The sequence below is a fragment of the Hemiscyllium ocellatum genome, chromosome 3 (genome assembly GCF_020745735.1).
Source record: "Hemiscyllium ocellatum isolate sHemOce1 chromosome 3, sHemOce1.pat.X.cur, whole genome shotgun sequence".
In the NCBI taxonomy this organism is placed as follows: domain Eukaryota; kingdom Metazoa; phylum Chordata; class Chondrichthyes; order Orectolobiformes; family Hemiscylliidae; genus Hemiscyllium; species Hemiscyllium ocellatum.
The window spans coordinates 52,687,864-52,832,042 of NC_083403.1; the positions used below are offsets into that span (position 1 = coordinate 52,687,864).

Sequence of the window (144,179 nt, forward strand, 5' to 3'; positions counted from 1 at the left end):
TTCCAAAATGGAACACCTCACATTGATCTAAATTAAACTCCATTTATCACTCCTCAGCCCATCAGCCTATCTGATCAAGATCCCGTTGTACTCTGAGGTAATCTTCTTTGCTGTCCACTACATCTCCAATTTTGGTGTCATCCACAAACTTATTAACTATACCTTCTGTGTTCACATCCAAATCGTTTGTATAAATAATTAAAACCAGTGGACCCAGCACTAATCCTTGTGGCACACTGCTGGTCACAGGCCTCTTGTCTGAAAAATAGCCCTCCGCTACCAACCTCTGTCTTCTACCTTTGAGCCAGCTCTGTATCTGAATGACTAGTTCTCCCTGTGTTCCATGTAATCTAACTTTGCCAACTAGTCTACCATGAGGAACCTTGTTGAATGGCTTACTGAAACCCAAATAGATCATGGCCACCGCTTTGCCCTCATCAATCGTCTTCGTTACTTCTTCAAAAAACTCAATCATGTTCACCATCCCTAAACAGTCCTTGTCTTTCCAAATACATGTAAATCCTGTACCTCAGGATCCACCCCACCCCTGCCCCGACAACTTTCCCACCATCAATGTCAGGCTCACTGGTCTATAGTTCTCTGGCTTTTCCATCTTTCTTAAATTGTGACACCATGTTAGCAACCTCCAGTCTTCTGGCATCTCACACGTGTTTACCAATGATACAAATATCTCAGCAAGAGGCCCAGAAATCACTTCCCTAGCTTCCCACAGAGATTTAGGATATACCTGTGTAGATCCCATGGATTTATTCACCTTTATGTGTTTTAACCCATCCAGCACCTCTTCCTCTGTAAAATGGAAATTTTTCAAGATACTGGAATTTATTTACCCATGTTCTATATCTTCCATGTCCTTCTCCACGGTAAATACTGATGCAAAATATTCATTTAGTATCACGCCCAGCTCTGCAGTTCCATACAAAGGCTACCTTGCTGATCTTTACAGGGCTGTATTCTCTCCCTAGTTACTCTTTTGTCTGTTATGTACTTGTGTAATCCCATTGAATTTTTCTTCACCTTATTTTCCAAAGTTAACTTTTGGCCCCTTTTTGCCCTCCTGATTTCCCTCTTAAGTTACTGCCTTTATTTCTTCACTCAATCTCTGCTGTCTGTACCTGATATACACTTTCTTCTTATTCTTGACCAAGCCCTCAATTTCTCTAGACATCCAGCATTCAATATGACTACCAGTCTTGCCCTTCACCCTAAAAGGAACATATTGTTTCAAGACTCTCATTATCTCATTTTTGAAGGCTTCCCATTTTTCAGCCATCCATTTAGCTACAAACATCTGCCGCCAATCAACTTTTGAAAGTTCTTGCCCAATACCATCAAAATTAGCCTTCATCCAATTTAGAACTTCAGCTTTTGGATTTTGTCTACCCTTTTCCATCACTATATTAAAACTAATAGAGTTATGGTCCCTGGCCCCAAAATGCTCACTCACTGACACCTCAGTCACCTGCCCTACCTTATTTCCAAAGAGTAGGTCACGTTTTTCACCTGCTCCTCGGATGCTGCCTGACCTGCCGTGCTTTTCCAGCACCACTCTGATCTAAACTCTGGTTTCCAGCATCTGCAGTCCTCACTTTTGCCACATTTTTTACCTTCTCTAGTAAGTACATCCACATACTGAATCAGAAAATTTTCTTGTACACACTTAACAAATTCCTCTCCACCAAAGTGATAAACACAGTCACAGTCCCAGTCTATATTTGGAAAATTAAATCCCCTATCATAATCACCTTAATATTCTCACAGATAACTGAGATCTCTTTACAAATGTTTTTCTTAATTTCCCACTGACTATTAAGGTGTCCATAGTACAATATCAATAAGGTGATCATCCCTTTCTTAGTTCTCAGTTCTATCCAAATAACTTCCCTGGATGTAGTTCCAGGAATATCCTCCCTTAGTACAGCCATATCCCTAATCAAAAACACCACTCCCCTCTTCTCTTAGGACATAGAACGGTACAGCATAGTACAGGCCCTTTGGCCCATGATGTTGTGGCAACCTTATATCCTACTCTAAGATCAAACTAACCAACATACTCTTCAATTTATTATCATCCATATGTCTATCCAAGAGTCACTTAAATGTCCCTAATGTAGCTGACTCTACTACCACTACTGGCAGTCCATTCCACTCACACAGGACTCTGTGTAAAGAATTGACCTCTGACATCTCCCTGAAATCTTCTTCTAATCACCTTAAAATTATGCCCCTTCATGATAGCCATTTCTGCACTGGAAAAGGTCTCTGACTATCCATTCTATCTATGTCTCTCAGCATCTTGTACACCTCTATCAAGTCAGCTCTCCCCCTTCTTTGCTCCAATGAGAAAAGCCTTAACTCCTTCAACCTTTCTCCATAAGCCATGTCCTCCAGCCCAGACCGCATCCTGGTAAATCTCCCCACCGCCTCTAAAGCTTCCAAATCCTTCCTCTCATGAGGTGACCAGAACTGAACACAATATTCCACCTGTGGTCTATCCAGGGCTCTATAGAGCTGCAGCATAGCCTTGCAGCTCTTAAATTCAATACCCCTGCTAATGAAAGTGCACATACCATATGCCTTCTTCAGAACTCTATCGACTTGGGTGGCAACTTTCAGGATCTATGGACATGGACCCCAAGATCCCTCTGTTCCTCCACACTACCAAGAATTCTGCCCTTAACCATGTATTCTGTATTCAAACTCAACCTTCCAAACTGAATCACTTCACACTTTTGCAGGTTGAACTTTATCTGCCACTTATCAATTCTGCATCCTGTCAATATCCCGTTGTATCCTACAACAGCCCTCCACACTATCCACAACTCCACCAACTTTCATGGCATCGGCAAACTTACTAACCCATCCTTCCACTTCCTCATCCAAGTCATTTATAAAAATCAAAAGAGCAGATAACCCAGAACAGATCCCTGTGAAACACCACTGGTCACCAACTCCAGACTACATACTTCCCAGCTACCACCACTCTCTGTCTTCTATGGGCCAGCCAATTCTGTATCCAGACAGCCAAATGTCACTGTATCCCATGCCTCCTTACTTTCTGAATGAGCCCACAATGGAGAACATCATCAAATGTCTTGCTAACATCAATGTACACCACATGCTCTACCTGCATCAATATCTTTTGTTGCATCATCAAAGAATTTAATAAGACTTATGAGGCATGACATGCCCCTCAAAAAGCCATGCTGACTTTCTTTAATCAAACTATGGTTTGCCAAGTAATCATAAATCCTGTCTCTCAGAATCCTCTCCAATAATTTGCCCACCACAGACATAAGATTGACTGGTCTGTAATTCCCAGAATTATTCCTATTCCCTTGCTTGAACAAGGGAATAACATTTTCCACCCTCCAATCATCTGGCACTACTCCAGTGGACAGTAATGATGCAAAGATCATCGCCAAAGGCAATCTCTTCCCTCGCTTCCTACAGCAACCTTGGGTATATCCCATCTGATCCAGGGGACTGATCTATCCTCATGTTTTCCAAAGTTTCAGTACAAATTCCTCTTAACATCAACCTGTTTGAGTATATCAGCTTGTTTCATGCAGTCCTCACAAACGACAAGATCTCTCATTAGTGAATAGTGAAGCTTTTTCCGACTTCTGGCACCAGTTCCCTCCACTATTCCTGATCGGCCCTACCCTCACTCTGGTCATTCTCATGTTCCTCGCATAGGTGTAGAATGCCTTAATCCTACCAGCTAAAGCTTTCTCATGCCCTTTTCAAGCTTTCCTAAGTCCATTCTTCAGTTCTTTCTTGGCTACCTTATAACCCTTTAGAGCCCTGTCTGATCCTTGCCTCCTCCACCTTAAATAAGTTTCCTTCTTCCTCTTGACTAGATGTTCTACATCCTTGTCACCCGAGGTTCCTTCATCCTACCATCCCTTCCTTGCCTCAGTGGGACAAAGCTATCCAGCACTGTCAGCAAGTGCTCACTAAACAACTCCCACATTTCTGTTTTGCATTTTCCTGAGGACATCTCTTCCTAATTTAGGCACCCAGTTCCTGCTGAATAGCATTGAAATTCCACTCCCTCAATTAAATACTTTCCAATACTGTCTAATCCTATCCCTCTCTATGACTATGGTAAAGTTTAGGGAGTTGTGATCACGATCACCAAAACGCTTTCCCACCAAGAGATCTGCTACCTGGCTTCGTTTGTTGCCAAGCACCAAATCCAATATGGCCTCCCCTCCAGTCAGCCTATCTACAAATTGAGTCAGGAATCCTTCCTGTACACACCTGACAAAAACTGGTCCATTCAAGCTATTTGAACTAAGGAGGTTCCAATTAATATTTGAGAAGTTAAAGTCGCCCATGACAGCAATCTTATTACTTGTGTAACTTTCCAAAATCTGCCTCCCAAACTGCTTTCTTGTTCTCCTTTCTATCCTCCCAAAGCATCCATTCCTAGAACATTAAGCTGTCAGTCCTGTTCCATCCCTGAGCCAGGTTTCTGTAATTGCTATGATATCCCAATCCCATGTTCCCAACCAAGCCATGAGTTCATCTGTCTTCCCTGTTAGGCCTCTTGCATCGAAATAAATGCAGTTCAATTTATCAGTCCTACCTCGTTATCTGCTTTGTTTCTGCCTGCCCTGACTGTTTGAGTTGCCCCTTTTCCCAACTGTATCAGTTTCAGACTGATCTCTTTCCTCACTATCTCCTTGGGCCCAACAACCACCCTCCCCCACACTTATTTGTTTAAATCCTACCAAGAGCTCTAGCAAATCTCTCCATGAGCATGTCAGTCCCCTTCCAATTTAAGTGCAAGCCGTCCTTCTTATACAGATCACTCCTATCCCAGAAAACATTCCAATGATTCAAAAACGTGAACCCTTCTCCCCTGCACCAGCTCCTCAACCACGGATTCATCTGCTCTATCCTCCTATTCCTACCCTCACTAGCTCGTGACACTGTTAGTAATCCAGACATTACTACCCTCCTTTTCAATATTTTGCCTAAGTTCATGTTTTCTTTCCTAGGAATCTCATCCTTTTCTCTTCCTATGTCATTAGGTCTGATGTTTACAATAGCATCCTGTTGGGCCCTCTCCCCTTTGAGAATATTTTGCACCCTGTCCAAGATATCCTTGCTCCTAGCACCAGGGAGGCAACACACCATTCTGATGTCTTGCTGTCAACCACAGAAGCAGTTGTCTGTGTCTCTGACTAGTGAGTCGCCTATCTCCTTCCTCAGTTTTTAAGAAGCCACATCTCCTTCCTCAGTTTTTATGATTCTCAAACAGACCTGTAACCACAACCACATCTCCTTCCTCAGTTTTTAAGAGACTCCTCCATCGCCAGAACATAACAACACGACGGTTGGAGGAAGAGCGCCTCATCTTCCGCCTGGGAACCCTCCAACCACAAGGGATGAACTCAGATTTCTCCAGTTTCCTCATTTACCCTCCCCCCACCTTGTCTCAGTCGATTCCCTCGAACTCAGCACCGTCCTCCTAACCTGCAATTTTCTTCCTGACCTCTCCGCCCCCAACCCACTCCGGCCTATCACCCTCACCTTGACCTCCTTCCACCTATCATATCTCCATCGCCCCTCCCCCAAGTCCCTCCTCCCTACCTTTTATCTTAGCCTGCTGGACACATTTTCCTCATTCCTGATGAAGGGCTTTTGCCCGAAACGTCGAATTTCCTGTTCCTTGGATGCTGCCTGACCTGCTGCGCTTTAACCAGCAACACATTTTCAGCAGTCGCCTATCACAATCAATCACCTGAAACCTGACATACCCCTCAATTAATTAGGTGCAGTCTCTGTACCAGAAACCCAGCTGGTACATTCCCCTGAGAGTCCATCATCCCCTATATTTTCCAAAACAGCATACTTGTTTGAGATGGAGATAGCCACAGGAGAATCCTGCACTACCTGCCTTCCTCTCCTGCCTTTCCTGGAAGTAATCCATCTACCTGACTGTATCTGCAGTTTTTCTCCTTTCGTATTACTGCTATCCTCACACTCCCTGGCCCCTGTAAATTCCTCACAGCCTCTAACTGCTACTCTAACTGATCCATACGATCCCAGAGGATCCAGAACCAAGCACTCCCTGTGGACATAATCATCAGTAACATGGAAACTCTCCTTATCTCCCACATCTGACAGGAAGAGCACATCTCTCTCCTAAAGGCCATCATTGCACCTTAACAATCTATAGACCCTGAAACTAGCATATTATATGTTATTTTTCTGAGAATTTCACACTGTCCTTGTCTTCCTTAGTGAACCATAGTTAGTTTCTCCCCCAATAGACTCCTTCTTCGTCACAAGAAGTTAAACTATTAATTCACATTTTCTTCATAAACACAAACAAGTTGCATTCACCACTATCATGTTACCCAAGAAAATGAATGTCAAAGATCATCTTTAAAATAAATATATATCTATCAATCTGAAACTTCTGTTCTGAGGAGGTGATGGTAAATTATTCTAGTCTATGTATGTAGCAATATCATGGGACCAATATTTTTCTTCTATCAATTACACTATTGTTATATAATTGTTTTGTTGGAGAATTAAGCTGTTCCCAGGGAGATGGAATTACATGCATCTCTGATTTATGGCACTCATGAGTTTCTGGTTATTAAAATACTATAATGAGCAAGAATTCAGTTTGTTGTTGTTTTCAGGACAGCCGCCTTCATTGCTGTAGACTGAAATGCAGTTTTCAAAATCAGTAAACTTCTAAGTGGGGGTAGCTGAAGATTTCAGGACTTTTCCCTCAACTGGCACCACATATTGTGTGCATAAATGTCTAAGTCTTACTTGAAATCCTTGCTGTAAGTTAGTTCACAATGACCAATTTCAACTTTAATTTCGAAAGAAATAATTCCAATTTGTTGAGAATAAAGCAACTAATTTGATAGTAGAATTCACACAACATGAAAGCTACTGGATGCTTTCCCCATCCTCAGAAGTGGAGAGGAGGGAGAGTAATTTGGTAACATGGACTCTGGAGTGAAACCGTTTCACCACCTCATAAATAAGGTTTAAAAAATGGAAAATTCCATCCATTGATTAAGTGCAGATTTGGGAGACTAACTATATTTAATGGAAAATGTAATATGTATTGAGAGGACAAATAACAATAGAATGTTTTGGATCCTGAAAGATGTGCTACATGCCCTGTGTACAATATACAATGCTTTGACTGTAATGCTTTAATGAAGTGAAAAATATGTTTTGTCACAACCATTTCTTTTGGGCATCATTCCATATCGTTGGTTTCTTCTGAGTACTTCAGAGATCTTCATGTAAAAAACATTTTTAAAGATAGGGAGCAGCTGAACAGGCTGGGGCTGTTTTCCCTGGAGCGTCAGAGGTTGAGGGACCTTATAGAGGTTTACAAAATTATGAGGGGCATGGATAGGATAAATAGACAAAGTCTTTTCCCTGGGGTGGGAAAGTCCAGAACTAGAAGGCATAAATTTAGGGTGAGAAGGGAAAGATATAAAAGAGACCTACGGGGCAACTTTTTCACGCAGAGGGTGGTACCTGTATGGAATGAGCTGCCAGAGAAAGTGGTGGAGGTTGGTACAATTGCAACATTTAAGAGGCATGTGCATATGAATAGGAAGGGTTTGGAGGGATATGGGCCGGGTGCTGGCAGGTGGGACTAGATTGGCTTGGGATATCTGGTCGGCGTGGACTGGTTGGGCCAAAGGGTCTGTTTCCATGCTGTACATCTCTATGACTCCATGACTCTAAGCTGCTGGAATTAGCAGACAATCTCAAGTTGGAGCTGCCTCCTTCCGTGAGAAAGGGAGAGATAATTACAGCAATAGCTCAGCATTTCAATTTTCTGCAAATGCCATCAGAATCGTGAGAGATGGCTCAAATTCAATTGGAAATGAAGCAGCTTGAGTTAGAGGCAGAAGACAAGGAAAGGGCAACAGAAATGAAATGGTTTGAATTACAATTAAAAGCAGAGGAAAGAGATAAAGAATGAATCGCTTTAGCAGAGCAGAAAGAAACAGAGTGAGAGAAGAGAGAGAGAAAGGGATAAAGGGAGAGAAAAGGAGAGAGAGAGAGGAAAGGAAGAAAGAGACAGAGTTTGAACTTCAGAAATTGGCCCTTAGGTAAGTCACCTTAAAAGGATGGAGGTGAAGGATGAAGGTAGGCTTAGTGAGGAAGAGAGTGAAGATGAGCAAACTCATGGTAGCCAAAGGCCTGGTGAGGATCTGTTTAAATATATTCACACATTGCTTAAATTTGTTAAGAGGAATGTAGAAGCCTTTTTCATTTCATTTGAATCTCAGGGAGATTTGGCTATCTGGATTCAGAATTGGTTGGCTGACAGAAGGCAGAGTGGTTGTAGATGGAAAGTATTCTGCCTGGAGGTCAGTGGTGAGTGGTGTCCCGCAGGGCTCTGTTCTTCGGCCTTTGTTCTTTGGGGTTTTTATAAATGACTTGAATGAGGAGGTTGAGGGATGGGTTAGTAAATTTGCCGATGACACAAAGGTTGGAGGTACCTTTGATAGTATAGAGGGCTATTGCAGGCATCAGCGCAACATAGACAGGTTACAGAACTGGGCTGAGAATTGGCAGATGGAGTTCAACCTAGATAAATGCGAAGTGATCATTTTTGAAGGTCAAACTTGAATGCTGAATATAGGATTAAAGACAGGATTCTGGCAGTATGGAGGAACAGAGAGGTCTTGGTGTTCAGGCATGGTGGCTCAGTGGTTATCACTGCTGCCTCACAGCCCCAGGGTCCAAGGTTCAATTCTAGCCTTGGGTGACTGTGTGGAGCTTGCACATTCTTCCCGTGTCTGCGTGGGTTTCCACCGGGTGATCCAGTTTCCTTCCGCAGGGCAGATGAATTGGCCATGCTAAATTGTCCATAGTGTTAGGTGCATTTGTCGGGGGAATGGATGTGGGTCGGTTACTCTTCAGAGGGTCGGTGCGGATTGGTTGGGCTGAAGGGCCTGTTTCCACACTGTAGGGAATCTAATCTCATCTAATCCCTCAAAGTTGCCACCCAAGTGGATAGGGTTGTTAAGAAAGCATGTGGTGTTTTGGCTTTCATTAATGGGGGATTGAGTTTAAGAACCACCAGGTTTTGCTGCAGCTCTACAAAACCCTGGTGAGACCACACTTGGAATATTGTGTCCAGTTCTGGTTGCCCTATTATATGAAAGGTATGGAAGCTTTGTAGAGGGTGCAAAGAAGGTTTACCAGGATGCTGCCTGAACTGGAGGGCTTGTCTTACGAAGAGAGATTGACTAAACTTGGACTTTTCTCTCTGGAGAGAAGGAGGAAGAGAGGTGACCTGATCAAGGTATGCAAGGTAATGAGCGGCATGGAAAGAGTCGATAGCCAAAGACTTTTGCCCAGGGCAGGATTGACTGGCACGAGAGGTCATAGTTTTAAGGTGTTAGGAGGAAGGCATAGAGGGGACATGAGAGGTAGGTTCTTTACACAGAGAGTTACCAGCGGCGGTGGTAGAAGCACAGTCATTAGGGACATTTAAGTAACTGCTATACATCCTTATAGACAGCAGTGAATTGAGGGGTGCGTAGGTTAGGTTAATTTAACTTAAATTGGGAATAATCTTTGACACAACATCATGGGCTGATGGACCTGTTCTGTGATGTACTTTTCTATGTTCTATGAAAAGGTGGCTAAACAAATGCAGTGGCCAGTGACCATCTGGGTTTTATTGATCCAAACAAGACTTGTAGGTAGAGCTAGTGAGGGATTTGCATCACGATCGGAGGAGGTATCTGGGGATATGAGGAGGTGAAGAAAGCCATCTTAAGTGCTTATGAGCTTGTGCCAGAAGCCTACAGACAATGTTTCAGGAATCTAAGGAGGGGCTCTGGTCAAACCTACATTGAATTTGAAAGTATCAAACAAAATAATTTTGATAGGTGGATCAGGAGGTACAAAATAGAGCAAATCTATGATGCTCTGAGGGTGGCGATTATTTTGGAGGAGTTCAAATATTCACTTCATGAGTAGTGAGAACTCATGTGGAAGAGCAGAGAGTTAAAATGGCTGATGAATATGAGCTGATCCATAAAACTAAGTTTGGCTTCCAAAATCAATTTCAATTGTGAGGGATAGAAATTGGAGAAAAGAGAAATCCTCAGATGGAAAGGGAAATGTAGATCTCAGCGAGAATCATGAGGATAACTTACCACAGGGCAAAAAGGGAAACAGAAGCCAATGCTCCAGTGTTTTCACTGCAACAAAGTAGGCCACATGAAATTGGTGGGTTAGGAATAGCACTGGCAAACCCGGTGTAGGAAAACAGGGTAAGCTAGTGAATTTTGTTGGAGTGGTAACAGAAATCACAATGGAAGCTGATAAGCTGCTCCAGAATGTACAACCTGGTTGGAAGTTGATTAAGGAAAATGTGCCAGATCTTTTTCAACCATATACTTACGAAGGTAGAGTTTACTCACATAGGTCAGGAGCGTCAGGTAAAGGGGTTACAATATTAATAGATATAGGATCCTCAACCTTTGAGATTAAAAGATGAGGAGATATGAACCTCTGCAAGTCCATTGCTAGAAAAGATATTAGTAGCGGGAATTCACAGTGAGATAAGAAGCGCTCAATTATGTAGCATGAGTTTAAGAGTGTCCAGTGAGGGGTGGAGAAGTCATGGTAGAAGTACTGGACAAAGTCTCAGTTCCAGGAATACAATTTGCCTTCGCTAATGATATAGCTGGTTCACAGGTAGGAGTGCTGCCTACTGTGGTTGAAAAGTCAGTGGAAACTTAGGCAACTGAATTATTACAGGACAGATATCCTGGGATTTTTCCTGACTATGTGGTGCTGAGGTCACAAAGTCACCAGTTGAAACAGGAGAGATCAAAGAGTACAGCTAAGAAAGTTGAAATGGAATTAGCAGATACTATGTTTGATCAAATGGTTGAGACAAACCAGAAACAGGTAGATAACATAGCAGACATCCTTTGTTCAGAGAAATTAACTGAATTACAGCAGAAAGATGAGAAACTAAACCAATTATATCAAAAACATACTTAGAGAAAGAATCTAGATGTATCCCAGAATTCTACTACCTAAAAAATTATGTTTAAATGAGGAAATGGAGACCATCACATAATCAGGCAGGTGAGAAATGGGCTGAAGTTCATCTAGTCATATTGCCAGTGTTTTTATAGAACAGACATGTTGCAAATGGAATATGAACTACCAGTAATGGTTCATTGAGGTATGAGACAAACTCAAGCTAAAATACATGTTTACTGGCTTGGACTGCTTAAGGATGTAGTTGAATTTTGTCAGACATATTATGCATGTCAGATAATTGGAAACCCGCAGGCGGTAATAAAACCCGTACCTTTAGTACTCATTCCTGCATTTGAGGAACCTTTTACAAGAGTTTTAATTGATTTCATAGAAACCTACCTAAAACAAAAAGTAGGAATCAGTATTTGTTAACAATAATGGATGTGTCCGCCAAATATCCAGAGGCTATTCCATTACACAATATCACAACCAAAAAGATTGTAGAGGGGTTACTCTTTTTTTTACCAGATACAGACTACCCATAGACATACAAATAGATCAAGGGACAAACTTTACATCAAAATTACTCAATAAAGTTATGAACAGCTTAGGAATAAAGAAATTCAAATCTACTGCATACCATCCAGAATTGCAGGAAACGTTAGAAAGGAGACATCAGACACTAAAGACCATGTGGAAGGCTTATATTCAAGACTAACCAGATGATTGGGATAAGGGAATTCTGTTTGTGCCTTTTGTGATTAGAGATGCACCAAATGAATTAACCAAATTCAGTCCATTTGAATTGGTATTTGGGCATGAAGTGAGAGGACTCTAAAGTTGATTAAGGAGAAATTGATAAGTCAGAATTCAGAGACGACATATTTGGACAATGTGTCAGATTTTAGGGAACAGTTAAATAGAGCAGGGGAGTTGGCTAGACAATGTTTAGAAGTATCACAACATACAATGAAATGGGAAGTGTACAAAAAAAATGAAAAACTTGCAATTTTGCCATTGGGGATAAGGTGTTAGGGTTACTTGCAGTGATAGGTGAAACTTTAAAAGCAAGTTATAGAGAACCTTATCAAGATGAAAAGTGTTTGTATGAGGTGAACCGTTTGATAAGGACTCCAGAAAGAAAGAAATCTCACAGAGTGTGTCATGTGAATATGCTCAAAAGGTATTTTGACAGGGAAGGAAAGCCAAAAGAGACTGTGTTATTGGTTACAATACAGAGTGAAGAACCAAGTTCAGAGGAGTCTGACTTGGACATTCCTCAAACTAAATTGGACGATGAGGAAATTGTCAAAACTTGAGATAAATTATTGCAATTATCCCAGTTCCAACCTTCCAGCTCAGCACTGCCCTCATGACCTGTCCTACCTATCTATCTCCCTTCACACCGATCCGCTCCACCCTCCCCTCCGACCTATCATCATTACCCCATTTCCATCCACCTATTGCACTCTCAGCTACCTATCTCAAGCACCCTCCCACCTCCCCATTCATCTCTCCACCCCTGAGGCTCCCAGCCTCATTCCTGATGAAGGGCTTTTGCCCAAAATGTCAATTTTCCTGCTTCTCAGATGTTGCCTGATCTGTTGTACTTTTCCAGCACCAGTCTCTCAATTGTATCAATTTAAAGTCATGCCATTTGGTGAGAAAAATACACCAGCCACATTTCAGAGACTAACCAATAAATTAATTGCTGAATTACCCAATTGTGTCGTATCTTTAGATGACCTGGTGATATCTGGTCACATAGAGTACAGGAATTGGGAGGTCATGTTGTGGCTGTACAGGACATTGGTTAGGCCACTGTTTGAATATTGCATGCAATTCTGGTCTCCTTCCTATTGGAAAGATGTTGTGAAACTTGAAAGGGTTCAGAAAAGATTTACAAGGATGTTGCCAGGGTTGGAGGATCTGAGCTTTCGGGAGCGGCTGAACAGGCTGGGGCTGTTTTCCCTGGAGTGTTGGAGGCTGAGGGGTGACCTTCTAGAGGTTTACAAAATTATGAGCAGCATGGATATCTTAGACACATAAACCAGAATTACAAAGAAAGAAACAAAAGCAGGTACATATTTTAAAAAAAAACAGCGCCAAGAAGAAAGGGGGAAGCATCCAGATCTAAAATTCTTGTCTCCATAAGATAGACTTATCTCATCTCTGTAAGGTAAGTGGGCCTCTCTCCCCAAATCCTTGTGTTCATTGCCACCACAGATCCTTGGAACTTGCTCCTGTTGTTGCTGAAGGCCCCAGGATTCAGATAAACCATCTACACAAGATTGCAGCAGAAGCAATGATTGAATCACTCAAAAATTCTTCTCAACATGTGATATTCTGTATATTGGAGTCTCAGAAAATGGTCTGCAGTTTGCAAATGAGCAGTTCAAATGATTTGTGTATGAATATGACTGCATTCATGTCACAAGTTCACTCCATTATTCTCAAGTGAATGAAGAAGCTGAGCAAGGAGCTGCTATAATGAAGGAGAATAAAGTTTTAGATTAGATTACTTACAGTGTGGAAACAGGCCCTTCAGCCCAACAAGTCCACACCGACGCACAACCCACCCATACCCCTGACCTAACACTACGGGCAATTTAGCATGGCCAATTCACCTGACCTGCACATCTTTGGACTGTGGGAGGAAACCGGAGCACCCGGAGGAAACCCATGCAGACACAGGGAGAACGTGCAAACTCCACACAGTCAGTCGCCTGAGGCGGGAATTGAACCCAGGTCCCTGGCGCTGTGAGGCAGCAGTGCTAACCACTGTGCCACCGTGCCGCCCTAATCTTTCATTATTAAGCTCCAGATCATTACCATAAGAATGGGTCACCACACTTAATGTTATTATGAGGAGGACACTGGAAACATATCTTACATCTTTGTTGCACAGGCCATAGCCAAATGTAAGTTAAGAATGACCTCAATATTGTGAAAATGTTTAAAGAAGAATAAAGAAACAACTAGGCTTGAAATTTCAATTAGCAGTACAGAAAGTGAGATTGATCAGAGCTACACCTACAGGAAGAGAATATTGATATGAGATCAAAAGAGAAAGAATAGCCATAGCACCAACAGCAACCAAGATCATTTGAGTTGAAACAGGCTATGGACAACATGGCAGAATTGTGGTATCTTGATGTCATTGAACAAAAACCCAAAAAAGTGTTGAATTGTTTCTCAGAAGAAGAATGATAGAGCTCTACATTGAGAGGATGTGAAGATGGGAAATGTATAAAGCATCATAGACTTCAGAATGAGTTATGGATCAGGTCATTGAAGAGTGGTCAATGCATCACAATGAGTAAGTTTGCATGACCTGAGACTCGAGTGGGGCAGGGGGTGGGGGGGCAAAGATGTTAAATGGGGTAGAAAGTTAGAATAGGATGTAGAATAATGAAACATCAGCAAAATCTATAAAATTATATTGTTTAATGATGCAATCGTAATGTTAATGTCACATGATGATGACGAAAGATGGAAGGGAGCAGGACTTCACTAGAGTACTGAGAAAGTGTGCATATACTAACCTGTAAATACAGAAAGCAAAATGGACTCAAGAAGCGGTACTTGGGGTAGTAAAGTTAGACTAATAAATTGTAAATAATATTCATGCCACAAAAATTTCAGGTAATGTCCATCACCAGTGAGAAAGAGTCTAATCATTTCTCCCAGACATCCAAAAAGTATTATCGTTGTTCAATCTTTAACCATCACCATCCTGGGGTAATCATTGATAAGAAATTGACTGGGCCAGCCACTTAGATATCGTAGTAACAAAAGCAAATGAAAGAATGAGAAATATAACAACCATTTAGAAAACTCAAGTCAAGAATATTATCAATAACAGTCAGGAAGCCTGGCATTACTAAGGACAAGTCAACATTTGATTGGAACCTCATGCATCATCTTAATCGTTCACTCCCTCCCTTAATGATGCACAGAAGAAGCCGTACTGGGGACAAATGTTCAAATTTCCTTTGACATAGCTTGTAACTTTGACAGCTCTAACATTGGTAGGACAAGGGCAGCAGAAATAAGGAACACCACTGTCTGCAAGTTTCACTCATGCTACATACCATTCTGACTTGCAACTATATTGCCATTCTTTTATTCCTATCATTCCTTTAGTCAAACTCCATAAGTTGGATTTATTCAACACGCAGGCTGCAGCAGTTTACTAACAACTGTTTAACAGCAATTAAGGTGAGTAGTAAATGTTGACTTTGTGAAAAGAACACTGGAGTTGTGAACTATTTTTTTCTCCTACCCACACACTACTCCTATCAAACAAAGATCAATACTGACCAAAATTTCCCATTTGCTTGATACTTTATTCCATGCTGATTTTGTTTAGAAAGAACTGCTGGATAAATTCAGAAAACTATGATTAGCACTGAGACATAAGCATTTTATTTTATCAACTCAGAGGAAGCACATATTTACTCAATCATATTGAAATTTGCTTTTGGCAGTCAATACATTTTTGGTAATTATAGCCAAAGTAAATCTGTTAAAAATTGACAGTTTTGACTGATTTAAGTTTGAGGCAAGTGAACCTCTCCACTGGTCTGGTTTCATCAATAGTGATGAATATTTTATTTCAAAGTTCAGCAGCTCAAAAAATATCAGTCCTATTTAAGTAAGGAAAATTGTTTATAAATTAAAGGAAGCAATATTTAAGATAAGTGTGGCAAAAAGAAACACAGCATTTTGAGAGGTTTGAAGTTTCAAGTCTAATTACTGAAAATTCAAATTCACTTCATCAAAACTTATGTATTGTCCAATGTGTAAATAATCCGACAATCATGCAACTTCTAGATATTTCTCTGTGGTACAAAACTAAAGTGCTGAAATTTCTTTGCAGAGGCTAAATATGCAGATTTCTCCAAGCATAAACGTGTGTCTCATTGTTCACCAAAGGCGAATGAATTTAAGGTCTGGATTCATTTCTGAAAATAAAAATAGCTCAGAGTAACTCATCTGTTTTTTATCCAAATTACAAATCTGGATAACGTTACCATCCTTGTTCCAATGTTTCTTTTAATTATCTTTGAAGAAATCCTTTGGACTACCTCTATTCTCTTGACCTTCTGTTATTTTTAATCTGGTACACATATGCTCAGCGTGACTTCATAAATACTGTCTTCAACATGGATGATGGACCTTTTGCCCAGAAAGTAATAGATAGGCCAAGAAGTTGATGGTGCCATGCCTGATTTTTGAATGCCACTTCATGCACACATCATGGGTATAAAGTATGCCTCATTAAAACATGAAGACAGTTCTGCAGGGCCATCGTCTAAAACAATCCTGAGGCTCTTTAAATATGAAAACAAAGGATATGATACTTATTTGAAACCATTTGTGAAACAGTGAATTAATCAAAACCAAACCTTTTATCTAAGAACTCAATAAACTGCAGTAATTTGCCAATTTTATTCAACATCTTCCAAACCCGCAACCTGTACCAACCAGAGAACAAAGGAAAGTTGATGCAAAGGAATATAACCATCTGCACAGTCCCATCTGTTTTCTCATGGGTTTGGGTCTATTTCTACCAAGTCTTCCATGCATTCCAGAAGTATTACTTTGGAACTTTCTGTAGTAACTCTTATTTGTAACTTAATATTGCAACACACATTACCTTCACACAAAGTGAGAGCTTTTGTTTCCTCCCAACTCTCTCTAGTTAATCTTGTGACTGGTTATATGCTTCTGTTGTCTTTATCCCCATAGTGTCTTCATTATAAATATTTCTCCTCAATGTTTCAAACTTCATAGGCTTAGTCTCTGAGCTGAAGAATGTTCTGCATGCTCCCCCCGTCAGTGTGAGTGCTCCATTCTTAGGTAGTTGCAGAATTTGCTTCTTCTTTTAAGAAATAGCTCCTTGTTGTTGTTGCTGTCTTGTGCAATGTTATCAATGTATTACAATTTATCTTTAGAATCCAATGTTTGATTTTAACTGTATATGACCTTTGTCATTGTGTTTACACTGTAATCATTCCTCCTCTCTGTCAATCTATTGTCTATACTCTCACCTGGATTGCAGCTCTGGCAATTCTTATGTCATGCCTTTTCAGTAAAAACTCGAGTCTGATTATCCTTTGCTTCTCTTTGTGTTGTTTCACTGTGTCATAGTCATTTTCAGGTAATGTTTGGCTAGAACATCTGAGACAGGGATGGCAGTTAAGTTCTAGTCTCCTGTACATTAGGGAAACCCTGATGATAAGCCATTCCGTAGTGGTGAGAATCAATAGCTTAATAGTGCAAGATTGCAATCTGTTTTTCTTGAATAATACTCCTATTGTCAGTATCATTTGCTCAGCTTCTCTACTTGCTATAAGATAGTAAGGTGCATTGGTTTAACCGAGGAAATCTTATTCACATGTGAATTGCTTAGGATGTTCATTTGCAAACCTGGACCATTACCAGATACTACAACGTCCAGAATGACATGCACTGAGTAGATTCACTGCAGGGATTTCATTCTAACCATGATCATGCAACTGTGTGGACAGTTGACTTTTATCCACCTTAAGTAAAAGCCTATGATGGGATAAAAATATTCCCTTTGAACAAATTAAATCCATTCTTAGCCAATCCTGTGGCCTTGAAGGAAAAGATGAAGGTATCAGTAGCTCATCTTTCTATTGCCTGTTGACAGTGCACAGAATATCACTGATAGAAGACAGACTGGTGTCTATTTGCATGATATTCATAATTCCCAAATGTTCTTGTTGAATTCTTTTCAGAATTTCAAGTCAAAGAATTCTTGATATTACTAATTACACAGTGAAGACTAGCAGGTCAGTACTGACAATGAACAGTTTGCACTGTTTGAAGCACTAGTATGGTTCTTGATTGCTAGGTACATGGTTTGGTCATCTTTCCAGACATTATTACCAGAATTTTTCTGCCTACATTTGGGCTTCTCATATCTTCTGCAGTTTCCCTTCAACAGCTAGTAAGTGCTAGTACTTCTGTTGTGTTGACTTCAAACTTATTCATGAAGTCTAATTTATCTTGTCTAGTTCCACTTTATGGTATCCCAAAGAACATGTCCTCTGCTATTTTTGTACATTGACCATATATAGTCAGTAGTTGAGGCATATCTCATGAGTTTTAACATAAAACATTAAACTCTGGTTGGCATCTTGGCAATTTCTTTTGTGTTTAGAAGAGTGGTCATTAGCTTATGGTCTGCTTGAATATTGAACTGTAAGCCCATTTTTCTAACGTGAATTTTTTTTGCATGCTCATGTTACTGCTAAAGCTTTTTTCTCATTTATGGTGTAACACTGCTTTATCTCTCCTGGCAATCTCAAAGCACAGCAAGTTGGTCTACACTTTCCATCTTTCTGCACTTGTAAGAGTACTGCCCCATCCTGTCGTAGATGCATCGGTCAGTAAAAGTGGATCACAGTGTGCTGGATTCCTACAGAGATGAGGAGTTGCTTGATTTTGTCAGAAGCCTTTTCCTCAACAATGCTCCAGTACCATTGTTGACATGTGACATAGAAGCTGTCTCGAGGGTTCATTAGTCTCCAACAAGTTTAGTATAAACTTATATCTTTCATCATCCTGGGGAATCTTCGAAGTTCTGTCATGTTCTTAACTGATGAGAATTCTCTTATAGCTTTATTTGTTTTTTGCAAATTCACTGTGATTCCTGTCAGTTGGATAATGTGTCCAAGAAATGTTATCTTAGAACAGTAATATCACTGTTCTAACTCTTTTGGCCATGTGGATCCATATTTTAGCATTTCATCCATATGGCACATTATTCCAAAAACAATGCCTTGCAATGTGTAAAAATTTCTAAAGTTGACACAATCCCAGAAAATAGTCTCATAAAGCAATAACACCTTGATTGGTGTAATTAATCCAGTTAATTCTCTTTAGTCATAATCCTGACATAATTGTCAAAATCCATTGATAACATTCAGTGGTGCATCCATCAAATAAGTGGAGCTGCAGGATAAAAGTCTTAAAATTCAGTCTAATAACTATGAACGAAATGATGGCTGATCAAATCATTGTTTCCCAGCACAATCTGCAATAACTGTTCAACCTGGGAAGTTAGATCATTCAGTCGAGTGAAATATGATTGATGAGAATAAACAGCTCAGTTGTCATCAGCTTCAAGGTTAATGTTATTTCCGAATTTTGCATAGAGCTGAACTTTAAGATCAGATAGCACTTGTTGAATTAACTCCATGTGGGTCTGCAAAGCTTGCTTTACAGCTTCTAGCATCTCTGGTATCACATCCTGGGAGTGGCTAATAAAAGCCTTTCCAATTTGGTAAAGAACTGGCACTATATCTTCATCAAGCATCATTCTATTGTCAGAGGCATCTTCTGGGTTCTTTAACCATTCCTTTCTCAGTTCTATTTCTTCTTTAAATTCTATAAGCCTATTATTATTTCTTGCAAACATATTAATTTTCTGTTCGTCTTCAAATGCAGCATTAACATCTTCTACTGCCTCTTTCTTCATGATGGTGGCCATTTTTCCAGATTCTCATTATCAGTAAAAAAGATACACATTGCTAGATGTTGGTAGACCTCTATTGAAGCCAGTGTGTGAATCTCGCATTATATTGCTTTGTTTAACTGATTTAAATCTGCACAAATTCTTGTTACACAAGTTGGTTTTGGTACTGTAACTATACCTGAACACCCTGTTGCTGGAATGACAAATGGTAAAATCACTCCTTATCATATCATGTACTCTTTTCCTTCTTTATCTCTGTCCAAAGTGGGTGAGGTACATTTCTTGTAATGTGTAAACTGAATGGTTTGGAATAATTATTTTAGGTAATGTGATGCTTGTTCTGTAACTACAATGTGTTCAACCTTCCAGACTACTCACAACTTTAAACATGTCTTACTACTTAGTAGAGAACATTCTTGATTCTGAAAGATATAGATGGATTCCATCATTAGTCTGCTATTATATCTGATCTGTAATTTTTAATGATGTTCATCAAGGGTATTGCAACTTCATGGATGATTATTATAAGTTTATTTATTTAAGTGTTTTAAATCAATCTGATAATGTTGAAATATCAGCTCTTGTGACTTGTTTCTGTCATATTGAAGACATTTCTATATGATTGCGAGTGTGTTTTTTTCTCCATTTTGGCAGCTGCAGTTTTCATACACTTTCTCCTTTTGCAGCCAATAATGGACTTGTTCATGAAAGAAACAATGTCCTGTCTCCACATTGGGGGATATTCTTTGCTATGTTATATGGAACTAGTACCATGCCAAGTGGGGCACACTTTGAACAGATCTAGCACCTCAAGGTTTGTGTCATCAGTAACATTCATTTCATGAGGGTCAGGCAATGATAATCTCCACCAAGAGAAAGTCTGATCATTTGCTTTAACATTCAATAGCATTATCATTGCTGAACTCTATGATCAATATCATATGAGTTACTGTTGAACAGAAACTAATGAGCAGAAACTAATGAATGTGCGTGTAAGAACCTCTGGCATGATGGTGTCATAGTCTGCCAAATGTTTGGTATCTTCCTCAGTGAAAATAGCTACAAAGCAATCATTTAGCTTCTCTACTTTTTCTCTATTCCCAGTGATAAGTTCTCTTGAGCCTGCCGGTAGGAGATCCACATCTGCTGTAGCCAATGGCTTCTTGTAATTTATTATTATTTTGTTGTTTCTTATTGATTGCATTTATATTCTATTCTCTCTTATCAGTTTCTTTGCCCTGCTTTGTTGTATTCTATAAATATTCCAATCCTTAAAATTACTGCTATTCACTTCAATATAATAAACTTTTTAAAAAATCTGTCAGAATCCTGAGCTCCCTTGTTAGCCAAGGTTGTCTGACTTTTTTTGAGTTTTGAAGGCATGTAAAGCTGCTGTAAGCCATGCAATAATTCTTTAAACATTCTCCATTGCCTCTGTACAGTCAGGCTTTTTAATGCATTTTACCAATCCACCTCTGCCAATTTGTGTCTCATGTTTTCATAATTTCCCCTGTTCAAGTGTAATACCCTTGCATCAGAATGAATGATCTCACTTTCAAACATAGTGTGAAATTCTATCATATTATGGTCACTCACCCTTAAAGAATCTTTCACGACAAGATTGTTATTCAGCCCCAATATTAGATTTATTATAACATGTCCTCCAATTGGCTCCTCAACATACTGCTCGAGAAAACATCTGGAAACTTGTCCTCCACACCTTTAGTGCTCAATTGGTTTACAGGCTATATTAAAGTCACTCATATTAATTGTGTTTCCAATGCTCGATGCTTCTCTCAGCTCTAAATTAATACCAGGTCTCACACTGCAACTGCTATTTGGCAGCTTATAAGTAACCCCAACCAATGTCTGCAGCTCCTTACTGTTTCTTACCCGTACCCAAACAGATTAACACATTTCTCTTCTGATCCAAGACCCATCCTTGCTAATGTACTGATCTGATCCATTATTTTCAGTGTAACTCCTTTTCTTTCTTGTCTATCCTTTCTACGCATTGAATGTCCTTGAATATTTTGTTCTCAGTCCTGGTCACAATGGTTCTATAATGACACTTTGATCATACTGATGTATAAGTATTTGTGCCTTTAGATCATTAGTCTTGTTGTGAGTGTTGTGTGGATCCTGGTAGAGTGTTTTTAACTTTGTCTTTTAGGCGCAATTCCACCTTCTCAAAGTGTACTTAATGCTTGAGTTTGTTTCTCCTGTCTTTTGGTCTCCTCTAGCAACTTTTAAAATTCTTATTATCAACTTTACTTTCTTCTAACCTCTGTCACCCTTCAGGTTCCCACCCCACTGAAAAGACTAGTTTAAAACCATCTCAGCAAACTAGCAAATCTCCCTATGAGGATATCAACCCCAGTCCCATTAAAGTTATTCCATTCAGCTTGTACATGGCCTATCTGCCTATAATTGATCTAAGCTCCTCAGAAATCTGATGTCCTCGCTCTTACAGCCACATGTTCAGTAAATAAACTGTCCTGTTCCTATGCTCAAAAGCATGTGGCACAGGGAGTGTAATCCAGAGCTTAGTGCTCTTGACGTTCAGATTTTAATTTCCTTCCTAACTTCATGAAATCTGCCTTCAGAACGTCATCACTTGTCATTAGTACCAGTGTAGTCTGTGACTTGTGGCAGATCCCATTCTCCCAAAACGAAGTCCTGCTTCCATTATATGACTTTCTTGACCAAGGCACAGAAAGGCAACACATCATCCTTGAATTATGTTTACTGCCACAGAAACACTTGTCTGATCTCTTGACTGTGGAATCATCTATAAATATCGCTCCTCACTTCTTCTTCTTCCGTCCTGTACAGCTGAATTACCCATGATGCTTTGGGCTTGTGTCAGACTGCACTCCCCTGAAGAACCATTGCCTCATTAGTTTCCAGAGTGAATACTGATTAGTAAGCACAATAGGGACAGGGTAAAGCTCCAATACCTGCCTGGCTTTCTTAGATTACCATTTAGGGATGGGCAATGTGGAAATGAAGCTTGTGCAGCTGGTGACACTTCTTGCAGATGTGTCTGTCTTGGACACGTCATATTTCTATGAATTTACATGTACTGCTGGAAGTAAGCTCCACTTGGCCCATTTGATCCACCATAACTCTAAAAATAATTTGCTACCTTTCAAATAAGTATGGATTGACTATCAGACATAGTAACACTTATTGTATTTCTCAGGAAAAAAGAAAAGATTAAGACCTCTACCGACATAAACATAAACTAAACACTCAGCTTCCACTTTATTGATTGGAAATACTGACAAAACCTTTGCACCGATTCGTTGCTTTCCCTGCCCTGGTGACATCACACTGTTTTTGGACTCAGTACAGGAAAGCTTCTTGATCCATGCCTTATTTCCTCATTTGTTCACTTTACATTCTAGGGATTTTACTTATTTGAGTAAACCTTAATTAAAGAAGCTCTTTCACCTCTTTGCCCTGAACTCCCACTTGGATTTAAATCCCCAGTTACTCAGTTTTGGTCTAATTCCAGCTTGGTTTCCCTCACTCTGACCATTCAGGTTACTCTTTACTGTGTACTTTCACAAACCATTCGTACATAGGGGGATGTGATAAGACATTTGTAAAAGGCATCTGTATGGACATATGAGTACGAAGGTTATAGAGATAATTGGGTCAAGTGCTAGCAAATGGGACTGGCTGAAGTCAGGATATCAGCACGGATGAGTTGGACCGAAGGGTTTCCATGCTGTGCATCTCTATAACTCTATAATTCAATTTTATTGATGACCTCAAAAAATGGCAAACTTCTGACTTTGTGCTGTTAATCAGAAACCTTTACACGTCTTGTGGCTAGTGTCGCTGCCTCTGAACCAGTAGTTCTAGGTTCAAGTCCCTCTTCAGGAAGACCTAATGAAGGCATATTCACAATATGGCCAAATAGGTTGTCAAGTTGAAAAATCCTTCCAACAAATCCAATGGTAGGACATAAGAGTAGGATAAATTGCCAGCCAGCATGTGATGAAAAATAAATTGGAGTCTCTACCATTGTCATATGCACTTAATGGTGCATGTCACCATAGCAACTCCAACTCCTCCAGGGATGGTTGGCTCAGTTGGCCTGATGGCTGGTATATGTCAGACTGGTGTCCAACACAGAGATTTTGATCCCTGCTCTGGTTGCAAATCATAAGTACCTAAAGTGGCTCCAATAGGTAAGACCTCCCACCAAACTGCAATCAGGAAATAATCCTTTACAACTGTACATCATTAATCTTTGCCATATGCATTTATGAGATGACGTGCTGGTTTTAAGGTGTTTATTTTATACTAGTATGTCTATATAGACTAGTTATGTACAGTGTACCACAATGTGCACAATAATACAGAATGAACATATATTACTGTGTTTATGTACTAATAATAAGTAAATTATTGCCTTCATATTTCAAGCAAAGCTCAGTTAAATACCAGTTACATTTAAGTCTAACTATAGTCTTGACACACTAATGATCATCATTCTCACTTTATCACTTGAACCAGATACTAGCGCTATATACAACCAGTAGTACTGATGACAGGAAGAAGCATGTTTAATTGTCACTTGGTGGGGAAATGAGAATTCAAATAGCCCAAATAGAGTAATATAAACAGATTACCACTTTCACTGTCTGCATTACAAATAACACTGATTCATGTTTATTGTACTTTGAATTTTGTTCTCCTGTAATCGTTTAGAAAATAAAGTGGGTGAGTTTACATCCCAGACTAGTCGTGGTCCACTCTTTCGTGCTTCCCTGGACTTTTCTTCCTTAACTGAACTTCTATTGGCATTGGCTGCTCCTTCCTGGTCCACTGAAAATGATTGTTCTCAATGAAGCAGAACCTGTATTCCTAGTGGATCTACCTTCTGTCTTTTCTTTTACCACCATCTCTCCCGAGGTAGCATGTGAAAAGTGAATTGGACACTGGAGGAGGTAATAGTGGTATTATTAGCATTCAATAGAACTTTGTGTTTGCCTTCATTCAGTTCAACTAGCTTCAATAGTGAAGGCCTTGATATGGATAAAGGACATTAGTGAAGAAGTTTCATTTTAATGTTTGAGGAACTTCTACCTCCATTAGTCTCCTTATTATCTCATCTACTACCACAGTGATCAGCAAGGTTGATTATTTAGAATTTGAGATCTCTCTTGATGCTAAGCATATCAAATTTTCAATCGGTCACCTACCTGGGATTGTGCCTGCTTTGATACGTAAGCTTCTCATCTTTCCTGCTTTATCACACTCTCCATTCCTTCTCTTCTTACACTATGAATGCAGGAATGGCTGCTACACCTATGCCTGCAGGCAAACAGCTCTGAAACAGATCACTGTTCTGCCAATCGTAACACTTTGTACTTATAATCCTTATCTACACCAGGCTCGAACTTCCATAAGATGCTCAGTTCTGGGTTTGTTGCGCCTCTGGAATACTGCTGTCACTAGTTGCTAATTTAATACTTTTAACAAGGCTGTAACACATTTATTGGTCTTTCCCACTTCCTCCATATATCACGCCAGCTTCCCACAAATGCTTCTTTTAAACTTTTCTAACACCTACTTGAAAGCACAGATGATTAATTTTTGATTAACTGACAACACTCATTCACCCAAACTTGCTAGATAATGAAGATTTTACTGTATTTACACTTTCCCACCACATTACTAAAAGAAAAAAAGTGTACAAGAAGTGGTATAAAACATTATAAACAGAGGAAGGTGTTCCCCTTTGTGTCCAATTTGCTGGATAAAATCTGGCTGTATGATAGTTACTAGCTTAGTGTTGTGAATCAGTACTGTATTTCCTTAGCTCACAGAAGTCTTCTAAGACACAATGTCCTTCAAATCGACTACCAGCATGAGATTCTTTAACATTGTTAACAGTTGAATCAAAACTATATAAATTCACATGTCTTCTTATGGGCTGAAATACAAATTGTCAGTGCAAAGTTCTGAGTTGTATGAGGTGCAAACCAAGCAATCCCTGAGAATGATGATTCATTGCTGACTGCAAAAACAAAATGAACTCCAATTTTTCTACAGACCACCAATAGGCCACAAGATTTGCCATTGAGTTTGGGAATCAGTGTTGGTCAAATGAGGACCAAGAGACTATTGATGCAGGCCCTCGACCACACAATTTCTGATGTGTTTTCTGATCATAACATAAATAAATAAGAGATTGAATGATAAAGGATAAAGAATTTGGTCTGGAGAAAAGAAGCTAATAATTGCGAGACAGCCAATTAAAACCACATAGAACGGAGATGAATCGCCTCTTATTTCCCTTGACAATTTCATGGTTTAAACTGGCTTTCACAGGAAGAAAGAGAAAAAAGAAGAAAATATAATTTCAGAAATGACAGAACTCATTGTTCCCAGAATTTTAAATTTAAAAAAGTTAATAAAGCTAAACTATAAGATGATAGGAATTTGCATTTCACAGATTAACAACATGTAACAGCAAGAAAGGCAATCTGCTTTGCCTCAGGTGATAATTTAAGAAACCTTTGCATATTTTATTTAAAAGTGGAACCCGTTCGGTTGGGTAATAACACAGACAGATAATGATTAGAAGGTTGCACCTTCAGGGCACACAGCTTGGGCCCAGCAAATACCAAACAACACTCCCAAAAGCCTGACTAAGCGCAGATTAGCCTGCTGATGGTTTGTGAAACGTTTCAAGGTTCTCTGAAGACAAAATAGGCTTTGACATTTGCATTTGGCTGTGACCAGCTTTCCATGTTTTTTTTAGCCTACTTAGCAAACATAGATTTTTTTTTGGAATTAATGAGTTCAGTCAAAATGAATAGATAAGTCATTAATTTGAGATTCTTGTTATTTACCATATTTGAGGTAATATAAGGTATGTTATTTCAGATGAGAGTCTAAGGGCAGTTAAATTTCAATAACTAATAATCTCCTGATCCCTCAGTTTAAAGCTAACACGGCTTACCAAAACAATTCAATTTTCAATTTTATTCAAATTTTGGTGAATTATTTATTTTTTGTAAACTTAAAATTTAAACTGGGTTAAAATTTGTAAATACTTTGAATCTCATGGTGAATTATCTGACAAAAATGAAATTTGTTATCACATTGAATACTTGAGGTGAAAAACACAGATCCAGGGAGAAGGATAAATACAAGAAGAAGAAATTAATCGGATAACATGTTGATGGGATTAGATGGGGCCAAGTGGCAGGAGACACATGGCAAAGAACATAATCACTGGCATAAACCTGTTGGGCTAACCAGCCTGTCTTTTGGTTCCAAACTTCTAAGTTATTCTGTGTATACCTGATAGTAGGAATTGGAATGTGTGGGTTTGGTTGGTACAGTAGAGCACTCAAGCTCCATATTTAATGCTCGATGAAGTGGCAATATTGCTGAATGTGGTGGATGGGTTGATCTGTTTTCCATATCAAAGGACAATGGGGCAGCATGTCTAGCAGAATGAGGTAACATGCTTAATGCCTCAATGTCTCAAGGAGACTTAAGTATATATAAACTATTCTTAAGTAAGCCAAAAGGGCATTTGAACATAAACAGTCAGTTGCTAAAAGTGAACCCTAACATTTATTTTGTAAAGTGCTCGTCCAACATGAAAACATATTTTATTATAATACTTTGACATATGGTTCTCTTGAAAGATGTTTGTGTGGCAATAAAAAATGGGAGTGAGAGAGTTTGGATTGTACCTACAGTCAAGGCAAATGGTTTCTGTGCACATTTCTTTAGGACTTACAATGTCAAGACTGCATTTTCACTGTACTGAAAGTTGGAAGCTAGTATAGTAGCATTTTTTAATCATAACAAGTGTTAAGAAATGACAATGTTTTGACTTATTATGTGGAAGCTACTGAAGTAACCATTCACATGGTATAACATTGAAATGATAAGCATAGCCAAAAATCACATCTTGTCCAATCAATGACTTGGTACCATACAGTGCTGAAGCTTTCTCCACTTTCTCAGTCATTTTCACAAACTTATAAATGCTTTCAGATATGGAGCACTCTAGCTCTATATTTAATGCTCGATGAAGTGGCAATATTGCTGAATGTGGTGGATGGGTTGATCTGTTTTCCATATCAAAGGACAATGGGGCAGCATGTCTAGTAGAATGAGGTAACACTGTGGGTGGCACGGTGGCACAGTGGTTAGCACTGCTGCCTCGCAGTGCCAGAGACCCAGGTTCAATTCCCGCCTCAGGCGACTGACTATGTCGAGTTTGCACGATCTCCCCGTGTCTGAGTGCTCCGGTTTCCTCCCACAATCCAAAGATGTGCGGGTCAGGTGAATTGGCCATGCTAAATTGCCTGTAGTGTTAGGTAAGGGGTAAATGTAGGGGTATGGGTGGGTTGCACTTCGGCGGGTCAGTGTGGGCTTGTTGGGCTGAAGGGCCTGTTTCTACACTGTAAGTAATTTAAATAACAAAAACAATGGGCAGAATTATCACAGTCTATCTACAACGTGGACAGTCAGTTGGGGAAAAATGGTAAAATTGGAAACAATGAGATTTTCTACATTAGGAAAAGGATATTTGATTTTCTACCCAAGGTTTGAGCGAGGAGATGAGAATCTTGTTAAAGACTGGCAAGAGACCTATTTGCATGTGTTAAAATCCTTCGGTGCCTAATCTCATTTTATTTACATGCATTTTGCTATTCTTCCAAATGGTGAACAGAAAGTGCATGGTGACAATTCCCAACTTGAAAATCAGAACAGGTTCCAAGCAACACCCTTGCAGCTCATCATATGCTCCTCTGAGCCTCCATCTTGACCAGCAGCCCCCAACCTTTCATGGTCTGCTCCATGGACATTGATCTTCTGCATTCTTTGTCCACAGAGGGTGGCATCAGACACCCACCAGCCTCATCACACCATCAGAGTATATCTTCGATCCACTTCAAATATAGTTTTCCATTTCTATACTGCACTCGCATCTTTTCTTGTAATGTTCCTACCAGGCCACTTTGTGCATTCAGGACAGGCACCCATGCCATTGATTGGAGGATGGGGCATTTCAAGACTCTTAGTACTGGTCCATTTGGTGGCTCATTCACTTTGCACTTATGCAGATGCTCATGGCAGCTTTTCCTTGTCTTATCATTTTGTAGGAGAAAGTGAGGACTGCAGATGCTGGAGATCAGAGCTGAAAATGTGTTGCTGGAAAAGCGCAGCAGGTCAGGCAGCATCCAAGGAGCAGGAGAATCGACGTTTCGGGCATGAGCCTGATTCCTGAAGAAAGGCTCATGCCCGAAATGTCGATTCTCCTTATCATTTGTACTTTGTCACCTCATTCAGAACTTACACCACCTCTTTCACCAGGGTCTTCAGGCCCTCATCAACAAATCAAGTTGGCAAGATACCTTTGTTGCCCATTTTGGGGGCAGTTCTTCCTACACTGCAACTGAAAATAGCAGTTCCTGCCTTGCAGTGATTGACCTGGTACACAACTGTGCTTTAGAAATGATATCGGTGGCAGAAATCCCAGTGACAAGTACTTCTGCTGTAAGCAAGCACAAAGTAGCTATAATGATGTAGTGCATACATAATGAAGTGGACAACAGAGAGTTGCATGAGAAAACCTCACTACAGCTCAGTGAGAGAAATACTTCCTGAAATTGACACTTAAATAATTTTTGGTAAAATTCAGCCCAATCTCTATGAATACATTTTCTGTTTAAAGATGTACCTTGAACACCATATTATACAGTGAATTGTAATACATTGGGTAATAGCATTTGGCTATGAATCCACGGAAATATTACAAAGAGTGGAGTGTGGGAATTTTATGCTACCCCTTTTGTCTTGTTGGGAGGTAGCTTGGGAATTTAATCATGTGGGAGGATGACATGTTAGTGCTGTGCTGATATTCTGAATTAGCTAAACTGATTTCTGAGGCAGCAAGGCATGCGTTCGCTACTTCAGCAAAATTGCCAATCAATGAGAGAGTGCAGAAATGATTTGAAAGGATGTTGCCAGGGTTGGAGGGTTTGAGCTATAGGGAGAGGCTGAATAGGCTGGGGCTTTCTTCCCTGGAGTGTCAGAGGCTGAGGGACGACCTTATAGACGTTTATAAAATCATGAAAGGCATGGATATGGTGAATAGCCAAGTTCATTTTTCTCAGATTGGGGAGTCCAAAACTAGAGGGCACAGGTTTAAGGTGAGAGGGGAAAAATTTAAAAAGCACCTAAGGGATAACTTGCTTTAGAGGATGTGCATGAATGGATTGAGCTGCTAGAGGAATTGGTGGAGGCAGCTATAACATTTATAAGGCATCTGGATGGTACATGAATAGGAAAGGTTTAGAAGGATATGAACCAAATGCTGGTAAATGGATTAGGTCAGATTGGGATCTCTAGTTGGTATGGATGAGTTGGACTGAAGGGTCTGTATGACTCTATAACTGTAAGTGGAGTAGGAGTATGTACTGTGCTCAAAGGCACTCAGTGACTGATTGAGAGATCAGTATTGGGAAAAGATGGACCAGAGGATACCAAGCCCCCTGTCCTTGTTGCAGGCCTCCCCTACAACTGCTTCCTCCCCCTCCACACACTAATGACACCCAGTCCGAGAAACCTGTCACATTATGACCATGAGATGTAGTGCAGGAGTAGGCCATTCAGCGCATTGAGTCTGTTCTGCCATTCAATGAGGTCATGGACTGATCTGATAATCCTCATTTCTACTTTTCTGTCTTTTCCCAAAACCCTTGATTCCCTTACTATTTCAGCCTTGAATTTATGGGTGGCATGGTGGCACAGTGGTTAGCACTGCTGCCTCACAGCGCCAGAGACCCGGGTTCAATTCCCACCTCAGGCGACTGACTGTGTGGAGTTTGCACGTTCTCCCCGTGTCTGTGTGGGAGTGCACTGGTTTCCTCCCACAATCCAAAGATGTGCGGGTAAGGTGAATTGGCTATGCTAAATTGTCCGTAGTGTTAGGTAGGGGGTAAATGTAGGGGTATGGGTGGGTTACGCTTCAGCGGGTCGGTGTGGACTTGTTGGGCCGAAGGGCCTGTTTCCACACTGTAAGTAATCTAATCTAATATTTACTTACCCAATTTCAACATTCAGCTACAGTGAAAAAAAATTCAAAGATTTGTCCCTGGCTAAAAGAAGAAATTATTCCTCATTTCTGTTTTAAATATGCGAAAACTTATTCTGAGATTATGACCCCTGGTCATGGACTCTCCCACAAGGGGATAAATCCTTTTACATCTATACTATCAAGTCCTCTGAGAATCTAGTGTTCAATAAGATCTTCTCTTGTTCTTCTATATTTCTATTGGCCCACCTACTCATCCTGTCCTCCTGAGACTATCTCTCCATGCTTCATGTCAGCTTAGTGGACCTTCTGTAGACTGCCTCCAATGTCAACAAATCTTTCCTTAGATATGGGGCCTAAACTCCTGTTCACAATGATCCAGCTGTAGTCTGTTTAGTTTCAGGAAAACGTCCCTACTTTTATACTTTATTTTTATTTAAATAAAGGCCAACATTTTATATGCCTTCCCAATTATTGACCAAGCCAGACCACCTCAAACCATTTCATGAAGGTAGCCTAGACCCTAACTTTTCTAGTTGTTTTAAGTGGGTGTAAGGTGGATATTCCAGGAGTGATGCAGATAGTCAAACCACTTGGCTTCAAATAAAACAGAATTTATTTACACATCACCAAATGAAACACAAGCAAAAAAGAACAGAATTTGGATTAACACCAATTTGAAAACCCAACAGTCACTATCACCTGACAACTTAACAAAGGATCTGTTCCAATTACCTGCAACATTCCCCATACACACATCCCTTGGCAAAAAAAGGTGAATTGAAACACAGGTTCTAATAGGAGAGAAGTCAGAGAAAGAAGATCAGTCAGGGATCATTTGCTGAAGCATGGGCATTTTTTTACACTGTAGCTGCTTCTCTGTTCCCAGCAGTTTCTAACTGCTGAAACTAAACCAAACACGGAAATCTCTGAACTTGGAGAAATGGCCACTCCCTTTTCATTGTGCAACTGGTTAAAAAAAACTAAAGGCCTCCTCTGATTGTTGCCTTAGACAGTATTTGTTCTCCATAATCAAAGTGACCTAAGCCCAGGCAAATCAGAACCTCTGCCTTTTACATCCCTATTTGAAAAAAAAACAAGGACAACCTGACCTTGTTAAAGGAGCATCATCACATCTTTCCCCTTAAGAAAAAAATGAACTATTAATATGCAAAGATACCTTCATTTTGAAATCCATTGTCTTACACTGTTAGTACACTAAAAAAACATATACATTACACAAATAGTAGCTATGAAAACGTGCATTACTACATTCTATTTCAGTCTATTTATTCCAGCCACCGACCATCTCCATTGCTCATTCAAGTCTCAGCAATGAGTCAGCAATTACATTTTCTCATCCTGCCACATGCACAATTTTCAAATTGAATGGCTGTAATAATAAGCCCCATCTAAACAATCTGGAATTTTTGTACTTAAATTTCTCTAAAAGCTTCAATGGATTATGATTAGTAAATGTGATTGTCTCAGATACTTTACTGGTAACATAAATATTGAAATGTTGCAATGCCAACACCAAGCTCAAAGTCTCCTTCTCAACTGTTGAATATTTCTGCTGATAAATGTTCAATTTCCTGGAGAAATACCTGATAGGTCTTTCTATCTTGTCATCATTTCCCTGAAAGAGCACAGCACTAACACCCACATTACTTGCATCGACCGCCATCTTGAATGATTTTACATAATTACGTGTGGCTAATACCGGGGCAATGGTTGACACGGCTTTCAGGCTGTCAAATGCCTTCTGATGGTCCACCATCTACTGAAACTCATTGCCTTACTTTAGTAATTCAGTGACTGGAGCAGTCACACTGCTAAAATGTGGTATGAATTTCTGATAAAACGCACCCAATTCCAGGAATCACAGTATTGCTCTTTTCATAGATGGTATGGGAAACTCCCCACTAATCTTTGTTCTTGCGTTCTGTTGGGCCATTTGTCCATGTCCAATAACGTGGCCCAGGAAGGAGACTTGGGCTTTGGCAAATTCACTCTTAGCCAGGTATATCAAATGCTTGGTTTATCGCCTGCCTTCTAAAGTCCATTGAACAATTCCGATAAATTATGCAAATGTTCCTTCCGTGACTAAAAATCACCAGGTTGTCAATATAAACTATACAATTGGATAATCCAGAAATAACCTTACTGGTTCGTCTTTGAAATGTGGCTGGCACATTTTTCATTTCAAATGGCATGACTTAAAACCGATACAGTCCATTTGGTGTTATGAAGGCAGAAATTATCTTCATTCTTTCGAACATATGTACCTGCCAGCATCTTCTGGGCAAGTCTAACTTAGAAATATAAGTTGTTTGTCACACCTTTTCAATACAGTCTTCCAAACATGGAATTAGATATAAATCAGAATTTGTAACTGCATTGACTTTGCAATAGTCCACACATAACTGTTGGGTACCATCTGGTTTTGGCACCATTACTATGGATGAGCTCCAGTCACTGTACCTCACTTTCGATTATGTCATCTTGAAGCGCATGTTCAATCTCCTTTGGAACCTGTGCCAACTTTAGAGGGTATTGCTATAAGGATGGTGCTTAATCATAACAGCATCTTCTATATCTACATTATGTATAATTAGCTTAGAACATCCCAACTTAATTCCACATGTCCCCCCATGTGATAGTAATAACTCTTTCAGGTCATTTTGATTTTCCTCTGGAAGGTAATGCAATAATGTATTCCAATTTTTGACAACTTCTTCATTGTCCAATGTAATTTGAGGAACATCTAATTCAGAATCCTCTGAACTTGGTTCTTCACTCTGTGTTGCAATTATTAACACAGTCTCTTTTGGCTTTCCTTCCCTGTCAAAATACCTTTTGAGCATATTCACATTACACAATCTGTGAGATTTCTTTCTGTCTGGAGTCCTTATCAAATGGTTCATCTTACTCAATATCCTTTTGACTTGATAAGGTCCACTAAACCTTGCGTTTAAAGTTCACCTATCACTGGAAGTAACATTTACACTTTATCTCCATTAGCAACATTATGAGGTTTTTATTTCTTGTCTGCTTCCTGTTTCATTGCAAGTTGTAATATTTTTAAGTGCTGTCTAGCCTCCCAACTCCCCTGCTCTATTTAATTGTTTCCCAAAATCTGACACATATATAGTCCAAATATGTGGTCTCTAAAGTCTGACTTACCAATTTCTCCTTAATCAATTCTCGTGGTCCCCCCACTTCATGCCCCAAAAACTAATTCAAATGGATTAACTTTGATCAATTCATTTGGTGCATCTCTGATGGAAAAAAGTACAAATGAAATTCTCTTATCCCAATCAAATGGATAGTCTTGACTATAAGCCCTTAACATGATCTTTAATGTATGATATTACCTTTCTAGCGCTCCCTGTGATTCTGGATGGTTTGCAGTTGATTTGAATGGTTTTATTCCTAAACTGTCCATAAATTCCTTGAATAATTTTGAAAGAAAGTTTAATCCTTGATCTGATGGTATTTCTGTGGGAAGTCTGTACCTAATGGAAAATTTGAGGAACTCATTTACAATCATTTTATCTGTGATATTGCATAATGGATTGGCCTCTGGAAATCTAGTGAACATATTCATTATTGTTAAGAGATAATGATTCCCACTTTTTGTTTTAGATAGGTGTCCTAAGCAATCAATTAAGGGTCCTGTAAAAGGTTCCTCAAATGCAGGGATGGTTATGAAAGATGTGAATGTTATTACTGCCTGTATTTTCCAATTACCTGGCATATATGACATAACTGGCAAAATTCAGATCCATCCTTGTGCTGATCAGGCCAGTAAAAATGTTTTTACATTTTAGCTTGAGTTTTTCTTACCCCTACATGATCTCCTATTGGTAACTCATGTGCTACCCACAACACATCCTTTCTACAATCCACTGGCAATGAAACTTGATGAATTTCTGCCCATTTCATGTTTGCTTGAATATGTGATAGCCTCCATTTCCTCATTAAGACATCATTTTTAAGATAATAACACAGGAATACATTCAGAATCTTCTTCAGTGTATGCCTTTTGATACAATCCCTTTAGTGTTTCATCTTTCTGCTGTAACTTGATAATTTCTCAGAGCTAAAAATATCTACTTTGTTATCCTACTGCTCATAACTTGTCTCAACAATTTGATCAAGCAGAGTCTCTGATAATTCCACTTCAACTTTCTTATCTATACTTTTTGATCTCTCCTGTTTCGACTGGTGACTTTGCGACCTCATTACCACATAGTTCAGAAAAATCTCAGGATATACTTCCTATACTACCTCGGTTGCTTGATTTTTCATTGGCTTTTCAATGACGGTAGGCAGCACTCCTGCCTGTGAACCAGCTATAGCATTAACAAAGACAAATTGTATTCCTGGAGTTGAGTTTTTCCAGTGTTCCTAGCATCATTTCTCCACTTTTCACTGAACACTCTAACCTCACCCTCCAGGATTGAACATTTCTTGTCTCATTGTGAATTCCACTTAGTGTAGCACTTTTACTGGCAAAAGTCCTTTTGAGGTACATATCTCCTCAACTCTCAACATCAAAGATTGACATGATCCTGTATCTTTTTACCTGCTGCTCCTGGCCTATGCGAGTAAACTTTACCTTCACAAGTATATAGTTTAAGAAGATCTGGCACTTCCTCCTTAACCAACCTCTGACCAAGTTGTACATTCTGGTGCAGCTTTCTAGTCTCCACTGTGCTTTCCATTACCACTCCAATAAAATTCACTGGCTTATCCTGTTTTCCTACATCGGGCTTCCCAGTGCTTTTCCTAACCTACCAACGTTGTGATTCATGTGGCCTACTCTGTTGCATTGAAAACCCCAGAGCTTTTTAACTTCTCTTTGCCCTTCAAGGGGTTCCTTTTCGGCCTGTGATAAGTTATCCTTATGATCTTCACAGAGATTTACTTTTCCCTTACCATGCGAGGATTTCTCTGTTCCCTGATTTCTATCCCTCACGGATTGAAATTAATGTTGGAAGCCAAACTTTGATTTGTGAACCAACTCATAATCAGCAGTCATTTCAGCTGCTAATCTTGCTATTTCAACTATCTGCTCTTCCACTTGAGTACTCATTATCTCGGCAAGTGAATTTTTGAACTCCTCCAAAATAATCATCTCTCAAAGAGCAAAATAGTTTTGCTCTATTTTTAATCCCATTATCCACCTATCAAAATTACTGGTTTGATCAAGTTTTGTCCTTAGATTCCAGAAACACTATGTATAGGCTTCTGGCACAAGCTCATATGAACTTTGGATGGCTTTCTTTACCTCCTCATACGCCCCAGATGCCTCCTCTGATAGTGATGCAAATACCTTACTAGCGCAACCTATAAGTCTTGTTTGGATCAACAAAGCCCACATAGTCACTGGTCATTTCATTTGTTTAATCACGTTCTCAAATGAGATGGAAACAGCTTCATCTTTCTCATCAAATTTAGGCAATGGTTGGACATATTTAAAAAGGAGAAAATGAGAACTGCAGATGCAAGAGATCAGAGTCGAGAGTGTGGGCCTGGAAAAGCACAGCAGGTCAGACAGCTCCAAGAAGCAGGAGAATCGATGTTTCAGGATGGAGGGTTTATGTCTGAAACATTGATTTTTCTGCTCCTCAGATGTTGCCTGATGTGCTGTGCTTATCCAGCACCACAGTCTTAAAACTCCCATATTTAAACAGAACCCCACCAGGCCTTTGACTATGATGGGTTTGCTCTTCCTCATTGCCTTTCACACTGAGTTCACCCTCTTCCGTCATCTCCATCCTTTTAAGCTGACTTTCTTGTCTAAGTGCCAGCTTATGAAGTTCAAACATTCTCTTTTTCTTTCTTTCATCCCTTTCTCTTTCTTTGTCTTCTCTCTCTCTTTCTCTTCTTCCTTATCTTCTCTTCCTCTCTGTCTTTTTGTTCTCTCTTTTTGTACTTCCTCTGTTCTTAGTAGTCATTCAAACAGTCTTGTTTCTTTTTCTCCTTCTTTTTTTGCCTCTAACTTAAGCTGCTTCATATTCAATTGAATTTTAGCCATCTATAAAGATACCCTTGGTGTTTCCAGCAAATATAAATGCTGAGTTACTGCTGTAATTGTCTCTCCTTTCCACACAGAAGGAAGCAGCTCCAACTCCAGCTTGTCTGCCAATTACAGCAGCTGTGCCTTGCTCACATTTGTAAAGACCCAAAGTTACTTCTTCCACCTCCAGAAAATTCTTAGTGACTGAAAGAGCCATTATGACACCAAGCAGTGTTTAAACCAAGCAAATTCAACACCTGGAACAAAAGATACTAACACTTAACTCTTGCAAGCCTTTTAACCTCAAATTGGAACTATCGAATAAATCCAGGACAAGCCCCCAATCTGTTATCGACCAGGCCAGACCCTTTAGAAACATTTCAAGAAGGTAGCCCAGACCTTAACTTTTCTAGTTGTTTTAATCAGGTGTAAGGTGGATATTAATTGGCTTCAATTAAAACAGAATTTATTTACACATCACCAAATGAAACATGAGCAAAAGAAAACAGAATTTAGACTAACACCAATTTGAAAACCCAACCGTCAGTATAACCTCACAACTTAATAAAGGAGCTACTCCAATTTCCTGCAACGTTCCTCATACACAAACCCCTTGGCAAAAAAAGGTAAATTCAAACATTGGTTCTTACAGGAGAGATGTCAGAGAGAGAGGATCAACCAGGGATCATTTGCTGAAGTGTGGAACCTCTTTTCACTGTAGCTACTTCTTTGTCCCCAGCAGTTCTAACTGCTAAAACTAAACCAAATTCGGAAAATCCCTGAACTGGGAGAAATGGCCACTCCCTCTTCATTGTACAATTGTTTTAAAAAACCCTAAAGGCTTCCCCGATTGTTGTCTTAGGCAGTATCTGTTCACCATAATCAAAGTGGTTTAAGCTCAGACAAATCAAAACCTTTGCCTTTTACAACAGCTTTTGAAAAGAAACCAAGGACAACCTGACCTCATTAAAGAAGCAGCATCATCACACCTGGTAAAATTGGATTATGGCTTTTTAAAATTAATGGATGAAGAGGCCAAAGTCCCTCTGTGCTGTAGCTTTCTGAGTCATTCTCCATTTCAATAACCTTCAACTCCTCTGTTCTACCTTCCAATGTAACTCCGTCCTGAGGCATTCCTGAATCCTAGACATCTGATAACTGTCATCCTGTCACTCTGGCAGTTATCACTGTTTCTGTGGTAACACCGATGAGCAAAAAAAGTACCTGCTTGTGATTGTCTCGTAGTTTTCAGAAATGGGATTTCCTCCTCCATGGTTTTTGATTTGGGGGAAAGCCTACTGGTGGTCACTTATGTCGCTGAGAATTACCTAATACCTATGAGCCTTCATGGAGGAGGCAACACATGTCTTTCACTGATTCTATGTTGAGCAGCAAGATCCCTTGATGCCTCCATAAGATTTCCTCCCTCCCATCCCCATGTAGGTTCAAGTCCCGCAATTGAAGTTTGACAGCTTGAATTCAGTTTAAAGAAGCTGATGTCATCATATGATCATGACGCTGTCAGATTGCCCTTTAAAATAAATCAAGTTCAGCCCATGTCCTCAAAGCTGTTGTCCTTGCACATCCTCATTGTCAAACGACACCTGTCCAACAACCAATTTGATTCACCATCTTGTGATATAGTTTCAGATGTTTTATGTAGTAGCCATCACTGGTGAGACCGCATATTGGCATCATTTCTAATTATATTCAAATATACGAAGATGACTCAAACAGGCTTCAGATTCTGCATGAACACGAGAAAGGCCTGACTGTTTCAGTCATAGGCTCTGGACACCTCTTTTTCCTGTCTTTCTCATTGGATGATGAGCGTGAATGCACATTTTGTACATGAAAAATCAATACTGTGCCATTTAGGCTGGTTTGTTTCATTTGATGAGATGCAGAGGTTATACAGAACCGTTCAAACCAATGTCTTAGGATATAAAATATATTAAAGTGCTGTATTATAAACAGTATTTTACATTAATTTCTTGGGTGAGCTTTAAACAAATAGAATGCAAATACTCAATATTCAATGGGTAAGATCAAATGTTAATATAGTCTGGTGATCATCATATCAAAGCAATTTTTGCAAAACATTTCCTTCAAATTCTAGTACTACTGTTTTTAAGATCTTAATTTCATTAAGTCATAATAGAAACTCAATATTCCACAACCTAATTCTTAAAACTTTTGATAATCCAAAGCAATTGTCACGGGATTATTATAGTATGAACCAGCAAAAAAGGTGTTTGATCATTTGGATTAACATTACCAAAGTCTGAGTGTCTTGATGCATCAAGAATAATAATCATTACCTGGAGGTCTGATACTTAATAAATTTTGGCCAGATTCTATCAGCCTGATGGGGTCAGAGAACCAGTGGAGAATGCCCATCAGTACCATCATTAAAGGCTTGGTTTAATGAAGTGCTCTTCAGGCACTTAATTGGCCACCAGCAAGTCTTCCATACAATTAAGGTCTAAGAGCTTCTGGCCAATCTGAAGCCTATGTAAGAAAGCATTTGCTGGTCAAATAAACGAAAACCAAAAGGTGTTTTATTTTTAAACATAAAGAGCAAGGAAACAGGAAACAAGTACAACCCATTAGGGACCATAAATATATTCTGTATGTGGACCCAAAAGAAATGGGCACTGTCCTCAAATAATACTTTGCATTAGTCTTCAGATTGTAAAAGGACAACAAGGTCCAAATATCAGTGTGGAGAACCGTGAGCAATGCAAATTAATTTTGAAGAGAAAGAAAGGAGATTTAGCAGCCTGACATGTGGATAAACCTGCAGGATCGGTTGAGATGTATCCCAGACTGTTGCTAAGGAAGAAGATATAATGGGTCCTGGCATTAATTTTCAAACCTTTGCTGGCCTCAGGTGAAGTGCCAGAGAACGGGAGGATGACAAATGTTGACCCAATTTGAAAAAAGAGAGGAAGCAGTGAACCTGGAAATCATAGGCTGTCAGTTTGGGGAAGTTATTAAAAAAAAATTCTGAGGGACAGAATATATCTGTACTTGGCGAGACGTGGATTAATTAGAACAGTCAACATGGATTTGAAGCATTTGATCAAATGCTCTGCCGAGGTAACCAGAAGTGATGACAGCATTTGATGTGGACTCCACAGACAAGGCTTTTGATATGATCCCTCAAAGTAGATTGAGCAAGAAAGTAATAGCTTATGGAATCCAGACCAAAGTGGCATATTGCATTCAAAATTGACTGAGAAGCAGGAAGCAGAGGGTGATGGAAAAGGTATTTTTCTGTTCTTGGAATTCTGCTTCTAGTGAGATTCCACAAAGCTCATTGCTCGGACCTTTGTGAGCTTTGTAGAGTGTATGGTCTAGAGGTTCAAGAAGAAGTAGTATTAGACAACTAATGAGGCTGAAGGCATGTAAACCCTTTGGCCTGAAGGCTTATATCCTAGGTTCCTAAAAGTGGTAGCTACAGAGATAGTGAAATTACTTGTTGTGATTTCTCAAAATCTTTGTATACTGGAGAAGTACTGAAGAATTGAAAAACTGCCAATGTGACACCCATGTTCAAAAAAGGGTGGGAGACAAAACGTAGGTTACTGTAGGCCGATTAACCAAACATTCATTTTTGGGAAAGTTTTCGAATCAAGTATTAAGGAAGTATTAGACTACATTTTAAAGTCATAATCTTATCAAACAGTGTCAGCATGGCATCACGAGAAGGAAATCATATCTCTCAGACCATCCTGATGGAGGTATAAAGGAATTGGACATCCATCATGAAGAGGAAACAGTTACAGCCGGGAGACTGGAAATTGTTGAAATACTGTAGTGTACCAGATGTAGTGTGCTTTTAGGTGGGGAAATATTGGGTAGAACATATTGAGACAAAAACATAAAGTTGAGGCAGAAAAAAATAGGTAGAAACAAGCTAAAATGATAAATCTGCCAGGGAATTCCATTTGTATTATTAGAGAGTATCAAAGTAGGTTTTATAAAATTGGGAAAGGGATAGGAAACTGTGAAGGGAAGATCTCCAAAAGAGCTGAGATCAGTGATAGTCCTGGAAACAATCACTTGAAGTTCTGTGGTGAAGTCATGCTCCAGATGTATCATGCTCATCTTCTACAGGACAGAGGTCAGTATACCAGATAACAACATCACTTGGCAGGTTTGTTCACAAAGTCAGGGTTAGATTTGAGAGAATACAGTGCAACAACTTCAGTGGAAGAAAGGTTAGAGATGAGTGAGGAGAACACAGAGATTGCTGTGGCCAATATCATGACATTTCCAAATGAAAATTCAACAGCGGTGAAGGAGCCAGAGAGACGGCTCCAGGTGGAGAACTGCCAGAGACCCCTGACAGTTGAAATGGGTGACGACCAGGCCAGCATGGAGTGTGGTAGGTACAGCCTGAGGGGATGTAGGACCCTGAGCCATTTAGTCCTTCAAGTCTTGTGTTTGACACACAAACACTCGGTTGACATTGTTAACAAGAAATTAGAAATTAGAACAAAAAACATTTCTCACTCTAAACACCCACTTATTCCCCAAACACACATTCCATGCCCCACTAAGTCAACTTATAATACCTCATATTCCCCACCCACACCGCCATTAAAGCCTCCAATTCCACTGTATGTCCCTTTAAGCACTCCTTGTACCACCATGTGCCCCAAATTATCTCATTGACTTCTTATTCTCTCATTTTAACACATGCCTTCACTTATCCTCATGAAACAATATGGACCTTATTTCAACTTTGTGCCAACTCATACTCCTATCTCTCACTTTTTTCTTAGATCATCTTTATGCCAACTCAGCTTGTATTTGCCATGTGACTCTTTCAGTAGCCCATGATAGTCTCTTAGCAATGGCAGGAGCGATGGCATTACGGCCTGATATGGGAAGAGCGAGCATTGATGGAAATCCTTTGGTATTAGTGGAGACAACGGGAACAGGGATCTCCCGGAGAGCAAGCTAAGGACAGGACTTACCAAAGACTTTCGAACTTTGAACCTCATTCTTTTCATTTTCATGTTTATATTAAGAAGGACTTTAAAGGTACCTATTACCTTACTTCTTTATTTTCTACGTATTCTGTAAAAGACTGAAATACTTAACTTTTTAATTTTGGTTCTTTTACTATATTACACTTGAGCTTTTCTTATGAAGGTGCCTTTGTACCTAAGATGGTGTGGTGTGTGGCAACATTTGACACTTTTCGCTCCACTCCTGTACTTCAGTACTTGAGTACATGTGGCAATGAAATTTCAATCTAATGGAACATTAATGGAATTGTTATTAGAAAAACACACTCATTGAATTAAAAAAACACCAAATGCATTGAAAAGTGAAGCACTTCTGCTTATGGAAATCTGATTTAGGTATCCTTCTTGAAGTTATGTGATCTAAAGTATCTGATCTGATGGTTTTAGCTGAAAACTAAAGCAAAACACTCTCGGTTCTGCAGAGCAGAACAGATAAAACTAGATTAAAGTGCTGGAATATTAAATAAGTCAAACAACATCTTTGGCGAGTGTAATTTCGGGTGAATTTTCCAAGCCTTGTGGAGGTGATGTTTGGGAGAGGTGGTTAATTTGGGAAGATGGGCCACACAGTGGCTCAGTGGTTAGTGCTGCTGCCTCACAGTGTTAGGGACCTGGATTCGATTCAACCTCGGGCAACTGTCTGTGTGGAGTTTGTACATTCTCCCTGTGTCTGCATGGATTTCCTCTGGGTGCTCTGGTTTCCTTCCACAGTCCAAAGATGTGCAGGTTCAGCGGATTGGCCAATCTAAATTGTCCATAGTGTTCATGCATGTGTGGGTTAGGTGTATTAGTCAAGGGTAAATATAGGGTAGGGTAATGGGTCTGGATGGTTTACTTTTCAGAGGTTCGCTGTGGACTTGTTGGGCCAAATGGTCTGTTCCCACACTGTAGGGGTTTTATGGTTCAATGAAGGGCAAGATAGGAAATTAAGTGCAACAACATTGGGATGGCTTCCAAACAATTTCCAGCATCTGGGTAATTTCCCACAGATGGGTTTGGAGGGGGCAAATAAAAGTGAACTGTGTGCTGGTCCTGAAGCAGAAAGCTAATTAGGATTATATGACTTTACGTAAAGGCTATCTTTCAAAGGCAGTTGTAGTTTCCTTCCTTTGAAGTTTCTCCATACTGATTGTAAAGCACAACAGCTCCTCCGAAGTGGCTGGCGACTGATTGAGTGCATCAGAGTTTCCATTCCTCAACAAAAGGCTGCAGCTGTGGTGAAAACACATCTTCTCCTGAACACTGCTGGCCTCTTCTCAACTTTTCAGAAGGAATCCAAGACCAGTTGCACATCGAGTTACCATCACATTTGTCTGTGTGGTCAGCAGACCCCAATGAGGCTGCCAGCAAGCTGGAGTAGGCCCCCTGATTGGGCCTCATGCCCAGATAATCTGCCAGTCATAGTTTGAAGACAAAGAAACAGGGCACAGAATCTGCATATCAGCCTGCTATTGGGATCCCAAACCAGCTGGAAAACTCAGCCTACTATTTGCATTCAAACTACTTTCTTCAGCCTTTCCAGTATTTACTGCCTTGATAATAGGTGAATCTGAATTTGAGGCACATTCATTCATTTGAGATTTGGCACAAAGTTGTCTTCCTTCAAAAATTAATGGACAAATAGCTTTGAGGAAAATAAACAACTTTGAGCAGTGTGACCAATGAAGAAAAGCAGAAATCAGAAGTAAAGATAAAGACTACTAAGATCCCCAAGAATCTTACTCTAAAGCTGTGAGTTTAAGTACATTTTTGTTATAGTCTATTATAACATTCCAGTTTGGAGAATAAAAGTGACTGGGCTCGTTTAAAGAATCCATCTTGGAAGTTGACAGAAATCCTGGAGATTGGAAATTGAATGAGATTGCTTGTCAACACTAATAAAAGTCTACCTAATGATAATTCTCAGTGTCTGACTGATGAAGTGATTTATTTTTCCATTGACAGTGAGTTCATAATTATGTTACGATCCCTGTGGGGGAGCCATGAACAAAAATACCCAAATTTACTGAATGATCTTCCTGCCAATTGAAGAACAAGATTACATTCTTTAAGGCTTGCACTTCAATAAAAATCAGAAACCAAGTAAATTAAGTGTGACTTAACAGGCAAATAGTATTTCAAATAACAAAGTAGTTTTCACTTTAAAATGAAAATTATAAGTATTCTGCAACCCAAACAACCAACATCACTCTTCAAAAACATATAATACAAATGCAGTCCCAAAGTTCTCCAACTTAGCCTCTGGTATGTCTGATCTCTCAATCTCTCACTTGCCCACTCCACTCATTCAGTCCATGGCTTGCATACACTGTCAGCTGCACTGCATTCAGAATCCCTGGAGAGTTAAGATCACCTGCAGAATCTCATGTGGTAGATTCATGACAGGCTTGATGGCATAACCTTCAATAACTCTTATGAAGCCATCTGGTTGGCTCAGGCAAACCTGAGGGGTACCAATACTCAGGGGGAAATTTGCTAATGCTCTTCGGGTGGGTTTAAACTAATTTAGCAGGGGGGTGGGAATCTAAATTGTAGTTTGAGTATACAGGAGGTTGAGAGTAGTGAGGTCAGAAATAAGGTTTCAAGGCTGGAAGATGGCACCGGCAACCAAGAAGTTGGTTTGAAATATGTCTACTTCAATGCCAGGAGAATTCAGAATAAGATAGATGAACTTGCAGCATGGGTTAGTACCTGGGACTTTGATGTTGTGGCCATTTCAGAGGCATGGGACGGGAATGAGAGCAGGGATGGGAATGGTGGTTGCAGGTTCCAGGACTTAAATGTTTCAGTGAGAACAGAGAAGATAGTAAAAGAGGGGAAGGTGTGACATTGTTAGTCAAGGCAAGTATTGCAATGGCAGAAAGGATGTTTGGAGACTCGTCTACTGAGGTAGTATGGGCTGAGGTTAGAAGCAGGAATGGAGAGGTCACTCTGTTGAGACTTTTCTATAGGCCTCCGAAAAGTTCCAGAGATATAGAGGAAAGGGTAGCAAAGATAATTCTCAATCGGAGTGAGAGTAACAGGGCAGTTGTTTTGGGGTTCTTTAATTTTCTAAATATTGACTGGGAATACTGTAGATACTTGAAAATGTGTTGCTGGAAAAGCGCATCAGGTCAGGCAGCATCCAAAGAGCAGGATCCTGAAGAAGGGCTCATGCCTGAAACATCGATTCTCCTGCTCCTTGGATGCTGCCTGACCTGCTGCGCTTTTCCAGCAACACATTTTCAGCACAGTATGTAGACAAGCCAACAAGGGGCGATGCCACATTGGATTTGTTACTGGGTAATGAATCCAGCCAGGTGTTAGATTTGGACGTAGGTGAGCACTTTGGTGATAGTGACCATAATTCGGTTATGTTTACTTTAGCGATAGATAGGGATAGGTATATACCGCAGGGTAAAAGTTATTGCTGGAGGAAAGGCGATTATGATGCGAGTAGGCAAGATTTAGGATGCATAGGATGGGGAAGAAAACTACAAGGGGATGGGCACGATTGAAATGTGGAGCTTATTAAAGGAACAGCTACTGCCAGTCCTTGATATGTATGTACCAGTCAGGCAGGGAGGAAGTTGTTGAGCTCAGGAGCCATGATTTACTAAGGAAGTTGAATCTCTTGTCAAGAGGAAGAAGATGGCTTATGTTAGGATGAGATGTGAAGGTTCAGTTAAGGTGCTTGAGAGCTACATGTTAGCCAAGAAAGACCTAAAGAGAGAGCTAAGAAGAGCCAGGAGGGGACATGAGAAGTCATTGGCAAATAGGATCAAGGAAAGCCCTAAAGCTTTCTATAGTAAGATTAGGGCTAATCAAGGATAGTAGTGGGAAGCTGTGCAGGGAGTCAGAGGAGATAGGGGAACGCTAAATGAAGATTTTTCGTCAGTATTCACATTAGAAAAAGACAATATTGTCAAGGAGAATATGGAGATACAGACTACTAGACTAGATGGGATTGAAATTCCCAAGGAGGAAGTGTTAGCAATTCTGGAAAGTGTGAAAATAAAAAGACCCCTAGGCTGGATGGGATTTATCCTCGGGTTCTCTGTGAAGCCAAGGAGGAGATTGCCGAGCCTTTGGCTTTAATCTTTATGTCATCATTGTCTACAGGATTAGTGCCAGAAGACTGCAGGATAGCAAATGTTGTTAACCTTGTTCAAGAAAGGGAGTAGAGACAACTCTGGTAATTCATAGACCACTGAGCCTTATTTCGGTTATTGGTAAAGTTTTGTAAAAGGTGGTAAGAGCTAGGATTTATAATCATCTAGAAAGGAATAAGTTGATCAGGGATAGCCAACATGGTTTTGTGAAGGATAGCTTGTGCCTCACAAACCTTATTGAGTTCTTTCAGAAAAACAGGTGGATGAGGGTAAAGTGGTTGATGTGGTGTATATGGATTTCAGTAAGGTGTTTGATAAGGTTCCTCGTTGTAAGCTAATATACAAAATACGGAGGCATAGAATTGAGGGTGATTTAGCGGTTTGGATCAGAAATTGGCTAGCTGAAAGAAGACAGAGAGTGGTAGTTGATGGGAAATGTTCTGCATGCAAATTCTTACTATCCAATGACCATTTAAATGCCCTTAAAGTTAGTGAGTCTATTATTGTTGCAGGCAGTGAGTTCCACACCCCTACCACTCTTTGAGTATAGATACGACCTTTGACATCTGTCCTATATCCATCATCTCTCAATATGTTCTCCTTTACAGGAAGGACTATCAGGGGAGGGATTGTCAGAAAGAATAATCCAATGAGATCAACTCAAGGGAGGACATAATTGGTAATACTTCTTAATTCTTTCATGGGAGTCATTGACAATCCTTAATTGTGCTTAAAAAGTGGGTAAGATGTCCATCTGGAATCAGTACACCCATTGTGTTGCAGAGGAGTTTCACATTTTTGACACAATGACAGTGAAGGATTAGAGGTGTACTGCTTCAGCTTAAGAGAGTATGTGACTTAACAGGCAACTTGCAGATGGTCACGTTCCCATGTTCGCATGCATGGATGGTCGAAGTTGCAAGTTTGGAAGCTGCAGATCAAGGTCTTGTCAAATTGTTGCACTGCACATTAGATTGTACACATTAGATTATACACAAATGAAGCACACCAGCTCAGGGAAAAATTGAAATTAATATTTATAATGTGGGCTGTAAGCAGACAAATGGCCTGAAGTGTGAATACAGGTTCATTTGAACCAATACAGAAATGTGATATTGGACACATCAGATCCCAGAATGAAATCTGACTTATGTTTCATTTTAACAGTTGATTACCATGGTGATTAATCATTGTAATACATTCACATTAGGCTGCAGATGCATACTGTTCTTCAACAACAGAATGTAAGTTTATGACACAAAAAAAGACAAGGATATTTATGCAAGTTACAAAGATCTGACACAAACAGCAAACAAAATTTCAATCGCAATCCCAGAAAACCATTATTTCATCACAAATCTTCAACTTCATATTTCACTGATTCTCCCCAGTTCATTTTTCTTGGATTGCCAAGACAGTGCTACAACTGATTTTTGTATCGGTTGCCGCAAATGTGTTGTAAAAGAATTGTGTTTGCCTGAATGTTTTCTTCATAAACTGTCCTTGTTTGGAAGCTTCATGAAATAAAGTCTCTTCTACAAGGACGACTAGTTGCTCTGAACTTGTATCAACTGAGAGGAAACAATTGTTCATACGTCTGAACTGAGGTCCTGATTGTTCAGGACTGGCGACAAAAGTTAAACTAATGCTCTCTGGTCTGTTTGTAGACTCAGCAGTTTTATTCTTGATCATTGCGAACCTGAAATTAAACACCACATTGGACAAACCAATCTCACTGTAGCACTTTGTTACAGTTTAGGTATTTTAATCAGATAGATGAGGAGGTTGGACAGTTAATCAACTTCACAAACACCTACCACCCAGGCCTTAAGTTCACCTGGACCATGTTTGACACCTCCCTCCCCTTCCTGCACCTCTCCGTTTGTAAGCATGGTTACCGACTCAACACGGATATTTACTTCAAACCCACTGACTCCCACAGCTACCTGGACAAACCTCCTCCCACACCTGCTCCTGGAAACCAATTCCTCTTCTTCCACCGCATCTGCTCGCAGGAGGAGCAATTCCACTTCAGAACATCCCAGATGGCCTCCTATTTCAAGGACCGCAATTTCCCCTCTGACGTGATCAACAATGCATCCATCAGTGCACCTCCTCCACTTGCTGCACCTCCATCCTTGAACCCCACCCTTTAAACCACAACAAGGATAGAACCCCCCTGGTCCTCACCTTCCAGCCCATTAATCCCCGGATACACATTATCCTTCATCATTTCTGCCACTTACAATCAGACTCCACCACCAGGGATATATTTCCCTCCTCACCCCTATCTGTGTTCTGCAGTGATCATTCCCTCCGCAACTCCACCGTTAGGTTCACGTGCCCCAATAACCCACCTTCTAGCCATGGCACTTTCCCTTGCCACTGCAGGAAGTGTAAAACCTGCGTCCACAGCTCTCCCCTCACCTCTGTCTAAGGCGCCAAAGTATCCTTCCACATCCAGTAGAGATTTTCTTGCACATCACCTACTTTGTCCATTGCTCTCAATGTGATCTCCTCTACATCGAGGAGAAAGGACACCAACTTGCAGAACATTTCAGGGAACATCCCTGGGACACATGTATCCAACAATCCCACTGTCCTATGGTTGACCACTTCAACTCCCCTACCCATTCCACCAAGGACATGCAAGTCCTGGGCGTCCTCCATTGCTAAATCCAAGCCACGCAACGACTGGAGGATGAATAGAGTCACAAAGTTGTACAGCCTGGAAACAGACCCGTCCATCCGTCCTGTCCATGCCGACCAGATATCCCAACACAATTTAGTCCCACTTGCCAGCACCTGACCCATATCCCTCCAAACCCTTCCTATTCATATATCTATCCAAATGCCTCTTAAATATTGCAATTGTATCAGCCTCCACCACTTCCTCTAGCAGCTCATTCCATACACGTACCACCCTCTGTGTGAAAAGGTTGCCCCTTAGGTCTCTTTTATATCTTTTCCCTCTCACCCTAAACCTATGCCCTCTAGTTCTGGACTCCCCGATCCCAGCGAAAAGACTATGTCTATTTATTCTATCCATGCCCCTCATAATTTTATAAATCTCTATAAGGTCACCCCTCAGCCTCTGACGCTCCAGGGAAATCAGCTCCTGCCTGTTCAGCCTCTCCCTATAGCTCAAATCCTCCAACCCTGGCAACATACTTGTAAAATATTTCTAACCCTTTCAAGTTTCACAACATCTTTCTGATAGGAAGGAGACCAGAATTGCGCACAATATTCCAACAGTGGTCTAACCAATGTCCTGTACAGCCGCAACATGACCTCCCAACTCCTGTACTCAATACTCTGACCAATAAAGGGAAGCTTACAAAACGCCTTTTTCACTATCTATCTACCTGCGATTCCACTTTCAAGGAACCTGCACTCCAAGGTCTCTTTGTTCAGCAACACTCCGTAGGACCTTACCATTAAGTGTATAAATCCTGCTAAGATTTGCTTTCCCAAAATGCAGCACCTTGCATTTATCTGAATTAAACTCCATCTGCCACTTCTCAGCCCATTGGCCCATCTGGTCCAGATCCTGTTGTAATCTGAGGTAGCTCTCTTTACTGTCGACTACACTTCCAATTTTGGTGTCATCTGCAAACTTACTAACTGTATCTTTTATGCTCGCATCCAAATCATTTATGTAAATGACAAAAAGTAAAGGACCCAGCACCGATCCTTGTGACACTCCACTGGTCACAGGCCTCCAGTCTGAAAAACAACCCTCCTCCACCACCCTCTGTCTTCTACCTTTGAGCCAGTTCTGTATCCAAGTGGCTAGTTCTCCCTTTATTTCATGAGATGTAACCTTGCTAATCAGTCTCAGAATGCCTCATCTTCTGCCTTGGGACCCTCTAGCCTTGTGGCGTCAATGTTGAATTCACCAGTTTCCTCATCTCCCCTCCCCAAATATCCCAGATCCAACCCTCCAACTCAGCAATGCCCTCTTGAACTATCCTACTTGTGTGTCTTCCTTCCCACCTATCTGCTTCACCCTCCTCTCTGACCTATGACTATCATGCCTTACTTGCATCAACCTAACGTTTTCCCAGCTACCTCCCCCCACCCCCATTCCCACCCCTCTCTGTATCTCTCAACTCCCTTCTTCTCCCCCCCCCCCCACCACCCTCATTCCTGATGAAGGGGTAATGACCGAAATGCTGATTCTCCTGCTCCTCAGATGCTGCCTGACCTACTACTGTGTTCTTCTAGAACCATACTTTTCTATAAGGACTAATCTAACCTTACTACCATATCTATTTTGATGTTTAAAAGTTAGGGAAAGCTCTGTTTAGTCTGTCACACTTGAATGAGCAAGTGCAATGTCCTAACTTAAAGTGTTGGTTAGCTCACTTGACCAGACAGCTGAATTGCAATGCAGATAAATGCCAAAGGTGTAGGTTCAATTCCTGCTAAGGTTACCACAAAGGACTCTCTTTCTCAACCTCTTCTCTTGCCTGAGGTGTGATGATCCTCAGGTTAAACCACCACCTGTCATTTTTCTCTAATGAGAAAGCTGCCCCATGTTCAGGTCGGATTATGGGGACTTTGGCTTTTACTCAGTTACTAACTGAAATATTTTGAGTATACTTTGCTATTAAGTGATCCATAGTCTTGCATCAAGATGGAATGTACTGGCCCTTTAACTTCTGAGTTAGAATACATTTACAATTTAGTTATCATCAATAACTTTCAAAGTGGATGCAGGTTTATTTATACTGCATACAATCTCTATTGCGTGAGGTGATATCAAGGTGAACATTGTGATTTTAAGTTCCCTTTTCCCAGATACATTTTTAAAGATGTACAATATAATCGATGTAGCTCTCATTATGTTTGACCCAATCTTCAGTCAATATAAAGTCAAGAAATTAATGTTGGAAACATGGTTTTAAAAACGAATTGTTCTGATAAAGTATCAATTTTCTAACTACGTTACAGTTGTGCTGATGACAATTTGGTCAGCATCTCATGACCTACAAAACATTTTCCTTATTAAATAATAATAGAATGTTGAGTGAGATCTCCAGGATACTTCTTGGGGGCACACGCATTGATAACTGCCATACTGCAAGAACAGCTGGAGAAATATGGTTGACAAAAATGGAGAATTATCAAAATATGAAGAAATTCAAAGCGGAGGTATTATGTCATTAAAAAAACTGATTAAAATGATATTAACAAAAGGCTAGACAATTCTAATATCAAGTTAGAGGTATAGGAAAGGTGTTGGATTATGGGACCAAGCCACATGTGTTTGTTCCTACATGGAAAAGGCTATTTCCCATCACGGCCAAAAATAAATATAGCTGTATATCTGATCAAGTAACCAGGAAAAAGTAATAGGGGCATAACTGTCATATACACTGTTGTAAGACTGTAGTAATGCCAAAAATGAAACTGATATGTTGACCTATACTCTTTAATTTTTGGGGAAAAAAAACCACAATAAAAAAAACAGGTTTTGAGACAATGGGCTGATGGAGTATTGACAATAATATTGATGGTACTTGCTAAATTGAACTTGGTGAGTTGAGAGATATCATGAAAAGAAAGCTGGAAGTGGAGAAATAGAAATTGAAAGGTTTATTTATCTGAAATGGATGTCCTCAATTCTTCAATGCACATAACAAAGGAAGGACAGTATGCAATGGCCAGTTATGGAATGCAGCGATGACAAGAAAGCAGCTTGTATCAGAGTAGAGAAAGGCCTTGAAGAATGACACCTATGTCAGGATGTAACTGGCATCAAACTCTGCACCATGTAACAGTGAGGAGCAGCCATTGAAGTTATGAAATGGATATCGGCACCAAGATAACAATCATTCCAAAAGATGGTTTGGTCACCCAGACAACATATTGGTTTCCTTATCACAGAATTGCAGAATCCCAGAATCCTAGGATTGTTACAATGCAGAAGACATATATTCATCCTGTCATATCTTCAAAAATTTTCCAAATGAAAATCATGCCTTAGTACCATTCTCATTGCACATTATTTAAATATGCACCAAATACTGCCTTCCTGTATGCCTTAATTAAATCTTCCTCCACCACACTTTCAGGTAGAGCATTCAAGACACTAACTACTTGCTGTGTGAACAAGCTTTTTTTCTCACATCACATTTGCTTCTTTGGAAATCATTTTAAGTCCATGTTCTCTCACTCTTGATCCTTGTACAAGCAGGGACAGTTTCTCCCCATCTACTGAATCCAGCCTATAGCCAGATTGAGTACATAGCTGAGAATTGACCAAAGAAACTGAATGATGAGAATTAAGTGAGTTTGGCTAAGAATCTGTCAAATACCAAGTTTTGCGGAACCCGGACAGGATGTAGGCTTGATTAGGTGACAATACAATGATGCTCACGAAGTTGCACTAGTTAGGCATGACAATTTTTTGTGATATCCAATTGTGGATCACGACTATCAATGCAGATGACTAAAGAAATTTTCATGCTGCCTGCATCCAGTGCGACTCAAACTTATATGTTGTCTTCACCACAGCATGGTAAAGCATTAGGTTGATTCACAGGTGGTAAGGACCACTGCCAAAGCTAAGACTGCTGATACTTCAGCTCAGAACTAGTGGTACCACGGGAGAGGGACAACTTTGTCAATGTGTGTATGCAGAAAGGATCATTAGTATCCTGAAGTCATATCTCCAGTGCCTGTGCAGCAATACCCAACTAGCAAAATGATGAGGATTGTCATGAAAGCTGGACATTACACAGCTTTGATTTAGAAGAAGGCTGCCCTCTAACACTGCAGGCAAGCAAATCCAGCAACTGGGTTTCTGATACCACTCCAAGCCTTCATGTGGAAGCAAGGTATGCAAACAAGCTGAACAAGACAAAAATAGGGTTATGGGTTATGTTGACCCCATGGCCCCACATACTGAAATATCTCTATTCTTCACCTCTGTGTCCAAAGCTGGTGACATGAATGAAATCGACAACAATGTATGGGCAGGGGTGTATGCAGTGCACAGGGAGCCAATGCATTATGTTCTTGCTCAAGAAAGGCTGTAAGGAAAATCCTGTCAATTACAGACATGTTAGTTTTACTTTGGTAGTTGGGAAACTTCTGGAAACTAGTATTTGGATAGAGTTAGTAAGCACATGGAAAAGGTAGATTGATCAGGAAGAGTCAGTACAGACTTCTAAAAGGGAAATCATGGTTAAATAACTTGCTGGAGTTTTTTTGAAGAGGTAACACAAAGGGCCAATTGTTGTCATGTAGCAATCATGGATTTCCAGAAAGCGTTTTACATAGTGCCAGACTTGTGACAGACTTGTAAAGAAAATTATAAATCATAGTATAAAAGGGACAGTACAAAGCTTGAGCTGGCCACCCGCCCCTGTGGACAAAGTCCCTTTGCAGCAACCTTTCTATCCTTGCTGGTGGTGTGCCCTGAAATTCAGTTTTCAACTTCCTGAGATCCCTGCAAGTGGAAGAGGTGCCATGAGGAAGCTGAGGGGTTAGCAATTATTGAATGCCAATTTGTATGAACAGAGGGTGCATGTAGATGGTGCCCATGGATTGTCTCTCTATCATGTGGGAAGCAACATGGAGGGTCCTCCTTGCCAACTGTGAGACAAAATCATCAAGTATCATGCTCTGACATCTCGATGTTTAATTTGTTCAGCGTACTTGGTAAGATAGGAAGCTGAATATTAATGAGGTAAATTGTGGTGGCAATGAGGTTTTTTAACAAACAATAATCCCACTTTATTGGCAACTCACTGCTGCTTAATGAAAAACTCGCCCCACAGCTCAGGAGATGTTTCCGCAATGCAGCATGTTGCTCCTGATGTTGGGAAAGGCCTTGCACAATTCAGACATAAATCTCACCATAGCTCATGTTATTCAAGCCCTTCCATACCCACAACAGCAATGTTGTTGACTCTTAGCTGCCTTGTGAAATAGCCTAACTAGTCACTCAGTTGTATCAAAATCAGTAAAATATCTCAAAAATGAAATGATACCGAATAGACATCAAACCAGAAAAAAAGCAATAAACATGGCCCTATTGACCTTGCAATGTGCTCTTTACTAACATCAGGGCTTAAACTGTTTCACAGGCTAGACAAGCAAGAGCCTGACATAGTTTTAATCATATTTAATCATGTAATACTCATCTTGTCCCAAGCAGCCTGATTGTCTTCCCGGGGAATGTCCTGCTGCTGGGATAGAACATAGGCAGTAGAGGCAATAGCATAGTGATGAGAAGGAGTTTGTCCTAGAAATCCTCAACATTGACTTTGCATTCTCACGGTATCAGGCCAAATGTAGATAAGGAAACTTTCTGCTGTTTACCAAGAAGCCTGCACCCCAGCTGATGATCAGTCCTACTCTTTATTGGAAGCCATTTGGAGAAAGAAATGAGGGTAGTAAGGTCACAAAATGGATCCAGGATAGGAAGCTTGAATGTCCATCATCAGGAGTGGTTTGACAGCACCACAATTGATGAAAATAGTTATGTCCTAAAATGCTTAGCAGCTAAACTGAGTCTGCTGCAGGTGGTAAGAGAACTAACTATAGGGAGAAACATGCTTGTAGTTATTCGCAGTAATCTGCCTGCCACAGATGCATCTGTGCATGTCTGTATTGATGAGAATGAACACTGCATGGTCCTTGTAGAAGTGAAGTGCTACTCTTCGACTGGACTACATGATAAACTTCAAACAGGCTTAGCAATTCAAAGACAATCATGAGATGCGATGGGCCATTAGCTGCAGCAGAATTGTGTTCCAACTCAATCTGTGGTCCTACAGATCTGCCACACTACCATTACCATCAAGTCAGGGGATGAATGAAGAGTGTCAGAACACCACCAGACATTCCTAAAAATGAAATTTCACACTGGTGAAGCTAAAGCACAGGATTATTTGTGTGCCAAACAGCATAAGCAACAAGTGACAGACATGGTTCAGCAATTCTACAACCAGCAAATCAGATTGAAGTTCTGCAATCCTACCACATCCAGTCATGAATGGTGGTGGACAATTAAACAATGAACTGGAGGAAGAGGCTCCTCAAAAATGCCCATTCTCAATGATGAAAGAGTCCAGCACAATAATGCCAAAGATAAGGCTGAAGCATTCACAACAATCTTCAGCTAGACGAGCCAAGTGAGTAATCCATCTTGGCCTTCTCTAGTCATCTACAGCATTACAGATACCAGCATTCAGCCAATTTGATACACTCTACATGATATCAAGAAGCTGTTCAAGGAACTTGATAGCGAAAAGGCTATGGATTCTCACAACATTCCGATAATAATACTAAAAATCTGCAAATCAGAATTTGCTGCTCCCCTAGCCAAGTGCTGTTCCAGTACGGTTATAATGCACAACCACCCAAAAATGTGGAAGATCACCCAGATAAGTCCTATACTCATAAAGCAGGACAAATCCAACCCAAACAAATACTGCCCCATCAGTCTACTCTCCATCATCCATGAGGTGATGGAAGGTGTCATCAACAGTGCTATCATGCAACACCTGCTCAGCAATAATCTACTCAGTGACGCTCAGTTTGGGTTCTACCAGGGCCACTTAGCTCCTGACCTCATTACAACCTTGGTTCAAACATGGACAAAAAGGCTGAAATCCAGATGGAAAGTGAAAGACATTCCCTTTGATACTAAGGCCACTTTTGATCAAGTGTGGCATCATGGAGTCTGAACAATACTGTAGTCGATGGGAATTAGGTGCAGGCTCAGCATTCTGGAAGATTGTGGTTGTTTGACGTTATTCCCAAGAATAGATAATATGAATTAACCTGGTCATGCATGCTATTACACATCTCTTGAATAGGTAGGGCTTGAACCCAGGCTTGCTGGCCTAGAGGTGAGATCACTGCTACTGTACCACAAGAGCCCTGGATCTGTCGGATAATGTCCTAGGTCCAAATATCTTCAGCTCATTCATCAATGACTTCTCTCCACTGCAAGATTAGGAAGGGGGCAATGTTCGCCAATGATTGCATAATATTCAGCATCACTCACAATTCCCCAGATATCAAAGTAGTGCATGTACAAATATAGCTATCCCTGGACAATATCCAGATTTGAGCTGACAAATGGCAAGTAATACTAGCACAGGTACCTGGCAATTACCATCTCCAGCAAAAGAGAAACTAACCATTGTCCTTTGAAATCTAATGGCATTAACATTGCTGAATCTCCCAGTATCAAACGTGACTGCAAGACCACGGCCTTGGAATCCTGCAGTGAGTAACTCACCTCTTGATTCTCCAAAACCTGTCTATCATTTACAAGGTGCAAGTCAGATGTAATATAACATCCTCCACTTGCCAGGGCCGGTGCAGCTCCAACAACACTCAAGAAACTTGACACTACTGAGGTAAAGCATCTTGCTTGATTGACACCACATCCACAAACATCTACTCACTCCACCACTGATGCTTATTACCTCCAGTGCATATTATCTACACTATGCAATGCAGATATTCGTCAAAACTCCTTGGACAGCACCTTCCAAGCCTGTGAACATCAGCATCTAGGAGGGCAATAGCAGCAAATACATTCAGACATCACCACTAGTAGGTTCCCCTGAAAGCCATTCACCATCTTAACTGGGAAATATATCACAGTTTCATTAGTGTTGCATTGCTAAAACCTTGGAGCTCTCTAATCGTGTTCAGCATCTAGCTACACCAAATGAATTGCAACAGTTCAAGGAGCCAGCTTATTACGAACTTCTCAAGGGCTGCTGGAACTGAGCAATAAATGCTAGCCCAGCCAGTGACACTCAAATCTTAAGAATGAATAAAATAAAAATTCTGTTGTTTCTGTGCTGCAGTTCTTTCAAAGCCAATGTATTTTTCCTCATGTTAGGTGGATTGGCCATGCTAAATCGTACATAGTATCCAGAGATTTTCAGGCTAGGTGGTGTACCCATGGAAAACACACGGTTACAGGGATAGGGTAGGGGGATGGGTCTGAGTAGGATGCTCTTTGGAGGGTTGGTATGGACCCGATTGTCTGAATAGCCTGCTTCCACACTGTAGGGATTCTAGAGTTCCCAAAAATTATCACAGTACTCCAGATAATGTCCAATTGAAGCTCTATATCAATAAAATATGACTTTGTCCCCCTCATAACTAAGTTTATTGAGAAAAGAAACTTTTAGCTTTTTGGGTGTCCCTCTCCACTACAAGTGGCCCATCTGATCTGAATTTATTTCACTTTTTTTCCAAACAACAATGTTATATTGCATTGACGTCAGATTATAGCAAAGCTGATGATTTATTGTTCAATTATTGAGTTCCATAGGTTTAAGCTACGCTGTTAAATAGTACTTGGTAAAGCCTATTTATATTTCCTTTCTTTATAGCATGATGGGATAGTGCAGAAATAACATTCTTCTCATTGCCCATTGCCAATCTGTAAGCCAAGAAAATGATTCTGTAGACCCTAAATTCTTGGGCCATAAAAGTAGCATTTATTCAGCAAATTTGTGATTTCAATTTATTTTGATGAGGAGTGGAGTTATTATAATTAACCTTCATTTCAATGAATGTCTCTGTGGAGTGGTGTAAAATTAAGAGGAAATTATATTGTGATGTAAATAATAGTGTAAGTTATTCATCAACAATTTCTTGCAAAAAGTATATGTGGATTACTATGGCATAACTCTCTTGGAAAATCTGCAATCTTCATTTGTATTCTTCCTTTTCTTTTGTAATGAGATGTTTGAAATGTAAAAGGTTAAACAGTGCTTATAATAACACTTTGTCCAAATTTTGGACTTCTAAATGGACTGAATTCAACCAATTTTATAATATAACTTTTTTGGTGGTGCAAGAACTCATTGCATTTCAAGCTTTAAATTTTAAAAATAAAATCAATATATTAAAAGATTTATAGTGTCTGCTAAGTGACGCTATCAAGTTCTTAATATCTAGATTTTCTACATTCTGCCTTGAAAATCTTGGTACATGATTCTCCAGCATTGTATTGTAACTGGTAACGTGCGCAAGATTCACTCTTGAGAGTACAATATATAAATGAAGCATCTGACTGCCGTTATATATTTTAATGATATAGTGTAATTACAGTTTATTATTGCACATTTGTTGGGCTTTAATTTTGAACTGACATAAAGTTAAATTATATGCTGTTTGCTGATGTGTTTACATAAGTGCAGAAACATATTAGTTGGAATGAAATGATGTTAAACTTATTGATATATGATGCTTTCGACAGAATACAGATATTTCAGAGAGAGGTTTTAACTTTGACACTCATTACATTTTGCAGCATCTTGTTATGTGCCAGTTGCCTGCGAGCATTGTGTTAATGTTAGAACCTACCTTGTGCCACAATATTACCAACAGAAATTTGAAAATAACAATATGTTTTCAAACTAAAGACCCTCAACTTTACATACCAATTTAAATTATAATTTTAAAATACTATTACCCATTCATTTTGATTTGCAAGGGAGATTGGACACTGGTTCAGATGTGCGCCAAAAATTCTAAGACAAGTCAATTTTGAACCAGGTGATGGAACCTGTATGACATTGGTGTATATACTTCTAGGATGTTAATAACTATATGTTGTTGGGCTTTCAGAGATAGCAAGGAACAATTTTCAAGAAGCTCACCCAATGGGATCAAGTCTGAAACCCATTTTAAACACGATCCAATTTTATTCAATATTGAGAGTAATGGGAGAGTGAAATTCAATTGAGTTTAAAATCTAACTTGAAGCCATCCATTTTGCATTGAATATTCTCAGTTAAACCCAGGGCTAACTCTTCTCTATTGATTGTAACTGATTCTTAAAATTTGTCACCTAATGAACACCACCATTCCTTGAATCAAATTCCTTTTTGTTTTAACCGGCACGGTGGCACAGTTGGGCGGCACGGTGGCACAGTGGTTAGCACTGCTGCCTCACAGCGCCTGAGACCCGGGTTCAATTCCTGACTCAGGCAACTGACTGTGTGGAATTTGCACATTCTCCCCGTGTCTGCGTGGGTTTCCTCCGGGTGCTCCGGTTTCCTCCCACAGTCCAAAGATGTGCGGGCCAGGTGAATTGGCCATGCTAAATTGCCCTAGGGTTAGATAAGGGGTAAATATAGGGGTATGGGTGGGTTGCGCTTCGGCGGGTCAGTGTGGACTTGTTGGGCCGAAGGGCCTGTTTCCACACTGTAACTAATCTAATCTTCCATTTAATGTGAACATTTTTGGTCAGATGCCTAAATTAAGTTTGCATCACAATCATTTGGAGACAACATCATTTCGTTGTGTTTTACTGCTTTAACATTCAGAATTGCTTGTGATTTCTTTTCAATTATTTAGCAACACTTCTGCTTTGCACAACTTTTGATGTAATATTTCTAGTGCTGTCTATTGTAAAAACCTGTCCCCAATCATATCGAAATAACATCCCACTTTAACTTCCTTTTTGCTATTAAGAAGGCCATCACTATAGAATCTAAAAGATGCTCACGTATCTAGAGCGAAGTAGATAGCTTGATAAATCACAGCTCCTGCATTTGCCATGACTTGTATAAATCTATTCAATGTTTCACAGCAAGCTACAAAGAAAGTCAATCATCAACTTAAAGCAGTATAGACTCCATCAAAACTCCCTCATTTAAGCTTTTCCAGTTGTTGCTATTGAGACAATAGTAATGCATCTACTACAATCTCATTTGACTCACCTTTCAAGTTCATCATACTTCAAAGAAAAAAACAAAACCATTGTCAAAACATTTTGTTGCTTAAACATGCATGTGGTCAGGTGAACCAAGATGTCCAGGATTGTTACAGAAATATTGACATCTTTTCTTGAGCATGGATGGAAGCTCGAAATGTGGAAGCCAAGTTTAAACCTAGACAGATTCTACAATTTGCAAACTACAGAGCTGAAAAGGACAGTATTCATGCAGCCAGGACTCGGATAGCCAACTTCTTGTTGAAACCAGACAGGCAGGTTAGGTGAGGTGTCAATGAGGGAGCACTTTGGGGCCAGGAACCATAACTCTATTAGTTTTAAAATAGTGATAGAAAAGGATAGACCAAATCTAAAAGTTGAAGTTCTAAATTGGAGGAAGGCTAGTTTTGATGGTGTTAGGCAAGAACTTTCAAAAGCTAATTGGGGGAGATGATTGCAGATAAAGGAATGGCTAGAAAATGGGAAGCCTTCAAAAATGAGATAAGGGAGTCCAGAGACAGTATATTGCTATAAGGGTGGAAGGAAAGGCTGGTAGGTATGGGGAATGCTGGATGACTAAAGAAATTGAGGTTTTGGTTAAGAAAAAGAAGGAAGAATATGTTAGTTATAGACAAGAGAGATCGAATGAGTCCTTAAAAGAGTACAATGGCAATAGGAGTATACTAAAAAGGGAAATTAGGAAGGCAAAAAGGGGACATGAGATAACTTTGGCAAATAAGATTAAGGAGAATCCAAAGGGATTTTATAAATACATTAAGGATAAAAGGGTAAATAGGGAGAGAATAGAGCTCCTCAAAGATGAGCAAGGCAACCCATATGTGAAGCAGAAGGAGATGGGGGAGATAATAAATGAGTATTTTGCGTCAGTGTTTACTGTGGAGAAGGACATGGAAGATATAGAATGTGGGGAAATAGATGGTGACATCTTGAGAAATGTCCATATTACTGAGGAGGAGTTGCTGGATGTCTTGAAACACATAAAAGTGGATAAATCCACAGGAACTGATCAGGTGTACCCTATAATTCTGTGGGAAGCTAGGGAAGTGATTGCTGGGCCCCTTGCTGAGATATTTAGATCATTGATAGCGACAGGTGAAGTGCCGGAAAACTGGAGGTTGGCTAACATGGTGCCACTATTTAAGAACGATGGTATAAGAAAGCCAGGGAACTATAGACCAGTGAGCCTCACATCAGTGGTGGGCAAGTTGTTGGAGGGAATCCTGAGGGACAGGATTTACATGTATATGGAAAGGCAAGGACTGATTAGGGATAGTTAGCATGGCTTTGTACATGGGAAATCATGTCTCATGAAGATGTTTGAGCTTTTTGAAGAATTAACAAAGAGTATTGATGCGATTCATTTGGACTTCAGTAAGGCGTTTGACAAGGTTCCTCATGGGTGACTGGGTAGCAAGGTTAGATCTCATGGAATACAGGGAGATCTAGCTATTTGGACACAAACCTGGCTCAAAAGTAGATGACAGAGGGTGGTGGTAGAGGGTTGCTTTTCAGACTGGAGCCTGGGACCAGTGATGTGCCACAAGGATCAGTGCTGAGTCCACTGTTTTTCATCATTTATATAAATTATTTGGATGTGAACATAGGAAGTATAGTTTGCAAGTTTGCAGATGACACCAAAACTGGTGATGCAGTGGACGGCAAAGAAGGTTACCTCAGAATACACCATGAGCTTGATCAGATGGACCAATGGACTGAGGAGTGACAGATTGAGTTTACTTTAGATAAAAATGATTTGGAAAACCTGCATTTTGGAAAAGCAAATCAAAGCAGGACTTATACACTAAATGGTAAGGTCCTGAGGAGTGCTGCTGAACAAAGAGACCTTGGAGTGCAGCTTCATAGTTCTTTGAAAGTGGAGTCGCAGGTAAATAGAATAGTAAGAAAAGCATTTGGTATGCTGTCCTTTATTGGTCAGAACATTGATTATCAGAGTTGGGAGGAGATGTTGCAGCTATACAGGACATTGGTTAGGCCATTTTTGGTCTCCTTCCTATCGGAAGGATATTGTGAAACTTGAATGGGTTCAGAAAAGAATTACAAGGATGTTGCAGGGTTGGAGGCTTTGAGCTATAGGGAGAGAGTGAATAGGCTGGGACTGTTTTCTCTGGATCATCAGCGGTGGAGAGGTGACCTTGTAGAGGTTTATAAGATCATGAGGGGCATGGATAGGGTAAATAGACAAGATCTCTTTACTGAGGTGAGGGAGTCCAGAACTAGAGAGCATAGGTGTATGGTGAGAGGGGATAGATATAAAAGGGATCTAAGGAGCAACCTTTGCAAACAGAGGGTGGTGTGTGGTGAGCTGCCAGTGGAATGGTGGAGGTTGATCCAGTACAGCATTTAAAAAACATCTGGATGGGTAAATGAATAGGAAGGGTTTAGAGGGATATGGGTCTATATCTGAGTGGTGCTGGAAAAGCACAGTATCCGAGGAGCAGGAAAACCGACGTTAGGCAATCTGGTCGGCATGGACAAGTTGGACCACAGGGGCTGTTTCCATGCTATCCACCTCTATGACCCTATGACTCCATATCCTGGAACTGCCTGGCAAAGTGATAATGACAGCATTGTTTCAGAACAAACCTTTGCACTTCCAGAGAACTGCAAACAACGTGCTCAGTTAGAAGAACATTATACAAACTTTATGGCACTCAGTTCAGTAAGAGGCCGGAGACATAACATAACAAGGTTGACACTTGATAGCAGAAGGTTCAAAATCATATTCTGAGACCTCCAAATATGGGAAGTAGCCACGTGATTGAATTTTCCTGCCCTACATGGTGCTAATATGGGACACAGTATCTTGAAAAAGGATTTGAAGAGGGGGAGGAAAGGGGCAACCTGGAAACCCAGCTTTCTCTATCTTTTGCACCTTCTTCAACGGTATCTCCTGAGAATACCTTCAAACGAGAGCTGATCTGCATAGCATTTTCGACTCCTGGTACCTAATGGCGAGTATCATCAGACTGACCTGACCAAGACAGACCACCTCAGTGAGACAACCTGAAGATCAGAACCAACCCTAGACAAGAAGGGAAATCCAAATCAACAACTACAGATCCTGAAACGTCACCCAACCCTCAAAGACTGAAGAACAGTCTGTTCAAGCTTTATTATCAGTCCTGTTAGACAGACAGTCCAAACACAGTGGTAAGGGCGTGTGGATAGAGGGTAGTGAATCCTCAGAAGTAGATAGCTAGCGTAGATTTGAGAGGGTTCACTTGTAGATTTCAGACTGTTACTGAAGAGCCTTGTGAAGAGATTGATATAATTGGATAAAGTTTAAAGTACAGTAGTAGAGTCTGATAAATATTTGTTCCCTTTGTCTATCTCACCTCATAAAGCACCTGAATTTAAAAAAAATCCTGCAAACTAGTCAAAGTTCGTCAGGGTATATTTACCCAGTTTTTCACTTCAAAACATCTGTTTTCTGTGACTAAAATCTAAATGAACAATAGGTATTAAATTTGAGAATTGCAGTTTGTGAATGTACCCAACCCTTGTTACATGGCAAATATCTGATCGAATTTGTTTCTTATTTGTCTGTTTACTTCCCCATTTTCTGGAAATATATTAGCACATTAAATGGGAGAAAGCTGTGTTGTGTTTTCTACTGAGTGCATTTACAACAACATGTTTGAAAGGATTAACAGCTTCTTGCTAGTAATTAATGAAGGCTTACAAATGCCACAAGACAGCATTACCTGTTGTATAAGATAATCTGACCTCTATAAGGTCACCCCTCCACCTCTGATGATCCAGAGAAAACAACCCCCGCCTATTCAACCTCTCCCTATAGCTCAAATCCTCCATTGTTAATCTTTTCTGAACCCTTTCAAGTTTCATAACATCCTTCCAAAGGAAGGAGACCAAAAATGGCCTAACCAATGTCCTGTATAGCTGCAGCATGACCTCCCAACTCTGATACTCAATGCTCTGATCAATAAAGGACAGCATATCAAACACTTTCCTCACTTCCCTATGTACCTGTGACTCTACTTTCAAGGAACTATGAAGCTGCACTCCAATGGTTCTGAAAGAGTTAATGTTGATTTGCATTGATTTCTGCTCAGTCTGATGTTGTTACACAGTTTTTAGGTGGAGAAACAGATTGTCTTGTATAACGTCCTTACGATCTTCCTGACTTCTTATAGGCTCATGGTTAGTATTACTTGTAGCTATCTGCTGTCAAATAATAAACTATACTTTCCCATGTAAGTCAAATGCATCTTCAAGAGTGGTTGATCTTCTACAATATTTAGATAGGCTCCTAAATTCAGCATAAGAATGATGATTGGAGCTAAACATCATTGGTAACCAAAGGATGTGGCAGGTTGGTAGCACCAGTTCCTGAGAATATGATATGGTGAATTCCATTTGACCAAAAGAGAAATTGTTTTTGGAGACAAGTGAATTTACCTTATTAAGAACCATATCATTTTAAGAAGAAACAGATAGTCAGCAGTTGAAATGTGAAAATCAACAAATAGTCAGCAGCTTTTGTGTTGGTTTGAAAGGATGAGGTGGGGATCTCATTGAAACTGACAGAATACTGAGAAGCCTGGATACAGTTGAGAAGATGCTTTAATTCGTAGGAGAGACTAGGACCCAAGGACACACCCTCACAGTGAAGGACAACCCTTTAGAACTGAGATGAGGTGGAATATCAGAGGATGGTAAATGTGTGGATCTCATTGCTGCATATTGCTGTGTAAGCCAAGTTATTGAGTGTATTTAAAGCAGAGGTGATAAGATCTTGATTGGTAAGAGGATCAAAAGTTATGGGGAGAAGGCAGGAGAATGGTATAGGGAAACATACTAGCCATGATTGAATGGTGGAGCAGACTTAATGGGCAGAATGACTCAATTCTGCCCCTACATCTTATTGTGTCATGAAATCAGAAATGAGATAACATGGCACAAGTGGATAACTGCCATGAGTATAGATTCATTATTAATATCTAATGTTATGTAACTGTAGTACAAAGTAATATTTTCAATTTTTCGGATGATACAAAATTTGGTGGGAATATGATTGTGAAGAGGTTGCAAAGGGTTTCAAGAGGATAGGAGAAAGTGAGGACTGCAGATGCTGGAGATCAGAGTCGAAGAATACGGTGCTGGAAAAGCACAGCCGGTCAGGCAGCATCCGGGGAGCAGGAAAATCAATGTTTCAAGCATCAGCTCTTCATCAGGAATGAGGTTTCAAGAGGATGTTTGACAGACCGAGTCAGTGGGCATGAATATGGCAGATGGAATATAATTTAGTTAATTGCAATCCACTATGATAGGAGGAATGAAGGGCAGAATATTTCTTAAGTGTTGAGAGATTGTAAAGATTTGATAGCTAATGGATGCTTGTTCAAAACTCATTGAAAGCTTGCAGGTTCAGCAAGTATTTCTGAAGGCAAACAATATGTTAAACTTTTCGCAAAGAGGATTTGAGGAGAGAAGGAGTGGAGTTTTGCTTGAAATGTATGTTACACTGGGGACATACCTAGAGCATTGTGTACAGTTCTGACCTCCTTATCCAAGGTTGAAAATGTATTGCTGGAAAAGTGCAGCAGGTCAGGCAGCATCCAAGGAGCAGGAGAATCGACGTTTCGGGCTCTTATGCCCGAAACGTCGATTCTCCTGCTCCTTGGATGCTGCCTGACCTGGTGCACTTTTCCAGCAACACATTTTCAGCTCTGATCTCCAGCATCTGCAGTCCTCACTTTCACCTTATCCAAGGAACAATATATTTACAACAGTGGGAGTTTCACCAGATACCTGGGATGGTGGGACTGTTCTATCAGGTCAGACTGCAAGACTGGGCCAACTTTCTCTGGAGTTTAGGAGAATAAGAGATAATCTCATAAAACTTTAAAAATTCTCAGATAGATTTAGACAGAATATTTATAGGAAGTTAGTTTTTCCAGGCTATGAGCTCCAGAACCAGAGGATGCAGTCGCAGGGCAAAAGGCAAGTCATTTAGGGCTGAGGTGAAGATGAACATCTTCCTTCAGAGTATGGTCAACCTTTGAAATTCCCAATCTCAGAGAGTTGTGGAAGCTGAGCCATTAAGTAAGTTATAAACAGAGAACAACAGATTACTAGCTCTTAATGACATTAAGTGATATGGGGATATGAGGAAATATGATGTTGAGGTAGAAAACCAACCATGAGTCAGAATAGTGGAGGGATTTGAGGGGCTGAATGGCTGAGTCTTGCCTCTTAAATGTGCATATTAATACAAATATCTTGTTGAGATTTGTTTATGCTTATTTTCTTCCTGTTAGTTACTTTTATTAATTTTATTAACTGGTGACAGGAGAATATTGTTGAGGGACCAGCTCCAGGAAAGTTTATGCTAGTTTCCTCCTTTTCCATGGGAGATAATTGATCATGAAAGAAAATCCTATGTTATGTGTAAGAGAGAGGGTGAGAAGATAAGAATCTCACTCAGACATTGATATGGCTATAAAACTTCGGAGCAAATGTAGGCCATTCAGCCCATTGAGTGGATTTATCTATTCAGTGAGAACATGGCTGATCAGATGATCCTCAACTCCACTTCCCTGCTGTTTTGCCATAACCCTTGATTAACTTACTTATTAGAAATTTGTCTACCTCAGCCTTAAATATACTTAACGACCCAGCCGCTACAGCTTCTGTGGTAAAGAGTTCCACTGTCGGCATCATGTCATTGAAATAATTCATAGATCAGACTTTGAGTCATGGCATTGCAGTATACAACAGAAGATCTGTGGCAAATCTCCAGGAAACATAGACACCCTTGGGCAGTCTGGAATAACAAGATCCTTTTTGGGAGAAGAGTTTAATGTTGGGTGGCTTGCGATAAAGTTGAGACCTGCAACAAGCGATGATGTTCCTTAAATAAATAAGCATTAAGATGCTGTCAGTGAGGAGATTAGCTTCAGGGAGAGGAATAACACTGAGGATGAAGGTGTATTAAGCTGAGCTCAATGTGGGTTCGTTAACTTTGCTTAGGTCAGACCTTCAAGCTCAATCTCAGTTTGCGATCAGACTTTAGAGAATCAAGTCGTTTGAATCCATCATTCTTTTTGACAAGATCAGTCATGCTCTTGGATCGACATTAAAAACTTAAGTCAATTTGTTCATTGATGCAGCTGGCGAGACTGACAAACAAGTTTTAACAAATTTAATAACAATGGTCTTGAAAACAGTCCAGGACCTTTCAATACTTAAATGAGAATTGTGGTCATTCAAAATAGGCACTAGAGTCCTTCAGAACAAAATACAGTAATAAATTGACCAGTGACCCAAAAGAAAAATTAAAATTGCATCATTGCTATGTAAATCCTTCGCCATTTTGGCTATTTTAAATCCAAAACACAAGAACAGCAATGTTGAATTTGTTCTCCTTGGAATGAGGGTTTAAATGAAATCTAAAAACAATTGCAGGAATCATAATATGCAAAGAACCCAAACCCATCCACTACAATGTAAACAGCATGTAAAGTTGCACTGTTTTCAATGTAAAAGATATTAGCATGCAGCCTAGTGTAAAATGCATTGCTACATAGCTGTGGGGTACAATAAAGGTCCAAGTCCCTGTGAAGCTAGCACCACTCAAAAGCTCAACTGTACTTCTTAACGAAGAGGTGCATTCTGGGTGCATTTGGTACTGGAAATAGTAGGACAAGACTATCTGACTTACTAGAAGCATGAATATAGCATAATGATGCCCAGAGTGTGATCCTCTAGTTCACTGATACGGTACTGGTGGTCTTGTTACAAAGAAGTGGACAGGAAGACAGAGAGGTCTTCCATCCAGCAGGGATAATGAAGCCTTCGATAGACGCAGTGACAAAGCAATTGGAAGAGATAAACATTGTGACCAATGCCTGTAGTGTAACTCCAAGTGTATCTCGTTGCAAAAGAAGTTCAATTACCTTTCATGAGTGGTCACGATAAATGAATGCATGTTCAAGTGCCATCCTTCAACATGAGCCACTAACCTCGCTTACTAATCAATTCATGACTCCCATTGACTCATCTACCAGCGCTTTCTATTAACCACAGCTCAGACCTAGTGTTCATGTACATCACCTAACATCACTGATGCAAACCTCATACCCATATTTCACAACCTGAACACACTGTGAGTTACTCAATAAACACACCACACCACTGAAACGCATTGAAATGACACATTTTCTGCTCTCTTTTTTGCTCTATTCATTGGTTAGAAATGTTCAGACAAGTGATTAGGGAGAGTAGACTATAGCTCCTAAAAATAAAGCGTTGTTCCACTCTGTTCCTTCGAGTGGAAGTCCTCATCAAGCAGCTGTCTTTCTCAGAAGGAAAATGGACCAGAAAAGAGGAGGCGGGCCAAGAGAAGAGTTCTCTAACACATTGGCTAGCACAGAATGCTGCAATTACAAGCTACCGAGTTTAACACTCTCTGCCACCCAGCTGTTTGACCTCAAGTCTCAGTGAACCACCTTCAAGTGTAACTATGCGCTTGCAGCAGAATGAGATGAAGGCCGAGTGAGTTAATGACTGTTTTGTTGAAAATTTGGTTCAGCATGGAAATTAGCTGAAAAGGGGAACAGAATTGCTTTAACTGGGATTTATTGCAAGTGAAGACTCCAGAGTGCGAGGTGAGTGGGATAAGATGAAAGAAGCAGATCATGAAGGTGACCTGCGGTGAGACCAGTAGCTGAGTGACGTCATGAACCACAGCATGACGTGAGTGCAGGGGAAGAAGATGACAGGTGAGTAGGATTGGTGAATACATCTAGGCTTTAAAGGAAAGGTGAACTCTTCAGTTTGCATTTAGGTCTCCAGTGTTTTTGATTGTCTCTTAAATCAAAACTGCTCAAGTATTGGACTGATTCTGGTGATTTCTTTTTTTGTTCCTTTTAGTTTGTAAGAACAAAATGTCATTACAGTGAAGTGTAAAGAGCAGTGAACATTCAGCAACAAATTTCTAAATTAAATTAAATTAAACAGTGATGGCAGGTTGCATGATATGTTGCTGCTACAACATATGGAAGCTGCTGGACACCAATTTGGTTTATCACATCTGTAGAAAATGATTGTAGCTCAAGCAACGTTGGATCTGAGTTGAGGAGCTGGAGACTGGGCTGCAGACAATGCACCACCACATTAGGGAGGGGGAAGGTTGCTTGGACACTTTGTTCCAGACAGTGATCACAACCCTCAGACCAGCTCATTCAAAATTGGACTGCGATCAGGCACAGAGGGGTGTCTTGGCAAGTGAAGTAGATACAAGGACCCAGGAGGTTACAATTGAGGAGCCTTGGCCCTGCAGTTGTCCAGTAGTTACAACTGCAAGCTGTGTAGCTGAGAGTAGGGTCTGCAGGAGAATAAGCAAACTGACAACCGTGTCGTGGTACAGGGAACTATTCAAATTAGGGGAGGAAATGGGAATACAGTTGCAGTGAGTGCCATTTATAATTAGGAGAAAATGCAATGTTATCTGTAACCATGAGCAGGAGTCCAGAAGGTTGTGTTGCAAAGCTAAGAAAATCTCCTTGGTGCTGGAAGAACTTGGAGAAGGAGGGAAGCAATCCAGTAGTCATTGTCTACATTGGTACCAGTGACATTGGCCCAAGTAGGAAGGATGTTCTGCTGCAAGATTTTGAACAGTTAGGACATAAATTAAAAAGTAGAAACTCCAAATGTAATAATCTCTGAATTCCTGCCTGAGTCACTGGCAGAGGGTAATTAATATCTAAATTTGTGCCTCAAACATTGGTATGGGTTGAGTTGGTTTCTGTTTGTGCAGCACTGGGACCAATACAGGAGCAGAAGGGAGCTGTTCCAGTGCAATGGGCTTTATTTGAATTGTCCTTGGACAAATGTCCAAGTGAATTGAATAACTAGGTTTATAGAGAGAGCATTTCAATAAGTTTAAGGTAATCAGGCAGAGTCAATACTGTTTTATGAAAGAGAAATCATGATTGACAAGTCTACATGACTTCTTTGAGGAAGCAACATGTCATGTGGATTAAGGGGCACCCGTTGATGCACTGTACTTTGATTTCCAGAAAGAATTTAATGAGATGCCATATCAAAGGTTATTGTGGAAGATAAAAGCTCATGGTATGGGGGCAACATATTAGCACTGACAGAGATTGGCTGGCTAACAGGAATGAAAAATGTGGTGATGGAAAAACACAGCAGGCCAGGCAGCATCCGAGGAGCAGGAGAATCTACGTTTCAGGCATAAGCCCTTCTTCAGGAATCTCCTGCTCCTCCTGTGTGTTTTTCCAGCACCACATTTTTCAACTCTGGTCTCCAGCTTCTGCAGTCCTCACTTTCTCCTGGTAAACAGGAAGCAGAGGGTAGGTGTAAAGGTGTAGGGATGGAAGGTATGGTTGTCAAATTTGCTATGACACAAAGATAGGTAGGAGGGTAATTTGTGCAGAGGACACAACAATGTTACAAAAAGATATGGATAGTTTAAGAAAGTAGTAAAGATATGGCGAATGAAGTATGATGTGAGAAAATGTGACGTTGTCCATTTTGGCACAATGAATAAATAAGAAGTGTTGACTTAAGTGGTGAGATATTGCAGAGATCTGAGATGTACAGGGATCTATGAATCCTTAGTCTGCAGATACAGCAAGTAATTAGGAAATCTATAGAATGTCATCATTTATCATGAGGGAAATTGAATAAAATTTAAGGAGATAATGCTTTAATTTTGCAAGGCATCCACATCTGGTATACTGTTAAAATAGCCAGTGACTCTCCTTTACCTAATTTATTCTTAGACAACACAAGAACAAAATTCATCAGGTATTTGTTTAAATCCAGAGTGATATCCAAATAAGATGAAAAATTTCTTACAAAATGCTAACATGTTTTGTAACAGTTGGAATTTAGACTACATTTTGGACAAAGTGGAAAAAAAGATAGCAAAATAACTTTGCAAAGAGAGTTTAAAATGGCTTTTGGTTCACTATTGATTAAGAAAACTTATTTTTAAAAAACCTATGAAAGATGCCTAATTATGTTAATTTGAGAATGTTTTGCTCCACCCCTGAGAGATGCATGCAAAGAAATTTAACCCTTTCTGCTCACAGCTGCTATTTTATAATATACTGTAAAATTCCTAAATTAACAGACATGATTGGAAATTATTAACCCATTGCATTTCTCAAAAAGCCACAATGGATTTTGATTGTTGCTCTTTTTAAAAACAGGTTTCAAGGACCATCTTTGTAATGATACCACAGCAAGGGACTCAGGGGTCTTGCAAATTCAATTACTTATCTAGAGCCATTCTATTTGAAGTAAAGAATCTGCCTTTAGAGACTTAGCTTCAATCATTCAGGCCTGGAGAATATTTTATTAGACTGAAAAGTTTCTGAAAAGCTCCTGAATGAGATAGAGTGGTAATTAATGGCACATAAAATAAAATATAAAGTTCAGAACAAAGGACACAACACCATATGGGAATGGGAATAACTCATCTTCGGTGTAATTCAATTGCATATATCAATTCGATATTGATGCATACTATTGTGAAAGGTAACAGTGTATGAAACTAACAAGTTAGCAGCTTTCTCTTTAGATATTTGTCTCCTTGACTACAATCCTTTAGTTTGATAGTCTAGCCATCAGCAATTATATTGGGAACATTGATCTTTTGAGAAGATTACCTGAAAGTAAAGAAGACTTCTCAGATAAGGCAATGGGTGGACAGAAGGAACATTGCCAAAATCAAAAGTTTTGCTCCAGAGTTCCAAGTTGGTAACAAAATTGGAATAGATGCGAAAATATAGTAAATACGGGGATACTGGGAAACTTCAATATAGTAAATACTGAAATACTGGGAAACTTCAATGACTGCATCAGCACAGGTGAAGAGTCAATAATCTTCTATTCTAGGATGATATGAATGAATGATAAAATGGTTCCTACAGAATGCAGCTTCAGACTTGCCTTGGTAGTGGGCACACTTTGGAAGTCATAGGGTAAATTACCTGCCATAAAATTCCTAGACTCTCACCTAGTGTTGTAACCTCAGTATTTACATGGCTGATCCAGTTCAATTTGTGGTCAATGCTACCTACCAGAATGTCGATAGTATGAAATTCAGCAAGAATCCTGAATGGTGGGTGGATTTCTCTTGTTGGAGATGGTCATTGCCTGGTACTTGTATGGCATGAATGTTTCTAAATGCTTATCTTGTAGGCAGTTTGAAGAAGGTATACCAGCTTGGCTCTTGAGATGAAAGTATTACCCTACGATGAGAGGTTGAGTAAATCTGCCTCTGTACTCTGCAATTTTGGAGCATGGGAGATTACCTCATTAGAACATGCAAATAATTTGGACTTCAAGAAATTGAGGTTGGGAATCTAGAACTCAGGTGAACTTCAGAGCTGAGATGAGGAGAAATCTTTTCATTCAGTGTAACGTGAATTTTTGCAAATGTCTAGTCCAGAGATTATTTATGCTTCATAGTTTCGTAAATTCAAACCTGACATTCAATGTTCAAATCTCTGAGGGATTAAGATATATGGGAAACAAACACAAAATTTGACATAAAAGAGTGGGAAGGATTTGGAGGGATATGGGCCAGTTGCTGGCAGGTGGCACAAGATTGGGTTGGGATATCTGGTCGGTATGGACAAGTTGGACCGAAGGGTCTGTTGCCATGCTGTACATCTCTCTGACTCTGTGACTATATTGATGGCGGAGCAGGCTTGAGAGGCTAAATGGTCTACTCCCTACTGTAAATCAGAATTCTCATTCTTTTCTTCCTATGAATCAAGATGTCAGTGGCTGAATGTTGGAGGAGCTTAGGTTTACAGAAGATAGGAGGTGAGAGATCACATGAGGTAGCATTGGAATGATCAGGTTTGGAGGTAAAAAAGGCATGGATAGTGATTTCAGAAGCAGCTGAGTTGAGACAGTGGCAGATGATGTTACGGGGTGAAATAGATGGTTTTGATAATGAATATGGAACTGAAAGCTCATCTCCAGGTCTAATAGAATGCCAAGGGTTGCAAAGACTGTAATCCAGATAGTGGTCAGGCAGAGGGATAGAGTCATAGATTAAGAAATGTAGAGTTGGATCCAGTCTGCTAGACTGATGTCTCACCCACCGATTCCACAAGGGAGGCCCAATTATACTAAGTCCCCTTCAGGCACGATTTTGGCTACTAACACACATTCTTTGAGATTCAAGACCTGGTAGCACTAACAAAAGTGGTGTAGCTGCTGCCAATGCACTCAGAAGATGGCGAGGTTCACAGTAGACTGTAGTCCAAAGATGTGTGAGAGCAGGATGGGGATGGCATCAGGGGAGTAGAAGGGTGTCTGAACATATGGGCAAGAGGTGCCTACTTTCCTAATGTCAAGTTGTTGAAAAATTGGAGCATCACCCCCTACCCCCACTCCACCATCCACAGCACTGTCCCTTACCCTATAGAGGACAGCAGATAACCTTGTTTGGGCTATCAGCAAGGATTTGTTGTGAGGCCATTGAGAGGCGTCAGAAAATCCTGTAACTCTCATTTAAGCTCTGAGCCATCATTATGTTGCAGAGGACTCATGGATAATGAGTGTAATTGACCATTCTACCATTGGTATCTGGGAATCCTTTGTCAGCCCCTATCACATTCCGACTCAGTCAGGGAAGGTTTTGCTGCCTTTTTGAACTGCCGTCCTTGAGTTGTTGGTACATTCACAGCAGTGTTATGATGGGTGGTCCAGAAAAATGAAATGAATTATGACAATGTTTTAAATCAGGATGCTGAGCATCTTGGAGAGGAATGTGCAGATGGTGATGTTCCCTTGCATCCACTGCCCTTGTCTTTCTAGAGATCAGTGGTTTTGGAAGGTGTTATTGAAGATTAAATATGCCTGGCTGCCACAGCTCTCAGTGCATTGGGCAATATTTAATCCACACTCTTGTTTGAGGTGCAGAATGATGATAATGGCTTTGTCCTTCACAGCCTTTAATTGGAGAAAATGTCTGTTTATTTAGTATTGGAAGTCAGATGCATGACAAGTCAGAAGGGCTTTGGGGTTCCAGGAAAGTTTTGGTAAGAATCGAGAATAGGAGAAAGAGCCTTTTTTTCAGGTTATAAATAAGGAAGAACAGGACAGTTAGCCATGCCTGCTTACTTCTGCTCTGCTCACATTGTTGCATTCCCATACAGGAGCAAAGAAAACTAACCCATTATGTGGAGGTTTTTGATTGAATAATCCCTGGATTCTTAGAGAGCTTGGACAATTTATCCAAGAAGGCTACTAGCACCCAATGCAGGAAATTCTGGCACTGAATACAAGCTGTATTGGTAGCACAATAGATTTTAGAGGTCATGGTACTTACACGTACTCTTACTGGCAGCCTACTGATGGCACAGTCTTCTTTCAAGTAGCTTTCAAATTGGTTACCTCTATGCTCAGCAACTTATTAAGAATAGCACATGGGCTCCTGATTCTGCCTACTCAGTCACAGGGCTGGTAACTGTCCAGCCTCATCTGTCCCACCAGGAAAGGTGCATACTTTACGGTAAGTGGAACACAACAAATATGGCTCAAGATGCATGAACACTTGGAGGCGTACATTTATATTGCAAATTCTAAAGGGTAAACACTTAGGTCCCTAGAAGTAGCTCCATTTTTGTGACATGATGCTTTCAGTGACCCCCCTTATCTGTTACAGGAAGACCACCTACATTGAGATGGCGGGTCATTGTATAGAGAGTAAAGGACCAATAATCCATTAAATGGCTGCCTACCTTGTGATACAGACAGCTAATCCAAGTGCCTGGCCTTTTCTGGGAAACCTCCTGAATGGCTGTATTATGTTTTGTTTTACTCTCAGAAACTAATATAATTTCTTCATTGATCTATGTGTGTAACATATTTTATTCACAATGCTTTGAAATGTCTTTTTCAACTTTTTGCTTCCAGGAACATAATCAGTTCTTTTTGCTATTATCTGAGTCCACACCCAATCACACACAGTATTATACAAACTCACTTAATCAAATACAGGATCATTAAGCAAGATATCATTTTACCCATTGTAAAATTAAAAAGCTTTATTTAAATTAAAGCAGCTTAAACAACAAACAATTATACATAAGTCAATTTCTTTGCATTCAGCTTGTTCAGTTTCTCTGAAACAGTCTTTGACATATATAGGTCTCTGGTGCGCATGCTAAAATCTATGAACTTTATGTTATGACTCTGTATGATCAACCTCATTGAATGAAAAAATGGAACACCAAACTGAAAATGACAGCGATTTAGATAATCTGATTATCTGTAAATGTATCGAGATTGAAGGCCACAATGCAGCCAATGTCAGGTGATAATGCGGAAAGTAAACTATTTATCATACAGATCCATATGCCAATGTTCATAAGAGTAGATATAGACAACTACTTCGCACTCCTGTAGCATCTTTGTGTTCAGTTACTACCAATGAGTGTGACGCATTTGCTTCCTTCAATGTATAATGAAATTATAAAATCAAATCATATTTCCTGGCTTATCAATTGTGATACATTTCTCCAAGTGGGTTGAACTATAAGAAGACTGACTGAGGTGCAATCCATGCTCTTACCATTTCAAATGCTGAGTCCTGTGCAATTATTCTTTTTTTTTCGCATGAAATCAATGTTATTTAAATTCTGTTGTTTTTAAAGAAAATAAAGGCATTTTGAAAAAAAGCCATTCTAGACTTGAACCATTATCTCTTACACTCACTGCAGATGCTTCCAAATCTGCTGAGTTTCTCCAATATTCTCTGTTTGTTTCAGATCTGTATTATTTTGCATCTGCAGTATTTTGCTTTCAACTGCTGTCTTAAAGTTTCAGTATTTTGCAATATAACAATCCTGAAGATGCTTTTAACTTCTGTATTGCATCAATACTGTATTAAATTCTTTCAATAAAACTTTGAGCTCAGTTAACTAACAAAACTGTGTTTTATTATTCTTTCAAGCTTTAATTTGTATTAAATAGCAATATTGTGCTACAACCCTATTTACTAGAGTTCCTGCTCCTTTGTTAACAAGCAAGGTGGTGACATCCCACATTCTGGAGAAAGTGATGACTGCAAGTGCTGGAGAGTGTTTTCTTACCTTCTGCATCCACAATGGATGTTTCTTTTGGGAAAAATGGATGTTTTCTGACCTTTCAAGTCTCAAAGAACAATGCCCATTCCCTTCCATCATCTTTTAATTAAACTTATGTGGTCGCAATCTAAATACATCTGCTCACTGATTTTGCAGTTTATACGATATCTTCTGTAGGCTTAAAAATTATTTCAACTTTTTCTTTTGTTCGACTCAGTATTCAAATCTTTTATATTTGTCTTTTTGTTGCCTTAAATAACTGCTCCACCCATCTGATACTGCAGTCTTGGTATAAATTAAGTTTCTGGTCCTCAGCCGGTCTGTTGTAGCTGTGCATCAAGATGGTGGGAATGCCTGCTTTAAAGGAAATTATCCCTGTCCCTTCAATTTTTCCCAGGTTTATCTTTTGCACCACTTTCATAAAAATTTCCCCCTTGATCTCAGAGGCCTCTAACTTTACTCCTGGTCCTCTCAATCACTCTCAGAGCTTTTCTCTTTGAAAACTTTATCTTTTACTCAGTTCTGAACCCACCCACAAATTTTTCCAGCACCTCTTCCAAACTTTGAGTGGAAGGATTCCATTTGGAGTGGCTTTTACTCTGTTACTTCTCCACTGGGTGCTGTTGGTATTTTCTAATCAACCTGTTTTAAGACATTATTAGACACTAACGGAGGAGGTGGAATTTGAATGCAGATCAGCTGAATTGCTGAGTCACATTTCTGGATATGTTAAATCAACCTTTTCAGATATGTTCCAAAACACCTTAAGTGGTATTTGAACACAAATCTCCTGGCTCAGAGTTTGGGATACTACCACTTTGTTATGAAAGCCCAGAAATTTCTCAGTAGTTTCTAAACAACATGGCACGGTGGCACAGTGGGTGGCATGGTGGCACGGTGGTTAGCACTGCTGCCTCACAACGCCAGAGATCTGGGTTCAATTGCCGCCTCAGGCAACTGACTGTGCGGAGTTTGCACTTTCTCCCCATGTCTGCATGGGTTTCCTCTGGGTGCTCCCACAGTCCAAAAACGTGCAGGTTAGGTGAATTGGCCATGCTAAATTGCCCATAGTGTTAGGTGTAGGGGAATGGGTCTTGGTGGGTTGCACTTCAGCAGGTCTGTGTGGACTTGTTGGGCCGAAGGGCCTGTTTTCACACTGTAAGTAATCTAAATCTAAGTAACATCAGCTCCATACCTCCTAGACTTGAACTCTAGCCACCTGGCTCACACTACCACTCTATTAATATGCTGAATCTGAGGCACTGTCTAATTATTAGTAGAGGATAGACCACTAATGAGTCTTAACAAGAAATGGTGCTTCTCTTACAAAGCAAGAGGCAGTTCATTGCATGATAGCAATAGTTACAAATCAAGTTGACTAATTAGGCATAACTAGTTAAACCATCAGGAATAACAATTTGGCAATGCCGGTGTTAGACTGGGGTGTACAAAGTTAAAAATCACACAACACCAGGTTATAGTCCAACAGGTTTAATTGGAAGCACACTAGCTTTCGGAGCGTCGCTCCAAAAGCTAGTGTGCTTCCAATTAAACCTGTTGGACTATAACCTGGTGTTGTTTGATTTTTAACTTTATACATCAGGAACCAGGGATGATATGTTTGTTCCCTAGGGGCCTCATTCCAAGTTGCCTGATTCATTCCCCAAAGAATGTGTGACAGCATCAGATAAGATGGGGCATAATACAACTTCAATTTAATTCCTTCAGAACCATTACCTAATAAAACAGTTAATTCATCAGTAATGCCTGCCAAAACTTTCCTGCTTGATTCTCCATTCCTTCTACTTGGAACCCTCCAAAGTATCCTTTCAACAGTTCATTCCATCACCATAGTTCAGTTCATTGTCTGATCATCCAATATTCAGCATGGCGTATTTTATTTTTAGTCTCTTTTAAAAGTTAATTCTGTACCTTTAATCTGTACTTTTTCTCCCATTGTTTAGTAGTTTCAATATTATGGCAGCAGGTGAATAAAACTTTATTTATTTGCCAGTTAGTAAAGTTGTAACATGAAGTTGAGCTGAACATTACACATTTTAATCCCAGATTGCTCTGAAACAGTAAAAAAAATGAAATAGTTAAAGCTGCAATGTCTATAATTACATATTTCCCTTGGCAGTGATCTTAGGAATACAATCCACTGTTCTTCCAATCACGTACTGGCATTTATCAATGAACTACATTTATTTTTTTGTTTCATCCCTTTATATAAACCCAAAAAGGTATATGATGCAATACTATAGGTTAATAATTCTATCACGAGGAGCTCATGACTTTTTGCTCGTCACTTTTTAAGAAAAGGGTAAGGATTGCTGATGGGCAGATACTATCAGCGTTCATCTGTATTTCCTACATCCATGATTTGAAAATGAGGAATTAATATTAACATTTACAAAGAGTTAAAGTTTGTAAAAGAGATTGGAAAAGTTCCTTTAGTGCCTTTAATGAAAATAAGTGCACCTGGGTGGTGGTGGGAGGAGGGGAGTGAAGGGGTGGCAGGGAGGAGCATTTTTGTCATTAATTCTGGATGTCTCACCACTATAATTAAAATGGTTAAATGTTTAAGCAAGCCAAGTTTTCCGTTTTAACAATGCTGATTTCACAATGTAGAGTTTACACCCTGAGTCTTCCAAGTGCCTGGCAATCTCAGAAATTTCTGAGTCACAACAATTAAGGGCTCTACTTAGTTAAGTATTAACTGTGCTCACGCATGCTTAAGCTACCATCTGTAACAGTCATTTATAAATCACCATCGCTAGTTATTTTTCCCTAAAGACCAACTTCTTTCTAAAAAATGAATAATTTGGGCTTTATGTTTGGACTGAGTTGCTTCAGCTCAGTGTTACCAGAAGAAATGGTAGCCTCTGCACCCTTCTCTCCCATCCCAGAGGTAATCCTTATATTCTGGTGGCACTGTCTCCAGAAGTATAGGCTAAAATGACTTCTCTAAGTGGGTCTGGGAGTCTCTGGAGGCACCAATGCTACCTCATTTACCTTACTGTGCTGCTGCCAAAGTCAATGCTACTGGAAGTTAAATGGGTCATTAAGCATTGATTTCCCTGTGGTCCAGTGGGGCATTAAGTCATTATAGGCTAGAACTTTTGATCAACGAAGTTCATGTCACAAATGCTTAATGTACTTGTAACACAACTATGTGTGCACTATTTTTACACAGGTCTTAGCCAATTTAAACAAGTTAATGCCTGCATAAAAATAGCACAGAAAAGTAGAACAGAAAGAAACAGTAAAACACGCAAGAAGGCCATATAGTCCATTGGGCATTTGCCAGGGCTGTCTTTTGAACCCTCCTCTTTAATCTCATTCTTATGTCCTTATATATTCAGAAGATTATCAAATCTTATAACACAGAAGGAGTCCATTTAACCTTTATGCATGCATTGGCTCTTTGAAAGAATTACCAGATTAGCTACACTCACCTGATCTGTCTTCATTGTCCTGTCAATTTTTCCTTGTCAAATACACAGCAGTTCAATTTTAAAAGTTGTTATTGAAATGGCTTCCATCAACTTTTCAGACAATGTTATCCAGATCATAACAACCTGCTGAGTAAAACAAATGTTATTTTATTTCTTGCCAATTAATTTGCGTTCTGTTGTCTAATTTCTGACCCATTCATCAGCAGAATAATTTTCTCTATTTACTCAACAACAGTCCATCAAAATTTTTCGCATCTCTGTTACATAACCTCTTATCCTTCTCTGTTTTAGGGGAACAATCCCTCGTGCCTATTCTTGTCTGTGGCTCTGCCAAAGCCTTAACATCTTTCCTCAAGTGTACCGACCAAAACTGGACCCAATAATTTGGTTGATTACGGAAAGAAAAAGTTTGCATTTAAATATTACTTTCTCACATCGCAAATTGTGGATCCAGTGCAAAGACAGTGATATATTTTCAAGTCAGGATGATATGTAACTTGGAGAGGGTCTTGAAGATGACTGTGTTCACATAAGCCGGTTAACTTTATCTTTCTAGGGGAGAAATATTGTGCACCAGAGAGGTGCTGTTGAAGAGGCCGCAGTGAGTTGATACATTCCATAAGGGGATGGTACACACAGTAACCACATTGCACTGATAATGGATGGAATTTCTATCAACATGGTGGATATCTAAACCCAGAATTTTGTTCGTATAGGATTTGATGATGGTCAAATCATTGAATATCATGATAGCTAAACGTTTTCTTGTTAGAGATGGATGTTGCCAAGCACTTCGCTGGTATGAACAATACTTACTTTGTCAGCCCAAACCTGATGTTGTCCAGGTCTTGCTTGTACAGCTTCATTATGTGAGGAGTTACGAACAAAACTAAGCAGTGAGCAATCATCAGGGAACATTCCTACTTCTGATCTTTTGACACCCCAAAATACATACAAGTGTCTATCTGTAGGCCAACACCCTGAGGAACTCTTGAAGTGATTTCCTCAAGGTCCCAGGAATGACAAGCATACCACTTACACCAGGTATGACTCAAAAAGGTGAAAACAACCTTCCTCTTGATTCCCATTGACACCTTTTTTTTAATATCAAGGCCAGTCACTTACAGTTCCACCTGGAATTCCGCTTTATTATCCATTGAAAGACCAAAGCTATAATGAGGCCTGGAGCTTCATGTCATGGTAGAATCTAAGCAGAGCATCACTGAGCAATTTATTGGTAACCAAGTACCTCATGCCACCAGTGCTGCTGAAACATTCCATTTGTTGATGATTGAGCATCGGCCGATGGTGCTGTAATTTGCTCATTTGGCTTTGTCCTACTTCTGAGGAGTGGAGCATTTGGTCAGTATGCTACTTTTTCAGGTACATCAAGTCTGTGTTGGAGCTGCTTGGTTAGAGATAATATTAGTTCTTTACATTTTAAGACAAAAAGATGGAACGTTGCTGAGCATGTACCTTTTTCTGTATCTAGAATGCTCACCTATTACCTAATCTTACTTGAAGTGCATTGAATTCACTGTGACCAGTATCTATGACAGTGGTGACCTCAGGAGAAGGCTGAGATGGATCATCGACTAGCACTTCTAGCTGAATACAGTCATGAATGCTTCAGCCTTGTCTTTTACACTCTGAGAGTTAGGGTCCACCAAAATTGAGAAGAGATTTGTTCAAGGAGAAAGCTCTTCCCATTAATTATTTACGTGACCACTATCACTCACAAAGGAATGTCGCAGAATTAAGGCATTATGATCTATCTGTGGGATGCAATATCATCTGACTTTATTTACATCATGCTTCTTCTCATGTAGTATGTATGAACTCCTGTGTTGTAGCTTCACCATATCAGCAATTCACTTGAGAATTTGCTGCAACTATGCTTTTCTAAACTCCTCACTGAACCGATGTTAGTCACCGGTGGCTTCATGACTCTGGTATAGAGCAGAATATGTCGGACAATGTGGTTGCAGATTGTGGTGGAATGAAAATTGTGTTTGTGCTGACAGACTGCAGCAACTCATGCATGCCCAGCGTGGAGCTTATAGACCTGTTCTGAATCAATCCTGTTTAGAATTATGTTTGTTATATAAGACGTACATGTTTGAAATGGGTAAATGTTTGAAACTGAGGTGCTGAGCAGTGCATTAAGCACTGCTCTCATGACAGTCACATGGAATCAGATAAAGGAAGTAATAACATATAACATGGAGGAGCCCTCTTTTCATCTCAGGAACAACGTCTATCATTCTCAGTGTAACTTGTACATTGTTGCAATAAACTGTCTTGTTTAACAAGAACCGCTTCTTGTTCGATGACCAAGTGGTTTTTCTCCACCACACTGGACCAAGCATGCTCAATAGAGCCCCATCAGGAAAGAAAATGGTAACAACAAATCTACCAAATGCTGACCTGTGGTAAGCATTAATCATACATCACAGTGGGAAGCAATGTGGACTCTATTTAGCTGCAGCATTCAAAAAGGCTGGCAGCTGTGGGGAGATCTGAAGATTTGTCAGGCACAGCTTTAAAAATCTGCTTAAGCAGACAGTCAGCAGCTAAAAAAATGAACATTCAATAACCCCGCAGATAGTTTCTTTTTATTCACTCATGGGATATGGTCATCATTGGCTGAGCTAGCTTTTTATTGCTTTCCTCTATATGCCCTTGCGAAGGTGGTGGTGAGCTATCCTCTTAAATTGCACTCTATGTTCTGTATTTAGACCCACAATGCCCTTTGAGAGGAAATGCCAGGATTTTGACACAGGGACAGTAAACAAATGGTGATATATTTCCAAGTCAAATGGTGAATGGTTTTGGCTTTGAGGAGAACTTGCAGGTTCTCATGCATCTGTTACTCTTGTCCTTCTCGATGGTAATGGTCACGGATTTGGCAGGTACTACCTAAGGATGAGTCTTAAGTCAATTTCCGCAGTGTATCTTGCAGATGGTACACACTGCCACAATTGAGTATTGGTGATGGAGTGACAGGATGTTTGCAGATGTAGTGCCAATCATGTGGGCTGCGTTATCCTGGATGGTGAGAAGCTTCTTGCACATCGTTGGAGCTGCAGTCATCCAGTCAAGTGGAGAGTATTCCATCACAGCCCTGATTTGTGCCTTGGGGGGAGTCAGGAGGTGAGATACTCACCTCAGTATTTCTAGTCTCTAACCTGCTCTTCTAGACACTATATTTATGTGGCATATCCAGTTGAGCTTCTGGTCAATGGCAGCTTCTGGATGTTGATCGTGGGGGATTCAGTGATGGTAGTACCATTAAATGTCGAGGGGTGATGGTAAGATTGTTTTTTATCAGTGATGGTCATTGCTTTGCATTTGTGTGGTGTGAATGTTAAATGCCACTTGTCGGCCATACCTGGATATTGTCTAAATCTTGTTGTGTTTGGAGTGTCCTGTTTCACTATCTTAAGAGTTGCAAATTGTGCTGAACATCATGCAATGACCAGCGAAACATCCCCACTTCTGACTTTGTGATTGAAGGAAGGTCATTGATAAAACAGTTGAAGATGTTTGACCTAGAACACTATCCTGAGGAACGCCTGCAGAGATGTCCTGGAGCTTAGAAGACTGACTTCCAACAACCACGACCATCTTCCTATGGCCTGGTAATGACTCCAAATGCAGAGTCTCTCCATAATTCCCATTTATTCCAACTTTCTGGGAATCTTTGCTACCACACTCAGTTAAATTTGGCATTGATGTGAAGGGCTGTCATTCTCATTCCATCTCTGAAATTCAGCTCTTTTGTCCATGTTTAAATCAGGGCTAATGGCCTGGCAAAACTCAACTTGAGTGCAGTGTGCAGATTGTTATGAAGCAGATGCTGCATGATAGCACTGTTGAGGATACCTTCCATTAGTTTATTGATGATTGAGATTAGACAGGTGGGCAGTAATTGACTGGGTAGGATTTGACCTGCTTTTTATGTACAGGATATACCTGGGCAATCTCCCATATTGTTGGATAAGTGCCATTGTACTGGATGAGCTGAGCTTGAGATGCTGCTAATTCTGAAGCACAAGTCTTCAGTATATTGCTGGCATGTTGTCAGGTCCCATAGACTCTTTATATTCAGTGCTTCCAATCATTTCTTGATATCATGTGGAGTGAATCAAATTGCCTGAAGATGCCAAATATGCTGGGAACCCCTGGACCATCCACTGACATTACAAATGCTTCAGCCTTACTTTTTGCACTGATATACTGGGCTGTCTCATTATTGTGGACTGGGAAATTTGTGGAGCCTCCACCTCCAGTAAGTTGTTTTTTTTTTTGTCCACTACTATTCATGATTGGATCTGGCAGGACAGCAGAGATCAGATCTGATCCGTTGGCTGTGGGATTGCTTAGTTGTCTGTCACTTGTTACTTATGCAGTCTGGCACGTAAGTGGTCTTCTTTTGTAGCTTATCCATGTTAATACCATATTTATATGTATGCTTGGTGCTGCTCCTGACATAAGTTCCAGGACACTTCAGTGAACCAGGGCAGATATCTTGGCTTGATGGTAATGAATGAGTGGAGGATGTGTCAGGCCATTAGGTAGCAGATTGCATTGCAGTGTGATTCTGCTGCTGTTGAAGGCCCACAGTGCCTCATGGATGCTCTGTCTTGAGTTGCTGGATCTGTTTAAAACCTGTTTCACTCAGCACGGTGATAGTGGCACACAACATGATGTAAGTTATTCTCAATGAGAAGGCTGGACTTCATCTCCACAAGGACAGTGCAATTGCCATTCTTACTGAAACTGACATGGACAGATATATCTGCAGCTGGCAGACCAGTAAAGATGAAGTCAAGTATGGTTTCTCATTTTGTTGATTCCCTCACCGCCCGTCACAGACTAGCTGCTATGTCCTTTAGGACCTGACCAGCTTGATCAAAAGTCCTGCTGCCAAGCCACTTTTTCTGGTAGACATTGAAATGTCACACTCAGAGTATATTTTGCATCCTTGCCGCCTGCATTCTACAAGTGTTGTTCAACATGGAGAACTGAGGCATCAGCTGAGGGAGGATAGTACATGGTGATCAGTAGATTTCCTTGCCTACGTTTAACCTGAAGCCATGAGGCTTCATGGGATCCAAAGTTGATGTTGAGGGCTCCCTGAGCAACTCCCTCCTGACTGTATACTCCAGTGTCACCACCTCAGCTGGGTCTGTCCTACTGGTGAAACAGCACATATCCAGGGATGGTGCCGGTGGTATCTGGGACATTGTCTGTAATGGTGTGATTCTGTGTCTAACTATGTCAAGCTGTTGCTTGATTAGTCTGTGAGACAGGCAAAAGTGAGGACTGCAGATGCTGGAGATTAGAGTCGAGAGTGTGGTGCTGGAAAAGTACAGCAGGTCAGGCAGCATCCAAGGAGCAGGAGAGGAATGGCTTTTGCCCAAAACGTCAATTCTCCTGCTCCTTGGATGCTGCCTGGCCTGCTGTGTTTTTCCAGCACCACATTCTCACCTGTGAGACAGCTTTCCCAATTTTGGCCCTCGCCCCCAGATTAGTGAGAAGGACTACACAGGGTTAACAGGGCTATTTTTGCTGTTGTCTTTTCTGTTACCTAAGTCAATGCCAAGAGGTCTGTCTGGTTTAATTCCCTTGTTGAAACTTTGTAGTGATTGATAGAGCTAAGTGGTTTGTTAGGCCATTTCAGGGGCAGTTGAGAGTCAGTCAACCACATTGCTGAGGGTCTGGGTTCACATGTAGGCCAGATCAGGTTAGGATTATAGATTTAGTTCCCTGAAGGACATTAGTGAACCAGATGTTTTATTTTCCAACAATAAACAATGGTCTCATGGTCATGATTGGACTCTTAATCTTTCATAGTGGGTTTCAAATGCAGGTCTTCAGAACACTGCCTGACTTTCTGAATTGATAGTCTAGTGATCATGCCACAAGGGAATCACCTCCTCTCACAGTATATATTAAAGATTTAGATGAGGAAACTAAATGTAACATCTCTAAATTTGCTGATGATTCAAAGTTGGTGGGAGGGTGAGCTGTGAGGAGATTGCAGAGATGCTTCAGTGTGATTTGGATGTGTTGAATGAGTATGGAAATGCACGGAAAATGCAGTATAATGTGGATAAATGTGAGGCTATCCACTTTGATAGCAAAAACAGGAAGGTAGTTTATTATTTGAATAGCTATAAATTGAGAGAGGGAAATGTGCAATGAAACCTAGGTGTCCTCATGCACTGGTTGCTGAAAGTTAGCATGCAGGCGCAGCAGACAATAAAGAAGGTAAACTCAGGGCTTTCAAAGTGACAGGAATTGTATGCAGCAACAAGGATGTCTTCCTGCCATTATACAGGGCTTTCCTGAGGCCACACCTTGAATACAGTGCCCACTTTTGGTTGTTTTATCTGAGGGAGGATGTTCTTGCTCCGGAGGAGGTGAAGCAAAGGTTTGCCACACTGATTCCCAGGACGATAGGACTATAATAAGAGCTTGAGTCTGTTGGGATTATATTTGCTGGAGTTCAGAACAATGAGGGGGAGTCTTGTAGAAATCTATAAAATTCTCACAGGGCTAGATAGGGTAGATGCAGGAAGGATATTCGTGATAGCAGGGGAGTTCAGAACCAAGGGTCACTGCCTGAGGATACAGGGTAAACCATTTAGGACTGAAATGAGGAGTAATTTATTCACCCAGAGACAGGTGAGCCTGTGGAATTCATTACTACAGAAAGCAGTTGTATAACTTAGTGAAGGATTTGGATAAAGGACTGATATATTCTGTTGTCCTGAACCAAAGTTGTCCCTAAACATTGCAACAATGTCCAATCTTGATCCCTGCACTTTTACCTAGCTTACTCTTCTTGAATGTTATGTACTTCTCAATATTCCCTGTCCTTGTCATCATGCAGCCACACCTCCATAATTGCCTTCAGGTTGTATTTATTACTTCAATATTTGCTATCAATTCAGTATCTTTACCATTAGTACAATGTGCATTCAGGTACAATTTTATTACTCAGTACATTTGTGACATCTTGCCCTGACAGTTGGTGAATTCTTAAGCTTATCATCTCCGTCCTATCCTTATTTCTCATCATTTGGAATATTTTCTCTCCAGAAGGATATTGTTCCTACTTAGGGTAGGTTAGCTTAGTTAGCTGGATGGCTGGTTTGTGACACAGAGCAATACCATCAGAGTTGCTTCAATTCTTGCACTGGCTGAGATTGCCACAAAGGATTCTCCTTCACAACCTCTCCCCTCATTTAAGGTATGATGACCCTCAGGTTAAATCATGACCAGTCACCTCTCTCAAATGAGAGAACAGTCCTGTGATTTGTTAGGACATTGGCAACTTTATCTTTAACTTTCTTCCTGCTAAAACCAATAGTAGACCCATTACCTTATCTTTTGATTTTCTTTACAGTAGAACTGTTCCCTGTTAACACAGGTAGTTTTCCATAACATCAGCTGGATGACCTTTGCACTTCCAGTTCACACAAGTACACTACACAGTAAGTCCATCTGACAATCTAGCATCTGTTGTACATTTGTTAGTCCATTTCAGAGGGCAATTAAGAGTCAGCTGCATTGTTGTAGAATGGGAGTCACATGCAGGCCAGACGAGGTAAGCCTGGCTGACTTTCTTCTCCTACTGGACATTCATTAGCCACATAGAATTCTACAGCCAGCAATGTTAGTCCAGTGGCATTACCACTATACTAGCATCTCCCCCTCTGTGCACCAATCCCCACTCCTAATCAACATGTTATATGTTGCAGTACCATGAAACCACCAATTTTCCATTCTTAAAAAGCTCTCAGGGCCTGTTCTAAATGACAGTGGTTGCATAAAAAACATTATTAAAATATGATGTGAAGAGTCACAAGATGTAATTTAGTGCATGATATCTGTAGAGGCAAATTATAGCAACTGGTTGCATATAATAAGAAAGACTATGATGAACCAATAATGACACATAGGCCTCCTTTAGGATCTTATGCTAGACTTCTTCTACATTGTGATGCCAAAGCATATAAGGCTATGCATCATGTACTGGAAAATGGAATTAGAATAGTTAAATGCTTGTGATTGAATGAAACCGATTCGAAGGCTTTTATTTCTGTGCTGTACACCTCTATGATTCTATCATATTATTTCTGCCAAAGACTTTGTGGACATCATCAAATCAGGTGGAATTAATGCAGCTTCAACATTAAAGCCATAACTTTATACAAAAAGCCTAGTATTGGGTTTGATGCAATCCATAGGTCAGTCAAGGTAAGCATGGCAATTTTCAATCACTGAAGGCTGTTTGTAAACCAGGTGGAGTTATGTATAATAAAAAAAAACACTACTGTACTGATATTAGCTCTTAATCTCATGTTTTTCAATGAACTGAATTCAGATTCACAAACTGACATGGTGGGATTTGATCTCACATTCACTTAATTTTTTTATTAACTTTAACATTATTAATCACATGAAAAGTAGTTAAAATTCATGAAATGTTATTAATTCCCTACTATATTTTCAAATCTGCAATTGAAAATTATCTGATGTGAGATTTTTGCAATATATAAAAGATCAATCCATTCAATGGATTCAATTTTGAAAAGAATGGCAGGAAAGAATACTTACCGGTGCAAAGGAATCGTCTGTAGGCTCACTTATTGGGATTTACATTTTCACAACAAATTCATTTGTATGTATTTGTAATGTGATCTTTCAACTTATTCATATTCAGTAGATGTTGTTGAAAAACCAATACACATACTTCCTATGAACAATGTTGAGTAAATTATTGTTGCACTGAAAACTATAGACAATAAGTGACCATTTCAACATCCTAATATCTGAGATTGGTATAATGGCCAATTGCAAGTCTAAAATACCTTAAATTATATCCAAGTCTCTGCTAGACAGCCCAGGAATAAGCTTGAATTTTGATGCCCCTGGTTATCAGTATGGTCTGCCTTGTGTCAGGTTTTTTTTTCTTACGAAGGAATTTTTCTCCTCAGGCCAAGGCCTTTGTGTTTGGGAACCCTGTCTGCCTCTTTGCTCAAAGGTTGTCAATTATAAATGTGATTTGAAAAACACTTTACAACATTGATGGGTTGAGAGTGACAGGTTCTGCTGATCATCCATCAGTGTGTTGATTACATAAAAATGTGAGATATGTGAGCCAGCTCAGTGACAGAGAGCAAAAAACAGAATCTGATGCGTAATTTGTCAAGGACAAAAATGTTTGGGTCAATGGGTCCTGCTTACTTATCTGATAATAGGTTTTCTCAGGTATCTTTACTATTCTTCAATGGTTAAAGCTGTGTCTTGACGATAGGGATAAAGAGATTATTAGATTCGGTCTTTTTTGATCATAAAGCAGAACTCTCAGATCGATTTACTATATAACCAACAACTATCATCGGTAATGAACGTATTTATTTCTGTTAAGTTCAGAGAAACCAGATGCAAGTCAGTTTCTGAGTTACTGTATGTTTTGAAATGACTATTAAATTATTTATTGGTCATTTGAGAGATGATTATCTGTGCACTTCACTGGTTGATGCTTTTACATCCTGCTGCTCATATTTGCTTGATGGTTTGCACCCAGAATAATCCTGAAATACTTTATACCAGTGAGTAAGGGACAAAAGAAATAGATTGAAGAATTTCTTGAAAAATAAGAAGGCCTGACACCCAATACCTCCATTCTTTGTAGTTAGTAACATTGGGTTATTGTCAGGTTAATCAAATGGTGGTGGTGTCAGCAACTTATTAATAATACCTGTGCTACACCAAGCTGTCACTGAAATTCATCCTCAAATCTATGAATGTGAAACCTGGTAACTCAGATAATAGAAGATGGCTATTTTTAACTTTTATATTTATTTGTTTCTCTTTATATGCCTACGTATTCAGTACTGACAGGCACTGTATTATCTTAGAGAATAGTCCTTTTCTTGTTTTGATAGAAATGGTACCTGTGGAAGTGGCCGATAATTGGGTGATGCTGTCTGCTCAATCTCAATTTAATTCCCAGTGGATGTGTTTTCAAATAGAGCATCAGTTCAAGTATTCTCAAATTTTGAAAGATCGATATAAACACATTTTCAAAACTAAATTGAGCAAAAGTATCCAAGTTTATTAATAGTAGTAGGTACAGCTATAATCGGTGCACTCGTAGTAATCACACAAGACGCTTGATTCTGGACAGCGGTATTTGGGTCTGTTGTCTAAGGAGAAATTAAATTGGCACTGAAGACAGTCCAGAAGAGGTTCACTAGGGCTGATACCGAGTATTGAGGAACTGTCTTATGGCGACAGATGGAGTGGAATGGGTCTGTAACTATTGGAATATAGAATAATGAGAAGCAGCATGTTTGAAACATAATAGATTTTAGGTGACTTGACAGATTGGATGCAGAAAGTTTGATCTCCCTTACGGGAGAGTCTAGGACTAGAGGGCATAATCTCAGAGTAAGGGATCTCTCAGTTGCAACACAGATGAGGAGAAATTTCTCCTGTCAAAGCGTCGTGAATCTGTAGAATTCTTTACCACAAAGGGCTGTTGAGTCGGGGTGGGTCTCTGAGTATATTCAAGGCTAAGATAGACAGATATTTAATCAGTAAAGAAAGCAAGGGTTACATGGAAAAGTCAGGAAAGTGGATTTGAAGATTAGCAGGTCAGCCATGATCTCACTGAATGGCAGAGCAGACTAAATGGACTGAATGGCTTCTGCTCCCCCATCTTCTGGTCTTTTAAATGCTGATCATTATCTATGGCTTTAATCTCAGTACAATTTAACATGAACACTTTCCTAGATAGAAATGGTAACTATAAGTGCACAACAATATATGCAGCATTACTGGATTTTGACAATGACATTCAATGTCCCTTTCTTTATTTGATGCCGAAAATAAATAACTTAATGGAAATGATTTTAATCCCTATGACTCGATTAGAAGAATGGGACAGAACTGGGATTGAAAGACAACTGGAAGTGCTGGTTTGTTCTGTAGTGGCAACAACACATGAGCACCCATTTGAGGAGCAAGGCATGAATAGAGTAAAGATTGGAGAGTTTGCAGGTGAGGACAAAATAAAATCTGCCTGAAGCCAGAGCCTCAGTGGCATTAGCTCATTGGGGAGTATTTCAGTCTTTTAATATGTGCTTCTCTTCAATACCAATCATGCAAATATTTCTCCCATCCCACTGTCCTCAAGTAATATTGGAGTATCACTCATGTTGATATTCACATCAAGTGACATTATAGGGTTGCCAACCACTGCAGCAATATTGTTTACACACAGCCATTTCAAAAGCAATTATATTTTTACTGGCTGACACAAATTAATGCACTGGTGCCAGTAATTAGTGCCTGTCATAAATGTTCTTTCATACTCCAGAGTGCTCACAAAGTACAGCCCCAGTGCTGTAGTTAAACAAAATACTGTGAATGCTGCAAATCTAAAATAAAAACAGAAAGTGCTGGAAACATTCAGCAGATCTGGGAGCAGAGAGAAGTATTTAGAATTAATTAGGATATCCCAAAGAAGAGTCATATTACAGTTGAAACTTTAGCTTATTTCTTTCTCCTCAGATGCTGCCAGATCTGCTTTATCCCATTACTCAGCTGCAGCAAGGTGGCGGAAGACCTGAAGCATCCAGCTTCATAACAAAGCTCCTAGGACAATCTACTTCAACTGAATTTCAGGCAACAGGAGGGAACTGGCTGAGGGACTAGTGAGTATCTAGATGTGCTATCATTCTGTGCTTTGACAAAATGATCCATTTCCATCATTCGAGTGTCTTTGCCATCAACAGGAAGTCAATGAATCGGGGAGGGATCAGGGGCTTTGGGTAGAGTAAAGCTAGTGCAAAGAGTAAGATGAAGGCCAATCATTTTATTCATAGGTCATTGAGCTACAGGAAAATTACAGCACAGAAAGAGGCCATTCAGCCCATCACGTCTGTCTGGAAGAACAGCAGGACATCCTCAGAGTCCCAACCATCTCCATTGATGAAGTTCCTGTCACCTTAAGATCAAAAGCCAGGTGTTTGCTGGTGATTTCACAGTGGTCAGTACCATTTGCAACTCCTCACGTACTGAAGCTGTCTGTGTCAATATGCAGCAAGACCAAGATGGCATTCAAGTTTGAGCTGGTCAGTAATTTTGGGCTGATCCAGTAATATTCATGCCAAGCTAATGCCAGTCAAAGAGTGTCTCAAACAAGAAAATATCTAGCCAATTGCCCTTGACATTCACTGGCTTTACCATTGCTGAATCCCCTATCTTCAACATCTTGGTGTTTACCATTACATAATCTCAGTCAAATAAATACTGTGCCTATAAAAACAGATCACAGCCTTGGAGTTCTGACACTGGAAACTCATATGCTGATGTTGCAAAACATGTCCACTAATCTACAAAATACAAATCAGGAGTGAGATAGGATGCTGCCACCTGCCTGGATGGGTGCATTTCCAAAAACAGTCAAGAGAGCCAAGACCCACCAAGGCCAAAGAACCCATTTGATCACCATTTTCATCACTGGAGCACTGGAGCAGCATCATAATTACAACATTTAAAAGGCTTCTTGATAGGTATATGTATAGGAGAGATATAGACCAAGTGCTGGGAAATGGTTAGAATACCTGGTTGGCATGGACGAGTTGGACCGAAGGGTCTGTTTCTGTACTGTACATCTCTATGTGGCATCCACAAGGTTGAGTGCAGCAATTTTCTCCTTCAACTGTATCTTCCACACTGGTCATCATCTGGAAGAATAAATGTTGCAGACACATAGGAACACTATCACGTACAAGGACCCCTGAAAGTCAAATGTAATCCTGACTGGAATTTCTTCAAACTATATTGATTGTTCACCTTTGCTGGGCCAAAATTCTCAACCTACTTTCCTAACAGCACTGTGGATGTACGTATATACATGGGGGTACAATGGTTGATTAAGGTAGCTCACCACCACTTTCTCAAAAACAGTTCAGGATATCCATTCAATGCGTGTCAGTGATGCTTAGTACAATTGAATGAGAAATAAAATCTGTTGAAGAACAGACTGTAGGAAATTTGAAATTGACCAAAACTCTCATACATTCAATCTCACAACTATATATGGAGTACAAATTTCTTGGGTCTAAGCCTGCACTGACCAGGTTGATCATCACAGCTATTGCTGATGCCACAGATTTGCGCTGGAAGGGCCCACATTTTATTATTGTTTGAAGGTCCAGCAACAGAAATGTTGACTTGTCAAATCTCTTTTCGTTTTCAGAAGGTTACTTTATTATTGGGGGTCAGAAAGAAAGAAAACAAAGTCAGGAATTAAAACTAGAAAATGGATTACATTTAAGCAATCTATCAAGCATACTGAACACTTACACCATTTTGATTAGATTCTTTACAGTATGGAAACAGGCCTTTTGGCCCAACAAGTCTGCACTGACCCTCCAAAGAGTATACCACTAAGACCCATTCCCTTACCCTAGATTTCACCCTGACAAATGCACCTAACACTATGGGCAATTTAACATGGCCAATTCACCTGACCTGCACATCTTTGGATTGTGGGAGGAAACTGGAGTACCCGGAGGGAGCCATGCAGACATGGGGAAAAACATGGAAACTCTACACAGACAGTCGCCCAAGGTAGAAATCAAGCCCATGTCCCTGGCACTGTGAGGCAGCAGTGCTAACTGCTGAGCCACTGTGCCAACCTTTTTCCTGACTTTATTTCTAAAGTTTTCATTCGTTTAGCAATTGCGTTTCAGTTCCCCAGTGCAGTTCAGCAGTGTCAGGGATGCCATCATTTAGATGAGCACAAAAGCGTGTTTCCCTTTACAAGTGTATGGAAACAATCCCATGGTACTGTTCTAAAGAAGAATGCGGTGGGTAGGGGTGGAAGTGGGGGTGGGGGGGGGGGGTTACATTAATATCCTTGCTAAATTAATCTCTTAATTAACATTACAATAGCAGAATATCTTTTGTAATCACATTTCTGCTGGGGCGGTGTTTGTGGAACAGAAATTGGATGTTGTGTTTCCGACATAACAACATCATCACCTTTTGAAGTGGTAACAGGCTAAAGTGTTTTGGGAAGTCCTGAGTATTATATAAATCAGTCAGTACTGACAAGGTTAATGGACATCAAGCAATAAGCTCCACTCATCAGCATATAAAGGAATGTTCCAGCGAGGAGCTAACCAGTTTTCAGTTCCAGTATCTAATCAGTTCTGCTTGTTTCCCTGTCAGTATGAAATGTGTCAGTGGTAGTCATATGTACTTACTCTTAAGCAGGGGTTGGTTAGCTGGACAGCTGGTCTGCAATGTAGGCTGATGCAGGAGTTCTATCCCCACACTGGCTGAGGTTACCACAAATGTCTGACCTTCTCAACCTCTCCCCTTGCCTGAGGTGTCGTGACCCTGAGGTTAACTGACCACCAGTCATCTCTGTCTAATGAGAGAGCAGCCCTGTGGACAAACAGGATAATGGCAACAGACTGTTAAAAAGTAATATAAAAATACAAGTATTTCATTTCCTTTTTTATATTCCAAAATATATTCTAAATAATTGCAACATTCGGTTTTCACAGCTTACAGGTTTAAAGGTAAGAAGGGCATTTATGTAAATGAGGTGGTCATGTCCCCAATCCATGCCAATTTCCTTGCTCCACCAGAATTAAGTTCAAGGAGGGTAAGTCCATGATCAATGGCCTGCTTGCTGCCAATTAAAGGCTACTTAATGTCCTTAGCTCACTTTGATTAATCCAGCAGCAATTGTTCCAGTTGCTATGCATATTAGCTTCTACATTGCAGCAGCTTGTCACTGTAATTTGAGAAAGGAGTAAGCCTGATCAAGGGCAATCAATGCTTAATCAAGGGATTGGACAATTGGCAAAAGGTTGCTTGCTAGGAGCTGCTGCCACCCCCTGCCCTGGTTTCCAATCCCCTTACACCTCTCTCCCCATGAACTCCAAACTGAGAATCACCTTCCAATACTTGGCTTTGTCATGAGCCATCCATGATCTTGCAAACCTGAAGGTGCCCTTCCACAGTCTGCAACAACCTTCACTCTGTTGCTGCTGAGCACAAGAGCTACTGGCCACTGATGGGCTAGTACCTGTCTGACTCCAAGGCAAGCCCACTCGTTGACTTCCCACTGCCTGATAGTTAGGATTCAGCAGAATTCGTCTGAAACTGTTAGTGAGCATCTCTCAGTGGCTCGCCATTCTACTGGCATGAACCCCGTCACCTCAAGCAGATTGCACCTTATCGATCAATGAAATATGCCAATTTTATTCTCATCAGGACTGAAAGTATATTATAGCATGTGTCAATGTTAAAGTTGTTCCCTATGTAGTTGCACTAAAAACTGGTCAATATATTGGCATGTTATTGTTAGTTCTCTTTCCCACTTTTGGAATACTGCATTCAGTTTTGGTCTCCCTACCATGGGAAAAATGTTGTGAAACATGAAACAGTTCAGAAAAGATTTATAAGGCTGTTGCCAGAGTTACAGGGTTTGACCTGTAGGGAGAGGCTGAATAGGCTGAGGTTATTTTACCTGGAGCGTTGGAGGCTGAGGGGTGACCTTTGTAGGGATTTATAAAATCATGAGGGGCATGGATACGGTAAATATGCAATGCCTTTTTCCCAAGGTAAGGAGAGTCCAAAACTAGAGGGCATAGGCTTAAGATGACAATGCAAGGATTTAAAAGGAACTTAACGGGCAGCTTTCTCATGCAGAGGGTGGTGCATGAATGGAATGAGCTGCTCGAGGAGGTGGTGGAGGCTGGTACAATTACAGCTTTTAAAAGCCATCTGAATGGGTGCATGAATAGGAAGTGCTAGAGGGATATGGGCCATTATGAGCCAAATGCTGACAAATGAGACTGGATGATTTAGGATATCCGGTCAGCATGGATGTGTTGTACTAAAGAGTCTGTTTCCATGCTATACATCATGGACTCTATGACTCTTTAACTTTTTTAAATTCATGGACACTTTATTATGACTGCATCATAATGCTAATGTTTTGTGAATATTCACAATTCATTGAACTGAAGCGACAGCTTGCATTTGTAAAGCCCCTTTAGCATAGCAACCATAACATAACACAGCCCAAAATGCATCACAGAGCTTGCAACATAATGAGATATGAGGACTATTGCCCGAAAACACTGTCAAGAAGATAGGTTTTGCAGATGACACTAAAGTTGATGGAGTAATGGACAGTTCAGAAGAATGTTGCAGGTTTCAGGGGACTTGGATAAATTGCAGAATTGGGCTGAGAGGTGACAAATGGAGTTCATTGCAGATAAATGTGAGGTGATTCACTTTGGTAAGAATAACAGGAAGGCAGAACGCTGGGTCAAAGGAAAAATTCTTGTTATTGTGAAGGTGCAGAGGGATCTTGGACTCCATGTCCATGAAAGTTGCCACCCAGGTTGATAGTGCTATTAAGAAGGCATACGGTGTGTTACCTTTTATTGAGAGGGATTGAGTTTCAGAGCCATAATGTCATGCTGCAACTATACAAAATGCTAGTGCGGCCGCACTTGGAATTTTGCGTGCAGTTCTGGTCCTCCCATCACAGGAAGGGTGTGGAAGCATTGGAAAAGGTGCAGAGGAAATTTACTAGGATGTCACCTGGTCTGGAGGGAATGTCATATGAGGAAAGGCTGAGAGACTTGGGTCTGTTCTCATTGGAGAGAAGAAGGCTGAGAGTGGAATTGATAGAGATATACAAGATGATCAAAGGATCAGATTGGGTGGACAGTGAAAATCTTTTTCCTAGGATGATGATGTCAGCTTGTACAAAGGAGCATAGCTACAAATTGAGCGGTGATAGATTTAAGGCAGATGTCAGAGGAAGGTTCTTTACTCAGAGAGTGGTAAGGACGTGGAATACCCTGCCTGCCAATGTAGTTAACTCAGCCACATTAGGAACATTTAAACAGTCCTTGGAGAAGAACATGGAGGTGATGGGATTGTTTAGGGGAGTGGGCTTAGATTAGTTCACAGGTCAGTGCAACATCGAAGGCCTGTTCTGCGCAGTATTGTTCTATGTTCTATGTTCTATTAGGATGCATTTTAAACAATAAGAAAAAACAGAGAGTGAAATAGAAAAGTTTCAAGAGTAAATTTCAGAACTTATACTCGGCATAACTGCTGATGTTGGGTAATAAAAATTGTGGGAATTGCAAGAGGTCAGAATTAAAATCTTAAAGAATGATAAGGCTTGAGGAATTCACACAGATCGCAAAAAGCATGGCCATGGAATCGCTTATATTCGACTTTATTACGATTTCTGAAAATCCACATATACAACATCCACTACTTCTCGTTCATCACTTCTAATACGTACATATTCAAAAAACTCCAGCATTTTCCTTTCATAAATCCATGATGACTTTGAGTAATACTATTGCCATTATTTAAGTTCTTGAATCCTTTATAACAGACTCCGACATTTTCCCTCTTATGGTGCTAGGCTAACAGTCCATAATTCCTGCTTTTCTCTTGCACCTTTTTTAAAGAGTGGGTTTAGATTTTTCACCCTTCAGTCTTCTGGGACTGTTCCAGAATCTACTGAAATTTTGGAAGATGACAACCAACCTATCCATTATGTGCAAGGTCACCTCCTTTCATACCCTGGGATGGTGGTTATTAGGCCACAGGGAATGCAAGCTATCTGTCCCACTATTTTCTGAAACACTTTTTTTAGCTATTCATTTTCTTTTCCCTTACTCTTGTATTCCTGCTCACATTCCTGTCCTCTACCACTCTAGTTTAAACTTCCTGCACAGTATTAGGGAATGCCCCTTATGGGCAAACTGGAGCTAGTGTTGCTGGGTTCAACCCAATCAGATTCTACAGGTCTAGTCTTCTCCAAAAATAGTCTCTATACCTCAAAAATATAAACCACTGTGTGCTAGACCAATCCTCCAGCCATGCCTTCATTTGATCTATTCTCCTATTTCTGATCCCCCCAGCACATGACACTGAATGTAGTCCTGAGATTATTATCTTTAAGGTTTTGCTTTTAATTCATTTCCTATCTCCCCATATTCCACCTGCAGGGCTCATTCCTTTTTCATTTACATTATCAGTATCAACTTGGATCACAACCTCTGGCTGTTCTCCTTCCACCTTCATAACCCTTCAGAATGAGTGATAGAGTGTCAGACAACCTTACAACATGGAGACAGGCCCTTTGGCCCAAACTGGTCCATGCCGACCAAAATGTCCATCAACACTAACCCCATTTCCATGTACTTAGCTCATATCCTTGTAAACCTTTCCAATCCATGTATTTGTCCAAATGCCTTTTAAATGTTGCTAATGTACCCTCCTCAACCACTTCCACTGGCAGCTCATTCCATATGCGTACCACCCTCTGTGTAAAAACGTTGCCCCTCAGATTCCCTTTTAATCTTTCCCCTCTAACCTTAAACTAATGACACCCAGTCTTTGATTCCTCAACAATGGGGAAAAGACTGATTGCATTCACCCTATCCTTACCTGTCATGATTTTACACACTTCTAAACATCCCCCTCAGTCTCCTATGTTCTAAAGAGATAAATCTAAACTTGACCAGCCTCTCCCTGTAACTCAGATCCTTGAATCCTGGCAACATCTTTGTAAGTTTCTTCTGCACTCTTTTCAGGTTTATAACAGCCTTCCTGTAGCAAGGTGACCAAATATGAACACTATACTCCAAGTGTGGCCTCACCAATATCCTGTGCAACTGCAACATAACTTCCCAACTTCTATATTCAGTGCCCTGACTGATGAAGGTCAATGTTCCAAAAGACTTCTTCACTGCCCTATCTGCCTGTGACTCCACTTTCAGAGAACCGAGCACTTGAACTCCAAGGTCCCTCTGTTCCACTACAATCCTTAAGGCCTGACCATTCACCATGAAGCTCCTACCTTGATTTGATTTTCCAAAATGCTAGACTTCACACTTATCTATATTAAACTCCATTTGGCATTTCTTAGCACACTCCCCCAGTTGATCAGGGTCCTGCTGCAATTTCTGACAACCTCTTCGCTATCGACAATACCTCCTATTTTAGTGTCATCTGCAAACTTACTAATCATGCCTTGTATATACACATCCAAAACATTGATATAGATAACAAACAGCATGATGCCCAGTACCGACCCCTGAGGTACACCACTTGTCACAGGCCTCCAGTCCAACAAGCATCCTTCCACAATTACCCTCTGCTTCCTATCATCAAGCCAATTGCGTATCCGATTTGCTCGCTCCCCCTGGCTTCTATGTGACCTAACCTTCCGGAGCAGCCTACCATGTGGAACCTTACCAAAAACCTTACTGAAATTCATATAGACTTTGTCTACCACCCTGTCCTTGTCAGCCTTCCTGCTCACTTCATCAAAAACCTCTAACAAATTTGTGAGGCATCATCTCCCATGCAGAAAGCCAGGTTTCCAATTCCTAAACAAATCCTGTGTTTCTAAATGCATATGGTGGAAGAGGTGGAAGGTGATACAATTACAACATTTAAAAGGCATCTGGATGGGTATATGGATAGGAAATGTTTGGAGGGATATGGGCCAAGTGCAGACAAATGGGACTAAATTAGGTTAGGATATCTGATCAGCATGAGTGAGTTAGACCAAAGGGTCTATTTCCATGCTGTACATCTCTAAGAAACTATGACTTTATCTTGTGCCCCCTTTTTGCCCTCCTGATTTCCTTCTTCAGTAAATTCCTGTATTCCCTGTATATCTCCAAGGATTCCCTTGATCCCAGCTGCCTGTACCTGATCCATGCCTCCTTTTTCTGGTCAAGGCATCAATATTTCTTATCATCCAGAGTTTCCTTTTCCTACCAAACTTGCCTTTCACCGCACAGAAATATTTAGACCTTGAACTCTAGCTATCTCAGTAAAGACCTCAAAATTGCCAAAGGTCTCTTTGCCTGCAAACAAACTACTCCAATCAACCCCTGCAAACTCCTGTCTAATCCCATCGATCTTCACCTTGCCTCAATTTAGAACTTTAATGTCTTGTAGCCCATTCGGTTACATCCTTGACCCTGGCAATAGGGAAGCAACATACCACCCAGCTGTTACATCTATGATGGCAGAAAAGTCTATTTGATTCCTTGACAATTGACTCCCTATCACTCCAGCTTCCGCACTCTCTTTTTCCCACACTGCTACAGCACCCACCTATCCTGGGCAGCTGAACTACTTCTGTTGTCACAGATCTCTCACTGCATTCTCCTGAGAATGCCACCTCGCTCAGCAATATCTAAAACAAAAATCTGCTGGACAGGGAGACATTACCAACAAATCCTGCACTAACTGTCTGGTTATCACCTATTCCCTTTCTGCCAGTGCATTCTTTGCTTGCTGTGTGACCGCCTTGCTGTTTGTGCTACCTATTTATATCTCGCGCTTTGTGGATACTCCACGTGTGACTCCATCAGCCACTTCAGATCCAAACTATGTATTTCCTAGCTGCACTTTCTGCACACATAGGTTACCCATGACACTGGAAATTTCCCTAGCTTCCCACGTCACACATGATGAGCATTCCATTGGGCCAAGATTACCCTGAAGTTCATCTGTTTCTATTTGCTTCCTCTAATTCTAAGAATATCCAATATGTACCAGAGACCTTATCTTATTCCTTATGCTTCAAAGACTCTTAACCTAAACCTAACCTAATGACCAATTCTGGACAGTCGAGATAATTATCGAGTCTTGCTTACCAAAGTTATCCTGTGCTGGCTCTCAGTCCAGTTTGATGAGATTACATTTTCCCTGAGATGTCACTCTTAAATAGTTTTGGAACTCACCCACCTTGTGGAGCTTTTCTCCTTATGGTCTCCCTTATGGCTGGTCCCAGTGGTGTCACTCTTCAGGCTTCTTTGTCTACCACACCTGAAAATGTCCACTGCACAGTTGTATTGTTTTAACCCCACCCTGGTCTTGTACCAATTCAGTACCAAAAGACCAAGGTGGCTCTTCATAATTGATCAAAAGGTCATAAAGAAACAGAAAAACATTTTAACGTAGTGAGTTCTGGAATGTGTTGCTCAGAATATGAATGAGGCAAATTTAATCAAGAATTTCTAAAAGGAATTGAATATTTATCTAAACAGAAATAATTGGCATGGCCACAGATAAAAATGGGAGTATGAGATAAGGTGAGTTACAGAGAGCTGGCACAGACATAACAGAGCCAAATGGCCTCCTTTGCTGTAATCATTTTATGATGCTATAACAGGCTTCTTCACGGCATATTTTACTGAAGTTTGGATTCACATTAACTTTGTGCTTGGCATCAAGAATATTCATGTGTCCTTCTCCATTCCATAAGAATAGGGCCAACCATCCTTTTCTCTGACACTTTACACTCATTCTATCTCTGCTACTGTACCCACCTCCTATCAAGGCTCATGCTCTACCACTGTCTGTATTGCCTGCAGTATCTTCTCCATTAACCTTTAGTCCTTAACAGATAGTTTCCCTAAGGCCATAGACAGAATATCAGATTTGTGCCACTATCCTGGAAACAAGCTTGACTTGACAATCCTGCAATCTACCTCTATTTCTATTTGGCCATCAGGACACAGATCATTGGCAGACATTTCTTATAATACCTGTGAGGAACATGGACAGAGTCACAGAACTAATCTCATTCTCCAAAATAAACATAATCTGGCAAATAACTGAGGTGCTAAAACAATGCAGTTTCTGCTAGGACCATTCTTGAGAAACTCTTTGTGGTTACCAAGATTTCTGACTGTTTTCTGCATCCACCATGTCATTGACATCATTGAGGGACCAGCCTTTCTCAAGGCTGGGTTAGAAAGAATTGCAGGAGAAGGGATAGGAGCATAAAGAGAATATAGAACTCAGTGCAGCTCACCAAAGAGGGTTTTATCTAACCATCTCTTCTGTCCCTGACACACTGACAGCCTTACAAACCTCACCACCATCCTTACTAGAAACCTTCAATTGCTTACTTTCTAACCTGCCTTAAGGGTTTTGCCCTCTCTTCAACCTAAATATAAATGTTGACCTCAAATTCAGGACGCAATCTAATTTATCAAACAATTCAGTTCCATCTGTATCTTTCAATTAACGGAAATGTTTATGACTCCCCTTTGTGCAAGCCTTGAAAGTTCATCTCATGTACTATTCTATCCTTGTGTTCTTATGAAGTGTTTCCCCTCTGAGGTCGTTGCCAGTGGGGGAACACTTTGTTCTCAATGGAAGCTCGGTGAACACTTCAGATGGTTGTGTTGGGAGACCTTGAACAGCTGTGGGCCTTCAGGGCTCGCCTACAGACTGCAATATCACTGCAAGGACTGGAGCAGCCTGGCCCAGCTGTCCACATTGCACTAACAAGGAGACTAGCAGAGTGGGTGGCAAGGGAGAGGGCGTGATTTTATAATTCTCCCCTCCTAATGTTATGTTAGAAACAATTTCTGTTTATCCCCTGTCGGCTAATCAGCCGGAGATACCTTGGAAATCAACATAGAAAACTCTTACAACCTTGACAATCTCATCCCTCTAGTTAAATTATGTCGAGGCAATCAGACCTATCTTGAGAAAATCATCTGAGTTCTGGTGTGGGGTGGGGGGAATATTATAAATGAAACTTTGTACTTGTGTTATTGGGTCTCTCGCTATTAGTTAAATATTTAAATATTTGCTGTACCCTAAGGACATTCTCATCAAAAATGTACATTTCTTCTCCCCTTGAGGATTACTCACAGTTCTCTGTGAAAGTGCTGACAGGATTTAACTGTCTTCTGGCCATCACTCATGCCCCCAAGCCTGGTAGGATTTCTGTATCCTCAAAGGAATATTTGGATGTAATTGTCAGGGGCCAACTGCTGATTTTCTTTTCATTCAAACCCCAAATTTGTTATGCAGCATTATTAGTCGCCGAGAAAGCAATTATATACTAGTTCAATCTCCCACTCCACATTTATTCCCAGGATCAAAGTGAATTCCTAGGAGGAAGAAATAAAAGCTTTGCTGTGATTTCTAGAAAATGTAAGTTCCAAAGGAATTTTATCAAGGACTTACTTTAGCAGAAAGAAGTCATTCAACATTGACTATATTTTTGTTGTTTGGATTGTCAATGAACAGGTGAATGATGCATTGGTCATACCTTTGTGTTTCAATTGACCAATGAGCTTGGTTTGAAAGTGCTAACTGAAAATTTCATTCAAATGAGCATCCGAGTTGCAACATAAATCCTGACAGTTTCAGTGCCAGTGGATAGGGTAAATGGATTTGTCGGTCCAGCACAGTGGCTCAGTAGTGAGCACTGATGCCTCACAGCACCAGGGACCTGGGTTTGATTCCAGCCTCAGGCGACTCCTGTATGGATTTTGCACTTCTTCCCATGTCTGGTGGGTTTGTTCCGGTTTCCTCCACACAATCCAACGATATGCAGGTTAGGTGAATTGGCCATGCTAGATTGCCCATAGTGCTCATGGATGTGTAGTTTAGGTGCATTCGTCAGTGGTAAAGACAGAGTAATGGGGAATGGGTTTGGGTGAGATACACTTCAGAGAATCAGTGTGAATGTTTTGGTCCAAAGGGCCTGTTACCACACTGTAGGGATTCCAATTCTTGTTACATTTTCTAAAATGGTTATAAGTGTGCAGCAGTTTTGAAATACTGAATGTCCTACTTTTGCTCCAAAATCTTGCAATTGGCTGAATAACCTCTTGCATCAAATGAGTAATAACTCACACACTGCTCCATCGATTCACCTCTTTGCATATCTGTTGAATTATTCTTGACTCCCTGTAAGTGTAATCTTCCACTGAGACAGTTGAAGTACTCTTTAATTATACTATTAAATGATAAGTTTACCTCGAAATTAATTGGAGGAGAACTTTTGATGATCAGAAAATAGTCATAAACTCCTGATATGCACTGCTTAATGAAGGCCAATTTATTGGGAGAATTTCCCACTGGCTCATTTTTTTTTCACATTGTTTTGTTCTATTGATCTATGATTGATTTTCTGTGAATTTTGTGACTGTCGAGTTCCTGGAGTTTTTTTCTGAATCATCTTAACATGTCTTTTTTGCACTGAAGCACTGTGGTCACGTTTGGATGACAGACTCATTCTTTCAATCCTGTCTCTTGAATTGGTTGATTTCCTTCATTATTTCTATTTTCGGAAACAAAAGCATCTGAATGAGAAGTGCTTGACCAACACAGAGTTTCCTCATCACTCCAGAATCATGATACTTTCATGATATGTACGGTATATATATATATATATATATGTGCATAGTATCTTGTACATTTTTTTGTTTTTAATCTGATGTCCTAACGTTTTCAATCTAATTCACTGTGAAATGGAGTCCATTTCTATCGAGTTAACCACGCCATTTTTTGTTCGTGGGATGTTGTTAAAGCAGTGCAATTAAAAATTTCAATTTCTTTTTTGGAGTTTCTTACCTTCTTAGTTTAAACTGACCAAATTTTTAATGTTGCTTTCTTGACTAAATGATTGTTATGGATCACTATAAAAACAAATTGCATTAAGATTATCAATAGCTGAATGAACACACAAGGAAATCAAGGTTTTTATGGGTATAGCATTCACTTTTTGGACAGAAGCTGATTATGAGCAAAAAACATGGTTAAATCTAATTTTCCACCAGCCAAAACCTGATGCCAAGGCCATTTGTATGATTAGACCGGCATAGTTTGTGCATCTAAAGAGTTGTTAATTATTGTAGTGGTTCTGTTCGCCGAGCTGGAAGTTTTTGTTGCAAACGTTTCGTCCCCTGGCTAGGAGACATCATCAGTGCTCTGGAGCCTCCTGCAAAGCGCTTCTTTGATGTTTCTTCCGGCATATATAGTGGTCTGTCCTTGCCGCTTCCGGGTGTCAGTTTCAGCTGTCCGCTGTAGTGATTGGTATATTGGGTCCAAGTCGATGTGTCTGTTGATGGAATTTGTGGATGAATGCCATGCCTCTAGGAATTCCCTGGCTGTTCTCTGTCTGGCTTGCCCTATGATAGTAGTGTTTTCCCAGTCGAATTCATGTTGCTTGTTGTCTGAGTGTGTGGCTACTAGGGATAGCTGGTCGTGTCGTTTCGTGGCTAGTTGGTGTTCATGTATGCGGATTGTTAGCTGTCTTCCTGTTTGTCCTATATAGTGTTTTGTGCAGTGTAGTTTATAAAATACCATGCAAGGACTGCACAAAACACTATATAGGACAAACAGGAAGACAGCTAACAATCCGCATACATGAACAGCTGAAACTGACACCCGGAAGCGGCAAGGACAGACCACTATAAATGCCGGAAGAAACATCAAAGAAGCACTTTGCAGGAGGCTCCAGAGCACTGATGATGTCTCCTAGCCAGGGGACGAAACGTTTGCAACAAAAACTTCCAGCTCGGCGAACAGAACCACTACAACAAGCACCCGAGCTACAAATCTTCGCACAAACTTAGAATTTGTTAATTATTATGGCTGTCACCAATATTTGTCAGGAATCAGTGCATCTATCATCATGATGATGTGCAAAATATGTTGAGCATTTCCACAATTTAACTCCAGTTGGAATAATTGGTGTTGTTGATCTTTTCAAAGAATATCTCAGGCTTAACCTTGGAAGAAGGAGATGGGTTGGAAGGAATATCATTACAGATGAAAAACTTGACAGATGACTTGTTATAGTTATTTTGAAAAACAAAATAATGGAAGCTTCATAACTATAGACAGGTCTGCACAGAAGCACATGACTTTGTTGCTCCATCTTTTCAATTAATTATGCTGCTATACTGCCTTGATTATTATTTTTCCAAAGCCACCTTCCCAACTCCAGGCTGAGATTTTCCTGTCATTGCTCAAATCACAATATCAATTGCATTCATAAAGTAATTAAAGTTTTCATGAGGTATTTTTAATGCTCCAAAAGAAACAACAGTTGTCAAAGCTCAAGTTCCATATCTTTGTAGGAATTTCGAAAGTGGAGGTTACAATTAACGGTGGACAGTTCCTCAAAAATCTTATCTTTGACTTGACATTTTCATTAAAAGTGCCAGTTTTCCATTGGCAATGAAATATTAAGTTCGTCTTTTCACAATTATTTAATTGAACTCAGTCCTTCGTTACAAAAGCATGTGCACTAACCATGTTTGAAGAGGATATCTCTACTACAAAATCTTATAGGTTCTGAGCATTATGGCAAGATGTGTGGCAGAATTGAACAACATGTTGAGCAGGGCCTATCACAATGTTGGGAGATATTGCTCCATCTTTTATACTTTTGACAAACTGTGTAGCAAATTTCTCATGAGGTAGTGGAAGGTTGCCAATTAAAGGGAACTACTGTTTGTTAAATGCCTTGTTGCTGGCCAACTTTGACTTATTAATATCGAGCTTCCAATCTTGCCAAGTGTGCCAAACCCACCAGACATTGCAAAATCTTCACACGAAAATCAGAATGGGTACCTGACAACTTTAAAGTCAGATGGCTAGCACTTGTAGGGAAGTACAACACCCTTTCATAGTTACAAGGAATACCAGTCTTTTGGTAGATACCATGGTAAAATGGAGCTAGAATTGAACACAAGAGATGCCATGGGTAGCTTTAATGAGAGTGGGTTTAAATTAATGGTTATGTTTAAAAAATCATATTTCACCAAAAAATGTGAAGTTTATGTGTATCTATTAAGTTACGTGGTTAACAGGGTTAACTTTCATCACACTCTGTATAGAAATAATGTGCCAATATGCTGTGCATTCATTGGGCCACAGGATTCTGTTATTACATTTGTTCATGAGATGTGGGAGTTTCTGGCTAGGCCAGCAGTTTTTGCCCCTTTATCTGTCAACCATATTGCTATGGGCCTGAAGCTGCATGTAGGTCAGACCAGGCTAGGACGGCAAATTTCCTTTCCTGTAGAACATTTGTGAACCAGATGGGTTTCTAAATGACAATCAATAGTAGTTGTGGCCATTAGGCTACTTAATATTTCAGATTATCTTTTTCTTCAATATTGCATGCAAATGTCACCATCTGCCATGGTGGGATTTGAAACAATGCCCCATATGTCTTAACCTTGGAGCATTAGTCTATTCAACCAGTGACATTGTCATAACCCAATACCTTTCCTTATATCAGAGTTGTGTCAAAACTTTCTTCAGTGTATCCAGACTCATCATAGCAACTTCATGGACTACTTGAACAAAGAAAAGTATGTATTTGGTTAATGTAGAGACAGTAGCTGCCACAGAAAAGATTGATAATACTTGTTAATGAATTGTGTTTTCTAGGAACAAATCAAGACATCTTCATTGTACTAGGAGAAAGTGAGGACTGCAGATGCTGGAGATCAGAGCTGAAAATGTGTTGTTGGAAAAGCGCAGCAGGTCAGGCAGCATCCAAGGAGCAGGAGAATCAACGTTTCGGGCATGAGCCCTTCTTCAGGAATTTCTTCAGTAATGAGCCCTTTTCATGAGCCCTTCTTTCCTGAAGAAGGGCTCATGCCCGAAACACAATTCTCCTGCTCCTTGGATGCTGCCTGACCTGCTGAGCTTTTCCAGCAACACATTTTCATCTTCATTGTGCTGCCAATCATATTTTTAAACAATATATGCATATCCTATTAGTATATATTTGCTTACCTCACTGAGAAACACATAAACAGTCAAAGCAGTCCTGCTTACCTTCCACATCTGTCACTTACACTGAGAAGAAAAGGATCAGGCTAGCTTTGGCAGAATGGAACAGACTGAAAAGGTGTAATGGAAAGCTTTGAATATGACAAGTTGCTCAACTTGTGTATATGTCATGCCAATGATGTCTCAATTAATTTGTGCAAAACTGAAGAAACTTTTTGCCATTGCTTTTCTTCAAAAGCATTTTCTTCAAAAATGTCTACCTCATTTGCATTGCAATCCACAATTAGATTGTCTGATCCTCTTTCATATCTTCTACCAATAATTTTAATGAATGTTGCCCTTCAGGGGCAAACAGAGTCACAAACCTTTGGTGAAATATCCCGCAGCAAGATCTTCATCTTTTCATTATCATGTTAACAATGTAGCCCACAAGTCTCTGTTGTATTGAACAATTAGACCACATTTCCTCTTTAACAGTGAACTCTACTTTTTTAAAAGCTGCTGACTCATTATGTTTTATATGTTCGTTCAAATGTCCTATCGGCTAAGATCTCTGGATAACCAATATCTTAGCTCATTTAAAGAGAAGAGTTGCATAATTCAACTTCTTGGTACCTTGTTCTTAGAATAACAGATACTACTTTAGTTTAATAATGGTGCCTGTGACAATTATCCGAGGAGCAAGAGATCAATGTTTCGCGCATAAGCCCTTCATCAGGAATTCCTGATGAAGGGCTTATGCCTGAAATGTCGATTCTCCTGATCCTCGAATGCTGCCTGACTTGCTGTGCTTTTCCAGCACCACACTCTCAACGCTGATCTCCAGCATCTGCAGTCCTCTCTTTCTCCCTGTGACAATTATGCTCAGTTAGAGTCATCGAGATGTACTGCATGGAAACAGACCCTTTAGTCCAACTCATCCATCCAGATATCCTAACCTAAATCTAGTCCCTTTGCCAGCATTTAGACCATATTCCTCTAAACCCTTCCTATTCATATACCCATCCAATGCCTTTTAAATGTTGCAATTGTTCTTTGAGGATCTATGATGAATATCATCTTGGGCAGGGTTCTAGCACATACATTATGAGCATGCATCTGGAGTATGCAGAAGAGGCAGGTAATAGTGTCAATCTGCAGGCAATGCTAATTTGAAACCAATGCTACTGCTTTTGGAGCTGAAGTTAAAATAATGTCCAAGAGACACAACCAAAAAGGGAAAAGTCTAGCGGTGAGATAGGGCCTCAGATGACAGCTATGTAAAAGTGTGGGAAGAATTTGCATAGACAGGCCCAGAGCTTGGAAGACTTGGAGAAAAGAAAGCTGGAAGAAGAATAAGACTCTGAAGACGGAAAAACAGATCAGTGAAAACTTCGTGTACTGTGCTATGGAGCAGGAAAATATGAAAGGTGGATTAAAGATCCACAGAGAACTTTAAAGCCTACAGAAGGCCTGCAGCAAGGTCAGAAGTGAAGCTCTGGAAGCAGCAGTTACAGTATGATAGAATGGCTTCAGATTAAGCACAAAAATACAGAGCCATTAAACCATTACATTTTTGTGAGTTTTAGATCCAAAAGCTGATGATGCCATACTAAAATAAAGTATGGAATATGATGCATTAATTAATGTAGGAAGGATGTTCTCAATGCCTGACCTCCAGAACTAGGAGTCACAATTTAAGCATGAATAGTAGGCTAGCATTCACCCAGAGAGTGGTGAACTTATTGTATTAGCTACCACACTGTTGGGCCAAAACACTGAAAGTTTTGAATAAGGAGTTAGATATGGTTCATAGGCCTAAAAGTACATATAGCTAGGAGGAGAAAGCAGGACTAGGAATTTGCATTGGATGATCAGTAATGCAAAGATTGAATAGCCTACTCCTCCTATTTTCAATGTCTCCATTAAAACATTTGACACATGGTGTAGTCCTGGAAGAAATTTGCAAATTGAATAAGTGATATTTGGTCAGCAATTTCAGCATTTGGGGTAATCAACAGAATCGTATGTAATGGATGTGTATGATCTAATTGGATGGTTTAGAGACAACAGTTTGAAGGATGAATTAATTAGGGACAAACTTTCATCAATCCAAACAAGATTTACTGAAGAAACAGGTAATCTAATTCACCACTCAGGCAGAAATCAGGGTCCAAAATTGATTAATATTGTGAGGAAACACTGGGGATATTTCACTTACAAGAAAATGATCAGTCCAACTTTAGAGAATGAAACAGTCTTGGAAAGTGTAATAGTTCACTGGGAAGTATTAAGTAGAACTTCTAGTCAGATGGATAGGCCCAAAATGGCATCATCGTTTTTCCAGAAGTATATCAAAATGCCCAAAGAGCAGGAATCAATGTTGTTAGTTAGCTCAGTTGGCTGGACAGCTGGTTTGCAATGCAGAGTAAGGACAATAGTGAAGTTAATTCAAGTAATGGCGAAAATCATCATGAAGGCCCTACCTTCTCAACTCACTCCTTCACTGAGGTAAAGATTAGATTAGATTAGATTACTTACAGTGTGGAAACAGGCCCTTCGGCCCAACAAGTCCACACCGACCCGCCGAAGCGAAACCCACCCATACCCCTACATTTGCCCCTTACCTAACACTACGGGCAATTTAGCATGGCCAATTCACCTGACCCGCACATCTTTGGACTGTGGGAGGAAACCGGAGCACCCGGAGGAAACCCACACAGACACGGGGAGAACGTGCAAACTCCACACAGTCAGTCGCCTGAGGCGGGAATTGAACCCGGGTCTCTGGCGCTGTGAGGCAGCAGTGCTAACCACTGTGCCACCGTGCCGCCCACAATGCCACCGTGCCGCCCACTGTCATGTTAATGAGGGAGCAGCCTATGGGAGAGTGGCTACTTTCACCCATTTGTTCAAGATATGGCTCGAAACTGAACAAATATAATTAACGCTTTGTTGAGTGCTGTAAGTTAGGTATTTGTGGTAATTTAGGAAATATAAGTTTGCAGCACATTTATCACTTCAAAACCAAAAACACCTGCAAAAGGAAAACTAACAAAGAAAATGACATTGTGCAATGAGGAAGGGTTCAAGAAGAACATAAGGTGACAACCATGTTCCTAGGGGAAGTAAAAGAGAATCAAAACAGATTCTAGGTCATGAACTTGAACATACAAGGATTTGCAAAGGATTTGAAACTCAGTGCAGAAGCAGCTTTACAATATTGTCAAATGGTTTGCATGAATGATGTCTGTGAGAGTCAGACTTGCTAATATAAAACTCCAGGGTCCAGAAAGCAGCAATCTTCAGATAAATGGGCAAATCACCATGATGCTTCATTGTACAGGATGAAATTTCAATGAAAACCTCTAAGTACTGAGGAATCACATTTCCTCATATTTGAGCAGAATTGCAGCTATTCATTCAGGTTACATAGGGAGATTGGATACAACATTTCTGACTGAAGATGAGGGGGACCTATTGGCAAGAACTTCAAAATCTCTTCAAAAGTTTAGATCCACTGAAGGATGAGTATCATAAACTCGACAACATGTTATTAAACCATCTGCTTGTTCACTTACTTCAACGTTCCTCATCCTCTGATAGACAAAATAAAATCTCAAAGATCCATAGGATCAAAAGTGGGCTTGTATTGTCAGTGTCAGATTCAACACAGTGATGCTCAGGGCTAGTCATTGTTCTCAAAACGAACAAAGAACTAAGATTATGCATGAATCTTACTCAGTTAGAACAACTATTTTTCTGTCAATGATACTTTGAAAAAATTGGCATCAAACAAATTTTTCACAAAACTTGATGCCAACAGAAGATTCTGTCATGTGCCCTAACACTGACATCGCGATTGATGATTACATATACAGCATATGATATGGGCATTATTTATCACTATGGGATCTTCTTTGTCTGAGAGATTTTCCAAATGGCAATGTCGAGAATTCTGGAAGGAGTAACAGGAACCATTTGAATATGCATGACCTCTTGGTGGTCAGCGGTACAAAGAAAGAACACATCTAGAATGTCAGGGATGTATTAAAGGAACTATCAAATCCAAACCTTACATAAGATAAGGAGAAACAGTTGTCAAGAATGACAGTTTCATTTCTAGGACATAGAATCCCTACAGTGTGGAAACAGGCCATTTGGCCTATCAAGTCCACACTGACCCTCTGAAGAGTATCCCACACAGACAACCCCATCCCTGTAACCCTGCATATCCCATGGCTAATCCATCTAACCTGCACATCCTAGACACTATAGACAATTTAGCACAGCCAATCCACCTTAACCTGCACACCTTTGGACAGTGGGAGGTAACCAGACCAAACTCACGCAGCCACAGGGACAATGTACAAACTCCACGCAGACAGTTGCCCAAGGGTGGAATTGAACCAAGGTCCTTGGTGCTGTGAGGCAGTACTACTAACCACTCCTATTATCCAAGAACAAAGCATCATGATGGATTCAAAGAAGACAAAAACCATCAGTGAATTTCTGGCACCTATGTAGATAATTGATGTACTTGACCATTTCTACTCAATCCATAAGAGACCTTTTGGCAAAAAAGGCAAATGACAGTGTGAGGAACAGACTGTTGTTTTTAAAAGGTTTAAGTATGAGTTACTTTCTATTGATATTTTATCACATTATAATCCAAGCATATTTCAGATGGCTAGCAGTGATCCTTAAGCAAGAGCAAACTGGTAGAAAATAAAGTCAGTCCATTTTACGTAGTCAGTCCTGTCAGAGTCAGAGTTGTGCGAACATAGAGAAGGGAGCATTTACATTGGGATGTGAAAGGTTTGCAGACCCAAGATGGACCTGAGCTTTCAGGTTGAGACAGTCAACAAGCCTTTGATGATATTATCTGTATCAAAAAAAATCTCAAAAATGCTTCTGAATGTAAAACAAATTTGGCTTATCCTGATGAGATGCAACTCTGGTGTCGTCTACATTCCAGACAAAGTGCAAGTCAAAGTGGACGCATTCTTGGGAACCACAATGGATCAAGCAGAAAGACAATCATATTCTTGCAGAAGGAATACAGTTTCAATCTACAGCGATAGCTTTACCAGCAAGTGAGTGCAAACATAGACATTGTAACTGAGAACACTGAAAGAAGGGGTGTTTTCACAGGTCACACCAGCCTGGATTCAAAGGAGGGACAGTGGATCATGCTAGTGGGCATGGTTATGCAGTAAACCAAGGGCTGAATGGGAACACTGTGATCATGTGCACTCGTGATTAATTGCATAATCATATGCACCAGGTGACCACATTACCTTTGACTTTAGCCATTTTCTCATTAATGTGCCTAGTCATGACTGTACTCAAGAATGTAAGTACTGAAGGATGCCTCAAAAATGCTGCTATCCAGGACGCATCTCAGAGATGGGCAATGCTTCTTCATGAGACTAAAACAAAGAACTAGCGATGGTGAAGGTCTGAAAGAAAAACAGCAAGAAAAGCATCAATAGACATGGCAGCGTGTGTGGTGAGAAAAGCAGAGTTAATGTTTTTTTTGTCCAGTGACTTTTCAAAGTTCCTCTAGCAATTCTTGCTTTTGCCTTATCAATATAACTCTTTTCTTCATGGAATATATGAAGAGGCTGATTGACTCTGGCATAGCGGCCCAGAACCTGGTCTGAAAGCTAACATGACAGCTCATCAGGCACATGAAAATTGGAAATGCATTCATATTTCCACATTTGCAAAATATTTACAGTAATGTATCAGCTCTATTACCAATGTGCCCCCTGAGAAATAGTTCCTCTTTCTATAATGTTTGGATGCAGTCTGGATTCCACAGCTAGGTTGGAGACAGTCTGTTCCATCATGCACCCTGTTGGCCTAGAAATGTAGGTGGATAATCCCATGGGGATTTATAGCTCAAGGATCAGATACTCCAAGAGCATCTTGCTAAGATTCAGGCGGCCATTCCTGGGCTGCAGCTTCTATGTAGCTAGGGATCATAGGCAGGGTAGAGATGGAGGGACCAGGTACTTCTGTTTGATCCTGAGAGGTGCCTTCTGGGAGATCTATGTGCAGTTTCCCCTCTGTCTGGGCACCTGTCTCGTTGCGAGGAAGGGACAGCTGGAGTTGAGATCTCTCGTCCTCCTCTCGACTTGCTGCTGATGCTGACTAAAATGGCTAAAGCAATGGAGTGCAGATCAGTGTGCATTCTGCTATTCTTGGCTTTCCATGGCAACCACCAGCTTGTTCATGGAGATAGCCAGATACATGCCAGAGCCGGTAGGGGATTCCAGAGCAAGAGGGTTTTAAGGTGAGAGAGGAAAGATTTTAAAAAGACCTGAGGGGTAGCTTTTTCACGCAGAGGGTGGTGCGTGTATGGAATGAGCTGCCTGAGGAAGTGGTGGAGACAGCTGCAACTGTAACATTTGAAAGGCATCTGGATGGGTATATGAATAAGAAGGGTTTAGATGGGTAAGGGCCAAATGCTGGTAAATGGGACTACATTAGATTGGGATGTCTGGTTAGCATGGATGAGTTGGACCGAAGGGTCTGTTTCTGTTCTGTATGACTCTATGGCTCTGACTATATGACTGTATGGTTCTCTCCTGTCTGGAGTCTGGCAGCTGCCTATATGTCAGAATGCTGGTCATCTTTCACTTGACCAGTTGTGATGATGTGACACTGATGTGCTCACTAGAAAGTAGGCTCAAAATTTATCCAAGGAAGAGAGTTGATTAAAGGAAAGGTCTTTGAAGTAAAGGGTGCAGGAGAAAACCTTGTCAGTGCATCTTCTGAGTGATCTATGACTTTGCCCTTAGGGATGGAAGAGGACCAAGGGTCTGGGCTCTTCAGGGCAGAAACTGTGTGAGTGCAGCTGGTGCCTACATAGGAGAAGTAAGGCCATTCATTGTTATGTAGGGTAGAAGCTTAAAAATATGTTCACAGTGATGGCAATGGGAAAGCAGCACAGCACGGCACAATGAAGCTCACTTGGTTCCCTGGATACAGGTGTCTCAACTTCTCCACAAAAGGAGTCATTTTTTCTCTTCAGCTAATTCAATTAACTTCTCTTCATGAGCAATTGAGTGTTATTAAATTGGCTGGATAAAGTTTAGTGCTGGTTATCAGAGGTGGTAAGGTATCCCAAGTAAACGAGGAAGAAGTGCAGAGGGCAGGAAGACGTTTGAAGACTAGAGAGATGAGACACTTCATTCCATGGTAAGAGTTGTAGACCAATAGCATCAGTAAAAGTTGTGTGCAGTGGCAAATTTAGGGGTAGCAGAAAGATGATGGCATTTAACTTGTACAGTGTTGGCCATTTCTCTTAGTGCATAAAACAACATTGCCCCAGTCACTGTCTGAGTCCTAGCTGGCCGCAGGTGGTTCTGGTGAGATCTCAGGCAAGTAATACTGAGTTTCATATACATTGACTAGTCTCTGTCTCCAAATGTTTGATTTAAAAATCTCCATTATTACGGCAATGAACCAATGACTTAATGTATGAAAGGCATTAAATTCTAAACTATGTCATCATAGAATCTCTACAGTGTTGAAGCAGGCCATTCAGCCTATCAAATCCACACCAAACCTCACAACAGCATTCCATCCCTTCACCCTATCTCTGTAACCCTGCATTTCCCATAGCCAAACCACCTATGCACATCCCTGGATACTAAGGGCAATTTAGCATGGCCAATTCACCTAACCTGCACACCTTTAGACTGTGGGGGTAAATTGGAGCATTTAATTGAAGCACAAACAATGCGTTTGCTGCTTAAGTTGCTCGTGTAAGTTGTAGGTGCGATATTGACAACATGTCCACTCCTTTGACTGTTCAGTTCTGGCTTTTTGTGCTAAGAAGAAAGTCGTCAGAGATTGTGAGCTTGAAAATTCTCACTGTGTGAAAATATGCTAAAAGACAAGATAAGGCATATATGCTCTGTCTATAGAATGAAAGAAATAATACAGCACAGAAGGGGGCCATTTGGCCCATCTTGTCTACGATGACCCAAAGACAGCCAGATCCTCTTCCTTGCACATGGCCCATAACCCTGCAGTTTACAGCACTTAGGATGTAGCTCCAGATACTTTTAAAATTACTGGCTTTTTAAAAGCCAAATAAGCACAAAATGTGTTGTCATGAAGAAAGCAAGCTAAAAGGAGTTGCATCCTGCTCAGGTTAATAACATGAATGTGTATCCTTGCATGTTAGGCAAACAGGCAGGAGCACTGAAATGTAAGGTGCCAGTGAACTCCAAAGTACAGTACAGGTCGTTCTGCTATAAGGTAGCATTTGTTCCTCTGCAACCTCGCACTGTAGAAAATCGCATTGTAGAAGATTGCTAATAGTACATCACTATAGCCATTTAGTAGAAAGTTTTGCATTATCAAAAAAATGTCCACAATTCGTCAATCACCTTGTAGCCAATTCATGCTGATGAAACACACATTATAGCAGAACAAGCTGCTTTGAAATTCTGAATTAAACTGAGACTGGCTTTGAAGATATAGGGAAGCTGGTGTTTTGCTGATGTTGATGTCTTGGATGAAAGATGGAGGTAGTCTTTTCTCATGGAGAATGCAATGAGATTCATGAATAGACCTGAAGGTGGAGACCCAGAGAAGGAAGTGGTGAGCTGCATTCACCAGGTCCATGTTCTGGTTTTCAATTTTATCATTGCCGGCATCCAGTTTCTCACTAAAGCATGGGAGAATCACAAATTGCACATAAATTAAATGGGATTAGCGAATAGTAAGATGCAAATGCATGAAAATTAAGTGTTCACCATTTTATCATTTAGCCATTGAAAGTTTTAAAGGGAAAACTGGAGTTTGACTCTGCATTATTGGACATTCAGGCATTTTTATTCTTGATGTATCCTCCAACACTTGCCATTGCCCATGCCATTTAGCAATTGAGAAGGATTTCATCATTTTCATTGAGAAACATAAGGAAGACCTGAACAGTGGGTCTTACTGCTTTGAGTTCCTGAGCTGTTCTCCCACCAAGTCCATATGACATCGTCATAATTGGGTGATGTTTAAGATATTAATCCTTTTAGATTATTACATGCTTATCCAACACAGGTAATTGCAAGAAGGGATTTTGTTTTTTGCTTCAGTTGTTAAAAGTGCTGCATGTGGAGCTCAAATGAATTAAGATTTAAGTTTTGTCTGGAAAACTGTTAAACAATAATTCCTAGTAGAAACTCATGATGTTAAAATTTAGATAAAATTACTGTTTCTAGAGGATAACAGTGTTTGCTTTAAATAAGATTTTTATATTTGTTATAAGGAAAAATTAGAAATATTTGGGCATATTGGATGAGGTATGAAATGAGAGGCAGAATCAGTGTCACTTGTTTTACAGTGTCATACAAAATCAATATCTATTCTGTTGTGTTCAGCTTTTATTGTGGTGTGCTGCTCTTTGATAATTTTAGTGGCAAAGTTGAACAGGCCATTATTCATGTATCAACCTATCACCATATTCCATTTCCCCAGTAATAGTCGTGCAAGATTTGTTAGTGCCTGTTGAGGGAAATAGGGCATAATTGTTAAGCTAGCTTCAGGGGAGGTGTATTGGCAGCAACATAAGACTTTAAATCAACATTGTTGATGTTGCAGACTAACTGAATATTCAATGTGATTTAGATTTTTAGATATTGTGGAAAATATTGAGCTCTTCAAAATGGGCTTTTATATTTTCTTATCTTGCACTTTTATTTTGGTTATTTCTTAGAATGAATATCCATTTCATGTAATGGTTTGTATTATTTTATGAGTTGTAATGGGTTGTGTTTGAAAGGATTTCCTTTGAAGAAGTACAAGGCTGTCCATTAGTTCCCTATCTATTTATTTTATTTCTTGAGACACTGGCACTATACATTAAACAAGATAATATGATCAAAGGTATTCATATTTATGAGGGAGAGTAAAATGGCTTTATCGGCAGATGGTACTTTAACATTTAAAGCTGATGACATTCACTGCTTTTATGCTCTTTTTCCAACTTTAGCGGTATTTGATGATATTTCAGGTTATAAAATAAATGTTAATAACTTGGAGGGAATATTGATTAGCCCTAGCAAAAATAGTTATTAAAATCCTGTCCAAGACACCATTTTAGCATGGATTAGGAAAGATGAATATATTTCTAATGTAGGAATCACAAAGAAAAATTGTTTTTCATAAATCCATTCTCAAGAAATAGATACTGTGACAAGATTTGTACTCATTGGCTAACTCGACAAGATGGTGATAAACTGTCTACTTGAATCACAGTGGTCTATGTGCTGAAGGTAATCCCACAATGCTGTTAGGTAGTATTATGATTTTAACTCATCACAATTAAGTTATTCTCTTCCAGTCATGGTGTGTGCAGACATATCTCCAAGTCACATCCCAGACTGAAACCTTTATAGATGGTATTCTATTTTGGTTTGAACAAACTAGTCTCTTGCTGAAAAATAAACACACAGTGTTGCAGAATTTGTTTTCACAATCAAAAAAGTAGTTTATTAACAAAAGAAATTAAGATAGAATATAGCATCTACTTATAACAAAAAAACATAGATTTTAATCAGTAAAGATGTAATCCCATTAACTCAAAAACATTTCATGATAAATTACAAAAATAGCAACAGCTTTTGTTTAGTACCCAAAATACAACTCTGCTATACCACCTACAAAAAAAAACTCAAAACAGTGTCTCTGCAATTATTAACACTTGAATAGTTTAAGCTATTTAGGACTTCAATTTAAAGATTGGAACTGCAGTCAGTTTCTTCCTGGAGCTATTACATGCCTAATCTTAAAGATACTCAGTATCAAATAACCTCTTGAGTGTTCTATCCAAACACTTCTGGTCTGGACAAGCAGTAACTTCACTCCAAGTAACCTAATTCACTATATCCTTTCCTTCTCAGGACCACTGATCTCACTCAAAAATTTAACAGAACTGCCTCACTCAAAGTAAAACTGAAATTCTCCCTCTCTAAGCCATGAGTGCTTCCCTTAAAGCTTAAAAGGAATCAAGTTCCAGAAGTCTCTAACAAAATTTGAGGCCCTATAATTTATGTTGCTGGATCATTAAACAAAAGCCATTCACTCTGAAACTCTGCCTCAAAAACTGTTTTAAAAGCAATCAGCCTGGCCTCAGAAATGCTTTCAAATTAATTAATTTCAACAAACAGAAAATCCACAGGTTACTAATTTTAAAAAAAACCAAAACGCTCAAACTTACAATCAATGTTTTTTTGTAAATTGTACAATTTACATGACAGTTAAAGTACAGAAGTTGCTGCTGACCTACAAGACCATTCATAGCATCAGATAACTGGAGAGGCATTTTCAGGATTGTCCCTTCAGTGTGGCCAAAGAGCTTGAAATAATGAGATTAATAGACATTTATCTTGCAACCATCATTTATGCTAGAGAGAAGGGGAGGAATAAGACCATAACACCATAAGATATCGGAGGAGAAGTAGGGCATTCAATCGATCAAGACTGCACCACAATTCAATAGAGGCTTCGCGATCTCATTCTTCTGCCTTCTCCTCATAGTTTCTTAATTAGTAAAGGGAACAAAAGCTATCTATCTTTGTCTTAAATGCATTCAAAGACTTCATCTCCACGTCTTTTGTGGCAATGAGTTCCATAGATTCACCACTGTCTGACTGAAGAAATTTCTCCTCATTTCAGTTCTAAAGGTTCAACCCTTCACTCTGAAACAGTGCCCTTGGGTCCTCGGCTCTCCTACTAGTGAAAGTATCTTCTTCACATTCACTATATCCAGGCCTTGCAGTATTCTGTAAGTTTCAATGAGATTCTTTCTTATCCTTCTTATGCTTCATTAAGTACAGACTCAGAGTCCTCAACTGCTCCTCACACTACAAGTCTTCCATTCCCCGTGGTCGTTCTTGGAAACTTTTTCTGAACCCTTTTCAACACCAGCACATCCTTCCTCAGACCCAGGGCCCAAAACTGCTCACTATATTCCCATGTGGTCTGACCAGAGCCTTCTAGAGCATCAGCAGTACAACCTGCTCTTGTATTCTAGCCCTCTCAAAATTAATCCTCACATCAGCATTTGCCTTTCCACCTGACAACTAAACCTGCATATTAACTGCAAGAGAATCTTGACCTATGACTCATAAGTCCTTTTGTGCTTCAGAGTTCTGAATCCTTTCACCATTTAGAAAATAATCCATGCCTGTATTGTTTCAATCAAAGTGCATATTCTCACATTTTCCCACATCGTATTCCATTTGCCATTTCTTTATCCAAGCTTTTAGCTCGTCCAAGTCCTTCTGCAGCTGCCCCACCTTCTCCACTCTACCCAATCCTCCACCTACTTTGTGCCATCTGCAAATTTAGCAACAATGCCCTCAGTTCCTTCATCCAGATTATTAATGTATGACATGAATAATTGTAGTCCCAATGTGGACCCCTATGGAACTCAACTAGTCACTGGCTGTCATCTTGAAAATGACCCCTCTGCATTCTGCCAATCAACAAAACTTCTATCCATGCCAGCATCCTGTCCTGAACATCAAGGGCTGTTATCTTATTCTGTAGCCTCCTGAGCAGCACCTTGCTGAAGGCCTTCAGGAAATCTAAATAGATCATGTCCACAGGTTCCCTTTTGTCTAACTTGCTTATTACATCCTTAAGGAATTCTAACAGATTTGTCAGGCATGACTTCCCAGCGACAAATACGTGCTGACTCAGCCATATTTTACCATGCACTTCCAATTACTCCACAATCTCATTTTTGACAATAGAATCCAAAAGCTTATCAACAGATGAGGTCAAGTTAACCAATCTATCATTTCCCATCTTCTGCCTCTTACTTTTTTTAAACAAGGGTGTTACATTAGATATTTTCCAGTTCTCTATGACTTCCCTGACTCTAATGATTCTTGAAAGATCACCACCAATGCTTCCACAGTCTCCTCAGCCATCTTCTTCAGAACTCTGAAATATAGTTCATCTGGTCTGGGTGATTATCTTCCCTGAGACCATTCAACATCCTCAGGAGCTTCTCCTTCATGATGGTACTACATTTACCTTTGCCCTCTCACTCTCTTGAAGTTGTGGTATGCTACTGTTGTGTTCCACCATGCGGACTATTGCAAAGTACCTATTCAGTTCCTCCACTATTTATGTTCCCATCACCACTTTTTCAGCATCATTTTCCAGCAGTTCAATGTCCACTCTTGCCTCAGTCTTACCTTTCATATGTCTAAAAAATCTCTTGCAATCTTTTACATTACTATCTAGCTTACCTTCACATTTCATCTTCTCCTCCCTATTGGTTTTCATCCTCTGCTGGTTTTAAAGGCTTCCCACATTAATATTTTGTCTTTTATGCTTCCCTGACTTCCCTTGTCAGGCTCATTCTCCCTTTAGTATGTTCATTCTTCATTGGGATGAATTTGTGCTGTGCCTTCCAAATTGCCCCAGAATCTATTGCCATTGCTGCTCCACCATTTCCCCTCCACTTCCAAATAACCCTGGCCAGCTCCTCCCTCATGTCTTCATAATTACCTTTACTCAGTTTTAATACTGTTATACCTGAGTTTCTGATCAATAGTAACTTTCAGAACATTGACAGTGGGGATACATAGATGGTAAATTCATTGACTGTCAAGGGACTGTGGTTCCATTGTCTCTTACTGGAGATGGCCATTGGCATTTGTGTGGTGTGAATGTTGTACTTTTTAGCCCAAGTTTGGAAATTGTACACTAAATAAATTTACTTCCCATCACAATAACCTAGAACATTCTGTTGGCTTTTTAATTACTTGCTGTAACTGCACACTAACCATTTTTGACTTAATCACTAGATCACCAGACCCTTTTGCATCTAAGAGCTCTTTAATGTTTCATTGTTTCAATATTATTCTTCAGTTTTACTTTTCTGCTAAAATATACAATTTCACATTTTCCCTCATTATACTCTATTTGCCAGACAATTTCCCACTCATGTAACTTCTTAATTGCTTTTTGTAACCTTGTCATGACCTTTTTAAAATTTACTTTCCTTCCTAACCTTATGTCATCAGCAAAATTATTAAATGTACTTTCAGTTCTTTCATTCAAGTCATTACAATAAGTTGTAAACAGTTGTGGCCCCCAGTACTAATTCCTGTTCAAATCTTGACAACTGTGCCCATTTGTGCCCATTCTTTATTTCTTGTTAGCAACCAGTCTTTTGTCCAATGCAATATACGACCCCTAGAAAGTGAGATTTTACCTTCTGTGATAATCATTGATGTGGCACTTTATGATTAGGAAGAGGAAGTTTGCCATTTTGGAGAGATGAATTGACCTTTGGGAGAGGTGAGATACCCTTTGGATTGATGAAAGTAAACTTGAATGTAGATTAACAAGTGAATAAGATGATTGGAATTGTTAAACTGATTGGAACTGTCAAGCTAACCATGACAGGAACTATTAAGAGAAGTATGAAGCAACAAGTCATTTAAATCTCCTATATTTTACGATATGAAAATCTCCCTTGTTGTGTGCAGAAATTCATTCTTTATGTTGACACAAGCCTGAGTACGATCATTACATGATATCTAGTGAAGGACTCATTTCACAACCTGACTTTATTACAGTGAGATGTCTGCTAATTTACAGTTTAGTAGCCAGCTCCAAAAGATTTTCAAGTTTTTGAAATAGGGCTATGAATACAAATGTATCAGTTTTGAATTAAGGAATGAAGTGGTGGAAGCAAGTTAAATGCAGTGAATGGATTTTTTTATTGTCCAAGTTCCTTAGACAACACCATCAAAACCAATGACTTCTCCCACCTAGAAGGACAAGGGCAGAAGATGGATGACAACATCAAGGTGCACATGTACACTCTGAGTCACAAGCCATCCTCATTTGGAATGATATCACCAATTCCCCATTGTCACCGGGTCAAAATCTTGAGTCTCCCCCGCCAAGCAGCACTTTAGGTGAGCCCTCATCCTCAAGGATTGCAGCAGTTCACCACCACCTTCTCAAGAGAAATGAGGGATGGTCAATACATCGAGAGTGTGGTGCTGGAAAAGCACATCAGATCAGGCAGCATCCGAGGAGCAGGAGAATCGATGTTTCAGGCATCACTTTCTCCACTTTCTCCTGTGGTCAGTAGGCGTTTACCTAGCTATTGACAGCACAATATATGAATGACTTAAATAAAAAAACACAGTTCTGCATGGAGTTAGAATTTAAGATTGAAAATTGGATTGTCTTCAAACCAAATGCTGGGCATGTCTATGCATGTAATAAAGCTGCTGGCAAGATCAGAGAGAATTGGTTCACCTACCTTAGTTATTATTACCATTGAAATGCAAACAATATACACCTACAATTTGTTGAAATTGTTTTCTCGCCACAACTTTAAAGACTTGCTTCAAAGTTGATCTCATGACTTGCATGTACATGTTGAAAAGAAATAAAAAGTTATTTGCCTATTTTGCTCGGGCATTTGATATGATGCACTGCCTTGATTCTTCATTACTTTGCTCATAAATATTTGGTGAGCAAATGCTGATCATTTTTGGCTTGGCAGATTTCTGTGGGAATGTCACTGAGCCATTTGAGCATTTTCATGTTGTACAGTAAGGAGCCTGGTATTCTGACCCTTCTTGCATGTTATAGAGTAGTTTTGAGAGCAACATATTTAAAGGGGTGCCTTGGAATAAGACTAAGGCATATGGAATATATTGTCTTCAATAATCAGACTAACATCAGTTTAAAGATGGCTGCCCATTATTTCAAACGTTGCTTACTTTATAACCAGTTCTAAACAGCCTTGATTTGTTGCATCATGTAGTGTCCATCCTTACTACTCAGACAGGAGGAGAAAGCGAAGACTGCAGATTCTGGAAAGTCAGAGTCAAAATGTGTGGTGCTGGAAAAGCACAACAGGTTAGGCAGCAACCGAGGAGCAGGCGAGTCGACATTTCAGGCTTAAGCCCTTCAAAATTCCTGAAGTGACTAATCTCCTGCTCCTCAGATGCTTCCTGACCTGCTGTGCTTTTCTACCAACACACCTTTTGACTTGGTACTCAGGCAGTTCCTGAATCCAAACCCAATCCAAGCAGCTATCTTGTTGGTTAGATGGAAAATCATACAAAGTTGTTCTTTGAAAATCTCTGCAAGGCTATTGCAACAAACTAGGTCTGTAAAACTGGTCATTTTGTGGCTTTTCTTCAGATATTTAAAAATGAAAGTAAGGATTTATTTTGGTTATTGGATCTCAAAATTAAATAAAATAAGTTCACCACGTCCATTACCTTTTAATATCTTTTTCTTTGGTTCAGGAAATAAGGTCAAGCTAATTGATTTGTATCCACTCACAAGTTAAATGGATACAATGATGCAACTTCTTCAATGCTCCTGTTTTTATGTTGAGATTATAACCTGCCTGAAGGGTGTTGGCAAGCTAGATTCATATGTCAAAAACATTCATGCTTTTCATTCCAACTGGCATTTTGAATCAGTTAATACACATATTAAATAATGTGTATGATCTTACATTTACAAATGTAATTACAAAATTTTTAAATGAGAGTTTCAGTCAGGTTATTTTTCCAATTTTGGATGGCCACCACAGTTTGTTGTTCACAGAAAGCATACATTAGAGTTTCCATGTTCTTGCAGTATTTCGTAAGTGCCTTATTTTCCCAACTAAACATGATTACAAAGTACTGTGTAGTCCATGACAGAATTCCCAATAGTTTTCTCAATTTCTCCTTGCATTTGCTAACCTACATTAGTGCTCAATCTGTCAATGCTTCAACTTTAAAATTCTCATAATATTCAAATCTACATGTAGCTTTACCACCCTGCCCTGCCTTTTATTGCTGAGACAGCCTTGAACACAGCAGAACTCGAAGAATTCCAGATTCCTTCATTAATAGCTACTTATATCCCCCATTTCTAATGCTCCACCATTGGCAAGCAGGTATTCAACTGACAAGGTGATCTGGAATTCCCAAAATCTCTGAATCTCTCTGTCTGCTCCTCCTTTAAAATATTTATCTAAATCTACTTGTAATGAACAATTTGGTTACCTGACTTGAGGACTGATAATACTCTGAATAATGAAGAATAGCTTATTACGTCATTGAGGTTACATTGAACCAAATTATTTCAGCTGTTGATAGGCAAGGCTCCCTTTTGTATATCATAAAATGTAGGAGCAGAAGTCGGACATACATCCAGCTCATCAGGTGTTCCTTTTGCCCACTCACATTGCTGAGGGTTGATGACAACTAGGCCGTTGATGTGGTGTCCATGAACCTCCAAAAGGTTTTCAATCAGGTGCTAGACAACTGTCTTGTGAGCAAAGTTTGAGGCTGTGGAATAAAAGAAACAGTGGCAACATGGATACAAATTGGATGAGGACTAGGAAATAGAGAGCAATGGTTAATCGGTGTGTCTTGGGCTGAGGGAAGGTTTTTAGTGGAGTTCTCTGGAGTTGGCGTTGTGAGCCTTACTTTTTCTGATAGATACATAAACAACATAGATCATACAAGGGAAGATTGTGGATGACACAAAATTTGGACGAGCTTTAAACTGTGGATGGTGAGGACAATAGTGTGGAAATGTCAAAGAGGTTGGTGAAGTGGACAGATATATGGAGGATGAAATTCCATGTGGAGAAACATGTGGTCATACAGGAACAACTCACTGGTAATCAGGAACATGAACAGGGAATAAGAAACAACTTGCTGCATCTTTTAATAAGTTACAGATATTATGATAAGCTAATTGCAAGGCAGTGCTGAATTGTCTATTAAGTGAGTATATATCTGTTCACAACTTTATTAAATGCAGATTGGATCTTTCAAACAGAGCTTTCTATCATCCCATCCACAGTGAGCATACTGGATAATGAGAATTTTCTTCAGCCAGGGAGTGGTGGGCCTGTGGAATTCATTGCCACGGAGCGCAGTGGAAGCTGGGATGTTGAATGTCTTCAAGGCAGAGATTGATAACTTCTTAATCTCACAAGAAATTAAGGGATATGGGGAGAGTGTGGGTAAGTGGCGTTGAAATGCCCATCAGCCATGATTGAATGATGGGGTGGACGCGATGGACCAAATGGCTTTATTTCCACTCCTATTTCTTATGGTTTTATGGTCTTAACATGGAAGTCAGAGTGGCTTTAGCTCACCATTTGCTTCAAATGACATCGACATTGGGCATCAGGCACAAACAACTGATGGTTTCATGTCATCAACCATATGCAACTCATGTACAACAATATTTGCATGTGATATGGACCATGCTCTGAGAACCCCGATGATAAGCCTTCTGTCCATTTGTAGCGTGCTCCTGCACATCAATGATGCATTTCAGAGTGTAATGTCAACTATCATTGTAATATTGCAGCAAGGAAACTTTGTACTGACACCTAACTTACAGAGTGGACTAAGCTGCCAAAGAAAGTGATTGGACCAGACTGAGTACCAGGCAGTGCACTCAGAGCATGCACAGATCACCTGCAGAGGTCTTCTTGGACATCTTCAACCTCTCCCTGCAGCAGGCCGCTATCCCTGCCTGTTTCAAGAGGGCCAACATCATCCCTGTGCCTTGGCCCTAACTTTGGTGGTCATGAGTGCTTTGAAAGGCTGGTCATTGCATTAATCAACTCCAACCTCCCTACTACTCTTGACCCACTCCAATTTGTCTATCGGACCAACAAGTCCTTGTCAGATGCCATATCACTTGCCCTTCACTCCTCCCTAGAACATCTTGACACCAAGAACAGCTATGTAAGAATCCTACTTGTTGACTACAATTCAGCCTTCAACACTATTATACGCTCGAGACTGATTACTAAACTTAGTGATCATGGACTAAGCTCCCCTGTCTGCAACTGGATCTTCAGTTTCCTGACCTACACGTCACAATCAGTGAAGATTGGGGACAATATATCATCCTCACGAACACTCAACACTGGAGCCCCCCAGAGGTGCGTACTCAGCCCCCTACTGTACTCACTGTATACCCATGACTGCATTGCCAAATACCAGACTAATGTCATTTACAAGTTTGCTGATGACATCACCATAGTTGGTCAAATCTCAGATGGCGATGAAACAGACTACAGACAGGAGGTAGAAGATCTGGAAAAATGGTGCACTGAGAACAACCTAGCTCTCAATGCTGACAAAACCAAGGAACTTATTATTGGCATTCAGCGGTATGTTACTCATGCCCCCTACACATTAACAGCGTAGAGGTAGAATGAGTGGAGAGTGTCAAGGTCCTGGGAGTGGTCATCTGCAAAAAGCTTTCTTCATGTAGACGCACTGGCTACAAAATCCCAACAACATCTCTTCTTCCTCAGGCAGCTGAGGGAATTTGGCATGACGGCGAATACCCTTGCCAACTTTTATAGGTGCACCATCGAGGGCATTCTGTCTGGATGTATCACTACCTGGTATAGCAATTGTACCATTCAAGATCAGAGAAGGTTACAGAGAGTGGTGAACTTGGCCCAGACAATCACAAAGGCCAACCTCCCATCTATAGAATCCATCTACCTGGCCCACTGTCAAGGAGAGGCCGCCAGCATTCTCAAAGATCCATCTCATCCTGGCAATGCTTTTCTACAACCTCTACCACTGGGGAGAAGGTACAGAAGCCTGAACACATGCACCAGCCAGTTTCGAAACAGCTTCCACCCTACTGTTGTTAGAATACTGAATGGACTCACAAACTCTAAACATTTGCCTGTACTTGTGTTTTTGTTTTTGCCACTGTTTACTTATTATTTACTAATCTATGCTACTTAACTCTGTGATATGCCTGTATTGCTTGCAAGACAAAGCTTTTCACTGTGCCTCGGTACACATGACAATAATTTCAATTCAATTCAATTCAATTCAATTCAATCTGCAAGCTATTTACTTGCTCTCTTAGTGTTCATTCAATTTGAGCTTACCTGGATGGTCACAGCATAACTGTCTTGCCTTGCCTTTCTGTGCCTTGCCTGTCGGTAATAGATATCAGAAGCACACTCCTGCCCAGAAGCACGAGCACAAAGCCAGGGAGCTTGATAAAGTCATAGTGTCATAGAGATGTACAGCATAGAAACAGACCATTCAGTCCAACCCGTCCATGCCGACCAGATATCCCGACCCAATCTAGTCCCACCTGCCAGCACCAGGCCCATATCCCTCCAAACCCTTCCTATTCATGTACTCTTCCAAATGCCTCTTAAATGTTGCAATTGTACCAGCCTCCACCACGTACCACCCTCTGAGTGTAAAAGTTGCCCCTTAGGTCTCTTTTATATCTTTCCCCTCTCACCTTAAACCAATGCCCTCTAGTTCTGGATTCTCCCAACCCAGGGAAAATACTTTGTCTATTTATCCTATCCATGCCCCTCATTATTTAATGAACCTCTATAGGGTCACCCTCTGCCTCCGAAGCTCCAGGGAAAATAGCACTAACCTTTTCAACCACTCCTGAAAGCTCAAATCCTCCAGCCCTGGCAACAGCCCTGTAAGTCTTTTCTGAACCCTTTCAAGTTTAAGACCATAAGACATAGGAATGGAAGTAAAACCATTCGGCCCATCGAGTCCACTCCGCCATTCAATCTTGGCTGCTGGGCATTTCAACTCCACTTACCAGCATTCTCCCCGTAGCCCTTTATTCCTTATGACATCAAGAATTTATCAATCTCTGCCTTGAAGACATTTAGCATCCCGGCCTCCACTGCACCCTGCGGCAATGAATTCCACAGGCCCACCACTCTCTGGCTGAAGAAATGTCTCCACATTTCTTTTCTGAATTTACCACCTCTAATTCTAAGGCTGTGTCCACGGGTCCTAGTCTCCTCGCCTAATGGAAACAATTTCCTAGCGTCCACCCTTTCCAAACCATGTATTATCGTGTATGTTTCTATTAAATCTCCCCTTAATCTTCTAAACTCCAATGAATACAATCCCAGGATCCTCAGCCGTTCCTCGTATGTTAGACCTACAATTCCAGGGATCATCCGTGTGAATCTCCGCTGGACACGCTCCAGTGCCAGTAGTCCTTCCTGAAGTGTGGGGACAAAAACTGGACACATTACTCCAAATGGGGCCTAACCAGAGCTTTATAAAGTCTCAGTAGCACAATGGTGCTTTTATATTCCAACCCTCTTGAGATAAATGACAAGATTGCATTCGCTTTCTTAATCGCGGACTCAACCTGCATGTTTACCTTTAGAGAATCCTCGACTAGCACTCCCAGATTACTTTGTACTTTGGCTTTATGAATTTTAACAATATCTTTCGGATAGGAAGGAGGCCATAATTGCGTGCAATATTCCAACAGTGGCCTAATCAATTTCCTGTACAGACACAACATGACCTCCCAACTCCTGTACTCAATACTCTGACCAATAAAGGAAATCATACCAAACGCCTTCTTCACTATCCTATCTACTTGCGACTCCACTTTCAAGGATCTATGAACCTGCACTCCAAGGTCTCTTTATTCAGCAACACTCCCTAGGACCTTACCATTAAGTGTATAAGTCCTGCTAAGATTTGCTTTCCCAAAATGCAGCACCTCGCATTCATCTAAATTAAACTCTATCTGCCACTTCTCAGCCCATTGGCCCATCTGATCAAGATCCTGTTGTAATCGGAGGTAACTTTCTTTGCTGTCCACTACACTTCCAATTTTGGTGTCATCAGCAAACTTACTAACTGTACCTCTTATGCTCACATCCAAATCATTTATATAAATAATGAAAAGTAGTGGACCCAGCAGCGATCTTTGTGGCACTCCACTGGTCACAGGCCTCCAGTCTGAAAAACAACCCTCCACCACCACCCTCTGTCTTCTACCTTCAAGCCAGTTCTCTATCCAAATGACTGGTTCTCCCTGTTTTCCAAGTGATCTAATCTTGCTCACCAGTCTCCCACGGGGAACCTTGTCGAACACCTTACTGAAGTCCATATAGATCATATCTACTGCTCTGCCCTCATCAATCCTCTTTGTTACTTCTTCAAAAAACTCAATCAACTTTATGAGACATGATTTCTTACACATAAAGCCATGTTGATTATCCTTAATCAGTCCTTGTCTTTCCAAATACATGTACATCCTGTCCCGCTGGATTCCCTCCAACAACTTGCCCATTACTGAATCAGGCTCATTGGTCTATAGTTTCCTGGCTTGTCCTTATCACCTTTCTTAAACAGCGGCACCATGTTAGCCAACTGCAGTCTTCTAGCATTTCAACTCCACTTACCAGCATTCTCCCCGTAGCCCTTTATTCCTTGTGACATCAAGAATTTATCAATCTCTGCCTTGAAGACATTTAGCGACCGGCCTCCACTGCACTCTGCGGCAATGAATTCCATAGGCCCACCACTCTCTGGCTGAAGAAATGTCTCCACATTTCTGTTCTGAATTTACATTAATGATACAAATATCTCAGTAAGAGGCCCAGCAATCACTTCTCAACTTTCCACAGAGTTCTCGGGTACACCTGATCAGGTCCTGGAGATTTATCCACTTTTATGCGTTTCATGATGTTCAGCACTTCCTCCTCTGCAATATGACATTTTTTGAAAGATGTCACCGTCTATTTCTCTATATTTGAGATCTTCCATGTCCCTTCTATGTCCCATCAAACACTGATGCAAAATATTCATTTAGTATCTGCTCCATCTCCTGTGGCTCCACACAAAGTCCGCCTTGCTGATCTTTGAGGGGCCCTATTCTCTCCCTAGTTACCCTTTTGTCCTTAATATATTTGTAAAAAACCCTTTGGATTCTCCTTAACTCTATTTGCCAAAGATATCTCATGTCCCCTTTTTGCCTTCCTGATTTCTCTCTAAAGTATACTCCTACTTCCTTTATACTCTTCTAAGGATTCACTCAATCTATCCCGTCCAAACCTGACATATGCTTCCTTCTATTTCTCAACTAAACCCTCAATTTCTTTAGTCATCCAGCATTCCCTATACCTACCAGCTTTTCCTTTCTCCCTAACAGAAATATACTTTCTCTGAAAGCTTCCCATTTTCCAGCCATCCCTTTACCTGTGAACATCTGCCCCCAATTAGCTTTTGAAAATTCTGGCCTAATACCATCAAAATTGGCCTTTCTCCATTTTAAAACTTCAACTTTTAGATCTAATCTATCCTTTTCCATCACTATATTAAAACTAATAGAACTATGGTCGCTAGCCCTGAAGTGCTTCCCCATTGACATCTCAGTCACCTGCCCTGCCTTATTTCCCAAGAGTAGGTCAAGTTTTGCACCTTCTCTCGTAGGTACACCCACATACTGAATCAGAAAATTTTCTTGTACCCACTTAATAAATTCCTCTCCATCTCAACCCTTAACACTATGGCAGTTCCAGTCTATGTTTAGAAAGTTAAAATCCCCTACCACAACCACTCTATTATTCTTACAGATAACTGAGATCTCCTTACAAATTTCTTTCTCGATTTCCCTCTGATTATTAGGGGGTCTATAATACAATCCCAATTAGGTGATCATCCCTTTCTTATTTCTCAGTTCTACCCAAATAACTTCCCTGGATGTATTTCTGGGAATATCCTTGCTCAGTACAGCTATAATGCTATCTCTTATCAAAAATACCACTCCCCCTACTTTCTTGCCTCCATTTCTGTCCTTCCTGTTCCATTTTTATCCTGAACCATTAAGCTGCCAGTCCTGTCCATCCATGAGTCACATTTCTGTAATTGTTATGATATCCAGTCCCATGTTCCTAACCATGCCCTGAGTTCATCTGCCTTCTTAGGCCTCTTCCCTGTTAGGCTTCTTGCATTGAAATAAATGCAGTTTAATTTATCAGCCTTGTTCTCTGTTTTGTCTCTGCCTGACTTGACTATTTGATTTGCCTTTGTTCTGAGCTGTACCAGTCTCAGATTGAAATCTTTCCTCACTATCTCCCTGGGATCCCACACCTTACTGATTTAAATTGTCTCGAGCAGATCAATCAAATCTCCCTGCCAGTATATTAGTCCTCTTCCAATTTAGGTGCAATCCATCCTTCTTGTATAGGTCACTTCTACCCCAAAATAGCTTCCAAGGATGGGTGTCCAAAAGATGGTTGTCAGCAGTCTTCTGTCAAGTTGAAGGAGATTGTCATCAATCAGAATTGCTGCACAGTACATCAAGGGCAACCTCTGATACCAGGCTAGGGGTTGTATGTGGTCAGTCAGTCACTTGGGGTAGTCAGAGTCAGTATCCTCTCCAGCTGACAGTTAGTGAGAGAAGATGTTGCAGATAACAGTGAGAGTGGTAGAGTAAAAGCCTTAGTAGGAGGTGGATAAAGTGGCTATGATAGAATGGGTGTGAGGTATTGGAAAGTAGATGATAGCTCTTATGCTGTTGCAGTGGAGAAGATCATTGGCTACACATTTCTCCAGACAGCTAAGAGTGCACTTAGCCAGAAGGTGACCTCTGACCAGGCTAGCATAGTTTGGTGTCGAGGCCTCCATTGCAAGTATTGGAGGAAGAGAACAATCTGCCCATGCACCCCTTTACATAGCAGGACCACCGGGTTCCTGCATACAGGTAAGGCACCAATATTTTTGTGTCTGCCACATTCAGGACAAATGCCGGAACTGTCAACAAAACACGCAGGTCAGCTCCAGATTAACATTGCTTGTCCATTTGCTTTAAGAGATGGCACTGTGCTAGAGATACCAGTCCACTCCAGGATATCAGTACAGTTCTGAAAATACTGGACTCAAATCATTAAGTCTATTTCTCCCTCCACAGATGCTGCCAGACCTGTTGTGTTTCCTCTAGCATTCTCTGTGTTTGTTTCAGATTTCCAGCATCTGCAGTATTTTGCTTTTAGATTAGATTCCCTCCAGTATGGAAACAGGTCCTTCAGCCCAACAAATCCACACCGACCCACCCACCCTCCCCTATATTTACCCTGACTAATGCACCTAACACTATGGGCAATTTAGCATGGTCAATCCACCCAACCAACACATCTTTGGATTGTGTGAGAAAACCTGCACAGACACAGGGAGAATGTACAAGTTCCACACAGACAGTCACCCAAGGCAGGGAGTAAACCCAGGTCCCACTGCCACTGTGAGGCAGCAGTGCTGACCACTGAGCCACTGTGCTGCTGCCTTATTGCTGCCATTGCAGGAAAGGACCCAAGGACATGATCCCCTAAGTATTTGAGAAGAAAGTAGGTTACTTACCAGTAGACTATTAGTAAATTATAATATGTTTTGAAATGTCTTAAAAAGTGAATGCAACAAACTAGTTCATTGTCAAATTTCTTTTGACGTTATAATAAAATCAGTAATTTTGCTACTGAGTACACAATGGAATATTTTAATACAATTTCAGTTGAGTATCATAGTTCAATGAATTTAATGCAATTTTTGTGGAAACAAATTATCATTTTAAGTTGCTGAGTATCCTGTTTCCTGGGGCTTGAAAACACCTGCTTTAAAATCAGTTACAGATTATGAGCAGAATTTGATTTATTTTGCAATAATTGTAAAAATGATTTTATGTATGCCACTCATTTTTATGCATGGAATAAAAGAAACACTCGAAGATATTCTTTTGATTTTGCAGTGGTTGTGTGATTCAAAACTCAAGCTCAATTGAAGAAGTGTTCTCCACTAAGTATGAGCTGCTAAAGAAATGAGAAATAAATTATTTTTGTTCATATAGTGGCTCTCAAGTCATCAAAATATCCCAAAGTACATCAAAGCCAACTCCTACAGTGCAGTTTATTGAGGCACACCAAATTTCCACCAACTGTAAATGAACGAATAATCGGATATTCAGATCGAAAATGGAATATGAGCCCGGTTTTCCTGCTCTTCTTTCTGTTGTACCATGAGACCTATTATGCCCACCTCAGCTGGCAGACTGGGCTTTAGTTTAATGACTTATCTAAAAAACAAAAAAGCACTTCTTCAGTATTTCACAGACTTGTTAACCAAGATTATATGATCAGATCAATAATATTGTCTTAAATGTGCAAAATCTCTCACTGAGGAATGAGAATGATATCACCGCAGCCAAGTTGTTATACAAAATATGAGTGCTGTGAAAATGGTGGGGTCCTTCAGGATTCTCATGAACTTTTGCTTTTGAAAGAACTAACCTTTTTGATAACTTTTACCACTTAGATTGGAATGTCCACCGAAGAGTCCTGAATAGTTGCTCATCAATCAGTGGTTGTGTGCATAAAATTTGAATTATGCCTCTTACATACATAATACCATGACTTAGGAAAGAATGCTGGTTGAGTGCATGGTATTGTTGCAAAGAATTTGTTGTTTTATCCATGCACCAACATAGTGGGGCAGCAAGGTACCACATTTACCTCATTCTTTCTGTGGAGCCAAGAAGATCATTTCCAATTTTGAGTCATAGAAAAATAATTCAAAATATATGCAACTTGTCCTTTGGGGTTGCACCAATTATTAAAAACTGAGTAGAGTCTACAGGCTACCACACAAATCAGAAGAGTGTGAGGACTGCAGATGCTGGAGATCAGAGTCAAAGAGTGTGGTGCTGCAATGTTATCAGAAATTCCTGATAAAGGGCTTATGCCCGAAATGTCGACTGTCCTGCTCCTCGGATGCTGCCTGACCTGCTGCGCTTTTCCAGCACCACACTATTCGACTACCACATAAATCAGGCACATGCTTTAGCCAGCTAATAGTAGACCTTGTTTTATCAGAGGCTGAATGGGTTTTGAAAGGGTTAACACTGCCAGAACGGTGCCATAAATACCATCAATGATAGTGATATCACATAGAGTAGTCAGCAGTACAGCTCTGAATCTCAAAGAAGTGAAACCAAGCATCAGTTCCTCCTCAAAGTTTCTGTAATAATACCTATCATATCAACATAAGCTGTAACTAGCTGTTAACATGCAATAAACCACATCTTGTTCAAACCTTCCCTTTTTATACTAGCACTTTCAATGTCCTCCTAGAGTGCCTGATGCCTTGCACAAAAACATTAAAATTTAGGCCTTTTTCTTAATGCATGCATAATGACACACAACCGGCATTTTACTAGGCTTACCTGCATTGGCTATTGGGCCAATGATAGATCAACCATGCAAAATCTATAGACGTCGTCTAACTGTTATGGATTTGTATTTATGTCCACTTTGTAGTCGTGCTTACATGGTTTAGGTTTTGTGTCAGTCCAAGATGTCTTTTTAATATGCTTCCATTGGGATAGGTGCTATGTCAAATTCAACTGTTCTTCCGTTAGCTCAGCTGTAGTGAAGTCACAATGATGTCATTATGAATTGGTCAACGGACTCTGTGTCAGTCCTTTCTGAAAAGACATGAATTCTAGATGGTATATTGCGTTGGTGAGCTTCCTTCATAACTGATGTTCAAATGTTGAGCATGTTTTCTTTTTCAAGATTAAGATGGTTTTCAGACAGACCTAATATGCTGAGACAACAAAGGCTTTTATTGATGATAGGAATTTAATTTAAATGGCTTATTTATCTGGTTCAGACGTATCACATTCAGGAAACATAGTTTGATACATTGTTCTGAACAAGATAATTTTAGATAGAGGACCTGATGCCTTTAAAATGCTTGCAGGAAATTTTATGTTCATTTTTTTTGATGTTTTGTGGTATTTGATGCCACCTGGAACTTTTTTGTTCTTTTAAGTTTAATTCAAGTCTGAATTACAGTATCTTTAGTGGTCATTGCCTAAGCCGGTCCTAAATTATTGTTTAACTGCAATGGTGCTGTTGACTAGTCAGTGATTTTTCCCATTTTTGCTCTAAGTTCCTACCATAACAGTAATTTTGAATGGGAAAGTAACCGCATTTGTATTAAGGTTAAAGTAAATAGTGAGAAAAAGACTTTCTTTAAAAAAAGCCTTTTCTAACTATTAGAAGCTGTTGCTGGGTTCCTTATTTGGAGATCAGATTATGTACAGGTAGTGTTCACTGGGAGCTTAAGATAATACATTTGACTTCTATCCTTGCTGCTTCAGACTGCTTAATATATCATGGGCCTAATACATCTGATATTAACACATCTCAAGGAGTTGATGATTTTCATCAAAAAAAAAATCAGTCTTGGGGTGTACACATTTCTGGCTCAGTTTGCATTTATTGCCCATCCCGAGTTGCCCGAAAGAAGTGGTGATGAGATGACTTCTTAAATTGTTGCTGTCCAAGTTCTGCAAGTTGACCCATAATGCTGTACAGAGGGGAGCTCCAATATTTTGATCCAGTGACACTGAAAGAATGGCAACATATTTTGTCAGGATGGCGAGTTGTTTAGAGGTGAACTCGCATGTATTAATGTTGCCATGTAACTGCTGTTTTTTTTCCTTCTAGATGGAAGTGGTTGTGCATTGGGAAAGTGATCTCTAAGGATTTTTGATAAATTTCTTCAGTTGATCTTGTAGAGAATGAACACAGCTGCTACTGAGCGTCAGTGGTGGAAGAAGTAGGTGTGGCGCCTATCAAACAGCTGCTATGTCCTGGATGATGTTGACCTTCTTGAGTGTTGTTGAAAATGCACTTATCCAGGCAAGTGGGGAGTATTCCATCACAGTCCTGACTTGTAGATGATGGACAGGCTGTGGGGAGTCAGGTGAGTTACTTGCTACTGTATTCCTAGTCTGTCACTTGCTCTTGTAACCATTATGCTTATAAGACAAGAGCAGTTGAATTTCTGGTCAATGGTAACCCAAGGATGTTGATAGTGGGAGATTCAGTGATGGTAATTCATTGAGTGTCAAAGGGGTGGTGGTGAGATTGTCTCTTTTTGGAGATGGCCATTGCCTGGTAGCTATGTAACACAAATATCATTTCCCACTTTTTGACCCAAGCCTGAATATTGTCCAGATCTTGTTGCATTTAAACATGGGCTACTTCAGCAACTGAGGTGTTGTGAATGGTGCTGAACATCCCCACTTAGAATCATAGAGATATACAGCACAGAAACAGACCTTTCGGTCCAAGTTGTCCATGCTGACCAAATATCCCAACCCAACCTAGTCCCGCCTGTCAGCACCTAGCCCAATTCCCTCAAAACCCTTGCTATTCATATACCCATCCAGATGCCTTTTAAATGTTGCAACTGTACCAGCCTCCACCACTTCCTCTGGCAGCTCATTCCATACATGTACCACTCTCTACATGAAAATGTTGCCCCCCTTGGGTCTTTTTTATATCTTTCCCCTCTCACCCTAAACCTATGCCCTCTAGTTCTGGACTCGGTGACCCCAGAGAAAAGACGTTGTCTATTTATCCTATCCATGCCCCTCATGATTTTGTTAACCTCTATAAGGTCACCCCTCAGCCTCTGACGCTCCAGGGAAAACAGCCCAAACCTGTTCAACCTCTCCCTAAAGCTCAAATCCTCCAAGCCTGGCAACATCCTTGTAAATCTTTTCTGAACCCTTTCGAGTTTCACATCATCTTTCTGATAGGAAGGAGACCAGAATTGCACACAACATTCCAACAGTGGCCGAACCAATGTCCTGTACAGCCGCAACATGACCTCCCAACACCTGTACTCAATACTCTGACCAATAAAGGTAGCATACCAAATGCCTTCTTCACTATCACATCTACCTGTGACTCCACTTTCAAGGAGCTATGAACCTGCACTCCAAGGTCACTTTGTTCAGCAACACTCCCTAGGACCTTACCATTAAGAGTATAAGTCCTGCTAAGATTTGCTTTCCATGCTGAACATAATCCCAAACTAAACCAGTGCCACCTGCCTGCTTCCAGCTCATATCCCTCCAAACCTTTCCTATTCATGTACTGATCAAAATGTCTTTTAAACATTATAATTATACCTGCATCCGCCACTTCCTCAGGAAGTTCATTCCACACACAAACCACCCTGTGTAAAAAAATTGCCTCTCATGTCTTTTTTAAATCTCTCTCCTCTCACCTTAAAATTGTGTCTCCAAATCTTCAAATATCTCATCTGAGGGAAAAGACAACTAACATGAACTATATTTATTTTGCTCATTATTTTATAAACTTCTATTCATGTCACCTCTCAAGCTCCTATGCTCCAGTGTAACAAGTCCCAGTCTTTCTTTAAAACTCAAGCCTTCCATAGCAGGCAACATCCTGGTAAATCTCTTCTGAACCCTCTCCAGTTTGACAGTATCCTTCCTTTAACTGGGCGACCAGAACCGGACATAATATTCCAGAACAGGCCTCATTAATGTCCTGTACAACCTCAACATGACTTCCCAACTCCTTCATGAGCAATGAAGGCAAGCGTGCCAAATGCCTTTTTAACCACCCTGTCTATATGTGACGCAACATTCAAAGAATTACATACCTGAAACCCCTAGGTTCCTCTGTTCTACAACACTACCTAATACTTAACATCTATCAGTTCCCCTTTACCAACGCTGCTTGTTATATTCTTAAAGCTCTAGCAAATTTAGAGTAATTGAGTCATAGAGATGTACAGCATGTAAGCAGACCCTTTGGTCAAATTCATCCATGCTGACCAGATATTCTAAATTTGGCCTATGTGTCTAAAATCTTTGCATTCACATACTGATCCAGATGTCTTTTAAATATTGCAATTGTACAGATCTTGACTATTCACCCTATCCATGCCCCTCGTGATTTTGTAAACCTCTATAAGGTCACTCCTCAGCCTCCAATGCTCCAGGGAAAATAGCCCCAGCCTATTCAGCCTCTCCCTATAGCTCAAACCTTCCAACACCCCAGCAACGTCCTTGTAAATCTTTTCTGAACCTTTGCAAGTTTCACAACATCTTTCCTACAGTAGTGAGACCAGATTTAACACAGAATTCGAAAAGTGGTCTAACCAATATCCTGTACAGCCATAATAGGATCTCCCAACTTTTATACACTTACCAATAAAGGCAATCATATCAAAAACCTTCTTCACTACCCTGTCTACCTGTGACTCCACTTTTAAGGAACTATGAAACTGCACCCCAAGGTACCTTTGTTCAGCAACACTCCCCAGGACTATCATTAGGTGTATAAATCCTCCCCTGATTTGCTTTTCCAAAATGCAGCACCTTATATTTATCTAAATTAAGTCCTATCTGCTATTCCTCAGCCTATTGAATCAAGATCTCATTGTATTCAGAGATCAACTTCTTCGCTGTCCACTACATTACCAGTTCTGGTTATCTGCAATCTACTAACCATCCTCCTATATTCACATCCAAATCATTTATATAAATGACAAAAAGCAGTGGACCCAGCACCCAGTACACTGCTGGTGAAAGGTCTGCTATGAAGTACTCAAACAATACCATAGTCTGAAATTGATCCATTATCAAGACAAACCTTGAAAGAAATCTTTGAAAAATCAGGTCTGAAGTACAGTTCTGAAGAACAGCCATACTAGAATTGAAACATTACTGTTTCTCTCTCACTCTGTAGATTTTTTTTTAAATCACTCAGGGGTTTGTGATAATCTGCAGTACCAAACAAGGGAAGTTCTCAGTGGCAAAATGTATTTAAACTCAGGTGCAGAAAATAGTCACTAGCACGAAAATGGAAGAAATCTGAAGGCACTAGACTTTTAAAATAAGTTGATAGAAAAAAAACAAGAGTAGCACATGATATAGTCAATAGGGTCGAGTAAAACAGGCTAATAAATTCAATGGTATCACCATCGTTGAATCCCCAAGATTAACATGTAGTTGGGACAGTGTTGATCAGCCACATAATGATTGCTTTGGACATATATTCAACAGCAAGTGGGTGACCTCCACACTCCCCAAAATTTTAGCCTTTTGAGGACGAGTGCAAGTCCAATGGGAAGGTAGTGCATTGTGGCAATGTCACTATATTAGCCCAGAGCCCCAGCATAACGTCCTAAGGACATGGATCAAATCCCATAATGGTAGATGTTGAAATGTAAATTCAATAAAAATCTGGACTTAGAATTTAGTTCCATAGCAACCATATAACTTTAGGAAAGAAAATCAGCCATGTCTATCCAATCTGGTCTGCATGCGACTACAGACCCACAGCAATGTGGATGACTCTTAACTCGACTACCACTTGGTCTATCAAGTTACTCAGTTCAAGCACAATTGGAAATGGGCAGTAAATGTCAGCGATGCGGCATGAACAAATGAAAGAAAATGACAAAGGACAATGCAACCTACTTGACCGACACTTTAAGATTCCTTATGTTGTAATGCTGCAGGATATTGACTCGGTGTAATTAATTTTTCATTCATATCATTTTATGCTAGAAGTGCATCATACAACAATAATTTTTCAGCAAATTTTACAACTTATACAAGGACCCCATGAAACCAAGCTAGAGTCAACTAATTAGTGAATATTGCAACACTATAAAGTTGATAACAGACTCCTGGGAGTAGCATCTTTTATAAAAAAAAGAGCACTCTCACATTGAGATCTTTCACACTGGATCCCATTCCTGGCAACAGCAGGTGGCTGTGCTGAAATATGTCAAACGTGACTATCTGCTAGAAGGAAGTGGGACTGCAGATGCTGAAGATCAGAGCTGAAAATGTGTTGCTGGAAAAACGCAGCAGGTCAGGCAGCATCCAAGGAGCAGGAGAATCGATGTTTCGGGCATGAGCCCTTCTTCAGGAATCTTGACCTGCTGCGCTTTTCCAGTGACTATCTGCTACACAATGTTTTGTACGAAGTGCACAACTGCGTACACCACCTAATCACCTAATTAATAAACAAGACCAGCTGATGTTAAATGCAGCAATATCTGATATACTCACATGCATGACACAGTCCATGTCATAATTTACCTATGTGCCTGTCTTCTCAAACAACACCAGCCAATTATTGTCATGGTTAACCTAGCTTTGCTTGTAGTCGGATAATGTCCTAAAATCTATTTTAAACAAATATGATCAGAAATCACTTTAAACAGTTTTAGATTTCATAAATATAAATGGCAGGGAGTACCAAATGAAATACATATCTTGTTCACGCTACTTCTTCCATATACAGTGGGAAATAATACTCTTTCCTGGTGTTTCTTTCTGACAAAAGGTTACCGTACTCAAAACACTAACTCTGTTTCCCTCCCCACAGATAATGCCGGATGCTGAGTTTCTACATCAATTTGTTTTGGTTCTAGAGTTGGCTTACCCTGATGATATTAATTATGAGGAATGTGCCCCGTGTAAATAACAAGGGGACAGGGTATGACTGTGAAGCAGCCACCAAACCCTCCAGGCCCCTAGGACACCACATTTGTGGCTGGACTGTTTGGGCATTTGATGTCGCGGGATAAATTTGCTAGGAGGGAGATGGTAGTTGAAGGCCCACATACCAAAAAGAAAAATTAACAACTGTTAGTAAACCTTTCTCCTTTGACAGGAACATAGCAAAAGGAGTAGGCTATTCAACCCCTCAAGCCCGGTCATTCAATTATATCATGGCTGATCTGTATCTTCATTCCATCTACCCACCATAGTTCTATAATTCTCAATACCTTTGCCTAATAAAATTAATATAATAAATGTTGTCAGATACATTTAAATCAACAGAAGTAGCTAATAAAAAATACAGAAAATCTTACCAGTATAAGCTTTGGCCAAACAATGTATACTGAGATATATTTACAGTGTTTCTTATTTTCAAAATACATAGGTTATAATTACCATCCAACTCAGCTCTAGCATTTGATTTCAATGCTACTAATGTTACAGGTACTACCAATGATACTACATGGCAAAGTGCCTGAAATGAAACAGGTCACATAAATTCAGCTAACAAGTGTGATAAATACGTAAACAATAGTTTATCATGGATAACTAACATTAAATATAAAAACATTACAGTTGCATTGATTTCCATTCTGTATTACTGCAAGTGTGAACAGAGCTCCATACTACACCTTATGATGGAGGACAGCTGAAGCCTAGGACAATACTGTGGGAAACTCCTGCAGAAATGTCCTGGAGCTGAGATGACTGACCTCCAACAAATTTAACCATCATCCTACGTGCCAAGCATGACTCCGGCCAGTATTATTGGAAGTGCACTCATTCAGGTAAATGGCGAGTATCCCTTCACCCTCCTGATTTGTGCTTAAATTGTCATATGTTGACAGGCTTTGGGAGTCAGGAGTCAGGAGGTAAGGATTCTGAGCATCTGACCTGCTCTTGTGGCACTGTATTTGTATCGCTCATCCTGATTAGTCTTTAGTCATCAAGTAATATCAGCATACAACATAGAAAAAAGGTTCTTTGGCCCATTGACTCTGCACCAATCAAATACTTAACTATTCAAATCCCATTTTCCAACACTTGGCCCATAGCCTTGTATGCCTTGGAATTGTCCGTGAGCTTCTTAAATGTCATGAGAGTTTCTGCTTCTACCAGCCTTATAGACAATGAGTTCCAGATTCCCATCACTTTCTGAGTGAAAATATTTGTCCTCACATTCCTTCTAAACGTCCTGCCCCTTACCCTAAATTTAGCCCCATGGTCATTGATCCCTCCGACAAGGGAAAAGCTTTGTTTCTCATCTATCCTATCTGTGCCCCTCATAACTTTTACACCTCAATCACAACACCCCTTCAGTCTCCTCTGTTCCAAGCAAAACAACCCCAGTCTATCCAATCTCTCTTTTAACTGAAACTCTCCATGCCAGGTAATTCTCTGCATGCTCTCCAATGCAATCAAATTCCTCCTTTAATGTGGATTCCAGAACAGCACCCAATGCTCTATCCATGGCCTATCAAATTTTTATACAATTCCAGCAAATCTTCCTTGCTCATAAACTCTTCACCTTGACTAATTAAGGCAAATATCCCATATGCCGTCTTAACCACTTTATCTAACTTTCCTGCTCTCTTAAGGGACTGGTAGATATGCCTACTAAGTTCCTTCTGATGCTTAGTGCTTCTCAGGGTCCTATTCTTCAACATATATTCCCTTGCCTTGTTTGTCCTGTCCAAGTGCATCACCTCACACGTATCCAGGTTGAATTCCATTTGCCACTGACCAGCCCATCTGACCAGCCTGTCTACATTCTCCTGTAATCTAAGGCCATCCCCCCCCCCTCACAATATGCCTATTTTCAAATTATCCACAAACTTACTGATCAACCCTCCTGCATTCAAATTTAAAATATGGCATACATACCGCAAGTAGCAGGGAGCTCAACACCGACCCCTGCAGAACCCCATTGAACACAGACTTCCAGTCACAAAAGTAGCCCTTTTAGACAAACAGAAAGCTGGAAGAATACAGCAAGCCAGGCAGCAACAGGAGATGGAGGAATCAATGTTTCGGGTATAACCCTTCTTCAGGATTGGAGAAGGGTTATACCCAAAAGGTTGACTTGTCCACCCCCTGATGTTGCCTGGCTTACTGTGTTTTTCCAGTTTCCTGTTTGTACTTTGGATTCTAGCATCTGCAGTTTTTTTTTTGTCTTTAGCAAAAGTACTCTTTGGTCGTCACCCTCTGCTTCCTGCCCCTTAGCTGATTCTGGATCCAGTTAGCCAAATATATTTGGGTCCCATGGGACCTTACCTTCGCTATCAGTTGCCAATTTCAGACCTTATCAAAAGCTTTGCCAAGGTCCAAGTAGTCTATGCCCAATGTACAATCGTCTCCGAGACACCTGGTCACTTGTTCAAAAAATTCAATCAAGTTGGTCAGACATGACCTTTTCTTCACAAAACCATGCTGACTGTACTTTCTCACTCCACTATGTGCAGGTTAATTATGTCCATCTATACTGACTGGCTTGTAGCTTCCTGGTTTATGTTGCTCACTTCTTGAGTAACAGCACCACACTGGCTGTCCTCCAGCACCTCTCCTGTGGCTAGAGAATTGGCAACATTTTGTTTCTCTTTTCATCACAGGATGTGGACATCATTGGCTAGGTCAGTATGTATTACTCATCCCCAGACGGCAGTTAAGAATCAACCGCATTGCTAATGGTCTGGAGTCACACATAGGCCACACCAGGCAAGACAGCAGATTCCTCCCCTAAGTGACATTAGTGAACAGGAGGGACATTTTCCCCAGCAATTAATGACAATATTTTCATTCCAAATACTTACAGAATTCAAATTCCACTATCTGCCATGTCAGAATTTGAACCCAAGCCCCAAGAACATGACCTGGGTCTCTTGGTTAATTGTCTAATAACAATACCAATAAGCCATCACCTCTTCCTGTCCAAAGACATCACACCAAGTACAGTTTTCTTCGAGCTAACTCTCATTTTTCAGCACTTTTGTTCTGTGCAAGATCAGGCTGTGTTTCCCAGCACACCTGTTATATTCTCCCTTGCTTCAAATCAACAAGCTGGGATATGTTTCTGCTGCACCTGGAGATATACTTACATTTAAGCCAGACCACTCAAAACTTCTTTTATGTCTACGCTAATTTCTTCAATTGTATCACTGTCCTTTTCCCTGATTTATATACTCACCCCTCTCACTAGAGAACACCAACACATTGTATTCATTTAGAACCCTACCTAAGCCTGACACTACACACTTAAATGACCTCTGTGGCCCATAATATGCCCTGCTCTTTCTTTAGTTATCCTTTTACGTTTAAAGTACAATCAGTTCTGATATAATGTGATAGTTCAATGTCCACACCATCTCGTGTTATAAGAAAATCGTGCAACAGCAGCACCCTTCAAACTAATGGGGTCAAAATCGCGTTATACCCAATACTGATAAGGCAAGGACACAATCTACAAATAACATTAAATTCTTCAGTTGTGTTAAAGCCAATTCACTTTGAAGAAACACGCATTATAGCAGAACTGACTGTTCTTGCAAAATAACTTAAGGTTTCTCTTTTACTTGCCATTATTCTTTCAGGCTCCCAATTCGACCATGAAACCAGAACAAACAGGAGCAGGAGCTCCCCTCAAACCTGCTCCATTCAATTGGATCACAGCTGATCTGACACTCCTCACTTCTGCTTTCCTGCCCTTTCCCCAGAAATCTTGATTCCCCTCTTGTTCCCCTAATTTCCTTTTGAAAGTTTTCTTTGCACATTCTGTACCCCTCCAGGGCTTTTGTTTTCTGTTTTTGGTTAATGGAAACCCTCAAGATACTGGTAGTGGGAATTCAGTGATGGTGATGCCATTGAATATCAGGGAATAATGGCTAGAATCTCTCTTGTTGGAGATGGTCATTGCCTGACTTTGTGTGGTACAAATGTTACTTTGCATTTTTCAAAGTCATATTACAGCTGGACATTGACTGCTTCAGTATCTGAGGAATGGCAAAAAAGTGATGAACATATAAAGGTATATGCCCATCATATGACAATATGTTTAATCCAATTTATAACTCTACATATTTTCTCTTGTAACTTATTTTCCTTCTTACAAGTTTACAGCTGCAAATGTGTTGCTGGTCAAAGCACAGCAGGTTAGGCAGCATCTCAGG

General features: G+C 40.2%; 1 protein-coding gene across 1 annotated transcript; it reads right to left on the reverse strand.

The window, feature by feature from the left end:
- Nucleotides 1–19,183: 19,183 nt before the first annotated feature.
- On the reverse strand, nucleotides 19,184–19,567 carry LOC132805551 (prefoldin subunit 4-like). The gene has a single exon (XM_060820664.1). The coding sequence runs from the start codon at nucleotides 19,565–19,567 to the stop codon at nucleotides 19,184–19,186; it is 384 nt and encodes a 127-aa protein (XP_060676647.1).
- Nucleotides 19,568–144,179: the final 124,612 nt, after the last annotated feature.

Bases quoted from the DNA above. Each gene is read 5' to 3' on its own strand.
- LOC132805551 (XM_060820664.1), bottom strand. From the start codon at position 19,567: ATGGCCACCATCATGAAGAAAGAGGCAGTAGAAGATGTTAATGCTGCA.